This window comes from Sinohyriopsis cumingii, unplaced genomic scaffold, assembly GCF_028554795.1.
Source record: "Sinohyriopsis cumingii isolate HCF-2022 unplaced genomic scaffold, ASM2855479v2 utg001180l, whole genome shotgun sequence".
NCBI classification, from domain to species: Eukaryota; Metazoa; Mollusca; class Bivalvia; order Unionida; family Unionidae; genus Sinohyriopsis; species Sinohyriopsis cumingii.
This window is the reverse complement of record NW_028315969.1, coordinates 766,698-891,826: the sequence shown is the minus strand read 5'-3', so window position 1 is coordinate 891,826 and position 125,129 is coordinate 766,698. Positions and strand designations below refer to the sequence as shown.

The window sequence follows — 125,129 nt, the reverse complement described above, 5'->3', positions numbered from 1 at the left end:
AATGCACATTCACACTGTCTCGCTTAAGTAATCGTGCGATTTAAACGACTTTTCCAGTTTGTTTCATGAATATTGCATATTCGAGTTTTGAATAAGCGCTTTAGAGAGAACGCGAGTTTGTTCACATTATGGACTTGTTCCTATTGGCTTGCTACGCCAAATCATTAAAAATAGATGACAAAAAGTAACCGGCATTGAGTGTCTAAAATCAAGAACGAGGGAGAGATGTCGAGCTAGAGAGATCGAAGGGTAAACTGGAGAAATAGTAGGGCGAGTTGGAGAGATCGTAGGGCGAGTTGGATAGCTCTTTGGGTAAGTTGAGGGTATCATTGGACGAGCTGGAGAACGCGAGCTGGAGAGATCGGAGGATCAGCTTGAGTGAATGTTGGATGATGTGGAGAGGACGAGCTCGAGAGTGTTAGATGGAGAGAAAGAGCTGGAGAGAACGAGTCGGAATAATCGATAATTAGTTGTATAGGGTAATGAAATGATTGATAATTCTATTAGAAACCTGCAAATTAAAGTCTTCAAAAAATATCAGAAAATCGCCTTCGCTGAACCCGTGCGAAATTCACTTACTTTATCGTCTCAAATAAATGCATTCTGAAATCATATATGGGCGAGCTACACCGATACAACCAAGAAAATTAAACTATATAATCCCTGGCAACCATATTCGTTTTATATAGGTTTTGTCTACAAATAATTTGTTTGTATATTTAGTGTATACTGATCAATATAGACACAAAATCTGAAGAAAGTTACTGACGCGTGCAGGAGATGTAGAAAATATATGATTAACCTATGTCTCTACAGTTACATTCATCGATGGAAATGAAAGAACGTTACATAATATGTAATGTTGTTGACACAGATAAAATGTCACTGACGGTTTTTTGCTTACGTTGTTTATTTTTCCCCCACCAATAATATTTTTTAAACATTGCCATTACACTGGTAGAGTATCGCTTTATGTTTAATTATAGGGGGAAAATGTCCAATAATGATATATTATATATTCTTTTCGAAAATAAAGTAAAATTTAGCTACTCCGATCTGGTTATTGTAAATGCACACACGTTTCATGTAATGCATCTGTTTCCCTCTTGCTGTAGGAAAACGAAAGATATTAAACTGGGCGCTTTCGTTCTACATCTTACGATATATAGTGAAGCATCTTGAGAACACCGAGGATGTTCAGGATGTCAGGCTGTTTTATGGGTGACATTATGACATAGCGATCACTGAATGTCGCATGATTAAGTTCATCCTGGAAGATGGAAGTTCTAATTTTATTTATTTATTGTTTGTTTGTTTGTTTGCTTGTTTGTTTGTTTGGTTGTTTGTTTCTTTGTTTGTTGGTACATTGTGAAGGGGCAAATTTCTGGCAATCTATGAACACATTAGCTGAGACCAGAGAACAATTAATTAAATTTATGGGGACAGGCGCGTATCAAATCGCCATACTGTCATGATCGGTAATGTCTTTTCTAGGGAAGAATTTCATTCTTAATTAAGCATTCGTTTATTTAGCCCACAGAAGACTGGTGGAAACAAAAGCTAACTTCAATTCCTTAGTGTAAATGTCATGATTGAAAGATTTCAGAACTCTGTTACTCAAACTACAAGGTCAAGCTGACCCCAGTTTTTGACGCCTCTGGAAAAAGGCGGCAAATATATTTAATTCTGATTGGTTACGCTAAATAAGGGGGCGTGTTTCCCACAGTAAATTTCCTAGTTTTATTATCGCCACATCGAAAACTTTAATCAGTCTAAGCTTTTCTGCAAGAGAAAACAAGTGTAGAAGACCCCGAGAGTAATTTGGGAGAAATTCTCTCGTAAAACTGTTGTCGAGAAAAACCGACAAACAAATTTGGCGGTAGAAGCGAGGAACGCTGAAAGCTCAAAGGTATTTGTGACAATTCCATGTAATTTGTTGATACCATATATAATGCTTTGCTGAATTTATTTACTTATATTTGCATGAATCTATTTGCTACATTCGTATATCAATTTGCTTTATGAAGTTGAACTGTGTTGAGTTTATGCGTAGGAATTCGTACATTAATCTTTAGATAAGTTTGAATTGTTTGAATTTGTTGTCTTGTTTGCGTAATAATTAGGTTCTAAGAATTTCATGCATTACATTAATTAATATGAGTTACGAGAATCCGTGTGAATTCACCGAATTTAGAAGATTTCACGTATTATTCAGGTTGAGTGTGTATTTGCCGAATATGACGTAGTAACCATGTAATGCATTTCATTTATTCACTTGTGTAAATTGAGGCTGGCTCGGAACCGTTTTGCCTCGTGTGGTGATAATGCGTGGTGTTAATGCGTGATGAATTAGCCATTAAACTAACTAGGGTCATTATAGGACACTTCGAGCCGACTGATAGCTAGCCTTAGCATAAGTAGTATATGGGGCCACCCTAGCGACAATGGGAATTAGCATTACAAAACCCCTTGGGCCACTCTAGCGACAAGGGAAATTTAACATGGAGAAAAACCCTGGGTCACTCTAGCGAATTGAACATGGAAATTGAACATGGGAATATCACCTGGGGATCAGTGGGGATTAAACATTGGTAACGTCATAGGTTTATAGGGTCAAAACCTTTTATAGGGTGAAATGTATTTGTAGGGACAAAGGGTTGATAGGGACAAACATAGACATACATAAACAAACAAATACACATTGAAACACACAGAAAAGAGGACAGAAATATTCTAAAGAAAGACTCACAGATAGAATAGAGACTCGATAAAGAAAAGTCTGTTGTATGGGTTCAAAACATTTATTCAAGTACATATATACATGGGCTCTCTGGCCTGTGCTTTGGTCTAAGCACTATCCATTAAATACATAAACATTTGAACATAAAAGAAACATATTTACGAGTTGTTTAGTTATTGACTCTAGTAAACTAATGTTTAAAATTAACGTTCACTCCTTTCTAAAATCACTTCATATGCAACGAATTTACATTAAATGTTCGTTTATAAGAAAAAGTCAAAACAAAACAAGTAACAAACAATCAAATAAGAGAAAGTTCGTGTTTGTCTCTCTATCCGTTACACACGTTGTTTAATATCTGGTCAGCTACCACTTGTGTCCCAGCATAGATGTTTCCGATCTCGTATTCCCTGTCAGTCGTAAATCTGCTGTTACGTCCATCGTGCTAGGTACACTTATCGGTAAGCAGATCAAGAGCAGTGATCGTCTTCTTCCCATGGAGGTGCAACATATGCCATATGAATAGTCACTTTTCCATCGGTGATGTCAAATTTTTCTCTCACCGACCGCACGTCTTCAATAGCCCTCAAAAGTTTGGAAGAAGTTATTTCTGCAGGTGTGCTAAATTCGAGACATACAGGCGAGTTCAAACTGTCGTGATACATAGATAGGCTCAAACGACCTTCATCTTTGACTTGGCAATGACATTTGAATTCCTCTAACAGTGAGTCAAGTAGATCCATAATGAAACCTGATACTTCCTCGGCTGGAACGTCAGACGCGAAGTCTTTAAATTTCATCGTGTAGGTGTAAGTTGTCGTTCTAAATTTTCTCGAGGTCGCTGTCTGGGTCATTTGGATGCTAAAATACTCCTTTAGGTCTATTGAATCCTTTCCCTTCTTGAACGCACTTTGCTGTGACGGTATGGTGGTGAAAGAGGTCAATGATGTTTGTTCCTTCTCTTTTTTCTTCTGCGTAGAGTTATTCATCTTTCTCGTCGCTTGTCCTCGCAATGAAGTGTCGTTCTTGGAAGTCGTCCCTTTTTATACTGGGTGATACCGGCATGTCCATAAGGTAAAGTTTTGTGGTCTGGAAGTTTCACTGGTTGCACGTAGTTTGTCATGGCATTAGTACATAACAACTAAGATGTGGTATTGCATTGGTGATGTGATCGTGAGGCATAGAATCACACCCGAGTTTCTCGTTGAACTTGAGTCTTACGCTCTATACTTGCTGTTTGAAAGGATTCATTTTTGTCGATTGGTCTTGGTAGTGACAATGAACTATTGGTCTTGGACGTTGTCCCTTTTTATATGCTGACCAATATCGATGTGACCGTACGGCAACGTAAAGTGATTGGGAAGTCTCACTCGCTTCTGGTACACGATTTGATAGATTTTTTCCAGGGGTCGATTGACGATGTGGTGAGTGGGTAAACGTACAATCTTGTTCGGTTGGTGAGTGGTCACTTTAAAGTTTCCATCCTCTCCCGATTGCAAGGCTTCTTTCAATACCCCAAAGTTGACCACTCGACTGGTACGATAATTCAGAGTCAGTCCTTTCACTTTGCACTCCGTGTGCACTTCTCCTTGTTTGTCCCGGTATTGGTAGCCGTAATTTTTAGGACCTCCACTCGCGAAACTTAGAATCTTGTCGTCGGGATGTTCGTCTGTCCAGGCTCCTAAACGGTTTTCTTCGATGTTAGGGTGTTGCTGACCCGATCGATCGATGTAGATGCAACTGTCCGTGTCAAAGTACAGGACACGTTCCCCTAACAGTTCTAAAGCTTCGTACAATTTTAAGCGAGCATGAGCTGTCACGTAAGCCGCAATGATGACATTTCCAAAAGGGTCGTCTTGTACAAAGTCCAGATCTTCTTCGTAATTGACCAAGATCAAATTCTCTCGAACGACGTCCACGTGTTTCATGTATTTGGTTTTGTCGTGAATCATCTGGAAGTAGCGGGAAGGTTCTGTCAAATATTCCGTCTTGGGTAAACACGGTCGTTGTGCCATTTTACCCCACAAGCAATTTAACATCACTTTGGCAAACGATCGCCTGCCTTCGTTTTTCTCGATGTGGTCTAAAGAGATGCCTTCTTGTTCATAGTATTTCTCTTTGAATTGTATTTGGTCTTCGGGAGTGTGACACCAGGAAGGATAGCCGCTGGCTTCTTGTTTCAGTTTCAAAAAGGCATCCACGTAGTCAGCGAAAATGCCTTTCTGACTGGGGTCACCCTTGCGGTACTGTTGTGTCTTGGGAAAGTGGCAAATTTCGTACACTTCTAACAGTTGGTATCCCATGTCCAGAGCTTTGAACAATTCTACGCTGACCCAGGTTCCCGTCAAGGCCCGTTCTTCCTGGCTGTGCTGACAAGGTTGATCTTGGTTGCACGTTTCGGCACAAGTACGGCACAATGGAAACATCAGTTTGCCTTGACAATGGTGAGGTAAGACGGGATGGTATAGGTTCGTGGGAGGCAAAACTTTACACTTGATCAAGCCTTCGTATTGTCGAATGTTTTTCAGGTCGATGTGTTCCGTTAACAATTGCGGGTGCCCTACAGGAAAGCGACAATATTTGCACACGTAGGGATACAGCGAACACACGTCCAAGTATTTGATTTCTTCTCCTTTCTCTTCGTCGGCTTGGTACAGCAAACAGGTGGCATTGGTCCTTCCTCCATACAAACTATCCCTCGGGTTCAGCGGGTCCATAAACTGGTAACTTTCCACGAGGCGTTTAAACTCGGGATCGGTTTTCAAGCGGTGATCGTATTCGTGTTCCCACATTTCCACCACTTGGTATCCTTGCTGTTCTAACTTTAGGCGTCGCTGACAAGTGTCCTGGTACAAGTCTTCCATGGTTCGTTGCAAAAACTGATTTTTAGTGCCACGGTCAGGGTAACAGACGGGACATCCGTGAAATAAGCAACCGTTAAACTCGTACACGATCTTGGGGTTTTCTAAGTCCCAGCCATCTACCGAATATGTTCCGATGGTCTTTTCACCCCCTCCGTTGCGGGCATGCTGAATCCATTTGTTTTCCTTGTCGCACAAGTAATGTAACCAACGTAGGGCTTTGACCGAGTATTGACGTTTGACAAAGTTGGTCGTTTGAGGGCTGATGACAGCCACGGTGTTTTCAGGCATGAATCGTTGTCGATACACTAAGGAACACGCTTTGGCAATGGTGCAAGCTTCTTTCAAAGGATCGACCCCTCCGTGTTCCATGAACAGTTCTCGAAATTTTCCACAGCAACGCCGTAAAATGTCCACGTCGGAACGACAATACTTTAGCATTTCTTCCTGAAAGTCGAAAGGGTCCGAGGCGTGAGCCTGGTACCAAGCGTAGAAAGCTTCTCGTTGTTCGGTACGCATGTTGTCGGGGTCGTAATAGTGAGCCTCAGGTAAATGGGGTAGAACGGCGTGTTGATTGGCTTCCGTATTGAAAAAGTGTGGAAAGTACCCTTTAGCCATTTCTGTCATTCCAAACGTTTTAGGCATTCGACTCAAAGGCATGGCCAAATAGCTCATCGAATCTTTAAACTGTACTTGTCCCACTTGCATGAAAATGATTTTGGCTCCGTTCAAAGTCACTTTAGGACGTTCGGTGCCATGTTCCGTATAGTATCTGAGAAGAAACTGTCCATCGTATCCGGAGAAATTGTGAGCCATCACCGTGGCATGACGATGACAATCTCCGTAACGTTCGATGTCCTCTTGGCTCCACGTCTTGTCGATGGGGTCTAAGACCCATCGAGCGAAATCAGCTAGCGTGTTCGGTCCCCGAAAGATTTTTTCACGTCCTCCAGGAATCTTGCTGCAGTGAGGGCAATGACTGAAGATAGGTTCTTGAATGCACTTCTCGCACGCTCGATGAGCCACGCAGAAATTAGGAATGTGAATGCCAGTCTCTTGCATGCATTCGAAATCGAAAAAGATGAAATTGCTTTTCTTCTTGTGACCATCCTCTTTCTCTGGTTGGGGTTGGTATTTTTGCACGTAGCATTGGTGTTTCAAGTCCACGATGTGATGACAAATGTGACATTTCTTTTTTCCTGAACATACGTGTGCCTTGGTACTATTGGTACGTATGCCTTGTCCACACGTAGGGCACAATCTCAGGAGTTGACAAGCACATTTCTGCTGTGAACCTTGCGTCTTCAGATGTTGTTGGTAACAGGCAGGGCTGAAAAACGTGCGCAGACAAGCAGGACAATGCAATGGTTTTTGCCCTTCGCTCAGACAGGGTGGAGAGGCCAAACATCCTCGGCATTTCGATCCACAATGTTTGTGTTGCTCTCGATTATTATAACCACGGTCACATTTCTCACAGTAATATCTGTATCCCAGGAATCCGGGGATGGCGGTAATGGTATCGAAATGTTCATCGTGATAATAGACATGAATGTATTTTCCGTCCTTAAAGTCTTGGCCTCGAAACAACAGAGGTCCGCGCACTTCTTGAGGGTGCACTTTCAAGGTGTATCGTGGAGCTAGGGCATCTTGCAATTTTTGCATCTCAGGAATGCCACAGGGTGTGTCTTTGGACAGTCCGGCTTGTTGTAACAGGAGTTCTGCTTCATTTCGTTGTTTGGCTCGATCGGATCGTTGAATAGTTTTCCATGTTCTTTTCCATTCTACCGTGTCGTTCTTGTTGGCATAGGTTCGTCCCACCACGATGGCACGGGCTAAACACATCTGGTCTTGAGGGTTGTTAATTCGGACGAGACTTGTTTTGGTGTTGCGAAGGTCGTCCACCAATAAGACCTTTTTGCGTCCAGTCCCTTGAGGAGGAGAGACGTGGGCCATTTTCAGTGTGGCTTTACCATCGGTGATGTCAAACTGATCATTAGATTGTTGTACGTGTTGAATCTTGTCCATGACTTTGGAAGGGGTTAGTTCTGCGGGTCTGCTAAACTCGATCCAAACAGGGGATTTCAAGCTGTCGTGATCTATGGATAGTGTCAAGAAATCGTCTTCTTTGGGTTGACATTGTTGCTTTAGTGTGGTGAGCAAAGAATCCCACATCTCGGTGATAAACCCTTCTGCTTTCTCCAATGGTACGTCGGACTTGAAATCTTTAAACTTCACCGTGTAGGTGTAAGTCGTGGTTCTAAATTTTCTAGAGGGTCGCTTTTCCGTCTCTCGAATGTGATAGTACTTTTCAGGGTTAACTGGTGGACTTTGGTTTGGAGTGGGCTCTCTATGTCTGGTCGCAGACGTGGAAGGTGTTGGTTCAGGTTTGCTCATGTCTTCGTTTTGAGCGAACACTTCTTTTCGTGTGTGAGGCGATACGTTACTTCGCTGCCTCTTACGTTCTTCTTCTCTCTCAATGAAATCGTGCGATCGTTTCATCTCGATTGCTGATTCAGAAATGATTTAACCAAGTTCATTCTCTCCATATATACCCTCTCTACCTCTTGTTGTCACAATGACTTGATATATTTCACAAGGGCAAGTGAAAGCCAAGCATATAGGAGCCCAACGACAGCGGTGCGTCTTAAACACCTCATGCATCTTGATGACCCTTCGATTCAAACCCTACCACGAAAGAAAAAAGTTGCAAGAAAAAAACCCAGACAGTTGGTGTCTTCAAGAGAGCTAGAGACGCCGGCACTGTGTCGCTGGGACACGTACGTACTCCAGAAAACTACGCCACTCGACAACGTTGTCTCCTTCTCTCAGTCACTTCTACTTTGTCGCTGAATACATTCTACCAACCCTGTTTTAACACACGTTTCTTCATCTGATATTTTTAAAAAATATACTAAACGCATTTTTAAAAGAACTACCCTTTTTCGACAGCAGTGACGGCGTCTCCTGCTGCTGTTACCACTGTTGCTGCACAAAGATGATCTTTCCTTAAGATCAAAATATGAGACAGAGCAAGTAAGTTGTGAAGTTGAGCGGAGGTGTCTAAACAACAACTGTCAAGCCCCTATGTTCCATTTCTGTTTGTGATAATAACTTGTGATACTTCGCATTTTCTAAAGTGGAAATCTTTACAAACCGTACAAAAGTTATATGACTTTGGCTTCTGACAGTTGTACAGACTCTTCACTTTATAAGTGTCACGAGAAAATAGTGTATCCAAGTTTTACCATTTTCCAAAACACCCACACACTTGCAACGTGACCAGAATCTGTACTTCTTTATTTGTGGATATCCAACAGACCCGTCCCAGCATATATAGCTGGTTAAGAACTGTAGGAATATCACCTCATTTTTTTTCAGAAATATCAAAGCTTTTATGTGTATCTTCCCTGTTCCACCCTTTATTAGTGCTTAGGTATATTCCCTAAACAACACAAACAATTTGGAACAAAATTGAATTTTGAATTAAGGTTTCTCTCTGTTTATACATTTTTTTTTCAAGTTGTTGGTACATGGCATATGACATCCAAATAGTTTCTCAAACTGAGAGGCATTTCTACACATGTCATTGCCTTTGTTAAATTCGGTTTTGTTGGTTAGTCATCGTTAATCTTTAATTCTATTTTCATGATGTATTTCTTTTTTGCTAGAAGATTTAATTTATTTATGTTATTTAGTCTGCTGCTGCAAAAAAGAAAATGCATGTATCTATAGCAAAGTGTTTCAGTTTGTTCAGTTTTTTATTTCAAGCTCTACAAAAGGTACCAAGTTTGTCTTGCAAGGGGATTGAAACTTTAAGTTACGCGGACGTGAAGGAAAACATACCTTTGTTACTACAATTTGCTGTCTTTGTGTTCGTTCTAATCATGCTTGCCTTATATCTTTTTGTTTTAGGATCATATTTCTTCTGATGTAAATACATACATCAATGGATAGACAGCTTGGGTTATCATCCTTGAGGTTCACTGTACTTTTAGTTTCTTTACTTCATACAAACCCCAAAATCACTAGCTTGAAGGGAAAAAAATAACAAAAAACTGACACCTGGTACTGTAACACATCTGTCTCTGTTGATGTGAGTGTGCTTGACAAAATGTTTGAGTAAGATTAAAAATGTTTGTCAGTTTCAAAACTCGAACCAGTACTGTGGCCGTTTAATATTTTCATGTGGCAAGAAGAAATGGTACAATACGCAACAAAGGGATTGTACATTTACACTCCAATCTGTCTGCACTGCAATGGTAACAACGCTCTTGCGTTGACATTATTTTGCCACACTACCTAAGAAAAAACAATTCATCACTCATCATAAACGATTTCATTGGCTTATACATATTTTCTTACCGCTTTCGCTTCGAGTTGACTTCAGTACCTTTTCGCACAGTGACAAGATCGTACGTGTTTTTTGCTTTTTTTTTATTCTGCGGCTGGTCGCTACACTACTTGCTCTGAATTTACAACCAAACATTGTGTTACGCATTGTAAGTGACTTCATTGGGCCAACCGATATTTTACACTTCTGTCTCTATTCATATGAGTGTGCTTGTCAAAATGTTTGAGTAAGATTAAAAATGTTTGTCAGTTTCAAAACGCGAACCAGTACTGTGGCCGTTTAGTATTTGATCTGGCAAGAAGAAATGGTACAATACGCAACAAAGGGTTTGTACGTTTACACTCTCCAATCTGTCTGCACTGCAGTGGTAACAACGCTCTTGCGTTGGCATTATTTTGCCACACTACCTAAGAAAAAAAACAATGCATCACTCATCATAAACGATTTCATTGGCTATACTTATTTTCTTACCGCTTTCGCTTCGAACTAACTTCAGTACCGTTTCGCACAGTGACAAGATCGGACGTGTTTTTTTTATTTTTTTATTCTGCGGCTGGTCGCTACTCTACTTGCCCTGAATTTACAACCAAACAATGTATTGCACATTGTAAGTGACTTCATTGGTCAGTCGATATTTTCCACCGCCTTAGCTTCAAATTGGTTTCACTTGTTATTCGCACCGCGAGATAATCAGACGCGTTTTTCTGTACCTGACCATTAGTCACTTCACAAACAATAAAACTAACACACAAATGATCACGCCATGGGCGACTCATGGAAATTATGTTAGTCATGTTACGAAATATATCACGACTTGTTTGGATGTACTTTTCTGTGGTCACTCTTTAATCACATGCGTCTTCAGTTCACTCTTGTCATGTTTTTTAAAGGGTGTATTTTTTCTATGGATGTGATTGTTATGTTCTATATGTTCTTTTATGTTTTCAGTGATTTTACTTTATATCTGTATTTTAATTTAGATGTATAGACTATGTAGTCTGAAATAAAGAATTCTTATCTTATCTTATGTAAGTGGAATGAGTGTTTCTTTGAAACTTTCATAGGGTAAATATACCGTAAAAAAACAAACGTACGTGTCGTGATATTTTTAAAGTAGGAATACATGCTTTTTCTCTCTCTCTCTCTCTGTGGTTTTGATTTATACCCTAATGAAATATGTTCCCGTTTGAAGATACCTCTCCAAAATTGTGATCAGTGGTCACCATAATTACGCAAACTGTTCCGTTTGTCATCTTATTTTTTTCAAAAGTTTACACTCTAAAAAATTGTAGAACGATTTTTTTTTCTTCCATCAGTAAATCCTTTGGATAAAATAAAAGCTTGAGTTTGCACAATTCTGGTATCTTAACTTTATCCTATTTTGGAACTGAAACATGTCACGGAATTTTTTTTCTTCTAACATTAGATTTACAGTTTTTCAGAAAAAAAGACAATCACACGGCTTTTTCAAGAATGAAGCAAGCGACATTGCACTGTATAACCCTGCCTATGGTTAACTCTGAATTCTTAAGTCAAAACATGGGTTCAGGAAAAAATGTAACAATGTTCGTCCTATCCTCCTAAGACGAACATTGTTACATTTTCTCCTGAACCCATGTTTTGACTTTAGAATTCAGAGTTAACCATAGGCAGGGTTATACAGTGCAATGTCGCTTGCTTCATTCTTGAAAAAGCCGTGTGATTGTCTTTTTTTCTGAAAAACTGTAAATCTAATGTTAGAAGAAAAAAAATTCCGTGACATGTTTCAGTTCCAAAATAGGATAAAGTTAAGATACCAGAATTGTGCAAACTCAAGCTTTTATTTTATCCAAAGGATTTACTGATGGAAGAAAAAAAAATCGTTCTACAATTTTTTAGAGTGTAAACTTTTGAAAAAAATAAGATGACAAACGGAACAGTTTGCGTAATTATGGTGACCACTGATCACAATTTTGGAGAGGTATCTTCAAACGGGAACATATTTCATTAGGGTATAAATCAAAACCACAGAGAGAGAGAGAGAAAAAGCATGTATTCCTACTTTAAAAATATCACGACACGTACGTTTGTTTTTTTACGGTATATTTACCCTATGAAAGTTTCAAAGAAACACTCATTCCACTTACATAAGATAAGATAAGAATTCTTTATTTCAGACTACATAGTCTATACATCTAAATTAAAATACAGATATAAAGTAAAATCACTGAAAACATAAAAGAACATATAGAACATAACAATCACATCCATAGAAAAAATACACCCTTTAAAAAACATGACAAGAGTGAACTGAAGACGCATGTGATTAAAGAGTGACCACAGAAAAGTACATCCAAACAAGTCGTGATATATTTCGTAACATGACTAACATAATTTCCATGAGTCGCCCATGGCGTGATCATTTGTGTGTTAGTTTTATTGTTTGTGAAGTGACTAATGGTCAGGTACAGAAAAACGCGTCTGATTATCTCGCGGTGCGAATAACAAGTGAAACCAATTTGAAGCTAAGGCGGTGGAAAATATCGACTGACCAATGAAGTCACTTACAATGTGCAATACATTGTTTGGTTGTAAATTCAGGGCAAGTAGAGTAGCGACCAGCCGCAGAATAAAAAAATAAAAAAAACACGTCCGATCTTGTCACTGTGCGAAACGGTACTGAAGTTAGTTCGAAGCGAAAGCGGTAAGAAAATAAGTATAGCCAATGAAATCGTTTATGATGAGTGATGCATTGTTTTTTTTCTTAGGTAGTGTGGCAAAATAATGCCAACGCAAGAGCGTTGTTACCACTGCAGTGCAGACAGATTGGAGAGTGTAAACGTACAAACCCTTTGTTGCGTATTGTACCATTTCTTCTTGCCAGATCAAATACTAAACGGCCACAGTACTGGTTCGCGTTTTGAAACTGACAAACATTTTTAATCTTACTCAAACATTTTGACAAGCACACTCATATGAATAGAGACAGAAGTGTAAAATATCGGTTGGCCCAATGAAGTCACTTACAATGCGTAACACAATGTTTGGTTGTAAATTCAGAGCAAGTAGTGTAGCGACCAGCCGCAGAATAAAAAAAAAGCAAAAAACACGTCCGATCTTGTCACTGTGCGAAAAGGTACTGAAGTCAACTCGAAGCGAAAGCGGTAAGAAAATATGTATAAGCCAATGAAATCGTTTATGATGAGTGATGAATTGTTTTTTCTTAGGTAGTGTGGCAAAATAATGTCAACGCAAGAGCGTTGTTACCATTGCAGAGCAGACAGATTGGAGTGTAAATGTACAATCCCTTTGTTGCGTATTGTACCATTTCTTCTTGCCACATGAAAATATTAAACGGCCACAGTACTGGTCCGAGTTTTGAAACTGACAAACATTTTTAGTCTTACTCAAACATTTTGTCAAGCACACTCACATCAACAGAGACAGATGTGTTACAGTACCAGGTGTCAGTTTTTTGTTATTTTTTTCCCTTCAAGCTAGTGATTTTGGGGTTTGTATGAAGTAAAGAAACTAAAAGTACAGTGAACCTCAAGGATGATAACCCAAGCTGTCTATCCATTGATGTATGTATTTACATCAGAAGAAATATGATCCTAAAACAAAAAGATATAAGGCAAGCATGATTAGAACGAACACAAAGACAGCAAATTGTAGTAACAAAGGTATGTTTTCCTTCACGTCCGCGTAACTTAAAGTTTCAATCCCCTTGCAAGACAAACTTGGTACCTTTTGTAGAGCTTGAAATAAAAAACTGAACAAACTGAAACACTTTGCTATAGATACATGCATTTTCTTTTTTGCAGCAGCAGACTAAATAACATAAATAAATTAAATCTTCTAGCAAAAAAGAAATACATCATGAAAATAGAATTAAAGATTAACGATGACTAACCAACAAAACCGAATTTAACAAAGGCAATGACATGTGTAGAAATGCCTCTCAGTTTGAGAAACTATTTGGATGTCATATGCCATGTACCAACAACTTGAAAAAAAAATGTATAAACAGAGAGAAACCTTAATTCAAAATTCAATTTTGTTCCAAATTGTTTGTGTTGTTTAGGGAATATACCTAAGCACTAATAAAGGGTGGAACAGGGAAGATACACATAAAAGCTTTGATATTTCTGAAAAAAAATGAGGTGATATTCCTACAGTTCTTAACCAGCTATATATGCTGGGACGGGTCTGTTGGATATCCACAAATAAAGAAGTACAGATTCTGGTCACGTTGCAAGTGTGTGGGTGTTTTGGAAAATGGTAAAACTTGGATACACTATTTTCTCGTGACACTTATAAAGTGAAGAGTCTGTACAACTGTCAGAAGCCAAAGTCATATAACTTTTGTACGGTTTGTAAAGATTTCCACTTTAGAAAATGCGAAGTATCACAAGTTATTATCACAAACAGAAATGGAACATAGGGGCTTGACAGTTGTTGTTTAGACACCTCCGCTCAACTTCACAACTTACTTGCTCTGTCTCATATTTTGATCTTAAGGAAAGATCATCTTTGTGCAGCAACAGTGGTAACAGCAGCAGGAGACGCCGTCACTGCTGTCGAAAAAGGGTAGTTCTTTTAAAAATGCGTTTAGTATATTTTTTAAAAATATCAGATGAAGAAACGTGTGTTAAAACAGGGTTGGTAGAATGTATTCAGCGACAAAGTAGAAGTGACTGAGAGAAGGAGACAACGTTGTCGAGTGGCGTAGTTTTCTGGAGTACGTACGTGTCCCAGCGACACAGTGCCGGCGTCTCTAGCTCTCTTGAAGACACCAACTGTCTGGGTTTTTTTCTTGCAACTTTTTTCTTTCGTGGTAGGGTTTGAATCGAAGGGTCATCAAGATGCATGAGGTGTTTAAGACGCACCGCTGTCGTTGGGCTCCTATATGCTTGGCTTTCACTTGCCCTTGTGAAATATATCAAGTCATTGTGACAACAAGAGGTAGAGAGGGTATATATGGAGAGAATGAACTTGGTTAAATCATTTCTGAATCAGCAATCGAGATGAAACGATCGCACGATTTCATTGAGAGAGAAGAAGAACGTAAGAGGCAGCGAAGTGACGTATCGCCTCACACACGAAAAGAAGTGTTCGCTCAAAACGAAGACATGAGCAAACCTGAACCAACACCTTCCACGTCTGCGACCAGACATAGAGAGCCCACTCCAAACCAAAGTCCACCAGTTAACCCTGAAAAGTACTATCACATTCGAGAGACGGAAAAGCGACCCTCTAGAAAATTTAGAACCACGACTTACACCTACACGGTGAAGTTTAAAGATTTCAAGTCCGACGTACCATTGGAGAAAGCAGAAGGGTTTATCACCGAGATGTGGGATTCTTTGCTCACCACACTAAAGCAACAATGTCAACCCAAAGAAGACGATTTCTTGACACTATCCATAGATCACGACAGCTTGAAATCCCCTGTTTGGATCGAGTTTAGCAGACCCGCAGAACTAACCCCTTCCAAAGTCATGGACAAGATTCAACACGTACAACAATCTAATGATCAGTTTGACATCACCGATGGTAAAGCCACACTGAAAATGGCCCACGTCTCTCCTCCTCAAGGGACTGGACGCAAAAAGGTCTTATTGGTGGACGACCTTCGCAACACCAAAACAAGTCTCGTCCGAATTAACAACCCTCAAGACCAGATGTGTTTAGCCCGTGCCATCGTGGTGGGACGAACCTATGCCAACAAGAACGACACGGTAGAATGGAAAAGAACATGGAAAACTATTCAACGATCCGATCGAGCCAAACAACGAAATGAAGCAGAACTCCTGTTACAACAAGCCGGACTGTCCAAAGACACACCCTGTGGCATTCCTGAGATGCAAAAATTGCAAGATGCCCTAGCTCCACGATACACCTTGAAAGTGCACCCTCAAGAAGTGCGCGGACCTCTGTTGTTTCGAGGCCAAGACTTTAAGGACGGAAAATACATTCATGTCTATTATCACGATGAACATTTCGATACCATTACCGCCATCCCCGGATTCCTGGGATACAGATATTACTGTGAGAAATGTGACCGTGGTTATAATAATCGAGAGCAACACAAACATTGTGGATCGAAATGCCGAGGATGTTTGGCCTCTCCACCCTGTCTGAGCGAAGGGCAAAAACCATTGCATTGTCCTGCTTGTCTGCGCACGTTTTTCAGCCCTGCCTGTTACCAACAACATCTGAAGACGCAAGGTTCACAGCAGAAATGTGCTTGTCAACTCCTGAGATTGTGCCCTACGTGTGGACAAGGCATACGTACCAATAGTACCAAGGCACACGTATGTTCAGGAAAAAAGAAATGTCACATTTGTCATCACATCGTGGACTTGAAACACCAATGCTACGTGCAAAAATACCAACCCCAACCAGAGAAAGAGGATGGTCACAAGAAGAAAAGCAATTTCATCTTTTTCGATTTCGAATGCATGCAAGAGACTGGCATTCACATTCCTAATTTCTGCGTGGCTCATCGAGCGTGCGAGAAGTGCATTCAAGAACCTATCTTCAGTCATTGCCCTCACTGCAGCAAGATTCCTGGAGGACGTGAAAAAATCTTTCGGGGACCGAACACGCTAGCTGATTTCGCTCGATGGGTCTTAGACCCCATCGACAAGACGTGGAGCCAAGAGGACATCGAACGTTACGGAGATTGTCATCGTCATGCCACGGTGATGGCTCACAATTTCTCCGGATACGATGGACAGTTTCTTCTCAGATACTATACGGAACATGGCACCGAACGTCCTAAAGTGACTTTGAACGGAGCCAAAATCATTTTCATGCAAGTGGGACAAGTACAGTTTAAAGATTCGATGAGCTATTTGGCCATGCCTTTGAGTCGAATGCCTAAAACGTTTGGAATGACAGAAATGGCTAAAGGGTACTTTCCACACTTTTTCAATACGGAAGCCAATCAACACGCCGTTCTACCCCATTTACCTGAGGCTCACTATTACGACCCCGACAACATGCGTACCGAACAACGAGAAGCTTTCTACGCTTGGTACCAGGCTCACGCCTCGGACCCTTTCGACTTTCAGGAAGAAATGCTAAAGTATTGTCGTTCCGACGTGGACATTTTACGGCGTTGCTGTGGAAAATTTCGAGAACTGTTCATGGAACACGGAGGGGTCGATCCTTTGAAAGAAGCTTGCACCATTGCCAAAGCGTGTTCCTTAGTGTATCGACAACGATTCATGCCTGAAAACACCGTGGCTGTCATCAGCCCTCAAACGACCAACTTTGTCAAACGTCAATACTCGGTCAAAGCCCTACGTTGGTTACATTACTTGTGCGACAAGGAAAACAAATGGATTCAGCATGCCCGCAACGGAGGGGGTGAAAAGACCATCGGAACATATTCGGTAGATGGCTGGGACTTAGAAAACCCCAAGATCGTGTACGAGTTTAACGGTTGCTTATTTCACGGATGTCCCGTCTGTTACCCTGACCGTGGCACTAAAAATCAGTTTTTGCAACGAACCATGGAAGACTTGTACCAGGACACTTGTCAGCGACGCCTAAAGTTAGAACAGCAAGGATACCAAGTGGTGGAAATGTGGGAACACGAATACGATCACCGCTTGAAAACCGATCCCGAGTTTAAACGCCTCGTGGAAAGTTACCAGTTTATGGACCCGCTGAACCCGAGGGATAGTTTGTATGGAGGAAGGACCAATGCCACCTGTTTGCTGTACCAAGCCGACGAAGAGAAAGGAGAAGAAATCAAATACTTGGACGTGTGTTCGCTGTATCCCTACGTGTGCAAATATTGTCGCTTTCCTGTAGGGCACCCGCAATTGTTAACGGAACACATCGACCTGAAAAACATTCGACAATACGAAGGCTTGATCAAGTGTAAAGTTTTGCCTCCCACGAACCTATACCATCCCGTCTTACCTCACCATTGTCAAGGCAAACTGATGTTTCCATTGTGCCGTACTTGTGCCGAAACGTGCAACCAAGATCAACCTTGTCAGCACAGCCAGGAAGAACGGGCCTTGACGGGAACCTGGGTCAGCGTAGAATTGTTCAAAGCTCTGGACATGGGATACCAACTGTTAGAAGTGTACGAAATTTGCCACTTTCCCAAGACACAACAGTACCGCAAGGGTGACCCCAGTCAGAAAGGCATTTTCGCTGACTACGTGGATGCCTTTTTGAAACTGAAACAAGAAGCCAGCGGCTATCCTTCCTGGTGTCACACTCCCGAAGACCAAATACAATTCAAAGAGAAATACTATGAACAAGAAGGCATCTCTTTAGACCACATCGAGAAAAACGAAGGCAGGCGATCGTTTGCCAAAGTGATGTTAAATTGCTTGTGGGGTAAAATGGCACAACGACCGTGTTTACCCAAGACGGAATATTTGACAGAACCTTCCCGCTACTTCCAGATGATTCACGACAAAACCAAATACATGAAACACGTGGACGTCGTTCGAGAGAATTTGATCTTGGTCAATTACGAAGAAGATCTGGACTTTGTACAAGACGACCCTTTTGGAAATGTCATCATTGCGGCTTACGTGACAGCTCATGCTCGCTTAAAATTGTACGAAGCTTTAGAACTGTTAGGGGAACGCGTCCTGTACTTTGACACGGACAGTTGCATCTACATTGATCGATCGGGTCAGCAACACCCTAACATCGAAGAAAACCGTTTAGGAGCCTGGACAGACGAACATCCCGACGACAAGATTCTAAGTTTCGCGAGTGGAGGTCCTAAAAATTACGGCTACCAATACCGGGACAAACAAGGAGAAGTGCACACGGAGTGCAAAGTGAAAGGACTGACTCTGAATTATCGTACCAGTCGAGTGGTCAACTTTGGGGTATTGAAAGAAGCCTTGCAATCGGGAGAGGATGGAAACTTTAAAGTGACCACTCACCAACCGAACAAGATTGTACGTTTACCCACTCACCACATCGTCAATCGACCCCTGGAAAAAATCTATCAAATCGTGTACCAGAAGCGAGTGAGACTTCCCAATCACTTTACGTTGCCGTACGGTCACATCGATATTGGTCAGCATATAAAAAGGGACAACGTCCAAGACCAATAGTTCATTGTCACTACCAAGACCAATCGACAAAAATGAATCCTTTCAAACAGCAAGTATAGAGCGTAAGACTCAAGTTCAACGAGAAACTCGGGTGTGATTCTATGCCTCACGATCACATCACCAATGCAATACCACATCTTAGTTGTTATGTACTAATGCCATGACAAACTACGTGCAACCAGTGAAACTTCCAGACCACAAAACTTTACCTTATGGACATGCCGGTATCACCCAGTATAAAAAGGGACGACTTCCAAGAACGACACTTCATTGCGAGGACAAGCGACGAGAAAGATGAATAACTCTACGCAGAAGAAAAAAGAGAAGGAACAAACATCATTGACCTCTTTCACCACCATACCGTCACAGCAAAGTGCGTTCAAGAAGGGAAAGGATTCAATAGACCTAAAGGAGTATTTTAGCATCCAAATGACCCAGACAGCGACCTCGAGAAAATTTAGAACGACAACTTACACCTACACGATGAAATTTAAAGACTTCGCGTCTGACGTTCCAGCCGAGGAAGTATCAGGTTTCATTACGGATCTACTTGACTCACTGTTAGAGGAATTCAAATGTCATTGCCAAGTCAAAGATGAAGGTCGTTTGAGCCTATCTATGTATCACGACAGTTTGAACTCGCCTGTATGTCTCGAATTTAGCACACCTGCAGAAATAACTTCTTCCAAACTTTTGAGGGCTATTGAAGACGTGCGGTCGGTGAGAGAAAAATTTGACACCACCGATGGAAAAGTGACTATTCATATGGCATATGTTGCACCTCCATGGGAAGAAGACGATCACTGCTCTTGATCTGCTTACCGATAAGTGTACCTAGCACGATGGACGTAACAGCAGATTTACGACTGACAGGGAATACGAGATCGGAAACATCTATGCTGGGACACAAGTGGTAGCTGACCAGATATTAAACAACGTGTGTAACGGATAGAGAGACAAACACGAACTTTCTCTTATTTGATTGTTTGTTACTTGTTTTGTTTTGACTTTTTCTTATAAACGAACATTTAATGTAAATTCGTTGCATATGAAGTGATTTTAGAAAGGAGTGAACGTTAATTTTAAACATTAGTTTACTAGAGTCAATAACTAAACAACTCGTAAATATGTTTCTTTTATGTTCAAATGTTTATGTATTTAATGGATAGTGCTTAGACCAAAGCACAGGCCAGAGAGCCCATGTATATATGTACTTGAATAAATGTTTTGAACCCATACAACAGACTTTTCTTTATCGAGTCTCTATTCTATCTGTGAGTCTTTCTTTAGAATATTTCTGTCCTCTTTTCTGTGTGTTTCAATGTGTATTTGTTTGTTTCTGTATGTCTATGTTTGTCCCTATCAACCCTTTGTCCCTACAAATACATTTCACCCTATAAAAGGTTTTGACCCTATAAACCTATGACGTTACCAATGTTTAATCCCCACTGATCCCCAGGTGATATTCCCATGTTCAATTTCCATGTTCAATTCGCTAGAGTGACCCAGGGTTTTTCTCCATGTTAAATTTCCCTTGTCGCTAGAGTGGCCCAAGGGGTTTTGTAATGCTAATTCCCATTGTCGCTAGGGTGGCCCCATATACTACTAGCATAGTACCGATAGTAAGATCTAATAACGAGAGGGGATAGGCAAGCCCTTGTATCATAAACAACAGAAAATTTAGGTTATCTCTATATTTTTTTAAAAGGGAGAAAATAGTTCCTGCGACGTATTATCTCGGAGACGTATCCTGCGACGTATTATCTCTGAAACGTATTCGGAGACGTATCCTGCGACGTATTAATTCTGAGACGTATCCTGTGACGTATCTGTGAATCTACGTGCTACGCATAGAGTTGAGGACCTAAAGAGGCAAAAGAGAGGGAGGTCGAAGGAACAGCTACAATGGATGTGGAATGAACGGAGAAGCAGGTTATGCAATTGTACAAGGCATTGACTTCGATGAGTAAACAGATCGGCTACCTTATTTAACTATATTTGTGGGTTGTTTTTTTGTTGTTGTTGTTGTTGTAATTCGGTGAATATTTTATTTCTAGAAGCAGAGTATATTCCTGATGTAATGAATTCTCACGGTTGTTTTATGTAATTGTTTAAATCGTTGTTTACATGTACGGGGACTCGTGTTGGTCTATTCTATATCTCGGCTCAGATCTCTATCTATTCCACCTATAAGTTCATCACTTATATTTGTATTTACTCGAACCGGGCAATAACATCGAGGGTGTTCAACCTCATGATAACGAGAACCAAATTAAGCGGACACTTGAAAGAAGGTACAGTCCGCCAACCCACATACCTCTTGCAAGAAGAGTAGACTTTGTGTAAGGGTTCTACAAAGCTTTTGAATGTATTATTATCCCTCTTGTGATTACGATTGTTTGTCCTGCCACAATTTTGGAGAGGACTCGATAATGCCATTATCAGTTTGATGTTCCGATCCGGGTATTAAAACTGGTGTACACATTCGAGATTGAGGGGGTACTGTGATTGTCTCCTTCACTACAACACGGCACACCATGTTGGCTTCTCCCCCTGTGTAACATTGAATATCACCGTAATCTGTGCAGAGGAGTAAACGTTTATAATCAATTTTGCTGACATGCTGCATCAGGAAGTCTTGCCCTAAAATGGCATAGGGGTCTATGTCACAAACTAAGACAGTCGTTTTATAAACTGAGGAACCAAGTGTTAGTGGCATGTTGAAACATCCGTGTACTCTTAATTCATTGCCGTTTACGTCGAGTAACTTTAAGTGGGTTTGCTCTAGTGGACGTTTCGTATCATCATCCATCATCAAGTATTGATCATATGGAAGTACTGTAGAGGTAGAACTGCTGTCTATTAGGAAATGTATTGGTAATCCATAGAGGTCACCTTTCACAAAAAGACCATTGTCCCATTTCCCTGTTGTTTTCCCAATATGCCCTAAACGTATACAGGTTTCATATATGTCAGTCCCATTCTTTTCTTCGGAAGGCCGTTCCTTATCCATCAACTCCCGGCCTACAGAGGTGACGGCTTCAAGTTTTCCTGTCCCCTTGCATTTTCTGTTCTTTGCTTACTTCCGTAACTTTGACTGGTAATACTGGTCTGAGCTTGACATTTCTTATAAAAGGGACAATTCCTGAAAAAGTGGTCTGGTGCACTGCATATAAAACAGGTCTTTTTTCCGGTATTCCTACTCGAAGATTGATTTTGGCCCTGTCTGGAAAATCTGGTGTTCTCCAGTCGCTCAAGTCGTTCAGTACGCAATCTAATAGACTTCTCAAGTGTCCTATCGATTTCTGTCTGTATATTATTTACATTCCTTCCTGGATCACTATGACTGAACACGCCTCTGACGGTTGATTTTCTTCCCTGATCACCCATAATCGCCTCGTATTCGTATTATTTCGACTGCTTGTGCAACGGTCTGACAGTCTGTGTCTATGCAACTGCATTTCATTTCCTGCGAAATACATTTGTAAAGCTGGTTAAGAGCGAATGCTTCCTGAGCTCTTGAATCAAGGTTGACATATGCCCTCTGTGACATCTGTCTAAAATCATCTGGCAATGCTGCGATCAGCTCCCCAGTCAAGCGCTTACGGGATTCCAGTCGTGACAACCATCTGCTCTGTTGTCTTGTACTGCCAAATCTTTGTCCCAATTGTCGGACTAATGCTTTGTAAGATCTCTTTTCTTCTGTAGATAAACTAATGTAAAACGTTCTGGCTGGTTCTCTCAAGCTTGCGACCAAAGCTAGAACTTTTTCCGATTCTTTCCAATGCCCAAGTTCTGCGCAGATTTCAAAATGGGAAATATATTCTTCCCAATCTTCAGTTCCACTAAATGGTTCTGGCTTAATACTAAAAACACTACTTGTTCTGCTATTTCTAGGTCCCCTTGCGGTTTGCCTTGCTTCGTACTCCATTACATCGCCACCATCTTCGTTATTACAGATTTCATCAGAGCTTTCGTGGAAAACTTCATTTTCTTCCACATTTATGTCTAATTGGACAATTTCTATCTGATCTTCGTCCTCCTGTCTAAATTCATTTTCTGGGTCGGGACTTTGTGCCATTCTCAAAACAATGAACACTAGGGTATCTACTGGTGTTTTGCTCTCCTTTGGAACCTCAAGTAATTATGGGTTTATGTTTAGCGCCACCACACTTCGAAAATGTACTTAGGTTCGATCCTGGATGTCACATAGAACTATGACACTCCACTTCTTGACACCATTTGTAACAGATTGGGGGGGGGGGTATGGGCTAACTTGTGTAAACGTAATAATAAATTTCAAGAATGCTCAAAGTCAGGACCTTTTTATTTTTGACTATGAAATTGTGATAAGATGCTTAATACAAGAAATATGACTAAAACATGAATGTATGTGTTTGATTACGTGTAACGTATGCAATACACAAATGCTATGATATGCTGGCCTTCATAACTTTAACATAATCATTCAGCGAGAAATGGACGACCCACGGAGTAAGTATTTTGAAAGTTAACCCTAAATTTTTAGTGTGGCGGGAGAGAGCTGCTTATTTATGTGGCACAATATTACTTTTATATCAAGCTTGAATCGATAACAGTGAATTGAATTTGTTTGAATTGAATTGATTCCTATTGTTGTACAATATATAATTCCAGTCTATTTTTGAGAATAAAGAAATTAAAATTTGTAGACTTGCCTTATTTTTATAAGTATCTATGAGCTTTTTAATGCCATCCAATAAAGTTGTAATTATAACTGCCTCAATGCAGTTCTCTTTTATATGGTGGAGAGATGTTGATAGAGGCGCTAATGTTGACAGCTATCTGCCGAATTTCGAATTTCACTCCTATTAATACTCTTCGGAAAGTAGTCATGTGATGTAAACATAACCAATCATTGCTTGTCCGGGACGCCGAACAGGTCTGATGGTGCCGAACAGATACTCTACAACCAGCGACACAAAGTGAGGGTTAATATACAATTTAACTATCATCACTTGTCCGTTCGCACTCTGTCATTAGCAAATATATAAACATTACATATTTTGTCGTGTCCGTCAAACGTCAACGTACTTGAAATCGTAACCAAGACAGTTAAGTTTGCGTGAAGAGTACACAACTACCGATGAACGCTGATAACATTGAAAATATATTGACCAGCATAAAAACGAAGAATACACCATTAAATATTCAAAACATAATTATTCTAGTATAAAAGAAGGCCAGCATTTACAATCAACAAGTGAAATTTAATTTTAAAAAATGTGAACTTGACAAATTTACTGTGTGGAACCGGTCATGTGATCTAGTGTCGGCCCTCTTGCCTGCAGACGTATTTTCGTGAGGTCAGCTGTTGGAGTTATCGAGCTTAGTGCTATTCAAATGATGAGTTGACATGGGAATTTAAAGGTGATAACATATTTCTTGGTGTGACAAATTCATATGAAATAAGATTCCAGAAGATTTTGTGAGTATTTAACGATGTGCGAGGTTGAATTTGATGACGCATGTTACCACATGACCGGCAATCACACTTGACATAAACATGAACGGTTTAGTACAGATATCAAAGTAAGTCGCGATCTATACATTTCTGATACATTACAGTGTTTAAATTCATTCTTTCAGCAGTTTATATATTCATTGACATGATCAACATGTTAAATTTATGACATAGTAAAAACAACCTTCCCATCCATCCTATTACCGCTTTAGAGCCCCAGGTCTATTACCCCCCCCCCCCACTTAAATAAAATTGATTCTTTTGAATCAAAAGGAGAACCACAATTTTAGTTAGACTATCAGTTTTAATAGACAATACAGTTTAACTAATACGCAGGGGAACTGTTTTTATCTCCCTCAGGACGTCATCAGTGGATTTGTCTCTTTTGAACATTGACCCCTCAACCATCGTTGCAAATTCTTCATCCGCCGTTGATCTGCAACTATGTATGGCCAATTGTCGCAGCCATTCATAGTTATAATATCTGGCTTTTCGTGAGACCATCTCACCCCCATATGTTGGTTCATTTATTCCTGGAAGGGCCAGCATGTTGTATTTGTCTAGGAAGTAATTCCTCTCCAAGGCTGGATTCATCCTTGATCCCGCCCCTGTCTCTAATGTCATGGCTGCATATTCCCATGTCAACAGCTTCTGGTCAGGCGTCATTTTGGTCCATCCCTCCGGTGGCCAGTGAATCACATTAGACCCCTCCGTAAATGTGAACTGCAGCTCTTTCTTCCAGACCCGGCGAGCAGGGGCCAAAAGAGGCATGCATCCCATTTTCAAGAACATCAAAATTCTTTCCCTGATGGTCGAGCACTTCTTTGGTGTATCACTAGCTGCGCCATGAATCGGGGATGAAGAAGAGTTCTTCATACAAAAGTCTAGGGCCTCAGGAGCTTCTTTCGCTATACTGGGCGTTTTCATCATTGTAGATCTTGTCGCTGGTGGATTTAGATTCACTTCTTTTAGCGTGGTTGGTAAACTGACGGAAGGTTCCTCAGCTGCATGTGGTGGGGTGAATGTGGCTGAAGCTTGGCTGATATGTATGATGTCATCTTTATTAATTCCTATTATTTTGGCCAACTTGAGTTTTAATTCTCTTTCAGGGTTTTCTACATTTGTCATCACGGGAGGAGGGATCATTGAGGTGTGCGTTCTAGCATTCGCTCTCCGGAGGAGAGTATCCAACAACCTTGCACTGGTTTCCTCTCTTTTTATGTCACACCTGTACCACAACGTACCATTCGTGGATACGACGTATATTGTAACTCCATCTCCCGTCATGTGGAAGGACTGTACTTCCAGTTCCTCCTGGATTTCCGGTCGGGTGGGCGAGTATGACTCACATCGGGGTCTCTTCAACTGCGGCTCCTCGATCTCTTCATCATAGTCAGGAAAAAACCTGGATTCTGACATTGGCATATCGTGTCTTTTGGTCGTACTTGAGTGCTGGTCTGATTTTGACGTTTGTCCCATCATGGCGTCCCAACCAGACTCCCACTCCTTATGTCCCTTCGTTGGCTTCTTAATACTTTCCAGCCAGCCCAACACTGCTGCTCTTGTACGAATTGCCATAGTCGACTCCCATGCGTTGGGACTCACGATTCTTTTATAATTTTCTGGCTGTAGGGACAGCCAGAACACATTGCTCTCGCTAAAACAATTCAGGCTGTAGTGTCTTCAGAATGGAAGCCTGTCGTCTTTCAATGTGGTACTTCAGTTCTGTCATTCTCCTATACCTCGACTCTTCACGGGTACATCAACTGCAAATGACTGTCATGCAGCTGTGAGGACTGGCCATTAGATGGTTCTTCAAGTACCGGTTGTTACTAAATGTTTCTGGACAGATCCAGCACATTAGTCTTGATGTGGAGGCAGACATTCTGTAACAAAAGATCGAATATTTAATAGAAAAAAAGGTTTCATTAACATCAGCCATTTATAATCATCACCTGTGCCACATCAGTAAGTTAACAAATTAATCGTTATCTCCCGTGCAAGTTGGTGGGGTCTTTCTTTATCCTTTACTAATTTATGGTTCGAAGGCCCTGGATAATTTGGAAGCTTGAAAATTATTCCCATCTTTGGATACTACTCTATTACCGTGAGCACTCTTCACAACACTTCACCCGACAAAACGTAATAGAAAAACAACTTCAAATTCATACAGTTGTTTCATCGCAAATGGAAGACATCATGTCTATCATGGACGCGCCACCTCCATCATCACGTCTGATAATGGAACCATCTTACTTATTCTGTCCGTCCGACAGGAATAAGTATACCATCTTTTGGAGAGGCAACTGGGTGATCACCCCAGTCCCAACCCGTATATAAACCTCACGGTAGAGCGTTCCACCTTCCAGCTGAAATGATGTACTAGCGTTCACCACTCAAATAAAAATAAAAATCGGTGCCCGTCCTGAACAGATTTTTCCAGACCATTTTTGATGTTCTGCATCGCTGCAACCATCAGAAATAAAACAGAACTACATTACATTATGCATGTACATCTAACGGTAAAGAGAGTGATGTAATATCCTCATGGTCGACCAGGTTCTAACGTCTGGTACTGCCTTGCCCACAGTAGGGTGTTCCTTCCATGATAGGGTGCCAAACGATCAATGTGGTATACCTTGGACGGCTGTTTTATCGACTTCTTCACGCGATAAGCCACATCATCAGTTTTCCTCACAACAACAAAGGGGCCCTTCCAAGGCGAGGTAAGTTTCTTACAAATTCCAACATTCCTGACTGGCTCATGTACCCACACATCTTGTCCTAATTGTACAAATCTTCTTCAGGCTAATAGATCATAGTATTTCTTCTGATGTACTGTCCTTTGTTTCAGACATTTCATGGCTATTTCATGAACCCGTTCAAACTTCTTCCCTAGGTTAGATACATACTCTCCGCATTCTATAGGCGTATCAATGCTGTTTGGCTGTCCAGATACTGCTTATAGTGGCATGACAACTTCTCGTCCCAAAGTCATCATATTTGGTGTCTGCAAAGTGCTTGAGTGCACAGAAGAGCGGTATGCAAGCATAACTTGTGGCAGTATTTCGTCCCAACAGTTCTGTTTTGATTCACAATACATGGTCAACATCACTTCAAGCGTGCGATTAAATCTCTCTACATTTCCATTCGACTTGGGCCTCATGCTTGTAGTTCTCGTTCTGTCAATACGCAGATATCGGCACATATCTTGAAAGACTTGAGACTCGAAATTCTTCCCCTGATCCGAGTGTAACTGCAGTGGTGTTCTAAATGGACAGATGAAGTTGTTAACAAATGCTTCCGCAACGGTTGCTGCCTCTTGATTTGGTATAGCAATGGCCTCTGTCCATTTAGTAAAACAATCACAGATGACAAGTATGTACTTGTTTCCAAGTCTTGTCTTTGGGAGTGGCCCAAAAATATCATTTGCTACTCTTTCAAAGGGTTCTCCAACAACATATTGTCCTAACGGGGCACTATTATGGTTTCCTGAAGGTTTACGGGAGGAACATTTGTCACATTTTCGACAATATTCTTGAACATATACTTTCATACATGGCCAGTAGAATCCAGTCTTCAGTCTCTCGAGAGTTTTCTCAGCTCCAAGGTGGGCTTCTGTTTGTGTCATGAAATTACTTCAAAAGCTCTTGTTTCTTGGTTTCGGGGACGATGAACTGAAATTTCGTGTCCACGTCATCGTGTTCCCATTTGCGATACGGCATGCCTCCTTGTAAGCATAGACGGTCCCACTGGCTCCAGAGCGTTTTCAATGATGCTGCACTGCTGGAGATATCCTCCCATTTCACCCTATCTTTTCCTTCTTCTAGAGCAGTCATTATCAATCCGATATTGGGGTCCTTCTGTTGCAGACTCCTAATTTCATCTGGTTCCCATCCAGCAAGCCATGCGTCATTGTTATTTAACTGCTCCATTTTATCCTTCTGCTGACTTCTGGTAACAGCTCTGAGGGCTTCAACTCTTAGATTGTCTCCGACACCTGTAACTACCTTCTGTTCTATTTGACTAGCAGCGTTTTGACAAAAAGTCTCATCGACATACGTTTTATTCCCTTCTTGCTGTCTGTTACAGGCCATACATGGGTTTCTCGATAAAGCATCGGCATTTCTGTGTTTGTGCCCAGCCCTATGAGTAACCTCCATATCGTATGTATCCAGCTCCTGCAACCGTCTTGCAACTTGTCCAGCTGGATTTTTTAAGTTCCGCATCCAGCTCATTGCTGCGTTGTCTGTGCGAAGGAGGACCTTTTGACCATACAAGTAGGAGTGGAAACTCCTAGTGGCTAGCACAACTGCTAATAACTCCTTCCGAGTGACACAGTATGAAACTTCGTGCTTGTTGAGGGACTTGCTCATGTAGGCGATAAGTCTTTCGAGACCATCTTGCTCTTGCGACAGAACTGCCCCCACCGACAAGTCACTGGCATCCATGTCTAGTATAAATTGTAGTCCAGGCTTTGGGTATGCCAAGATTGGAGGCGACATCAAAGCTTGTTTTAATCGGTTGAAGGATTTTTCACATTCTTCGGACCAATTGAACTTCTTGCCCTTTTCGCCTATCTTATGCAACGGTTTTGCAATTTGGGCAAATCCCTTGACAAATCTTCTGAATAGAAAACTAGTCCAAGAAAGATCCTAATTTCCTTGGCATTCTGTGGAACTGGCCAATCCCTAATTGCAGCGATCTTGCTTTGGTCTGTGTGAACTCCATTCTGAGAAACGACATGTCCCAGGAAGTTTACACTTTTCTGAAAGAAAAAAAATGCATTTTGATGGTTTCAGCTTCAGGTTTGCTTCTCGCAGACAGATAAACACATGTTCCATCCTTATAAGACTTTCTTCAAAAGTCGACCCTGGGACCATAATATCATCCATGTATAGCAAACATTCTTCCCATTGCAAACCTCTCAGGACAGTCTCCAAAAGACGCTCAAACGTGGATGGAATGTTTGCTAACCCAAATGGCATTACTGTGAATTGATACAAACCTTGACTAGTAGAGAAGGCAGTCTTCTCACTATCATCAGAGGCCATGTCAACTTTCCAAAATCCAGAATTGAGGTCCAAGCAACTGAACCACTTTGAACCTGAAAAGACATCAAGACACTCATCAACCCTGGGTAAGGGATATGCATCCTTCACCGTTACATCATTGAGTCTCCTGTAGTCTACACAAAATCGGGTAGGAATTATCCTTCTTGGTGACCAACACTATGTTGGAACTCCATGCACTGTTTGAGGGCTCAGTGACTCCTTGATCAAGCATTTTCTTGATTTCTGTCTTCTCTATTTCTCTTTTTCCAATAGGCAATCGACGTGGATGCTGCCTTATAGGAGTTGCATTTGCTGTATTGATACGATGTTTTACGAGATCAGTCCTTCCAAGGTCATCAGATGACTTCGAGAAGATATGCTGGTACTTTATCAGTAAAGATGCCAACCTTCTCCTTTCTTCGTTTTTAAGGTGGACAGAGCTCCTTTCCCATAAATATTGTAGATGTTCTGGCAGTTTATCAGTTGTTGATTGAGATTCCACAGAAGATACTGCATTGCACTGAGTTAACTCTGGAACTGGAGTATGGTAACAGGACTCGCATGTTCCAAGTTTCGTATTTGGATATAAGGCAACTGGTTTTGAGCCAAAGTTTAATATCTGTATCGCTTGATTCTCAGCTTTTGAATGTATTATTATCCCTCTTGTGATTACGATTGTTTGTCCTGCCACAATTTTGGAGAGGACTCGATAATGCCATTATCAGTTAGATGTTCCGATCCGGGTATTAAAACTGGTGTACACATTCGAGATTGAGGGGGTATTGTGATTGTCTCCTTCACTACAACACGGCACACCATGTTGGCTTCTCCCCCTGTGTAACATTGAATATCACCGTAATCTGTGCAGAGGAGTAAATGTTTATAATCAATTTTGCTGACATGCTGCATCAGAAGTCTTGCCCTAAAATGGCATAGGGGTCTATGTCACAAACTAAGACAGTCGTTCTATAAACTGAGGAACCAAGTGCTAGTGGCATGTTGAAACATCCGTGTACTCTTAATTCATTGCCGTTTACGTCGAGTAACTTTAAGTGGGTTTGCTCTAGTGGACGTTTCGTATCATCATCCATCATCAAGTATTGATCATATGGAAGTACTGTAGAGGTAGAACTGCTGTCTATTAGGAAATGTATTGGTAATCCATAGAGGTCACCTTTCACAAAAAGACCATTGTCCCATTTCCCTGTTGTTTTCCCAATATGCCCTAAACGTATACAGGTTTCATATATGTCAGTCCCATTCTTTTCTTCGGAAGGCCGTTCCTTATCCATCAACTCCCGGCCTACAGAGGTGACGGCTTCAAGTTTTCCTGTCCCCTTGCATTTTCTGTTCTTTGCTTACTTCCGTAACTTTGACTGGTAATACTGGTCTGAGCTTGACATTTCTTATAAAAGGGACAATTCCTGAAAAAGTGGTCTGGTGCACTGCATATAAAACAGGTCTTTTTTCCGGTATTCCTACTCGAAGATTGATTTTGGCCCTGTCTGGAAAATCTGGTGTTCTCCAGTCGCTCAAGTCGTTCAGTACGCAATCTAATAGACTTCTCAAGTGTCCTATCGATTTCTGTCTGTATATTATTTACATTCTTTCCTGGATCACTATGACTGAACACGCCTCTGACGGTTGATTTTCTTCCCTGATCACCCATAATCGCCTCGTATTCGTATTATTTCGACTGCTTGTGCAACGGTCTGACAGTCTGTGTCTATGCAACTGCATTTCATTTCCAGCGAAATACATTTGTAAAGCTGGTTAAGAGCGAATGCTTCCTGAGCTCTTGAATCAAGGTTGACATATGCCCTCTGTGACATCTGTCTAAAATCATCTGGCAATGCTGCGATCAGCTCCCCAGTCAAGCGCTTACGGGATTCCAGTCGTGACAACCATCTGCTCTGTTGTCTTGTACTGCCAAATCTTTGTCCCAATTGTCGGACTAATGCTTTGTAAGATCTCTTTTCTTCTGTAGATAAACTAATGTAAAACGTTCTGGCTGGTTCTCTCAAGCTTGCGACCAAAGCTAGAACTTTTTCCGATTCTTTCCAATGCCCAAGTTCTGCGCAGATTTCAAAATGGGAAATATATTCTTCCCAATCTTCAGTTCCACTAAATGGTTCTGGCTTAATACTAAAAACACTACTTGTTCTGCTATTTCTAGGTCCCCTTGCGGTTTGCCTTGCTTCGTACTCCATTACATCGCCACCATCTTCGTTATTACAGATTTCATCAGAGCTTTCGTGGAAAACTTCATTTTCTTCCACATTTATGTCTAATTGGACAATTTCTATCTGATCTTCGTCCTCCTGTCTAAATTCATTTTCTGGGTCGGGACTTTGTGCCATTCTCAAAACAATGAACACTAGGGTATCTACTGGTGTTTTGCTCTCCTTTGGAACCTCAAGTAATTATGGGTTTATGTTTAGCGCCACCACACTTCGAAAATGTACTTAGGTTCGATCCTGGATGTCACATAGAACTATGACACTCCACTTCTTGACACCATTTGTAACAGATTGGGGGGGGGGGGGTATGGGCTAACTTGTGTAAACGTAATAATAAATTTCAAGAATGCTCAAAGTCAGGACCTTTTTATTTTTGGCTATGAAATTGTGATAAGATGCTTAATACAAGAAATATGACTAAAACATGAATGTATGTGTTTGATTACGTGTAACGTATGCAATACACAAATGCTATGATATGCTGGCCTTCATAACTTTAACATAATCATTCAGCGAGAAATGGACGACCCACGGAGTAAGTATTTTGAAAGTTAACCCTAAATTCTTAGTGTGGCGGGAGAGAGCTGCTTATTTATGTGGCACAATATTACTTTTATATCAAGCTTGAATCGATAACAGTGAATTGAATTTGTTTGAATTGAATTGATTCCTATTGTTGTACAATATATAATTCCAGTCTATTTTTGAGAATAAAGAAATTAAAATTTGTAGACTTGCCTTATTTTTATAAGTATCTATGAGCTTTTTAATGCCATCCAATAAAGTTGTAATTATAACTGCCTCAATGCAGTTCTCTTTTATATGGTGGAGAGATGTTGATAGAGGCGCTAATGTTGACAGCTATCTGCCGAATTTCGAATTTCACTCCTATTAATACTCTTCGGAAAGTAGTCATGTGATGTAAACATAACCAATCATTGCTTGTCCGGGACGCCGAACAGGTCTGATGGTGCCGAACAGATACTCTACAACCAGCGACACAAAGTGAGGGTTAATATACAATTTAACTATCATCACTTGTCCGTTCGCACTCTGTCATTAGCAAATATATAAACATTACATATTTTGTCGTGTCCGTCAAACGTCAACGTACTTGAAATCGTAACCAAGACAGTTAAGTTTGCGTGAAGAGTACACAACTACCGATGAACGCTGATAACATTGAAAATATATTGACCAGCATAAAAACGAAGAATACACCATTAAATATTCAAAACATAATTATTCTAGTATAAAAGAAGGCCAGCATTTACAATCAACAAGTGAAATTTAATTTTAAAAAATGTGAACTTGACAAATTTACTGTGTGGAACCGGTCATGTGATCTAGTGTCGGTCATCTTGCCTGCAGACGTATTTTCGTGAGGTCAGCTGTTGGAGTCATCGAGCTTAGTGCTATTCAAATGATGAGTTGACATGGGAATTTAAAGGTGATAACATATTTCTTGGTGTGACAAATTCATATGAAATAAGATTCCAGAAGATTTTGTGAGTATTTAACGATGTGCGAGGTTGAATTTGATGACGCATGTTACCACATGACCGGCAATCACACTTGACATAAACATGAACGGTTTAGTACAGATATCAAGGTAAGTCGCGATCTATATACTTCTGATACATTACAATGTTTAAATTCATTCTTTGAGCAGTTTATATTTTCATTGACATGATCAACATGTTAAATTCATGACATAGTAAAACCACCCTTGCCATCCATCCTATTACCGCTTTAGAGCCCCAGGTCTATTACAATATATATATATATATATATAGGTTTAACAAATTGTCATATTGATATGCGTTATTTATATTTATATCGTGTGTTTAATTTTTGTCCATGATTTTAGATTGTACTTTGGGTTAATGCTCATATTTGGATAACATGTTTACCTTTTGTCCACCATTGTAAGTTGTAAAAAAGATATTAGGCTAACTGTACCTGTTAAATTTCCTGAGGTAACCAAGGACTATCTAATTGGTTCAGGATTGTTGCCGGAAAAGATTTTACCATAGTTATTCTCGTTGCATCTTCGCTGCAAGAGTAATTGCGATGGAACATTCTAGTTGTAGATGTGTTATGCAAATTTGTAATGTTCATGAATCTTATGGGAGTACTTGCATACATGTCTAATCCATACCTTGTATTTCAAATGCGAACGTCTCGCGTAGGTGTACAATAAAATGTATAGGCAACACATATGGCATTTGGAATGTTAATGTCTACATTACGACATGACAGGTTACAAGTTATCCTCCTATCTTGATTAAATATTCGTTTAAAATCGTATTTTATCAGCTTAATTGATGTTTGCGCTGGAGCGAAGACGCTTCATCATTGTTTTTTTTAATGCACTCTTTGTTTTTAATAGGCCATATTTGAAACTTTAATAAATTAATCAAGACCCAAGAAGTAGCTTAAAATCTTCTAGGTCTCTACTACCACAGTCTATAGTGACCCAAACGCAATCCAGTATTTCCACAGACACATGTGATAACGTCCGTAATGTTAAATTCACATAATCCCTAAAGGATATGATGCACCCAACCCCCGAAAAAAAAACACGCTTGTAGTTGTAGTATACGTCCGACGCGCTTTCCTGCACGTCGTAAGAAGCGACTAATATAGGCAGGACCCGCGGTGATCAGTGATCAGTGTGCCTCGCATAGTGTGCTGCTTTAAATCCTACAATCAAATCGTCCCATGTGGTATAACGGTTCCAATTGTACCAGCCCAGGTGGGCGGAGCTTACGGTGTAGGAACATTGTATTCAGAAATAAGGAACAACACTAGCTGTGATTGGTGCGTTATGTAAGAGTTGTACTTCCTGTTAGGCTTAAAAAAGTTAAGCCTCATGGCAACATGTGAGATTATGTTAATTCATATCTAGATGATATTTTGGATTTTTTATGATTTTTTTGGGGTATAAATATGGTACACATGGCTGAAAATATGTATGTTGTGACTATATAACTCTTACCCTTATCTAGTTCCAGCAGAGTTATCTCTCTTAAATGCAATGGAGTACCTGGATTTGTCCTTGTCAAATTGACAATCTAACAATGTTCTCTATGACAGTGTGTGACATGCATGCTGAGGTAGGATAGAAAGTAGATTTATTTCACAAAACATTAGCACTGAGGTCTATGGAAAAACTATTTGTACCGTGATATCATATCGGCTAGCGTGGTGTTTCCTTGAGAAGGGCACTTTACTCCAAATGTGTCGGTGCTAAATATCCTGCTTCTGTTACTGTGCCGTAAAAATGAAAATAAATAAATGTCCTTCTAGTGACCCAATTCAAGTGCCAATTAAACGTCGACCCCCTCCCCCATCCCACGTAAATCTGAACATGTATCAACCAGACTGAAATCGTGCGAATTTTGAGGCACTTACATAGAAAAAATTACCCAGAACGACGGCCAGATATCCTGAACGTGCGCATTGATGGCCTCATAGTTCCAACCCCCACCTCCCAAGCACCACTCACAGAGAACCGGGGAAAACGATAGGACGCAGAACGAAATACTCATTCAGTACCTTCCTTTAGATCTTAAAATTGGGAAACAAAAGAGATATTATGAAAAGCACGTGCATTTGCGAAAACGAGCCATCGAAGTAGCTTTACGTTATTTTATTTTGAAGAAAAACATACGAAAAATAGACAATGAAAAAAAGAATATATTTTTACATATGCTAGAGCAGCGGGTGGGGGTGGGGGTGGTGAACAGACCTTTTGCTGGAGCGTCATTTTTTGAAAAATAAAGTTTCCTACGAAAATGAAAATATAAGGTCAGTAACGTCCAACCTAAACTTCTAATTAACCGAGAGTTTCTCTAACTGGGTTAGTTCATTTTGTTGCTTTATTGTTGTCGTTAGTGTTTTTATAAAAGTACGCGCGCGTGTTTACCCACCGTGATGTTTCATTGAGGTCGTACCCCCCTCTACTGCTGGAATTAAATCAGTCTCTCATCCAAAGATTTTATCAAGGCCTATAAGATATCGTGATCGAGGATCATGTAAATTTATTGTTATAAATTCGTGTGCGGTTGACTTTGCTCGCTTAAAGAATTTTTTTAATTTAATTATGTCCATGTCGCTGCTACACCAAGTTTCGTGAATATTTCTTAGCGTATGTTTATCAACTCCATTAAATACAACTAAAATATTACAGTTATCTCTAATCACTTTATGCATTTGTGTATATCGTGGAGCAACATAAATCACGTCCGTGTTTTTGTGTCTGCCTCGAGAAAATATTCTAGCTGGAATTGATTGTTTATCCAGCATTATGTCGTCGCATACTACTAAATTGTAAATAAATCCATCGACGTCATCTACAGATGGGACTTCATGAATATCAGACATAAATTCAATAATATCATTGCCGTCCTCGTCGAACAGTTTTGCATTTTCATTAAAATTTTTAAGCACTTCGTAGCATCGCTGATCAACTGACGGAGCTACTAAATACAACTTACACCATTTGATCCATCTAATTATCAAATTAAGTAGCAATTGTGTTTTACCAGACCCACATGGACCTGTGATAATTGCTCTGATAGAATTTGGTAGAGCTGGATGATGTTTGACTGGTTCTTGCGCTCGTGTCGCTGAGAAATCAATTACGTTCATATAATTATAATATGGATCTATATTGTGTAAAATGCAAAGCATTTACGTCCACAAGTGGACTAACAACAATAATCACAACAACAAAAAACTGCGTTTACAGGTAAATGTATGAAATGTGGCACTTGCAAGTGCAAATATATTTCTAACAATCAGACAGGTGGTGATATCGCTGCTTCGCTAGGAAGATTACCAGGAGCTCCATGTGCTAAATACCCAGGAAAAAAACATCTTCCAGGAAATAAATACTTCGGTACCGGAACACGACTTGATATTCGACTTGATAAACAAGATCAACCAAAACCTGGTGAATATCCAATAAAAGCTATTGATAAAGCATGTCATATTCATGATGTAGCTTATAAAAGTAACGATCTGCAACAATGATATCTTGCGGATGTGAAGTTAGTTCATGCATTAAATTCTATAAAAAAATAAATCTTTTCGAGAACCATTAGCTAACATTTTAATAAAATCTGCGATGAAAGGTAAATTATTATTTGGAACCGGTAATTAATCAACCGATTGTTGAAATAATAGAATCGATTTATTATAGCCCAAAGGGATATTGGAAATGTAGAGCAGCTATTAGTAAACTCGCTGATGCAGCAATTGTTGCACGTTCTGTTGCAAATGTTGAACGATTTAATTGAACACTTGCTGAGCGGTTATTTGGATATAAATATGCGAAGGAAATAATTCAGAAAGATATGAGATCTCGCGAATGGGTTGCAAGATTACCAAGTGTGTTAAATGCGTTAAATAATGAAATTACTCGAACAACTGCCATGAAACCCGTTAATGCGATTACAAAAAAAAACCCCACACATAACAATACAACGATATGACTTTTCAAAACAACCAGTATCAGGTAATGGTACTGTCAGGTATTTATATGAACCCGGTGAACTTGAAGGCGGTAAAAACAATCAAGTGCTCTATGATCATCAGTTATTTGTTCATGATAATCTAAAAAATTATTTAACCATTCGTGTGGAGACAATCCAACAAAGGGTGGGGGTTGACCATGATCGCCACACATTATTACACATTATTACAGCAGTATTTTTTTTTTATCAATAACCAAACAATAAATATTGTTAACGTTTCTAATGAAACGGTGCATATTTCATCCCAAACAATAATCCTTGGAATATTTTTCTCTCCCATTCGTTCAGGAGTCTATTTATATACCTTTCATCGAAAGAATTTATGATAAGTGCACAATTTAATATTTCTTTCTTTGTTTTCTCTTTCGAGTCTGTGTGTAGGTGTTAATACAACTATTTCTGAACAAGTGTTCAAGAATAATTCGAGCACACGAGTTGTTTTACCAGAACCACCAGGCCCATTGAGATAAACTGTTTTACGTCTAGCTACAGGATCAAATACAGATGGTGCAGATGATAATTTTGATATTTGACTTTTTTGGTAATAAATATCTTTAATCGAAACATCATTGGATTCAGAATAATCAACTATTTCTTCTCGCTTTATTGTCCTTTCACCCCATGATGCATAAGTGCCGATATGTAGTTGTTCTAGCAATTATGTATTTTTTATTGATATAAAATGAATCCATAGCGACTCAGAGCAAACTCAGAAACTCTATTTATCATCGATAATAGATTTATCGAAACGTACGCAAGAATTGAAGATCTTAAATGAGTAAACTTCAATGACTCGCCATCAATATAACTCACACTTATACCTAATTTAGTTCCATTTTGCAAGAAAACTATTTCTCGACTTATAAAGGCATTTCTATTCGTTGTATCAGCAATTATAAAATCTAACTCAGCATCATCAATAATTAATCTTGTACAATGTCGTTTATGATCATATGATCATATGATCCTCCTTGGGTGAATTTACCGATTGTTTTTCTACCAAGATCTTTTGCTATTTTATTCTCAAAATCAGTTATATCAGGATTTTCATCCTCAGAATATTTCTTTTGTGGCGGTAACCCAACTTCTTTCTGAGAGCAATATGATATAATTGCTTCACTTGCAATTAACATATCAATATTTTTAAATTGAGCATATATCGTAATAAAACTATTGGTACCCAACTTTTTTCTGAAAATTGTTTACAGAAAGACATAACAAATCGGAACAAGACCTTTAGCAAACTCGAATGACTCGATACAGGCGAATCCATTCAAGTCTAGATCCAAAGTTCCATTTATCGATACTCTAGTCATTTCGTTTGTTTGATGTCCAAATCTCTTAAAATAATCAGAACATTCTCCCATACCAAGAAAACGTCCCGGATAACATGCAACCATATCAGCCGAGATAGCATTTTTATGATCGTATTTACTATTCCATAATCCACCTTGTCCATATGCTATACAACTACGTTGTATTTCTTCAAGAAAATGAGCCGCGACTGAAGGAACGGTAAAACAATTAATCAGTAATTGTTCAGTATCATCATGAGGTATATTCAGCGATAAATATCGCCGCGCAATATTTTTTGTGGAGAGATTCTTTACGATATATTTCACCATTAGGTCTTACAAAATGATCAAACTTACTTTTTCCTTTGATACAGATACTTCCATCTGGTCTAATAAATTCATCGGCGTTTTCAGAACTCTGAAATAACCATACTGATGCAGGATCTTTCTTACTCGTTTCGTTAATAAAAATCGAACATATCTCGCAGGTAAAATATAACAGTTCGATTTGGTGGAAATGTTGTTACTGGATTAGTCCACGCATGCGCATTATGATAAATAATTTCAATCGAAGCTCCTTTTGCGCATTTTGATCAATAATTTCACTCGAAACTCCTTTCATTTTCCACATAGATTCGTATAAAATCTCTCCGGTTATTGTTCTTAATGTTATTGTGAATTTTAATTTCTTTCCTAATTCAGCGACGTCTTTGGCAGATGCTCCGGTATCATTAACTATTTCTCCCAACTCGTTTATTATTTTACGTCTTGTGTCCGTTAAACCGTTTCCACGTATCGCGTTTGTGAAAGGTTCCGTTACTCGTTCGGCTACACAATTTATTTTTGAAAATTTCATCGGTGCAAGATCATCAACGCTGGGTTTATCATTCAGCGGACAAATGGCATAAATAACCGCGGTCACAGGATACGCTTGTTCATAATACGGTTTGTCAATACCAGTCAACATTCCTGGTCTGGAATTTTTACTTAATACGGCGATTTTATTTTTTATTATGAAGTACAGGTCACGTTTGCCACGGATAATCCTAGTGTCATTGTCTGTTTCTGCTAATACAATAAACTTTACTCTGAAAAAATATATTTGACCGTCGAGATAGTTAAAAATCGTTGCCGGTCGATCATAGTTCATTGTAGCATCGATAACACATTCGATGTCGCGCATGATTTTAAATGTTAACCACACGTGAGTTGCATCATCGTTGCGAAATTCTTTTTGAGTATTTCGAATACGATTAATCAGAGTTTATATACGAATGTTTCCGAGGGGTAATCGATTTGTCTTACTTGCGAGCAATCACACAAAGCGAGAATTGTAAATTTGACGGTACTGGAAAATATAAAATATGTAATAGGGTCGTTAAATTCGTAAATACAGAGACTGATGAAAAAATAATTTTCAATCAATGAATGCATCTGGCAAATATTTTGATAATTACATACCTTCAGTACTATCAGTCGCGAATAAAATATACAAATCAGCGTATTGAAAAAGTATAAACAAAATATTTCAATATCTCCCATTGTGTTAGAAACAGCTGAAAAGAGATAACTCTGTCAAGGAAAAGTAGAGCGGTTAACGAGTTATCTCGCCTGCATTTTATAATAGTAAACGCTTATAAATAATTGTTTGTGGTTAATTTTCTATCCTTCGGTACAATAAGCAAATCGGTGTTACAAATAATATAAAATAATCGGTATTTTCAAGGCAATACAAACAAAGGTATCTTCAGAACAATTTAATGTTTTATGACAATGTCGATGAAAATGTCCCCTAATTATTCCTCTTGATGAATGGTGTTTTTGGTTGTTTTTTAAGAAACAATATCATTATTTTTCTGAATCTGTCAGGTTTCTTGTTTCATCTAGATTTTGTCAGCCATTATAAGTAAGAAATCAAACAGCGGATAAGCCACACCCATTGCGTGAACTACTTTTAGATCTATTTGCTATGCAGAAAATAAATATCTTTCAACCCTGACTTTGTCAGGGCAGAAAAACGCATACCGCGGTCTGGAGCCCTGCCCCCATGTCTCCATCTCCATCACAGCCTGTGATCACAACCATGTTAGATATATCACCACCACAATTAATTATCAACCAACTACGAACTTAAGTAACTCAGAAGCAGTAAACAGAAGAGGCGGTGGCCAAAACCCTATCAAGGAGTTTCCCCACTGGACCCCAACCCCCGTCTGTGACTGTACTAATTTGAGCAGATCCAATCCCTCCACCTATACATATACGATAAACTTGGCCATACTACATAAAAACACAACTATTTCATCCCTACAAGCGAATATAGCTATAGGAACATAACCAAAACAGATGTGCGGGCTAGAGAATTAGGAGTTTATCCCAAGGGAATCTCAATCAACGCTTCTGTAACTGATACACACACACACACACACACACACAGACAGAGAACACAAAATAAAAAACGACCCGTCAGAATATGCCAGTCAACTGAACAGATATGGCCCGCTGGATAAAGTCGAGGGAAGGGACTGTCTTACTAGAGTTCATGCAGGCCCTGTCTGTACATAAAGACCACCGAAAACAACAAAACAATAACCTAACCCACCCCCAACACACACACACCATTTCTATCTATAGGAACCAAACAAAAAGCAGATAAGTATGCACAACAACAAATAAACTGGACACACACAAAACCCCAGAAATTACAACCGAATATGAATAACACCCTAAACGACATTTTATATGACGCACCTATATCCAAACTATCCCATTGCAATCTCAGTACTAGCATATAATGCCAGGAAACCTTAGGAACACTAACTAACAATGATTAATTACACCCGAGCCTGAAAAGCCACCACACAACTATCCAATTACAGACAGTACTACTCCCCAGGGAGGGGCCCCGAATGGCCAAGTGGTCTAAAGCGCTCTGCGTTACGGATCACTGCCATCTCACCTCTGTTTGCGTGGGTTCGAGTCTAGGATTCGGCCAGTGTGGGTATGTGAGAAAGTTTGCCAGTAGCTTCTCGTGGGTCGGTGGTTCTTCCCGGGGTTTTCCTGGGTTATTCCTCCACCATTAATACTGACCGCCAAGTATAGCCTATTGTGTGCTGAAAAATGGCGTTAAACCCTACAACAACAACAACAATTCCCCAGGGAGTATTTACCAAATCTACCGTGCCACTACTGAAAATTAGATAGTTAACCCAAAACTTTAAGATATGATCTTGATAGTACCAGTCTATATAGAACACATGCAGTTACAAAACAACACACACAAACAGCTCCACGCCGGATTCTAATGACTATGGCAAATCACTTCAAAATAATAACGATAACGAATTGGGAGCGGAAACTTTCACCCTGACCTTTTGCAAAGGGAAAACGAGTATCATCCTAAGTTTCATGCATGTCGGGTTCAAGGCAAGAAAACAATCACAAGCACTAGTGTTTGCAAGTATTGACTTGAGAATGAAAACCGATATAGGTACCGAGTGGGAACGGAGTACAACTCAGAACCCGAGTGCAAGGACAACTCAAAAAATATGGCGAAAAGAAACAAAGAACAACCCTGACGGAAAAGAAAATAGCTATTTTTTTAAGTTATAAAACAAATTTTAAAACAAATCATACATGAAATCCACAATTGGGAGGACGGGGGATAGATAAATCACAAACCATGACCTTTAGAAACTAAAAACAACAGAGTGACACTTCCAACTCTTTACCAGCATCTGCTGGAACGGAGTCATGGGGTGCCAACATAACTATCCATCTCATGGAACTACAGACCAAACATTTTTTGAAAGTAAATCCTCCGATGCCTCTAAATAAGAAATCAAATTAGTTTGAGCAAGTTTCAAAATCATTAACATAATATGGAGCTTCGAATCACACAAAATGACAGGGACCTAAGCATGGGGGAAGTACGAGGTGTTGACGTCATAGGGCTATGTCACATGGCGCCACGTGAAGCTGACAGGCATATGAAACAGTCTTGAAAAAACCAATGCGCAGGATATGAACAAGCATAACACCAAAATATGGGGATACTAAATGTAGGTCTTCCGTTTCTATTAATCTCGTTTCTCTTTTTTTATATTTTTCATATAAAAATTTTGGCAAATAAATGGGGATAGTTTTGTGCCCTGTTTAGAAGAAACATGATGAAATAAAGAAAATGTGGATCCTAATACATGGCATGACTGTTCACCTAAGAAAAAAAGGGAAATGAATCACTATGACCACACGCTTAAAACAATAGACTATATTTTATAAAAGTAGACCACATCGTTTCCCTTTTATTCAAAATTCCATTTAAATTAACCTTATTATAAAATTATAAAGGAATATCACCAAGATATAGCAATCTCGAGAGGAAATTTGACATATATAGACGTCCTATCACATAAATCTATAACATACAACACTATAGCATAGATATATAGCACACTCAGGACATAGGAGACCTCTGAATAGGAATAAAACCTAGATCGAAAGACCCACCCTTTTGACACTATGGGGGAAAAAAACATCAAAAATTATTTATATAAACATTTTGAGCGAAAGTCTTTTATAAAATACAAACATACACACCTTTGGGGTATATAAACGCACATAAAACACTTTTATTTTTTTTCTGGAAAAAGGGGGTGATCTGTCTGGTGTCACCTCCCCCACCCCCCACCCCCAACATTTTTAATACGATGTGTTCTGGAAAATCAAAATAAATCAACGCCGTGGTTATTATAATGATCACGTGTAGAAATCCAGTATAGGTAACTTCATAATAAACGTCTACCTGTAAGACCGGAACATAGCACATTGCTAGCGCGGCTGATTCTCATACTTGTGGGTCGGCGTTCGAAATCCAGTGACTGACAAATTGTTGACGTTGGCGGTATTTCGCGACTTTTCATTAAAGGGTGGAGGTCCAACCCCAAGCTCGAACTGCAACAGACGAGCACACCTCCCCACTATGTCACCACGTGGTGGGTGCTCTTTTGCACTCTCTCGGGGTTGATTGGGTGTGTGTGTGCAGAAATGTTGAACGTAGAAGGCTCCCCGTATATGTACTGTACCGTCCATAGAATTAAGATTGCATATACTATAAATATACTACTGTGCCGTCCTTAAAATTAAGTTAGTGTTGTATCGTCCTTAGAATTAAGATAGTATATACTGTAAATAAGCTACTATATGTACTGTGTCTTCCTTATAATTAAGATTGTAAATACTGTAAATATACTACAATATGTACAGAACAATACTGTACTATAAAGTGCCGTCCTTAGAAATCAGATTTACTGTAAATAGTTCGTGCCTCTGAACCTGCTAGAATATCGTTTGGCAATCTAGTGGTGTTGTGTAAATATTTTTTGTTTTAAATATATATTTATTAATGAACAATGAAAATATTAATGCTATTGTTTCTGCAATTACAAAATTAAACCATGACGTTATAAAAAGATCTAAATCCTGAACAAATTATTTGTGAGTTTGAATCATTAAAAGAACCTAAATTCGAAGATATATGTATACACTACCAGCGGAGTAGAAATTCATCAAGCTCATTCTACAAGCTATGTTTCAATCTTTGACTGCAGTCAAGGAAACATAATTTGATAAATTCGTCTCGCTTTCAAGCGCGATCAAGAAACTTAGATCAGAATTGTCTCACGAATACGAAACAACAAAAAATTATGAACACACGTGTGAGACAATTAAGAAAGATTGTCTGATCGTAAAAACGAAAGCGCTGTTACTGTTGAAAATGAAAATTAATATTTATTCTCTATTCAGATTTAAATTTATTATTATGTAATTTTTTTATTTTGAGATTTTCATTATTTACCCCATCTAATTAACGAAAAATCAGTATAAAAGGTATGTTATAATATACTTATTTCATTTGACTTTGTCAAGGATTATTATGATGAGAGTTTTATTCAGAATTGTACAATATTTTTTAAGATGATCAAATTCAATACAAGAATGTGCATAATTCTGAATCTGATCTCTATCACACGTAATCATATTAATATGTTCTCGCTGCAGTTCATTTAACTGTTCCTGCATCAACAATTTTTTTTTATTGCCGTATTTATCAATAGTTATAGTAACACTAACTTGTTTTGCCCTGACGTGGGACGGTGTCATTATTGTTCTGATGGCATTTTCAAGTACCTCTTTGTCATGTATAAAAACCCTCACATGGTTGTACATTATATAATACCTCTTGATCAAATAATTAATTTGTAAAACACTACACGATTAAAAATAGTTATGATCTTACATATAAATTTTTGCTCAGAATTTTATTTCTTAAATCAAGCAATTGTCCGGTCTGGTGAGTTTGTTGGAAATGTATCTTTGATAATAGCGGATTATGACATCGTAGATAAACCGGAATGATCGGTTCTTGCACGATCAAATATCCGGGAGGGACTTGAGGTTTAAATATTTACAAATAATATCCTTGCTGAGCTTGATTTGATTTTTCAAGATCTATTTGATAACTACCAAAGACTGCATCACATACAAGATTACTTCTATCGTTGAAGTTATGTTTACAGTTCCCGGTGAAATATGACGACCTTCGCTGTATCGATTATTGTTATATCTGAGAATATTTTCCGGTTGTGGTATTTTTCTCCACTCCTCAAGTATTTTAGGAAAATATTTATCAATGATATCATTGACTGAATTCTTTAGTTCGGAGGCGTTAAATCCAGGAAAATTAAATGCTTCTAGATCTGCTTCTGCTATCGAGTATTTCTTAAAAATATTCTTGTTTCGACCAGCTCGTGGACTTGATTACCGTTTGCATAATGCTTTGATAAACAAATTCAATGTCAAATACAACCTGGTTTAGAAGTTCTATTTGTTTAATGATTTCATCTTTTGTAGACGTCACGTCAAAAAGATACTCGGTGAATTGTTGTTGTTGTTGTTGAGTTTAATTATAGTGGCGTGCGCACAATTGTGCATGTGCAACTTTTTTCTGACTGCACCGCAGCCTGCTAGTTGTACATGGGGAAAGGAATGGTGCCACCTCCCCCAGGCTTGTATGGGTTCAAGGAATCCTGATAGTTTGGCCTCAATATGTGGGTCCATAAAGGTCCCTTATAGTTGAATGGTTGTCTGTCATTAGTGGGAAGGAGAGCTCGGGAACGGTCCTGGTTGTTTCACATCGCTGGTATCGTGTTGCATTTGCCTGGTGTTTCTTGTTTATATATATATATATATATATATATATATATATATATATATATATATATATATATATATATATATATATATATATATATATATTATTTATTTATCAGTTTTTTCTTTTCTTCAAATGTTCTAAAAAGGGGGTGTTCTATGCTGTTTATAGAGGTTGTTAGTAGAAATCATGTATGAAGAGAGATTTTCAAGGGTATTATGGTATTACTAGTCGAGGTGTTTAGGGTGTGCTTCCTACGTTATGTTATTTATAAGTTTTTAGATATTGCCTCTTTAAGTTATTTATTTATTAATGTTTTAGAGATTGAATGTTATTTATACTTTATTTAGCAACAGACCGGAGTCCTATCTGATTACTTGGTTCGTTAAGGACATCTAGGACATCCGATTTTCCGGTTTCCTTAGTTTTTGATAGGTGCTTCGTAAGTGAATTATTTATTAATATTTTTATAAAATTGAATGATATGTTATGAGTTTTTATGTGGTGGCTTCTAAATTTATTTAGCTAGTTACTGGGTCTTTTGGTTTTGTGTGGATAGTAATTATATTTTGTTCCTAAGTCCTGCCGAGTCTATGAATTTATTTATATTTTTATATGCTGATTGTTTATTTTTATAAGAGTCCATAAGTAACTCTGGGTATGTGTGTGGTGATCCAATCTCTTTTTGGTTTTTGATAAATATTTTCCGAGCGGGTTGATATTTTGGGCATATATTGAATACGTGGTGGAGATCTTCGGTGGTGTGGCAGTTAACGCAGTTAATGGTTGCTGGTTTGGGTCCTATAAACCTTCCAAAACTGCTTGCTAGTTTAGTTTTTCCAGTTATTATCCTGTTTACGGTTTTCTGTTCTAAATAGGTACCCTTAGGTAGCTGCATGTTCCTATCTACGTTTTTTTTTTTTTTGGTTTCATGGTGCTTTTTACCTTTTGTGGAGGAGTTCCAAGCGAGATTTTTGGTCTATATATGTTTGTGCCAAGCTTAGTGCTTCTGTAGAGCTATAGTTAAGCTTGATAGAGTTTTGATCTCCTAGTTTGGTTTGTGCAACTTTGTCTGCTGTTTCGTTGCCAGAGATTCCAATGTGCGACGGTATCCACATGAGCTCGACTAATTGATGTGCTGTGGTGATATCGTCGATTAATTGGCATGCTCTGTCGAGGAATTGTTCCCTAGAGTGTGTATTGCGATTTTGGATCGATTTGATAACGCTTAGGGAATCGCTTATAATGACTGCTTTATGTATTTGGTTGTCTTTGATCTTTGTAGTGATTCAAGTATAGCGCGGAATTCAGTAGTGTAAATGGAGCAATGGTCAGGTAATCTGGATCCCGTTTGTATATTGAATTCAGGGATGACTATTGCTGCTGCTGTTCTTGGTGGGTTGTTTGTTTTTGATCCATCGGTACATATTTTAACATAGTCCGGGTATTTTTGGTTGATTTCGTTTATCAGTACAGGTTTTAGTAAGTTTTCTTGTCCTTCTTTATTGCCTAATTTGGTAGCTTCAGTGTTAATCCTTGGTGGTTTTTGTAACCACGGTGATTTGTTCTGGTCTGTATTGTTTGTTACCTGTTTTTTTTAGTAGAGGTATCTTTTCTCTTAGTTCAAGGATTACTTTGCCACTTGGTGTCGTGGGTATGATTTTGGGTTTGAAAACAACTTTACACTTGTTTATAGCTATTTTGGTGGGATGGTTGTCTGGGTGGGTATCTAATCGAATGGAGTATCGGAGAAGCAGTTCTTGCCTACGTAATTTTAAGGGTAGTTCTCCTGTTAGTGTTTGGAGTTCTTCTAATGATGTTGAGGGGAGTGTTCCTGTGCATAATATTAAGGCTTTTTCTCTGGATAGTGTCAAGTTTTTGTAGTACAGGTTGCTTAGCCGAGTTATATGCTTGGCAACCGTAATCCAGTTTTGATCTAATTAGGGTTTTATGTATCGTGTGGAGGGTTTCCTGTGAGGTCGTTGTCAAAGAACATTCCTAGGAATTTTACTACTGTTACGTATTTGATTAATTGATTTTGTATATAGAAGTTTGGATAGACTAGGCTGTTATTTCGTTTGGGGATGAATATGATTGCCACAGTTTTTCACGAGATATTTTGAAACCCCATTTGTCCGCCCATCTCCCTATGTTGTCTAGGCTCTGCTGGATTTCTATAACTACTGTTTTATTGGCAGGATTTCCATTCCTCCATATGCCACTATCATCTGAAAATTGTGACAAGTTCATTTTTTTTGTGGAGGCTGCATTGATGTCAAGGTCGTTTACCATTAGGTTAAATAGCAGGGGACTTATTACACTGCCTTGCGGTATTCCATTTTCAAATGAAAATTCTTCCGAATGGGTGTTGCCTATTATTGTGGTAATTTTCCGGCCTGTGAGGAAATCGCCAATCCATTTGAACAAGCGTCCAGTTATTCCAAATTGGTTTAATTTGGCCATTAGTCCATTGGTCCATACTAGGTCGAACGCTTTTTCTAGGTCTAGAAAAACCGCTATGAGGTTGCGATCGGTTTTCCTATGTGCGTTAAAAACGAGTTTGATGTATGTTTCCAATCTGAGAAGTTGGTCAGTGGTGGACCGTTTGTTCCGAAAGCCACATTGATTTATGGAGAGTAGGTTATTGGTTTCTAGGTGGTGTTTTAACCTATTTGCGAGTATTGTCTCCATTATTTTGCAAATATTGTTCGTAAGGGAGATGGGTCGGTACGAATTTATGTTGTTGGGATCTTTACCTAGCTTGGGGATTGGTGTTACTATGGCCTGTTTCCATCTGGTGGGTAGTTGGCCTTTATCCCATATCCTAATCAAGAGTTTGATGATGGCTATTGTTATATTGACAAGTAGGATATTTTATATAGATAATGTAACCTAACTGACCCTTGCCAGGGTATATTTCGTTTTTGGATCGTAGGGCTATCCCCCATTGATGTACTGTGATGTCGCTATTTAGGTGAGATTCTTTTGTTCCTTGGTCTTGAAACATTTGAGGTTGGGTTTCCTCCATTAGTATTTTGTGTTCTTGAAAGTTTCTGGTGTGGTTATTGTCGCTACTCATGTTCGAAAAATGCTTCGCTAGGAGGTCTGCCTTATCTTTATTTGTTATGGCATTTTTAATTTTTGGGGCTGAGGTAGTTGCTTTCCCTTTTATGGCTTTTATCTTCTCCCATATTTGTTTTGAGTTTGATTTTAGACTCAGTTTAAAGCAAAAGGTTTGCCATAGATTAATTTTAGCAGTTTTTATAGTTTGTTTTAGTGCTTTTTCTTTATATTTATATTGCTGGAAGTAGAAGTTTTGGTGCCTTTATATTTATTTAAGGCCCTTTTTGTATTTATGTGCTATAGTTCACTGTTTAGTCCACCATGGTACAGGTTTTTTTTTTGTTGTTGATATTAGTTGTCTTTCGGATGCATCGCTTAACTGCCTCGATAATTGTGTCTGTTATGTTACCATAATACATGTCAATATTTAGGCTTTCTATGTTATATGGATTTACTGTAGCTAGTAATAATTGGAATTGGTCCCAGTCTGCCTGTTGGTACCTCCATTTAGGTGGGGTTTCGTTTGGAATGTGTTGAGGTTTTGTTTGAATATTGATTGTGATGGGGAAATGGTCACTTCCTAACGTATCTTCTTGATCCACCCACCAATTTGTGATTTGAGCCAATTTTGGGGTAGTGGTGGTTAGGTCTATGGCGGAGAGAGTGCCATCCTCAGGGTTTAATCTAATGTTCGACCCGTCATTTAAGATGACCAGATTGTTCTCAGTTATCCATTTTTCAACCATTTTCCCTCTTTGATCTTTCTTTTTACCTCCCCATAATTCACTGTGTGCGTTGAAGTCGCCACAGATAATTAGATTGTTGTTGTTGTTATTAATGATTGCCCTTCGTGAGATTAGGTTGGTATGGCAGAAGGTACCGCCTGGGTCGTATGCATTTATTATTTGAATGTTTGTGGTTCCTATATTTATCATTACTCACATTATTTCGATGCTATTATTGATGTTTAGTTTAGGGGGTACTTCTATTATTTCATAGTAGATTAGTCTATCTATCAACAACAAAAAAATCGCTAGTCCACCCCCTTTCTGACCCTTGGGTCTGTTTTTAAAGATTCCTTGAGTATAGCCTTGTAGTTTGGGCAGGCGCTTGTGTTCTTGTGTTATGAGGGTGTCCTGTAGGCAGATTACGTCTGGTTTTACTGCCGTATTATTCAGTTTGTTCTGCAGTTTTTAAAGATTCCTCTGTAGTTCCATTGCCAGATGGTGATTTTATTATTTTTTGTACTATCCATTTTTGACGTTGTCTTTATCTATTCTTCTTGTGTTCCAATCAGCTAGTATGGTGAAAATCGTTTTGAGGGCTCTCGTTATGCTATTGAGATCTTGTATTAGGGTTCCTGTTGTTAGGTTCATTACTTCCTGTGTTAATTATGTGTTGGGGTGTGTGTTAGGTTTGGGTATGTTTGGGGTGACAGTTTTGTTTGTATCTGGAGTGTTATCAGGGTGGTCTTGGTGTGTTACAATGTGGGTTGTAGTTTTTGGTTCTTTTGTTTCCTGATTCGAGGGTATGTTTTGTGGTTCAATGTTTTCCCTTCTGATCATGTACAGAGTTTTGGTGCTCATTGATTGTTTCAGAGGTAGATTTTGGTGTGTTGGGGTTGTTTTTACAGATAATGTTTTTGGCAGAATGGTAGGTGAGGTGTTTTTCGTTCATTAAGTCCATTATTTGTTTCTCTTTTATTGCAAATCTGCATTCTGCCGATCTAGGATAATGGTTTTCTTTACAGTTAGCACATTTTTGTTTAGTTGTGTCGCATTCTCCTTTGTGTGGACCTCCGCAGTACTTACATCTTGGTTTGAATCTACATCTGAGGGCATAGTGTCCCCAGTGCAGGCATTTGTTGCAAAATCTTGGCCTATTTATGTAGTTTTCCAGCTTATGGTACACTCCTGACTGTCCTAGTTTTATTATTGAGGGTATTGGCTCGGTAGCCTCTATAACTGCTTTGTTTGTTTCTTGTCCCTTGTGATTTTTAAGACGATAGACTTTGGTGGTCTGTGTTCCATTTGCTGTGAGTTTATAAAGTAGGAGTTCATTGCTTACGTCCTTGTTGTATCCGTTTAGTGCTATTACCTTTTTAAAGATAGTGGTTTTAGTGGGTTCAGCCAGATTAATTGTAGTTTCACTGTGTTTGGAGTTCGAAGTTCCTTTGAGTGCTATGGTGTCTCTCTACTTTAATCTTTATTGGGCCTATAGTTTCAATTTGGATGAATTTTCCACCTGTTGAATTGCGCTGCATTGGATAATCAGGTAGTTTCGCCTTGGTCTTATCAGTCTGAATTGTCCAGTGTGAATCTTGGCCAGTGCTGTCATAATACTATTGTTACTTAGACTAATAATTCTGTTGCACCTGCTGCTTATGTATATGGTGTGTTCGATGGAATGATAATTGTGAATTTTGTTTTGGGGGTTCTGTTGTTGTTTTATTTCCTGCTTTAAGTTAACCTTACTAGGGGGTTGGGGGTTGGTTGTTTTAGGGTTTTAGCGGGCCCTTGCCTTTACCTAGGTATGTGTTCTGGGGTTTTTGGGTTGTTTGGAGTCTTTGGGTTGCCTTATTAGTGGTGCTGCTGGGTAGTTTGGTAGTGTCTAATTCATTGGATTTGTTCCCATAGGTTGGTGGTTCCCTTGGTGTTATTATCCCAGATGGTCCAGGAGTTTGGCTTGAGTGTATAGTTTCTTTCCTAATGTTTTGATTTATTATTTTTTGCTTGATTTCCTGTTGTTGGCTTGTTTACATGTTTCTAGGGTTGGTTATTTCATTTTTGATGAATTTTTGGGGTACAGGTTTCGGTTATGTGGTCTAATTGTTGGGAGTTTAAGGTAAGTAGGTTACTGTGAAATTCATTTGTTAGGTTTGGAATAGTGGTGTATATATCTTCATTTGTGTGTGGTATTTCCGCTTCCTTGAAGAGGATTGGCGATAGCATTGGCATTGCATTTATATTGTTCCCTGTAGTGTAGTTTTGTATTTCTAGTAGTTTCTGTTGGTGGGGTGGGGAGTGGTAGTTATGTCTGCTGGTATGTGGTTTGTTTGGTCTGTGTTTGTGACCAGAATTTGGGATCCCATTGTGATGTTGGTTGAATTGGAGTTTGCTGTGGTTGGTACGACTTGCGTTAATCTTGCTTGTTTTACATGCTTTATTGGTGCTGTTTGGAGTTGTAATACAGCCATTATTTTTACTGATTTGTTGATAGGTTTGTTTGGTGGCTTGTGTGTTTGCCGGTAATCCACTAAATGATTTTGATCTAATATTGTGCAAGACTATTTCTTTTACTGGAATTGCAGTTGGAAAGTTGACGCTAAATTCAGGGTTGGTTGAGCTTACTGATATAATCGTGGTTTTCAACGGTGCTGTATTAATGGCGATTTGTTGAAGTAACTCGGTCATTATTATTTAAATCCCGATTATCTAAATCAAGCAGTCATTGCTTCTTTGTAGATTTTAATCATCTCCGTGAACTCAGAATCTGATATTTTTCCTTCGTTAAGGCTTGTTGATAATAACGAGGATAATTAAGAGTATGCATGCGTAGCTGTATGTAATTTTACTATATGATCACGTAATTTCTTATTCATGCACGTAGATATTTTTTTCGCGATGATATTTAAAAGACCAGCAATTGTTGCAACTGGAACACAAATTGTTACTACTGCTAGCGATGGTATTATTGTTGATAATGATACGCCGGTTCCAGCAATAACAGCAGACGCTGAATACACAATTACGTCAACGAAAACTACAAGTCTACGATATTTTTTTACTTTTACTGTATACTCGTCAACGATATTTTTTAGTTTTGTTTGCCATTCACGTGCTTGAGTGTACCTAAAATTCTAAACATTCATTGGAAGGCTCATTATATTTTATTTAGTAATCAATTGAGGTGTTTCAGCGACAAATTCCAGATACCACCAGCAAGACGCAGCGGTTATTTTTTTTTAAATTATTATTTAACACAACAGACACAGTTCCAGAAACATTATCGGTTGAATGACGCCAGGGATGCGTGGTAAATATACTAAATTTTGCACCGCTGTACACGGACAGCCTGTATACACCAGTGACTACTGCAGTATGTTTGATAGTGGTATTTTGCTGTGACCATGTTGAGAATCCTGATGACACTGTGTATACTCTGTTGGTAATCTGCTTGTGGGGAATTTTAACCAAATTAATTGTTTTCAAGGTATCAGGAATTCCACTTATAACATCTTCTAGGTTTTTTTCTAATCGTTTCAATGTATGATATATCTGTTTTAATATCGCCGAGTTTTGTGTTAATTTCAGATAATTTTACGTCAACAGTCAACGGACTTCCAAAGAAATCATCCACGATTTTATTAAGTTTTCAAAAGTTTCTACGGAGATTTGAAAACATATTTATGTGAACATCATATTCAGCTCGCAGCGTGGTTAATTTAGTATTTACTGTATTATAGTTATTGTCTACATATGTGTTTGCTGCGGCATCTTCATCAGATGTTGGATCTCTTAAAACAACTATTTTATTTCCGTTCATGCTGAGTTCACCTGTCATTGTATCACCGGTAGGTCATAAACGATTAGCAAGACTTTTAGCAATTTCATTTCTAATAGTTTCGTTTGATATATTTTAGTCTGTGATTCAACCGCCGTCAGTAAATACTAGAATATGATTGGCTCAAAAGGTTATACTTTAATGTACACTGTCATTGATTTAAAACATTCAAATGATTCCTAACATGATGCGATCATGTTATTACCTATTTTTGCCGGGATACAATAGTCTTTATCGTGAAACGGTTCTCTGATCCATGGATATTATTTAAGTATAACCTTTCGAGCAAATCATATTTCGGCGTTGATGTGTGTGCTGCATAGTTTACCTATTTTAAAAATAGAGTCGCATGTATACAATGTATGTGCAGTGAAGAAGACAATGTCTAATTCTTGCATGGAACAGGATTCCTAAAGTTGAATCGAGTTAATGGTAAGTAAAAACTTACTTTTGCATCTACCACTGTTCTGTAATTCAACAAGGGATGCACCACAGAGTTGAAAAGATGGTACATGTGCCTCTTTTCACCGGTTTTCACAATTGCACAAACTTGTCCATAAGCAAAAAATTCGCCAAAATCGCACGTTTCGGAGCCCCTAACTTCAGTTTGGTACAACGCAGAAAAGTCAATGTGGCTTGATGGATAGAAAAATATCTCAGGAGTAAAACAAGCCATATAGTATGGTAGTGTTCCTTTAAAGACGGAAATAGCACAAGGAAATCGAGGGTCATGGGTGGAACGACGTATTTAGAATTCCGTACCTTCTCTCTTATATATTATGATAGAGAGGGTCCTAATTCAGAACGGGTCATAGGGGTAATCTACGGTATTTTTTGTCACTCTGTATGATTGTTTTCCTTCACATTATTGTTTTTTTCTTCTCAACATCAAGCTCGCGTCAAGCACCTGTGGTGTGATTCACACCCGGCACTCTATTAGCCTAATATCAACAATTTTGAACATATTCCTTGCATATAATGCAATAAATTGAGTAGTCCTCTTATTTAATACCAGAAGGATCACAAATCATTGTAGAAATAGTTGTAAAATCTCGTTTACCTTTTTAATCCGATATCTTCGTTGGATCGTCTGCCATATTGGTTCAAATAATGATTACTTCCGTTCTCAGCCTCGTGTGTTTCTGTGTGCCATATAAGGACATTGAGGCCTTATTTGGAAACGTAAACAAATCGTAGTAAAAATATGACGCGGTTTGAGTCAGAAATTATGCGCACTAAAAGTAATTACGGTTTATCGGCAACCTTGAAATTCCAACAAGAAGCCATTAATCGCCACTTGATTGATAATAACATAGCGTAGAATATCCAAATATTGTCTGGCAAGCCTTACATAGAAAAGGGGTCACGGCGAGAGTCTCGCGTTATCTGTCATGGCGGACACGGTGAGGTTAGTGTAACCATGCCAATTTATTTTATTGTGTAAGGGCTTAATAAAATCAAAATAAGCCAAACTTTTTTCACAACATGATTATACTTATGTAGTAGATTTCTACACTATTTGTTTTTCTGACTTTAGTGATGATTTTTTGTTGTTGCTCCATTACATGGGATTAGTTCGTAGCCTCAGCCACGACAAATCAAGTTGAGGCTAGTAGCTATGTACGGGCTGACGTTTTCGGGAGTGCACGACATCCATGGCTGGCTTACCGAGTTGCTTGCCCTTTTGCTTATCTCGGACATCATATAACGGCGGAGATGTGGAACAATTTCCACCCGCCTAAAGCTAGGTGTCCCGATGTGACGTCATCGTTGCGACCAATTGCAACGGGCGTTACATACTGCTTGGGTCGACACATAGTACAGTAAATAACGGACTGAAATCAACCCTTTTGTTAATACGAGTGTGTGTTGGGCCCATTCCCACTCATGAAAGCCCTTCATTCAGGTCGTTAGGAACATATAGTCTACGATCTGACGGCTAAATTAGCAGTGCACCTTGAGCACATATGGGTCGTCCATTACCATTAATTATGTCAACAAAATGGGAGGGGGAGGGTGTTTGAAGAAGTTTGACAATTGTTGACATGGGGGAAGGGGGAGTTCCAGATAAATTGACGTCAACAATGTTATTTTTTTACAATAAATTTAATAAATAAAAAAATAGGAAATTAGTCGGTGCGTTGGTATGGCACACGCTCGCCCGTCAACAGCCCACCAGTTTAATCCTAAACCGGTTGAGCTCTTGCCAAGATAATCATAGTCTTGCATCATCATATTTTGTTTTTATTCAATGTAGATTGTAGACTGTAGACAGATTTTTAAGGGAAGCTGTTACTAAATTCAAAGACTGCACTGAGCCATAGACAACTAAATAGTATAGCTATCCATGGACTTCTATTAAATAGCATCTATGTTATATGTATAGATGCTATATATATTGAAGTCCATGAGCTATCCCTCCAAGGATGGATAACTGAGCCTAGGAAACTTGAGAGCTTGACTATTATACAGTCATCTTTAACATAATACATAAAATAAATTATGTAGCCTACACAAGCATACAACTTCTTCAACCAGATGCGGTAACCTTAATGCCTTACAAATATTGTACACTTTGATAACATGCCCCCCCCCCCATTTGCATGTGCTGTAAAATTGCTGTAGCCTATATGCGATAGCTAGAATATAAACTCTCGATTTTTTCATGAATTCAAAGTGTTTTAGTCAATTTGAAATCTGTTAAACAAGTAAAAAAAATGTATTAAAATTTATTTGTAGACCTTTTAATTTCCATAATTCTATTTTTAGCATAAAAGCCAGCCGTATAAAATATTGTTAGTTTGTGTGTGTGGGGTGGGTAAAATTTTATTAGGGGGGTCACTGAAAGTTTGACAGTTGTTGACAAGGGGGGGGGGGGTAAAAAGTGCCTAAAAATTGTTGACATAATTAATGGACGTCCCCATAAACGCCTGGGTGATGTGGCACTAATTCCTTCCCCCAGGAACATTTAGCATCCTGCTGTACGTGAATAAACTCGTCGCACATGCCCTTTTGGACGCACGCGACGTAAATCCAAGTAATCAATTAATAAAAAAGAAACAGATGACGTCTTTAAATTTTAAAATAACAATTACGTCATTACGTAACGTCATAAATGATATGCAACGTCCTAAAAATTTTAGATATATGACAGGATCGAAAAGATATACGAGTCTCTAATGAAACCTGAATTAGTTTCATCAATGGGAAACACGAACCGTTTAGTTCCATTTGTGTTTACGTGGTACTAAAGTACTGTACTTACTTCGTTTGTTCTTCAAGTATGTATATATAGCATGTTGTTTTAAGAAACTATACAAAACCAGTCTACGTGTTCCAAGGTGTATACGTCACTTCCGTGTTCACTGCTGATGACATGATTGTGTAAAGTGTAATTTTACTTTGCCCTAAAGCAGCATTGTAGTGCATTAAAGATCAGGGTTTCACTGTATTGCATCAGGGTATGTCAGTAACTTATGCCAAGTATATAAACTTGTTCAACTTAAATTTTCACTTGATTGTGATAAAACCGTCGTCATATGTTCACTGAAAGTCAGTTTTATGCAGTCGGAAATGATCGACTTGACAAGATCGTAGTAAAACTTATGTAAAGATCTGTAAGCTCCATTTGTGGTGAAATAGAGTGCAGTATATAAGAAAATAGTAATGTACTTAAAAAAAAACTGAATATACGGTTACATCTGGAAAGGATAAAATACTGAAAAAGAATTAGAAAATTGTTTGCCTAGAGCTGACAAGAAATGCATTTTTTGTGCAGCACATAACGGTTATATAGCGCAGAGGCAGTTGGAGTAAAGTACTTTGCCTAAGGACAGACCACAGCAGCCAGTGTGACTGATCCCATGGTATGATTAAAACCTGCATCAGTTCAGTTGCAAATCACCTTGCTGTCCACTGAGCCACGATGACTCTGAAATGTGATGAACTTAACAAAGTATTGTTAAAATATTCACCAACATGGAAAGTATCATCATTTTTCATGTTCTGGGATGCTGTTTGGCTGTACAAGAAAAAATGTTCAGACTGGTTGTTAAACAGGACATGATTTTCAACATGCCACTATGCCATGATTGAAGGAAAAATATTCACTGATATGTATGTATGTATGTATGTATATATATATATATATATATATATATATATATATATATATATATATATATATATATATATTGCACTTTAAGAATATTTATTGCTGAAGTGTAAGATTATACTAAATTCCTGCTCTGACACATCTTGTGAAATACATTTTCTTTCTAGATTAATTTCATACTTTGGCCAATGAAAAGGCATTGTAGCAGTTGTCTTGCCCCATAGGTATTAGCAGTCATTAAAATCATGCTTTACATGTACAAAACAGTCATCTGTATAGAAATTTGCAAATAATTTTTTTTTTCAGAATGACCTGAATAAAGTAAGAATAGCTATTTGTCTAAAAATCAAATCATATTGCTTTAAAATAATTACTACATTGAATAGTTGCTGAAAGTCAAAAGAGAAATCAGAACATACACCATCTTGCTGAACACAGCAAAATACTTGTAGCAACCTGGTAATTGTATTGACATTCATGGTCCCTTTGCTTTTGATGATAAACTGATTTCATTATGTTTCTGTAGACCAAGGAAAGGATAGTTTACAGTTACAAAAACACAAATGACATTAATTTTTTGCAGTTTTTTAGTACTGATTCAGTAATGCATTATGTAAATTTTAATTTATTGTGCACAATTTTTGTGCGTTTTTGCAAAATATTACATTTTCATTGATCCAGAAATTATAGATTGGGGATCAGAGTTCTATGGAAACTATTGGACCATAGATAGATAGATCATTATTCATTTGATCTGTAAATTAATGGCTTGTAGGAAATCCATGTAAATTGGTACACATGAAAAATATTGAATTTACAGTATTGAGATGCTGGTTTTGAGGTGTTATTTGAAACTGACTATAAGAATGAAAAGCAAGTTGTCATCCTGATCATTACATAACTATATATGAATTTTGCCTTTTCACACGCTAATCCAGGAATATTTGCTTTGTTTCTCTTTTAGTCATTGTGTTGGAATGATAAGTAATTTTCATTTGGCCATTTTCTGTTGAAGAAAATGAAGAAAGCTAATAATATTAATTGCTAGGAATGATATAGTGCAGTAATTTTGTTATTGATTTTTATCATGCTGCAGTTTATGTGGAGGGGTGTTTTGTTTTATATTTTATCTCATTTCTTGCAACAAAATTTGATGGGTTGCATGAAAGACAGTTTAATTAGCATTCAACTGAGTTTAGTTTGAGAATTGTAAACTTTAATGGATTGCTTTATATTTATCTCTGGTAACACAAGGCTGATTTGCAGAAATGTATTGTTAGGGCTCAAATTGTCACCCTTACAACCAGAACTTTGGAATTGGCAAGCAAAACTTGTTCACTTTTCAGTTGTGAGACTGCCAGTGCCAATTAAATGACTCCTGTTGATGAGTGAATAATCTCATCTTATTATATCAACTTGCTAATTTGGAGGAAAGTAAGTTTTACCTTGGGATGTCCATTAGCAGAATCCATTGATGGGGCTTTAGCTTACTTAATATAAACTGGAAGAAAATTAATGTTAAGGACCTCTGTGAATTTAAGGCTTCACAGTACATAGAGAGATGGTTTAGAGAACTATCACATTGAAGCACATTATGACTGTTGTCAGACAAATCTGGGTATACTAAAAGCCTATTAAAAATAACTAGGCATTTTGATAATTACTCTTTAATTTGCTTTAACTAAATTAGTACCTGTTTTTCATCTTTTACAGTTAATTCCTTACTCAGTTGATTTCTGCTGTCCGTGTTAAATGTAACCAAATTATTAGCGCTTGGCAACCTATAATTTGAAATGGCCACACATATTTTTATTTAGGTTGCCCTCAGGCTACTAAAATTGTATTGATAGAGTCCTTATCGACAAGATAAATTCATATCAAAATAGAAAAGAGATATTTGAATTAGGGAGGTACATTTTTAACAAAGTTATTTTACCCCCATTCATATATTGCATTGTTCAAAAAAGATTTATCTTTTTTTTCAGGGAAGGATTAGGTCCAGAGACCTGGGTACTGGGGCAGTGATGTTCTGAAGAGAACTTAGGAAATAATCCTTTTTAAGGAAACTGTATATTGTTTATGGTTTTCAAAATTGATTTAATCAGTTGATTGCAATATTTTGGCTGAAACCTTTTATATTGAACTTGGTTAAAAAAATTTGCAAGCTTGTTGTTCTTAGTCAACATTATCATATGTCTGAAATTTCAGTTTTGTAATTTACCATCTTTCATTGTAATTACTTGTGTCAAATTTGTGGATGTAAGAGTTAAAATAAAACAGCAACAAAAACCATGGCTGCAGCTCTAGAATTCAGCAGACCAGGGGAAATGGACACTTCCATTCCATTTGAAGATCTGGAGAATGGGCTTGAAGAGGGAAATCTTTATGCTCCAGAAAGTGAAGATATTGAGATGGGGATGTCTGTTAACTCGAAGGTAAATCCATTTTTTCTGAGTTGCTGGCTATTATTTGATTCTTATTGCTAGATTTTTTTTAATGATTGCGTACTCATAAAATTGGGTTTATTGTGGAAAATGCAAGTTGGGATTTAAATTTCAGATAATAAATTTTTTTGTGCAAGTACAACATTTTCCAAGGATGCATAGCAGATCATTAAATCATTAGTAAAACTCCTTAAAGTATTTAAATTCTTAATGCAGAAATACAGATGCATAATTCCAAAGTGTAAAATGAAGATTGGTTTGGCAATGATTTCTTTACCATGAGACAAGCTATTTAAAAGTGTATAGTATGATGCTGTTGTGGTATATATGCATACTGATAATGCATGTACCTACTGGTGATACACTTAGTCAATATATGTACCTACTGGCAATACACTTAGTCAATACATCATTACATGTACCTATTGATAATACACTTAGTCAATACATGTACCTATTGATAATACACTTAGTCAATACATGTACCTACTGGCAATACACTTAGTCAATACATGTACCTACTGGTGATACACTTAGTCAATACATGTACCTACTGGTGATACACTTAGTCAATATATGTACCTACTGGCAATACACTTAGTCAATACATCATTACATGTACCTATTGATAATACACTTAGTCAATACATGTACCTATTGATAATACACTTAGTCAATACATGTACCTACTGGCAATACACTTATTACATGTACCTACTGATATACACTTAGTACATTAAACCTACTGATAGTACACTGTAACAGTACATGTGCCAAGTGATAATGAACTGTAGAAATAATTGTACCTACTGATTTATACACTGTGGCCATACATGTATCTACTGATAATAAACTGGCAATACATGTACATACTGATAATAAACTGTGACAATACATGTACCTACTGATAATAACCTGTGGCAATACATGTACCTATTGATAATAAACTCTGACAATACATGTACCTACTGATAATAGACTGGCAATACTTGTACCTACTGGTAATAAACTGTGCTAATACATGTACCTACTGATAATAAACTGTGTCAATACTTGTAGCTACTGATATTGAACTGTGACAATACATATACCAACTGATAATAAACTGGCAATACATGTACCTACTGTTAATACACTGTGACAATACGTGTACCTACTGATAATAAACTGGCCATGCATGTACCTACTGATAATACAAAGGCAATACATGTACCACTGATACTACACTGTGGGCATACATGTACCTACTGATAATAAACTGGCAATACATGTACCTACTGATTATACACTGGCAATACAAGCATCTACTGATAATACACTGTGGAAGGACATGTACCTACTGATAATAAACTCTGACCATACATGTACCTACTGATAATACACTGTGGCAATACATATACCTACTGATAATACACTGGAAATACATGTTCCTACTGATAATAAACTGGCAACACATATACCTACTGATAATACAAAGACAATACATGTACCTACTGATACTACACTGTGATCATACATGAACCTACTGATAATAAACTGATCATACATGTACCTACTGATAATACACTGGCAATACATGTACCTACTGATAATACACTGGCAGTACATGTACCTACTGATAATACACTGGCAATACATGTACCAACTGATAATACACTGGCAATACATGTACCAACTGATAATAAACTGTGACAGGACATGTATCTGCTGATAATAAACTGTGGCAATACATGTACCTTCTCAGTACTCAAAGAAATCTTTTTATTGACATTGTCTCGTGACTTTAAAAAAAGCAAACAAGCCCTGACTGAAATTCCACAAGTCCATATTTCCATATGCCCAAAAAAATTTCCCTTTTTTATTTTTTTGTCACACATTTGCATGTACAAGCAGTCATCTGCATATTTTATGCTGGCGTGCTTCACAAAGTAAAACTCTCTCAACCACGTTCTGAAATTTATTTTTGTTGGGCTTTGCTAATACTAATCATAGCTAATTGCTTCCTAAATCAGCTTACAAAATTAATTACACTTGAACACTATCCTGACAATTGAAATGATCATGTTTTGCGTTTTTTATAGGGAGTGACAGGGATGGTCTTGGCTTTTAAAAAGTTGTTGCCAAAAAAATCGCTAACCTCAATATTTTGTCGCCAATTTTTAAAAAAGTGTCGCCAGAGCAAGTAGTGAATATTTTTCCAAGTCTACTAATGTAATAGGCAATGAAAATTGAAAAAGATGGGATAGTTATTACTTTATTGACGACAAGCAATACAGCCATAATATTGCAAAATAAATCATTACATGACTGTTTTGCAATACTTCCATGGACTTTGCATCCCACATCACCGTTAGTGCATAGGTAACACTGTTGTCACCTGAAATAAATGCATTATCAAATGTAAAATATCTACTGTCCTGACATCTACAAGTCTCTCTCTCTCTCTCTTTTGCTCTATCTCTCAGTCTTTTAAATAGAAACATCAGGAATTAAGTAAGCAAATCTATATTATGTAAATTATTTTCCAAATAATAGTTTTGTAAGGAACTTTAATTAATGACATTTTTATACTAAAACCCTATGGTTGTACTTTGCTAATGTAAGATAACTGATGTATAATGCAACCGTCGATTTCATGGCATTCAGGAATTAAATGCTCTCCCCTCTTATTGATAGCTTCACAAAGTACATTGCTGTCAACCAGGAGTTCAGAAACTTATTTTTGCCGTACTTTACACACTTATAATGAATTGCCTCCTAAATCCCAAGAATGATCACTGAAAGCGGTAGATTTTTTTCTCGACTAGGAAATCCATTCCCATGAATTAACTACACGAGTCAAATCCTGGCATTAGTGTACTGTATATATAAGCGTTAATTACCATCATTAAATTAAAAGAAGGAATGAAGAAACATACAGAGCATATCTAACAAAAAAAAACTGATTCGGAATAAATATGTTATTTCGTAATCAGTGTTATATGCATATATGAGTTAACAATAAGGAAATAAGGTGGGATATAAAATGTGGGAAATATTTATTGCATGTATGGTAGCTTGAGACATAATTCGAACGTTTACCATAAATTTACACCCATTTTAGGCATTGGTAGTTATAACAAAGAAGGGCATTGTTTATTTGTCAATCAGATGCTAGTGCTTTCACTCACTGTAGAACAGGCAGTTTCTTTGAAGTATGTCGAAGAGGCTTGAGTAAAATCTTTAGCTATTGTGCAGTTTGGGCACAGCTGACCATAATGTGAAATGGGGGCATGGGGGGGGGGGAAATAATGCACTCCACAGGGAGAAATGGCATGTCCTTTGAGAATTTCACTTGTATTGGACCAAAAGAATCGGTGACTATGTAGTAAAAATGATGCTTAAATATGCCGCAAAAAACTTCCCGATGGTAGGTCCTAATCTGCGTGTATTCGGATTCAATCACCTAACTTGGTTTTTGAAAAGATTTATTTTTTGCATGACATGCCATAATAAATGTACGGTGTTAACTTACTTTATTCAAGGACTATTTGAATTCTTTGGAAATCTTTCTGTACATTTGAAACTTCAACAGAGAAGGGGCATTTTGAGTTGGAACGTATTTAGATTTCTTACTATTGGAGTTGAAAGGACTTTTAGGAAATAGGAATTCATTCACCATGCTGTAAATTAATTTAATTCTTTCACTCCTGTATTTTAAGAAATTATTTTCAATTATGCAAAACTTGTTTGTTTTGTTATTTCTTGTTGTGTAGTCGTAGTTTAAGTCCCTGGAGTCGTCACACGGGATTGATGGCAAAAGTATAAGATCAATGAGCAAAGTTAACATATTGCTTACCCCGTCTGGATTCATGTTTGTTGACATACTCCTTCAAAATATCACAACCAGTTGTAAATGAATTGATGACTTGTGCCTTGATACATATATCACAGAACATCTGCTTAAACTTTGTATCATATCTCAGCCATGGACGCCCAAGTTGAAATTTTCGGGCAGTTTTGACCCATTCATCGTGATGTGCTATTGCACTTAAAGCATGACTACCATCACTACATGTTGGACTGTCAGGTATAACATCAGCTTCAGTGACTGTCTTGTCCAATGAATTTTCACTAAATCCAAATGCTGTTAATTTTGTTAACTTACTCTTAGGTTGGGACGATGAACATGCAATGGTAAACTTTCGTTTACCCATGATAAAGTTGCACTGTTGACAGTATATAATTATGATTGAGATTTTTTCCATTTGTTTTGTATTTAGACACAGCAATCCGTACTTCAAAAATAATAGTTTTCTCTGAAGTTTCTGCAAAACTTTTTTATTGGTACATTTATAAAAACAACAGAAGGATTAGCCGCCATTCTATTAATTTTAGCTGTTTCTGTTCGTGTCTTCAGAGGTCGGTCGATTTTAGGTATAGTCCACTAGCATGACTGAGTGTATCACAGCATACAGTACTCAGGCCAGATGTCAACATAAGCGAATTATGATGTAACAATGCACTGTAAAGATGGGTTTGTCAATACGAACAAAGGATTTGTTTATGTAACAGATTCCAGTGCATTGTGCATCCAGGTTTGTGGCTTCCTTTCGTGGTCCCTTTGAATGCCTTCACTCCAAATCCATGATTGTATTGCACAAATTAAACAGCCAAAAAGGTTGTCGCCAAAAAAAATCGCCAGATGGTATATTTTGTCGCCAATAAGGGAAAAACGTCGCAATTTGCGACATTGGCGAAGCCCAGGATGATAGCTGGAGTAACATCAGACTTTAGAGAAATGTTGCAGCTGTTCACAAACTTGTCAAAAACCTATAATACATATGGCTTAAACATTTTCATTCAGAGCAATGATGCATAATAACTTAGTGTCTCTTTGATATAGCTATATTAGGTTGTTCCATGTCCTGAGCATACCTATGCAAATTAGCATATTGGGCTCACCCACTAAGTCTTCAAATATATCTCTCTCAAACTATTGTCCACCAGTTAAGTAATAACTAAAATGGTGGTTTATACCTGACCTCTTTGCCTTTCAATTACCAGTTTAAACTGCCCAGAAGATAGTTGTACATCATCTGCAATCATGACTGTTTACTGTTGATATATGCTACATTTAATGAGTGTATACTGCGAGTGGTGTTTTTTTTTATTTTCAAAGATTGATGCAAATTGTGTTTTCTCGGACCATGACCATGTCAGGGAGTTTTGGAGTAGAAAATCATGTTTTTAGCATGACATGCCATGTTACAATTTGATTTAAATCTGATCTCTACTTCACATAGGACAGCAGCGATCTGATTTTTATCAGACTGCTGTGTTATGGCAGATATGTCAACATCTTCAAAATACATTTCCATATTTCGTCAGTGTGGTCAAAGTTATCTCAGACAAATTTAATTTTTTGTTTTAACAAGCCTGATGGGTACCTCTTATAGAACACAGGACAGGCCTGATCTGAAATTAGCTACACCCTGTGTGTCCGGCTATCAGATTTTTTTAGCACTGCTACTGATAATACACTGTGGCAATATATGTATCTACTGATAATACAGTGTGGCAGTACCTACTAATAATAAACTAGCAATACTAAAACCTATTGAGAACTCTGTGGCAATACATGTACTTATACTACACTAGCAGTACTGTACATGTGCTTACTGATACTAAACTGACATTACATGTACCTGCTGATAAACCTACTGATAATACATTGTGGCAATATATGTACCTACTAGTGAGTCCAACAAGTGAAGAGCATTTATGAGACTAAAAGAGTCAAGTGATTATTTACATTAAAAAATTACCAGGAAGTATTAGATTCTTTTGACAAGTGCTAGATATCCATAGAATTCTTTACATTTTCAAGCTGTTTGATGTGTATGAATACAGTATTTGGTTCGTTGTTACAGACTGCACTTGTGAGTCCAACAAATGAAGAGTATTTACGAGACTAAAAAAATTCAAGTGATTGTTTACATTACAAAATTACCAGGAAGTATTACATTCTTTTAACATTCTTTTGACAAGTGCTAGATATCCATAGAATTCTTTACATTTTCAAGCTGTTTGATGTGTATGAAGCACAATATTTGGTTTCTTGTTACAGACTGCACTTGTGAGTCCAACAAGTGAAGAGTATGAAATGTTACTGGATACTATAAAAGACTGGGTGGAAGAGGGACAAGGGGAGACAATCTATGAAATTGGAACAGGGGGTGAGTTACTGCAGCCACAACATAAAATTACATTCATTCATTATTAGCCACATTCCCTTTTCTTTGAAGTAATTTATATTTCACTTCCACGCAAAGAATATATTTATTTAGTATTGAAAAAAAACAATTTCACAGATTCTTCATATATGGTGATAAATCTGATTTTTATGTAGAATTATGAGTGTAGTAACCCAGGGCCAGAGTTCATCAAAATTTAGAAGTCTAATATTTGAATTTTTTTTGATAGTCTTTGTCTTGAGAATGGATGTCATGAAAGAAGGTACAAAAAAAAATCAAAGACTTGAAGAGCTCCGTTGAATGCATCATTACTCTTCGGATCTTGGTATTACATTAAATCTGTCTTGAAAGACTGCTCATTATGCAAAAAAGTATGGTCTTGAAAGACAGGCCACAGCACTCAGCAAATCTGAGATTTGAGAACCTGGTCACTAAAGACAGTTGGTCTCTCATAGCTTAAGGGTTTGTAAGATCTGGACTGTAAACCTTATCCTTTGCCACATAAATCAGTTTCTGCCATGATAAATATTTTACTGGTGATTTAAATAATGAAAGTCACTCCAGCTTTGGAAATTTTACTCAGAATTGACTTGTGTCAAATTTTGATTGGTCAGTATAGTTTCAAGTAAGATTTAGAGTTGATTAAAGTTTTACATTGAGGGGTCGGCTTTTAACCAAGGGATTTGACTAAGGCTGTAACATTTAAAAAAATTCTAAATGTGTGCATAAATGCATATATGATAACTAAAACATACTGTTGAATTGAACCTATTAAAAATTCAAACTTTTCCCCAATGTTTAAATTAGATTTACAGCTGACAGCTTTCTATATTTAACCGGTTGACAATGTGCAGGGTTCTCAATAGAGATTAAAACTGAAGAGTCCTTTGACCCTTGACACCAAAATCTCAAGAGTCAAAATGAAAATCTCAAAGAGTCATTTGGTTTTCTTTTAGTCATGGGCTCATAACTTTAGTTTATACTTATTCATGGAGCAAACTGATGCTAAAGATTTCTTTCAAGTTTAGTAGATTTATTCTCCTCAGAGTTGTTACTAACTTTCTGTTTGAGTCTGAGAGTTGGAATGATTATTACAAGCAGGTCTGTTCTGAGCCTGATACAGGAAAGACTGTGAGCCATTGTGATTCTTTAATATGAGCCAGTGTATGACAAGTTCACTGATAAAGGAAGATGTGTATATCTCTTAGTTCACAGCGAATAATTTTTTAAAATAAAAGCCACAAGCATTTTTAGTTTCCTAGACAAGATCACTAACTGGTGACTACTGATGACATTAATTGTGATTAATAAGTTTCACACTTAACAGGCCTTTAAAAGTTTTCTGTCCAGATTTACCCTTTAATCAGATTTGTTTGTTTTCCCCTTGAATGACTTTATTTTGCAAAAACTGGAGAATGCTTTTTCTGTATGATTAGAATGTGGCATTGCCAAAATGATAAAACAACCCTACTCAGCCTGCAAGAAAGTTAAAATTTCAGTAGTTAGGTTAGGTTGCTGACTGCTGTCCATTACTCCTCAAATCTAAGTTCATCTTGAACAGAAAGTTTCTGAGTTAGACATGAGATGCAACCATGAATTTCATATTTATTAGGTTGTGGTATTGTTGTTTTTTTTTTGTTGTTGATGCTGCTTGGGGTTAACACCATTTTTCAGCACATGATGTCTATTCATGGTGGCTAGTATAGCTAGTAGAGAAAGAACTTGTGGAAAACTGCAGCAAGAACTGCTGACTATAATGGCAAGCTTTCTCACATATCTACATTGGCCAAGCCCAAGACTCGAACCCATGCGGACAGAGGTGAGTTGGCAGTGTTCGCTAAAGGCAAGCATTCTAGACCATTTTTTACCCCAGTTGTTTTAGCATCAGGTAAGAGTTTATGTTTTGGCATATCAGCTGCACTTAAATATTCCTCTGAAAACATCTTCAACAATGGAATTACAAAACACCAACTCAAGTGCTTCTGTGGAATCATTTTTGGTCAATCTTTCCTTTTTATCTTGCCTCTGCCAAAGGTCAACTGATATTTATTAAAAGACCTGAAAGTCATTACCACCTTTGATTCCATTATTGCTTATAATACCCTCTTAGATGTAAACTCTACAGATTACAACAGTAAGGTAACCAATTAGCAGCTTGTTTTGTATGCATGTTAGCCTTCTTAATTTGCTTACTCTGCCAGACATAATTGCACCAGCGCAATATTTCTGTTCCTCATTAAAATGATTCCCACTGGTTTCTGTAATGTGGTGATATAATATATAAATATACCAATTTTTTCTTCTTTTTATAATAATAATGATGATAATTATAGTAATAATTCAATTTTTAAAAGTGTTAGAGTAGATTTAAACTATAAATGGTATGTGTGGTAGACAGTTTGAAAATGGTATTATTATCCTACCATGGGTAAAATCACATGTATGTTCTTGGACAACCAAACAAATGCAGATACTGAATCGAAAATTAATCCAATCAAGTCATAATTGAGTCTCTCTCCGTCTGTCATAAATGTCAAAGATAATCTCAAAACAATTTAAACTTGATTAAGTTATGCTGACCTAAGTGTGATGTCAATGATCTGCTAGCTTTCCCAGTTAATATTTATTTTGCATAGATGCAATATTATTGTTTGATAAGGCGTAAACAGTAGTCTGTAGCAAATAGTGGTTTGTTATCAACAGCACACACACAGTAGGAGTGTGTGTGTGTGATTAGGATTTTTAATGTCGCATTAACAATTTTTCAGTCATTTCGCTATGATATCTGCAGTGTGGCAGTTTATAGTGATGATAGCACTGGGACATCATGCCGCAGAAGTGTAGCATGATGTCCTACCCAGTCACATTATCCTGACACCAGGCCGACCAGTCCTAACATGAACCTTTTAATGCTGAGCGCCTAATGAGGCAGCTGTTAGTACCATTTTTGTAAGTCTTTGGTATGACTTGGCTGGGGTTTGAACCCACAACCTTCCGCTTCCGAGGCAGATGCTCCTGTATGTGCGTTACATACTTCACTAAGTTTGTAATTGTTTCATTGGTTGGCTTCTTTTACTTCTATTATGACAGGATTCGGTCTCTGAGACATTTCTTTCTATGAATGTATTCCACGACACATTAGGTACAGCACCCATGGGATTGTTATGATATTGTTTTGTACTTCTACATGACTGTACAGCCGGACACACTGTCTTGGCATGCATGTTGGATACTTTTTATAGGAATTACAATGACTAAGAAATTTTGCTGTGTCTTGCAAATTTGAAAAGCTTTTTATTAAAATGTTACTCATGAAAGGTTCTGCTAACAAATATGTTTTCCAAATGTAAATAATGTAGTTTAAAGAAATTTCTGTGATCAATATTAGTAAATCAACCAGATGTACTACCAATGCTCATTAACTCTATTTCCTAACAGTGTCCTATTTGATATCAAAATCATTCAGGCTTTAAGAAAACAATTTAACAAAATTTCCTACTAAACAGTCCTCAGGAGCATAGATGTGAAAATATTGGAGCTGGTTGTTCTGCAGTACTGATAACCATGTGCATGTTTGTTTACATGGTTAACAACATTTACAGTGGGTTAACCAAACTATGACATTTACACATGTAAACAATTGCAGCCTTCAGTGAAGTTACTCTTTGTCAGAATCCAGGCACAGCTAATATCCTAATAAATTCTGAATGATCTGTGAGCATGTGGAGACAAGTGTAACAAATATGAATTTGTGTTGGTCTTGCTTCCATCTCACAGAACCATATTACTTGGAAACTTAAGCGTCATTAGTGTAATTTCTTTATTTGTATGGTCAGGATACATACTATATATACTTGCTTATTAGACAAGTCCAACTGCAGACTTCACAGATCCAGATATGCCATTGCATAATGTGCCAGCAGATCTGGGTCTGTGCTGTTTGTTGCAGTCAGTAGAACAAATAACATAGACCCTGATCTACAGGCACATTATGCTATGGAAAATCAGGCTCTATATTGTTTGCAGTTGGACTGGACTTGTAAGCGAATATACATGGTAGGTCCAGTATCAGTCCCTGAATCCATTCTTGCTATTGATCTAGGGATCTAGGGATAAACCCATGTATGATAGAGATCCTATCAAGTGGCAATATGCACACTTATGTGGTCAGCTGTACTTTTTTTCCGCAAATAATTTTTTTGTTGATAGTTTCAAGTAGTAATATTGGAACTGTTCTTTGCTCATTAGTAATGAAAATGTGGTGATATTAATGTTATCCATGTCATTGTTGTTATTGATATTATGATTGATATTGAAAATATTATTATTATTATTACAATTTTAGATGGTGGTCCCCCAGGGCTTAAGGAGGAAGATATGCAGGCCTCTATTGCTACACTTAAAAGTATTGCAGAGACATTGAACTATGAGATGGTCCAGTTACGAGAGAGACAAGCAAAGGAGGGGTTGGTGATAGAATATCTGCTTCGAAAAAAATTGAAGCTGGAAGATTTCATGGAAGTCAGGTAGATATATGTCATTGTTGCCTCGTAGATAACAAATATTGCCACATTAGAACACATTTTGTTTATCAATTCATATTTATAAAGTTCAGATATACAAACATGATTTTTCTCCATTTTAAAGCGGAATTCCACTTTTCTCCTGACTTGAATCCGATTTTTCTTGATATAGCATGTTTTTTTTTTAATCATCTCCAATCCAGTTTTTTAAAAACGGTCTGTTCAGTCCCATTCTGCAATGACCCTTGTAACGTATTCGTTCCGTATATTAGTTAGCCCATGACTCTCCTAAAGAGTATTCTGATTGGTCAAAAGTTTAAATTCATCCAATGAATCTTCATGAAATGGAAACTGATGGCTATGGAAAGAAGAAGCGTGCTTGCAGCAGATAAAATTGGCGTCCCGAGTTGTTGAGAGAAACCATGACACGAGAAGTTTAGATAAAGGTTTTTAAAAAAACACGTTTGGAAATGGGAATGGCTGGAGCGAAAAGTCAACGGAAATAGAGTTGTTCAGTTTATAAGAAAACTGAACGCTAGAGGACTGTCATTTTGTGACCTCTGCTCTATGTCAATCATGGTTGGAAGATTTTGGAACAGCACTTACAAAAGAAGCTGCGTATGGAAAAATTAGAAGGCATCTGGAAAAGGTGCAATTAATTACTATAAGAAGAAAGATTTCTTGCACGAGAGAACAGATGTAGCTCTCTGTCAGAATACGTGCACTGCATGTCGCCAATACAAGCACCAGCTTGAAAGGAAAAAAGTCTCTCATTGAGAAGGAAAAGAAACGATAGCACATTGAGCCCAAAAAGTCATTCAAAGAGGAAGGCTAAACAAATCTTTGCCAAAGCGGCAAAAAGAGCTAGACTAGAATATCAACAGGTTGTGTCCATTGGAGAAAAAGACAAGTGAATGTATGGGATTATTTATATATAGCTGATATACTTGGGTGTTTATTTTACAGATTTGTTATGAAAAGAGAGAAGTATAATATATTTGCTTTAAAAATTGAGAAATTATTTTGACTTAATTACGATGTGAACACTGACATGCACATGAAATAACTTAAGCACCAATAGTATTGGAGAACAAATTCATGTGACAATAAATATTGTGAAATTATTCAAGTCAAGTTGAAAATTTTCGGTAAGTTTGTTAGTTTTTCAGATGATTATTTTATCATATATTATGATCATAAGTTGCACCAGGAGCAGTTTTTTATGATTGTAAAATGCATTTTTGGTCGGGGATCTTCGGCCTCCTGGACCCACGGATCGGGAGGACCCACTTTTCAGATTTTCAGCTTTTTGGGGGAATATCAAAATCATGTCTGGATATAACAAAGTTCATGTTTAGGTTAGATTTATATAATAATTTGCTGTTGACCAGTCATAGTGGTCACTTGGCCTCAACAACTTTTACTATTTCCTCCGAGTGGCCGAGTGGTCTAAAGCGCTCTCCATTACGGATCATTGCCATCTCACCTCTGTCTGCGTGGGTTCTAGTCTCGGATTCGGTCAATGTGGGTATGTAAGAAAGCTTGCCAGTAGCTTCTCGTGGGTCGATGGTTCTTTCCGGGGTTTTCCCTGGTACTTCTCCACCATTAATACTGTTCGCCATGTATAGCCTATCGTGTGCTGAAAAATGGTATTAAACCACACAACACCAATACACTATTTCCTCCCAGGAAATTTCTTTATAAAAGCAGTGTAGCAGGAAGATCTGTAAACTTTAAATTTTAAGACTGATTTGCTGCCAGAACAGATCTTGGTATCACTGATAAAGTAAGAGAGTATGATGGAGGTTGCTATATTGAGAGTCTGATGAAAGTACACACGTTGTCATGGTGCATCACCAAATACATCTTGATCTTGTTATTCTGTTTTATATTTTTGATATAGTTATCATATTTAAAATGGAAATAAAAATGGTGCTATTGTATATTTTCTTTGAAATTTTGTGAGAAAAGAAATTCCTTGAGCAAATATTGAGTCAAAGTGTTGAGGACAGAAATCATCATTTGGGGGTAAAATCACCGTTGTCTCACTTTTGTGCATTTCTTCATCTTCTGTTAACTCATGTTGTATTTAGTATCATTTAGAAGTCTACTTGCTATCCGATTAAACAATTCTCGTATTTTGTCACATATAACGTAACTTGCCAGTTCACATAATAGTCTTGTGACATCCTTACAGACATCCTTAGCAAGCATCCTGATCAACTGTAAACAACCTCTGATTGGTTAGATGATGGTTTTTGACAACAGGATAACAAGTGTGCCATGTACAAACTGAATGTCATGTGCAACTGCTTTTGTTTTCAGTAAAAATTAGAGACTGAAATTTTACTGACATAACAGTGAAAGGGAATAACACAGATGGTTTGTCTATAAATTCATCAATTTGTCAAATGTTGATTATAAAAAAGTATTTAAATTTTATTATTCAAACACAATATAAAATAACTCCATAATGCACATCTTACTCTTTAGTTTACTGAAAGTATTGTGACAGGGCAAGTCGTTGATCATCACATTACCTGTTGGACAGATGCATCACAAGTAACAGTGGGATGATAAAAATTAATTTTTTTAATATTTTTCCAGCAAGCTAAATCACTTTTACAGGTCAGAAATAAATATTCACAAGTTTGTACCAAACATTCATAGTTTTATGTACTTGAAATGATAAAACAAGCTATTTTAATTATTTTTATGTAGATGAGTGATGTCCCATTTTGATCTGTCTGGAATGTAATGTTTTCAAAAATGTAAGAGGAAATTAATAATTAACAACACAAACTTTTTGTCAAAACTGCCTTTATTATTACAGGAGCATGTGAGCATCATATATACCATTATGCTTTTGGCGTAATCATTACACTTTTTTTTCATTAAATTATGCCTTACACATAAATGTATTCGGATTATGCGTTTTCAGTATATCCCCCTCCAAAAATAATTAATAATTTGTTTTCTCATTTTTATTAACATACCATTAATCCCACAGTCCATATTCTAGAAAAGTCTGCTTCTGTGTAACTACGACATAAGAGTACACTTGTCCGTTGACTTGCATGCACTTTCCTAACAGTATTATGTTCTATTTTTAGCAGCTGCCCTATTTCCAAGAAACGTGCTGGTTTCTAATTACAAACTTTTGACCTTGGATTCTATTTATAGCAGCTGTATGGCTTAGTTAGGAGAAAAATCTTTGTTCGCAGATTCTGTAGGTATATGGCGCTAAATGTCCAGTCAGATTTATTCTAGTCGATGCATGTGTTAGAGCAGAAATGTTTTTCAGATAATTTCACAGATGGCTAAGGAAAAGACAAAAACCTGTTCAGAGATGAGCACATGAATTACACAATACAGCGTTCCATTCTAGGGCAGCTTCATGCCCTTTGCAGGCTGTGTGGAAAGGATTTTAATATTGGTCATGGTGGTAAAACAAAGAAACCTTGAATTAGCTCGTTTTACTAACTTCAGTACTAAGGTGACTTCTTTTTTTACATCAGAACTAAATTGTGGACACGAATTTTGTAACTGCAGAGGCATTATTTATCAAGTTCTTAATAGAACACTGACTACCCCTAGCAGTAGAAGACTACATTGGTCCTTTGTTCAAACGAATGTTTCCTGATTCCAAAATTGCAGAAAATATGCATGTGCAAGAACAAAATCATCTAATATTGTTAGGTGTTTAACAGAAAATACTTCACTTAAATTTGCAGAAGCCATGAAAATTGGGCCTTTTAGTATTGCAACAGACAGGAGTAGTGATTATGATGACAAAAGGTTGTACCCAGTTTGTGTAAGAGACTTTGAAAAGGGCAGAGTCTGAGTGCTCTTCTTTCATTACCAGAATTAACAGCTGATTCCACTGGAGAAAACGTTTATTTATTTGCTTGATAATGCTTTGAAAAAATATAAGTTGGCAGAACTGTCTGGGGGTTTTCAGCTGATACTGCATCAGTGATGACTGGAATTCATAAAGGAATTGCATTCTCTATTTTGAAAAATGTCTTCATCATTGTACATATCAAGTTGTCTCTGTCATATGATGCACCTTGCTGCAGGAAAAGCTGATGATAAATTAGAACTCCTAAAGAATCAAGTTGGCACTCTACCTAACAATGTACTTCATGCAGACAGAGTTTAATTTTTTTCAACTTATTTCCCAGCTAAAAGACCCAATAACTGGAAGATATAAATTTCCTCTTCTATGTCAGGTTATGAAAGGAATATTGGTTCTTTACCATTCTAATGCAGACTGTGAGAAATTGTTCAGTATTGTTAACAAAAATAAAACTGAATTCAGATCCAGGCTTTGTAACGCAGCACTTAGTGCTCTGCTGGTGTGCAAAACATTCATGGTCTCAGCTGGTACAAGGTGTTTTGAAATGCAGTATGAGAGTCTGTTGCTTTTTAAAACTCAAAGTGTTATATACGAAAACTTGAAGTAATAAATGATGTTAAGAGTCCAAAGGGATAAATACATCATTTTGTATGTATGCTTTTTGAATTTTTATCATGTTATATGTGGATTACTCTTTTTCTGCTCGAATTACTCTTTTTGTCCACTTGGATTACACTTTTTCCTTACCAGGGGTTGGCAGGTATGGAGCATATATAATAAGTAATATTTTTGAGCAGTTAAAGTCTGAAATGCTTTTCACAGCCTCTTTTCAACAAACACTAGCATCTGACAATAGACTGTACAGATAACCACAGATTCAAAACATTTTTGTTTTATCCCAGTTTTATTTCTTTTCAAAGTCAGGTATGCTTCTTGATTACTTTTCAAAATTATAGTTATAATTATTCTTTGTTGAGCCAGTCTGGTGGCTTAAGTGGTCCAAATGTCAGCCTCAGATGATGGAGGTTGTGAGTTCGAACCACTGAGTGATACAAAAGAACTTATAAAAATGGTACTAGCAGCTGCCTTGCTTGGTGCTCAGCATTAAGAGATAAATGTTATGATAATGTGATTGGGTGGGACATAATGCTGTATGTCAGTGGCATGCTACCCCCAGTCCTTGACATCGCTATAAACTGCCATACTGCAGACATAGCATTGTGACTGAAAAATTGTTAAAGCTACATTAAAAATCCAATTCAAACATCCACACACTTTTTGATAAAGCAATATTTTATTGTAATCCTTTTTTTACCTTTTAAAACAGGAGCACTTTATTATAACACCACCACCTCTCAGTCTCAGTTTGTCTGTTTCTCCCTCTCATTACTTGATTGCTTTTCTCAGTTTGTCAGGTTATTGGTTTTCATCAATTATCAACAGTATCCAGCTCCTCCAAATTTCATTTATTTTTGTACCTAAGAAAGTGTTGATGTCTCAGTTGTCAGCCATGTTGACTGCCAAATTAATTTTAATGGGCTGGAAATCATATGGCTTTTTAGCGATAACTGCGTCACAAATTGGGGTTGGTGGGTTTTATTTAGATGACTTTGCTTAATTGTCTTCGTAGTTTTAGTGAAAACTTCAAACAAAATCCTTTAATAAAGAATGAATAATATATTAACAGATATAAAATAAAATAGTTTGGTTATTTGCAACTAAAGTTGCTGTGGAAAATATAATTCTTCATCAGGATGTCCATTAACAAGCTTCAAGAGTAAATACTGGACGAATGTATTAATTTCCTTCTGGTCAGCGCTGAACTAAGGGAAAAGTTTATTGTTCAAATGTGTGATGTGAGATTTATGAAACATTACTTCTCTCACTGATGATAATGGAATATTTAATGCAGATGTTGGAACACTTCCTCAGTGTATCTTCCAAACCTTTATAAACAGACATGACATTGTTGTCAAAACCCCGTCATCACATATTTGAGACTTGCTCAAACTCGTGAGTAAAAATTATCACTGTTTAGTAGCTCATGTGCCATTGCTAGTTTCTTACTATTCATTGTCCCCAGATGTTAACATCACCAATTCGGCCACTACTATGTAGTTAGCACTAATTGCTAATTGGAAAAAGTTTTTGCTGAAGAATATCCAACATGGTTTTAACATTCTGCAAGGAAGAAGTGGTCTTGAATTCCTGGAGATTCTTTTAGGTCAGCAGAGCATCAGTCCCTTCACAGGACTCTTGTTTTAGACCATGTATCCTTCAAAGAATAATCTTAAAATATCTTGTTCAGTTTCTTTATTTGCTACAGGATGTTACATCATTTTGTTTTTGAAAGAAAAATAACGAATGAAAAAAGAGTCATCAGTGCAGGGAAAAATTCAGGAAGTTTCAAAATCATTCTCTTTGTTTATGTACAACTTAAAATATTGAATGTTATCTTTGTTCCCTTTCAGAGTAGCAGTTGTAGGGAATGTAGATGCTGGAAAAAGCACAATGTTAGGAGTTTTAACACATGGAGAACTGGATAATGGAAGAGGAATGGCCAGACAAAAGCTATTTCGACACAAGCATGAAATGGAATCTGGGAGAACAAGCAGTGTTGGAAATGATATCCTTGGTTTTGATGCTTTGGGGAATGTTGTTAACAAGTCTGATCATGGCCATTTAGACTGGATTAAGATTTGTGAACAGTCTGCAAAAGTGAGTTTATCTCTTTTAATTTATGCAGATTTACTTAATTATTCACAGAAGAGAATGAGAATAGATTAAACAATTTTTGTGGAAGAAAAAATGTTCCAATAGATCTTATGGATTTTGGTAAGGGAAACAGTTGAAATTTAAATTTATTTGAGATCACCAAAAATTAATTTTATTGTCATTGATGTAAATAGCTAGACATCGAACAGTAATTGATTTTCTCTTTGTCCAGATACTAGATATACTCTCTTATAAGTCAAGTCAAATTGCAAATAACATAGACCCAAATCTGCTGGTGCATAATGCACTAGCAGATTGGGTTCTTTGTTGTTTGTTCTACTGATTATTCCTAGCAAACTGCACAATAGATGTGTCATTGTATTTTTTGATGGTAGATCTTGGTATGTGCAGTTGGACCTGACTTATAAGCAAGTATATACAGTAATTATGTCATTTTCCCCATGGGTTGCTGAGCATTTCAGATGTTTTTATTGAAGCCCATTGCTAACACTCATTTTATCCATATGGTGATTGGGGTACAGTAGTCCCCCTCTTGAAGGGCCCCCCTGACCAGCGGCCACCCGATCCTTGCGGCCAGAATCCGTTGGCACTGACGAGTTTGTGTTCAAAAGTACCCCTCGCAAAAGGCCACCTGGCTAACGCGACCAGCGGCCAGCATATTAGTGCAATAATATAAAATTTACCCCTCACAAGCGGCCGCATTTTATTTTAATATGTATCCAGAACCAGTATTTTATTCATAAAGTGTGTTAAGTAATCCGATTTTTGTTTCCCGATGTCAGGTTTTCGTTACTGAAAGAAGTGTTGACTAAAGTACATGTACCACTATGGTTAATATTATATCATTTATGCCTCACAAGAAGCCACATTTATTCCATAAAGCCGAGAAAGACTCAAATTTTAATCCATACAAAAGGGCAAGTACATGCAATCCAATTAGCCTTACTGCTGTGTTATCATAAGATGTCCGGTTTAGTCATTGATAATTGTTAAGATAACAATTATTGAACAGTAGTAACTGCTGAGAAGTGGCAGTATTGATGTACAGTACACAAGTCAGCAGGAAAATGGTTTGATACCCTTTATGGCTTCATTTAGTAAGATGTTGAGCTTGTTGACTTTGATAATTAGTGGCTATTACTGCTGACAATAATTGTCAAAATTACAAATCCTAACGGCCACGAGGTCAAATCTGCGTGATGTTAATGGTACATATCGAAGCCGTTTTGGCTCTCTCACTTAATGTAACAAAAATGTATAAAAACAATAGGGTACCAGACTGCGACTAACGAATCACGTGACAAGATCACTTCCTTTATAAACACACAGCAATTTGTTTAGATGCATAAAAAATTGTTTTATCAGTATTGTAGTTGGCAACATGAATAACTTACTGCAAAAAAATCAACATGTCATCGAGGAAAAGAAAAATTCTTAGTTTAGAAGAGAAAGTGGAATTAATTCAACTGACCGAGAAGTGGCAGGGGTGGTGGTCGAGGATCCTTGCAGAAAACTAATGTCGGAAAGACTCAGATAACACTATCGTGAAAGATAAGGAAACAATTCTGCAGAAGTGGGAAGGTGAAATGAGCGGAGAAAGGAAGATTGTTTGAGCCAGGAGATGTTTGTATCCTGATTTGAATGACAAGAAAAAGCAACAATTTTGTTAGTTGAATTGGGATATGATGACTTTACCGCAAGTAATGGATGGTTGTATAGATTGCAAGTGCAACACAATATTAAGTGTTCTGTCCTTAGTGGAGAATCAGCTGAAGTTAATAATGAAGATTGGAACAAAAGACTAAATGATGTATGCATGGGATATGACAGCAAGGATATTTTTAATTGTGATGGGACTGGTTTGGTTTTTAGACTGTTAGTGTTACCAACAAAGTGACAGATGATTTGATTTGTAACATAATTATAAAGACAGTTTTAAAACTATATCAATGGTTATTCATAACATTTTTTTGGACATGATGAAACAGTTTGTTTTACATTTATTTCACAACATGCATGTAATTTTTTAGTGAAAATATTAAATGTTTTAGAATTAAATGTACTTGTGACTTTCTTCATATGTATTTTTCTATTCGCATTTGTCATCCCCCTCTAGAAAGGTCACCCTCAATATAAGGCCACTTCCCTGCTGTACTCAAATTATAGTTAGGGTAATCAAAGTTAGTTCATTGTTTAGTGGTTGTCTGTTCAATCTCCAGTTTACAAGGGCCAGTAAAACTTGAGTTTATTTATGTGCCAACATAAATTTGGTTAATTTTTTGTTGGCTCTAAAAAATCTACTTAATGTATAGAAATCATATGTACAGTAAAGTGCATCAAAATTATAATGCACTTAAAAGTGTTGTGTTTGGAAAAATTAAGGGTCTGAATGGATATTTTCATTAATGATAATTTCGCTTTTGTCTGAAGGGGGACCCCGAGTGGTCTAAAGCGCTCTCCGTTACGGATCACTGCCATCTCACCACTGTCTGCGTGGGTTCGAGTCTCGGATTCGGCCAATGTGGGTATGTGAGAAAGCTTGCCAGTAGCTTCTCATTGGTCGGTGGTTCTTTCCGGGGCTTTCCCGGGTTCTTCCTCCACCATTAATACTGGCCACCATATATAGCCTATCGTGTGCTGAAAAATGGCATTAAACCCTACAACAACAACAACGACAACAACCTTTTGTCTGATCTTTAGAACTTAAATTGTTTGGAATTATAGTGTACATTTTAGGTCAATATCCATTAAATATTGATTGAGCTTGATGCCAGTTTTATAGTGGGTGAACATTAGAGTCTCGAGACTCAACTGAACCCGAAGTTCCGTCCCCCAAAAAGTTTCCTGTGAAAATACAAGAATGGTACAATATTTCCTTTGCCCTCTCATCTCACACTACACCCAGCCTATCATCAGATAATGGTTATTAAGTTTCTTTGGTCACACATTCATTCACATTGAAATGTACATTCTTCAGACCTGCCAACTCTTACGATTTTGCCATGTCTTACGAAAATTACCCTTAAAATACGAACTTATGGCATATTGGCAAAAACTACAGGAAATGATCATTGCCAAAAACTCCGGATAATTGGTCCATCTGTGTTTTATTTGGATCTGGGTTTCATCTTAAAATTAGCAAAATTAGTCAGTGAACCAGAATAAAAAAGAGTTCAGATTCTTGTGAATAAAAGCTGGAAAGGAGACAGTTACGTTTTTTGGATGTCACGTGCCAATTTTAGTATGTCTCGTGGCAGGAGATATGATTGCCATCGTCATGTGAAATGGAAAAGAATTTCCAAGAATTATGTCAAGTTGAGATATAACAACAAGCCATTGGGCTGCGTATGGTTTGGAACTAGAGTTTGTGCAACTGTACTAGTGGTAAATAAAGTCTGCATGTACTTTACAAACTTTTCAGTTGAACATAAAGTTTATCATTGAAGTGTCGAACTTTTAATTACATTTTCCAGCTTTACATTAGCAGTTATTTATATTTTCTTACACCTTACTGAAAACTTGTCAATCTTAAGGGAAAAAATCAACTGCCTTACTAAGATGGACTTGTCAGGGTTGGCAGGTCTGCATTCTTGTATGGTAAGACAATGTAATTAAAGCGCAGTATCAATTATTTCTCATACATACATCAATAAATTGCATCATATCAGTACATATTCCTAATCCCATTATACTAAACAATATCACAGCAATCAAACACATTTGTTTACATTACAACTCATACAAAGTACACAAATATTCAAATATCCATGCATCCATATTAAATAATCTTACACACTTCAACCATTTTCCAAATTCATAGTTCAGGCATGTGTAAATTCTAACATGTCACATGAATAAGTGCACTAGTTTACTACGAAGTAACCAATTAGCGAATGACAAATTAACTCTGACAACAAGCTAATAATCTACCTAATTCTCTACATAATACTCAAATACACCTGTAAATGAACACTACAAGTTATTTCTACTTACTAAATGATCATATAAATTAAGTATACATACTACACATAATTACAATGCTGTAATATTCTGCAAAAATCGAGCAGATTACTTACTGACCTTTACAAAGCTTTGTCTTTCCTTAGAATCTCCTTTCAAAGTCTTACCACCAAATTACAAGTGGCTTCCTCAGGGTAACCCTATATTGCTCAGCAATATTCCTAGGCAAGACTAAGTTTTTGCTTGCTAGTTAGAAGTTATATTTCGGATCAAAATTGTTACCAAACCCTCTATCTCATTTCTGATTGGATTTCACTTTGATTTGATCAATCAAACTTGGTGGACAATGTCCTTGCTGTCTGTCCACTTGGAGATGGATTTAAAACACGCCCCATTTTCCACTCGTGGTTCCTCTTATCTTAGGACAAAGCTGTAACACATAGGTGGGAAGTCACTTGATCTAAAGCCTGTGCCAATCCAAGATGCCAGATCTTCTCCCTGGACACGGTCACCTTGTATAATAAATTAGCTATAGCCTGTGGTGATGTTCAGACATCAAACCATGGCTTGTAATAATACCTTAGTTTATATACAACTTATGAACACGGGCTGAGCAAACGTGACACTGTCTTTGAAAAATGAATTGGTGGTCTGAGCTCTTCAGGTTAGTACCCGAAAAAAACAGGATAAATCTATGATCAGGCCAGTCAAAACTTAATATGGACTTCACTTCTTAGAGGTACTTCAAGGGGCCATTTGTGTTTTAGAGCTGTTACATAAAAACACATCAGGACAAATAGACTATGACAAGGGACAATTTAGTCTTCAAAACAGCTTGTCTTCTGCCTGTTCATAAACAAAATTCCAGATGCATTGGCAATATGATTTGACTTGGAGATAATTTGTTAGTTAGACTTTGGTCTCAGTTTCATTTTGAATTGATGTTAAGAATGATTACTTGTGAAATGTTGAATTATTTTTTATTTTACTTACTGTATATGCTGTCTTATAAGTTGAGTACAACTGCAACTGCAAGTCTGTACAGTTGTATGGGTTTTCTGAAACAGAAAATCTATGATGACAGTTACAGTAGGTCATAAATTGTTTAAGATTTCAAAATATCTCATTACTTTTTGTTGACATTATCATTTTCTTTTACAAGACTTTATTTGTAATTATTTAAAATTGTATAAGAATTTTCTCTTTCATTATTTAATAAGATACAGTTTCAGCAACAAATTATGTGATGGCAGATCAGGGTCTACACAGTTTACAGTTGATCTCAACTTATAAGTGAGTTTAGACAGCAGGTGGTTCAATGCCTGACATTGTAAATATTGAACATTTAAAGCAGAATCTATTTGTTAGTCATTCATTGAACTAAACTGAATGATTATCATGGAAAGTAGTGCAAACAAATAATGTCGATAAAGATAGATATAATCCTGTATAACATTTTATTGGAAATACATTTTTAAGTTTAATATTACATGCCATGAATGACTTAATGTAATATTCTAACAAGTGTCATACAGTGAATGTGTATGATTCTACCTATCACAGAACTATAAAACAGTTGTATTTTTCAATAGTGTTACTATATGATGTTGCCGAGTTTTTACTTCTCACTGTAACATCTCTTTTTCATAACAAATGTATGACATGTGATAAAATTCTTCAACTTATGTTGTAGTGGGATATATAATTACATGATGACCTTACTTTTGTTTACTAACAGGTTTCCTAAGATTTTGTTTCAAATTGCATTGGATTTTTTATCATTGTATTTTTTGTTTCTTCAGGTTATAACCTTCATAGATCTGGCCGGACATGAGAAATACCTAAAGACTACAGTGTTTGGAATGACAGGACATGTACCAGATTTTGCTATGCTTATGGTAGGAATAAAGGAATTGAATGAATTGATTTATCAACATGGGCTAGAGCTGCAACAGTTATTAAAAAGGAATAAAAATTAAACCACATTTTTGTTCACATTCATCCTTTTGACCTCTTACCAAGCACATACTTTTCTCAAGTAGAATTGGTTTGGTTTGGTGTTTACTGCATAGCAAAACAAGGTGGTTATTTAGTGCAGAGACAATTAGAGTAAAGTACCTTGCTCACAAACTTGCCAAGGTAGATAACTCAAGCTGAACTGATAGTAGGACTTGAACCTGCAACCATTCAGAATGAGTTCAGCACAGTAACCACTGAGATACTGCAGCTCCTTAGGTGGCGCTCACCAGATAATATGTACTTTTGAGAGAGTGACGTATGTAAGGTGAAGTAGTTCGCATTTAAAACATGCACAGTGGAGAGAATGTTTGCATACCTCTATGCTACATTAATGTAATGTGGATGATATTTCATTTGGATATTGTACTTTTGGAAATTTTACATGATTTAAGCACACTGCTAACTAAAATGACTGCTCCCTTGTGTTAAAAAATCAGTCTGAATTAGTCTAAAGTACACTATACATAGCAGCTATTAAAATATGAAAAATAAATTTTGCCAGACTAGACAATACCAGCTTCTGAAAGTGCAATGAATGAATTACCAAATATATAAAATGTAAAAAAAGTTATCGGCTCTTTTTTATACAATTTACCTATGAAGTTCAGGAAGTGAAAATGACCAAGTAGAGTTAGCACTTTTTTGAAAGGTGCACATTTGAAGTAAGGCCAAGCTGTATACTCTATAACCCATAGTACACCCATCAATCATACACCAAAATAAAGGGAATTAAAGGTTCTTTGCATTATACCTAAGATATACAAGGTCTTTTTTAAATAGCCAGTATAACCAGTGAGGAAAGCCAGGGACATTCTTTTTCTTTAAAATCCTAACCCTATGCAAAATGCGAAACTGTATAGCGCCACCTTACACAGAAGTTTATTTTATCTCTTTCATTCATCCATGTTTTTGAAATACTTTATGGAGATCTTTTGAATGATGTCAGCTTTTAAAGAATGAAAGAAAACGTACAGGTCATTGTACTTTAAAAAAATGTAGAAAAACTTTTTTTAATGCAAAACATGAAGACAAGTATACTGAAAAAATATACTGGTTATAATTAGGGCATAACCGATTAGCATTTTTCTACTGATTTCCGATTCCGGATTTTGGGCATGAAATTTTTCCGATTCCGGATACGATTCAATTAATCGGAAATGCTAAATTAAAAGGTTTTTCAAATTAACTTTTTAAACCGTGTTACACATGTTTTGCATATCACACCGATGTCACAAGGGGAAGGATATGGCAGGACTATAGCAAAATGCAACGAAGTTCAAAGCCACAAAGAATCCATGAAATTTTTTATTTTTGTAAAATGCACTGAAACCAGCTGCCAGTTCCGACCCATTCTTTGTTCAACAATTAGTTGATCTTGCCGCCATGCTTTAATGTCGCGGTCAAATAAAAATAAAACAGGCTTTTGTTTGGTCCTATGAAGTTGGCCTCTTGCGGCGACTTAAATAAAAGCAATGAACTCTGATCGATTCTTGCATTTTCCAAAGTGATCGGTGATTGAAACAAGTTTATTGCGCTGTGAAAGTTTCCTTATTAACTTTATTTATACTTACGATTGTAAGAATCATTTTCTTTTAATACCTCATTAGCATGTGTCAATGTATTCAATATTATGCCTTCATTATTGAGGATGTTGACATAAACGGGTAGGACTGTATTATATATTTTAATAAATTTAAATCTTTCGGTCTAACTCAAGTATTATCGTTTCACCCCGTTGTGTTGACCATATTGGACTTTTCTGACTTCTTATTTAACTTTATTAACGCACTATCGAATGACACGCAGTGTTAGACACGGTGCTATAGAAATTCAACTTTATTATTTTTATTATCCGAATCGGTCGTTCCTGCCTTGTCCGACTCCGATTAATCAGAAGTTCATACTATCCGGTGGAATCCGATTTCCGGATCAAAAGTCGGTTATGCCCTAGTTATAATATTTTAAACATTGCCATATGCATATGGCATTTTGAATGGTTTTGATTTGAAATGAACTAGCTTACTAAATAAATTTACAAAATTGATTCAATTTGAATCCATATCAGTATAATTTTTTATCAGCAGTATCTTACTCTGAAATTCAAAATCAAATTGACCATTTTTAGTTGTGTTGTGAAATGACTTGCCCAATTAATGTCATGTTTCATGGACTTAAATATTCAGTCCATTTGTTTATGTATGTAATTAATTTCTTTCAGCAACTTAAAGGTTAGTAAATAATTTTGTCTACCATATTGTTTTTCAATCTGCAACAGAATGGTTGTCTTTCAGTCTGCAACAGAATGGTTGTCTTTCAATCTGCAACAGAATGGTTGTCTTTCAGTCTGCAACAGAATGGTTGTCTTTCAATCTGCAACAGAATGGTTGTCTTTCAGTCTGCAACAGAATGGTTGTCTTTCAATCTGCAACAGAATGGTTGTCTATTCATGATTATACTTTTACCTTAAACAGGTTTACCCAGTTCATTAAATTTTTAACACACATTCCATTGATTGTCATGGGCTGGTAGCATGGCTGGTATAGCTTTTTAGAAGCAATTGGATGAGTACATTGAAAAATCTACTTGTCTTTTGAAAAATCAGCATGTTTCTTAAAGAAGTGTGGTATCTTGAATGGTAGAGCATTGTAGGGTTAATACCTGCCATGGCCAGCTTGGTTCAACTGCCTCAAGTTGTACCTGGAAAAGGTACTTCATTCACACTTTCTTGGCATGATATAATTAGTGATGTGTTAAAACAAAACAAACAAAAATAGTGTTTCTTAACAAACCTACTTGAAGTTGTCAAGTGAACAAGCCTAAAACTCAATCCCTAATGTTATGAGATCTGAAATATTACACCTTTTCATTTTACAGGTTGGTGCTAATGCTGGAGTCATAGGGATGACAAAGGAGCACTTAGGTTTGTCCCTGGCCCTGAATGTCCCAGTATTTGTGGTAGTAACAAAAATTGACATGTGTCCTCCAAATGTCTTAGCTGACACTCTGAAGCTGCTCCAGAGGATACTCAAGTCTCCAGGCTGTAGAAAAATTCCAGTCCTTGTCCAGAATAAAGATGATGTTGTGGTCACGGCAACAAATTTCTCCTCAGAACGGTAGGGCATGAATTCTGTTATCACAAATGTAGATATGGTTAATTTGGGTCTGGAGTAAGCAAACTTTTAAATAATTTATGTTTCTCCAATAACACTTGCCTGATTACAATAATGTTAGGGATTTGAGCCTGCTACCTCCCGAATCCAGTCTACTAAGAGGATGAACGTTTGTCTTTTCTGTCTAGCTCATATATATATATATATATATATATATATATATATATATATATATATATATATATATATATATATATATATATGTGTGTGTGTGTGTGTGTGTGTGTGGTTGTAGGGTTTAACACCATTTTTCAGCACACAGTAGGCTATACATGGTGGCCAGTATTAATGGTGGAGGAAGAACCCGGGAAAGAACCACCGACCCATGAGAACCTACTGGCAAGCTTTATCACATACCCACATTGGCTGAATCCAAGACTTGATATATAAATCAAAGTCAAAATGGTATTAAATTGAACTATCCATAAAGGATTTGGAATTAATATTTTTTCTGGAACTTATGGTAAATATTATTTTTTGTGAAATCTTTCCATTTTCTCACACTTCTCAATTTTTACACTACATGGTACAGCATGCTTTTGTTGATACATGTTGCTCACACTGCCTATTGTCACTCCTTAAGTTTTATTGACCTAGTTTAATTACTTATTCTCTCCAAACACATTTTCACATCTTTGAACTTTATATAATGCTAAAATATGGACATATTAAAGGGGCAGCCAGCTGGTTGAATGAATGGACGGATAGAAAATATGTTCTGTCAGTAATTAGTAATTGTAATTAGTAACAGAATTGCATGCTCTGACTACACTGGAGATGTCACTGTTATCATGTGTGAATACATGAAGCACACATGAAGATGCTGTAACATTTTATCAGAAGAGTGCAGGTGGTGGTTTATCTGATCAAAACACAGTAAACAGACAGCAGTGATGATTTAACCAAACAGGATGCCAAAAACAGACTGAGAGTGGTGATTTAACCGATCAGGACGCCAAAAACAGACAGCAGTGATGATTTAACCAATCAGGATGACAAAAACAGACTGTGAGTGGTGATTTAACCGATCAGGATGCCAAAAACAGACAGCAGTGATGATTTAACTGATCAGGATGCCAAAAACAGACTGTGAGTGGTGATTTAACCGATCAGGACGCCAAAAACAGACAGCAGTGATGATTTAACCAATCAGGATGCCAAAAACGAGACTGTGAGTGGTGATTTAACTGATCAGGACGCCAAAAACAGACAGCAGTGATGATTTAACCAATCAGGATGCCAAAAACAGACTGTGAGTGGTGATCTAACTGATCAGGACGCCAAAAACAGACAGCAGTGATGATTTAACTGATCAGGATGCCAAAAACAGACTGTGAGTGGTGATTTAACCGATCAGGATGCCAAATACAGACTGTGAGTGGTGATTTAACCGATCACGATGCCAAAAACAGACTGTGAGTGGTGATTTAACTGATCAGGACGCCAAAAACAGACAGCAGTGATGATTTAACCAATCAGGATGCCAAAATCAAACAGCAGTGATGATTTAACCGATCAGGATGCCAAAAACAGACTGTGAGTGGTGATTTAACCGATCAGGACGCCAAAAACAGACAGCAGTGATGATTTAACCAATCAGGATGACAAAAACAGACTGTGAATGGTGATTTAACCGATCAGGACGCCAAAAACAGACAGCAGTGATGATTTAACCAATCAGGATGCCAAAAACAGACTGTGAGTGGTGATCTAACTGATCAGGACGCCAAAAACAGACAGCAGTGATGATTTAACTGATCAGGATGCCAAAAACAGACTGTGAGTGGTGATTTAACCGATCAGGATGCCAAATACAGACTGTGAGTGGTGATTTAACCGATCAGGATGCCAAAAACAGACTGTGAGTGGTGATTTAACCGATCAGGATGCCAAAAACAGACAGCAGTGATGATTTAACCAATCAGGATGACAAAAACAGACTGTGAATGGTGATTTAACCGATCAGGACGCCAAAAACAGACAGCAGTGATGATTTAACCAATCAGGATGCCAAAAACAGACTATGAGTGGTGATTTAACTGATCAGGACGCCAAAAACAGACAGCAGTGATGATTTAACTGATCAGGATGCCAAAAACAGACTGTGAGTGGTGATTTAACCGATCAGGATGCCAAATACAGACTGTGAGTGGTGATTTAACCAATCAGGATGCCAAAAACAGACTGTGAGTGGTGATTTAACTGATCAGGACGCCAAAAACAGACAGCAGTGATGATTTAACCAATCAGGATGACAAAAACAGACTGTGAGTGGTGATTTAACCGATCAGGATGCCAAAAACAGACAGCAGTGATGATTTAACTGATCAGGATGCCAAAAACAGACTGTGAGTGGTGATTTAACCGATCAGGACGCCAAAAACAGACAGCAGTGATGATTTAACCAATCAGGATGCCAAAAACGAGACTGTGAGTGGTGATTTAACTGATCAGGACGCCAAAAACAGACAGCAGTGATGATTTAACCAATCAGGATGCCAAAAACAGACTGTGAGTGGTGATCTAACTGATCAGGACGCCAAAAACAGACAGCAGTGATGATTTAACTGATCAGGATGACAAAAACAGACTGTGAGTGGTGATTTAACCGATCAGGATGCCAAATACAGACTGTGAGTGGTGATTTAACCGATCACGATGCCAAAAACAGACTGTGAGTGGTGATTTAACTGATCAGGACGCCAAAAACAGACAGCAGTGATGATTTAACCAATCAGGATGCCAAAATCAAACAGCAGTGATGATTTAACCGATCAGGATGCCAAAAACAGACTGTGAGTGGTGATTTAACCGATCAGGACGCCAAAAACAGACAGCAGTGATGATTTAACCAATCAGGATGACAAAAACAGACTGTGAATGGTGATTTAACCGATCAGGACGCCAAAAACAGACAGCAGTGATGATTTAACCAATCAGGATGCCAAAAACAGACTGTGAGTGGTGATCTAACTGATCAGGACGCCAAAAACAGACAGCAGTGATGATTTAACTGATCAGGATGCCAAAAACAGACTGTGAGTGGTGATTTAACCGATCAGGATGCCAAATACAGACTGTGAGTGGTGATTTAACCGATCAGGATGCCAAAAACAGACTGTGAGTGGTGATTTAACCGATCAGGATGCCAAAAACAGACAGCAGTGATGATTTAACCAATCAGGATGACAAAAACAGACTGTGAATGGTGATTTAACCGATCAGGACGCCAAAAACAGACAGCAGTGATGATTTAACCAATCAGGATGCCAAAAACAGACTATGAGTGGTGATTTAACTGATCAGGACGCCAAAAACAGACAGCAGTGATGATTTAACTGATCAGGATGCCAAAAACAGACTGTGAGTGGTGATTTAACCGATCAGGATGCCAAATACAGACTGTGAGTGGTGATTTAACCAATCAGGATGCCAAAAACAGACTGTGAGTGGTGATTTAACTGATCAGGACGACAAAAACAGACAGCAGTGATGATTTAACCAATCAGGATGCCAAAAACAGACTGTGAGTGGTGATTTAACTGATCAGGATGCCAAAAACAGACTGTGAGTGGTGATTTAACTGATCAGGACGCCAAAAACAGACAGCAGTGATGATTTAACTGATCAGGATGCCAAAAACAGACTGTGAGTGGTGATTTAACCGATCAGGACACCAAAAACAGACTGCAGTGGTGATTTAACCGATCAAGATACCAAAAACAGACTGTGAGTGATGATTTAGCCAAGTTGAACACAGCAGATAGACAACAGGTGGTGATTTAACAAATCAGAGCACATTAGACCTCAAACCATATAATAATTGCTATTTACAATTTGTCAGTTTCTGTAATTTTCTTGATTTTGTTTTTGTCCACTTTTTACCTCACATGGCTGTAAAACCAGATGAGCTTATGGTATATCCCTTTGTCTGTTGTACATCTGGGTGCATCAACAATTACTGTTGTCAGCTTCTACAAAGAAAAACAAAACATACCAATTTCAACCAAACTTGATATGCAGCATCCTGTCATAAAGATATTTCAGTTTTATATAAATTATGCCAAACCCAAAATCATATAATTAATTATTTTTTTTAATGACTTCATTCTTCAAAATGATTAAACTGATATTGATAAGATTTGATAAAATGCATTCTTTCATAAAGACCTTTGAAATCTTTTGATAAAAGTTGATCCACTATCAAGTATTGCTGCCATTACTAAGCATAAAATTATTTAACGATGACTTCTTCAAAACCATTCAGTACAGTTAAATTTGACAAACATGTGCACGGTAGCCTGTATATGGTGGAAAACCCCACAATAAGCTACTGGCAAGCTATCTCACATAACCACACTGGCCAGCATAAAATTCGAGGAATAGAAGTAAATTCATTTTTGTAAGTACATGTGACTAAGGTGGCTCTATACAGTTTCGCATTTTCCATAGGGTTAAGATTTTAAAGAAAAAGAATTTCCCCGGCTTTCCTCACTGGTTATACCGGCTATTTAAAAAAGACCTTGTATATCTTAGGTATAATTAAAAGAACCTTTAATTCCCTTTATTTTGATGTATGATTGATGGGTGTACTATGGGTTATAGAGTATACAGCTTGGCCTTACTTCAAATGTGAACCTTTCAAAAAAGTGCTAACTCTACTTGGTCATTTTCACTTCCTGAACTTCAGAGGTAAATTGTATAAAAAAGAGCTGATAACTTTTTTTACATTTTACAAAATTCATTTTCCCTATTTTAATAGCTGCTATGTATAGTGTACTTTAGACTAATTCAGGCTGATTTTTTAACACAAGGGAGCAGTCATTTTAGTTAACAGTGTGCTTAAATCATGTAAAATTTCCAAAAGTACAATATCCAAAGAAATATCATCCACATTACATTACTGTAGCATATAGGTATGCCAACATTCTCTCCATTGTGCATGTTTTAAATGCGAACTACTTCACCTTACATATGTCACTCTCTCTCTAAAGTACATATTAATTGGTGAGCACCCCCTAAACGTAGTTTGTCTTTAAACAATAGTGAATATGAACCTGCAATAAGCAGAGTATGAAATAATATAAACAAAGCTGCCAAAGCATGAGAACATTGTGGGGATACATGTATATTACAGAAAGGTCTACTGATACAACTATTGAGACGGAGTTTTTTAGTGTCATGGGAAAAATGATACACAAATTTTTTGTCCATTTTATGCAAAAGGAAGGTTGGAGAGATCATGTTCACTCATTACTGGAAAATCTGTTTGCACATCAGGACCACTGTCATATCTAATAACACATAACTTTTTGTTTCCTTGTTCCAGGATGTGTCCAATTTTTCAAGTATCCAATGTTACAGGAGAGAACATTGATCTGCTGAAGATGTTTCTCAATCTTCTTTCAACACGAGTGAAATGTAACCTCGACAAGCCGGCAGAGTTTCAAATTGATGATACATTTTCAGTCCCTGGAGTGGGGACTGTAGTGTCAGGGACCCTCCTCCAAGGGATAATCAGGCTGAATGATACCCTCTTATTAGGGCCCGACCCCTTGGGACAGTTCCATCCAATGGTAATCAAAAGTATACACAGGAAGAGAATGCCAGTGAAAGAAGTTAGAGGAGGCCAGACAGCATCATTCTCACTCAAGAAGGTAGTCATTAATCTAAGCCTATATCAGATATTTTATCTAGTGATACATTTTTATACCTTCTCGACAGAGCCACTGAATACATTTTTTTTGTAGCCATCATGTTTTTTTTGGTCTAGCAAAGAACTTCATTATTGGCAAATATATTTTTGAATATCCCTCATGTAAAGACATATGGTAGGCAATGTTTGAAACTTTGCTAAAAGTGCTTTGTACCACAAGGCAATAAAAAAGTGCAGGCCCTTCTTTTGAGCTGCAGAACCCACTATAAAAATGAGACAAAATACAGTAAAACCTGCCAGAATGGTCACCTTACATAGTGGTGACTTGGTGGCAACAAGCATTTCCATTTCCCCCTGTGAGGTTTCCTCAATAAAAGTCATGTATTATAGTCACCTGCTTTCTTCATTTGGCATTCCTAAACAGGCATTTTCTCCTTCGAATACGTTCCCCAATCACATTACTTTAGGAATATTAGCCTGCTACTATGCGAATCCAGCCCTAATAGATCACGAAAATCTTATTGTCTATTTTTTAACTCTTGCTCATTACCTTCCCTTGATACCACCTGGTGTCACGAGTTTTTAGCTTGGCCATGTCCTGAGATACAACCAGTGCAATAGACTCCAACAATCTAGCCTGGTTTTGAGTTCCTTTAGACCCATCCAACGTTGATTTTGCATTTATAAAGCAGATTTATTGCTCTACTACAGGTTGTATACTTTATTTTACAATTTCTGCCAATATTTTGAGAGATTTTCACTTGTTGGGACTTTGTCTTGTAGGACCACCATCCCAACATGCTATCGTTGACCTTACACAAGGTCATTACAGATTGACTTTATTCGCTTACTCTGTCTGCTTTGGAGCTCTTAATAGCGAATTCTGACATGCTGCTTAATAATTATGCTTAATTTATTTGTATTTCATTCTGTTTTGATAGAATTATTATTAACCAAGCATGCACCAAATGCACCAAAAGTTTTAAACTGGGTCATTGGTTTCTGATATGACACTTCATTGATCTGTTTTTAGTGTCCTGGTAATTTCACACATTACTACTTTCTACTTCAGTTTATGTGTCTTGTGTCGTTTTAGCATTTATCAATTTAACATTCTACAGGCCACTTCAGAGCATGGAAGTTTACCATGACTCCTGTTTTGTTTATGTTATGTATACATGGTTTCTGCTATGCAGCGTCTATAACATGTGGTTACAGAAGTGTTTTGTTTCAGCGACCTAGTAATTTCAGCATATTACTAGTTTCTACTTACTTTTAGGTGTGTTTCTTGTATTGGAGCATGGTAGCCAACTATGACTGGTTCGGTTTATAGTATGTACATATTGTAATTTCAACCCTTTTCTAGATTCAGCTTTAGTTTGTATCTTTTGTTCAGAATACTTATTTAATCAATATAAATGCAATTTCAAAGCATGGATGTCCATCCGCCATGAATCCTGTTTTGTTATGTTATGTATACATTATTTCTGATATACAATATCTATAATATGTAATATGGGCTGCCGAGTTAGATGATTTATGTTATTAGCTAGTAAGTCACATACTAGTTTGCTAATGTATGCTTTTTTCTCTCATCTGGTGTCAATTTAGAAGGAATGTTTACTTCATGCATGACATGCACTTGCACAAAGATCACCCTGTTCGGCGTTGAAGGGAAAGAGCTAAATATGCAGTGTTTGGTCGGAAAACACATGCACAGCTTTACTTCAGAAAGCGGCAGTGAGGAAAGAGAGACAGTCAAGGTCATGGCAGGATACCTCTGACATTCTTAGTCTCCACCCCAAATCAGCCTCAGTGGCAAGCCCACCTCCCCCCACTGGCTAAAGTTCATCACACGGAACCAACACATACCGTTATGTCAGGGGGCTGGATGGGATATAGGAGGGGACCATCCCTCTCTGGATAAGATGCATCAGTCGATACAGGAGTCGAAGCCGCACTCTCTTCAGTCTAAGCAAAACACAAGGGGGATATTCCCCATTTTTAGGCAATGCAGATGGAGTAAGCCTCCACATATGTCAGAGCATGGTCTTCAGGCCGGTAAGTTGGGGTGCATGGGATTTACGATTGATCAGGTGGACTCAAATAATAATAATAATACTGCCACACCGACACCAGTCAACAACACCGACAGTCACAATGACATTACCAGCAGTCCAGCCATCCCAGCATGAAGACCTCTTGGCCAGAATGGGCCAACTACAAAATGTTTATTGGGATCTTAGTGATAAATCCATCTGTCTAGCTTGACAGTCGGCAACATATCATTATTTCACCATTGATTTCGATGAGAGATCTGCCCATTCAGCCATGGCTTGAAAGGGGCTGGCACAGGTGCATGCCAGACCAACATATATGCAGCGACGATGCTGGAAAGGCTGGTAGTGCAGCAATGCTAACAGTGCTGGAAAGGCCAGCAGTGTGGCAATGCAGGCAGTACTGGAAAGCCTGGCAGTGCAGCAATGCCAGCAGCACTGTATTTACCGGCAATGTCGGATATTATAGTACTCATGGCTTGTACTCAAGGGAGAGCTCGTGTGTTGCAAAGATATGACAGGCGGAGTTGAGGCCACCCAGCATGACTTATGCTGAGCTTGAAGCCAAGCCAGATGAGAACCTGTCACACAGTAAGGGTGACAAGTCATTGATAGTCACATGCACCCACATCGACCCCTATCATAGTACAGTGGCTGTATGAAACCGATTTGAGCTCACTGGGCCACCAGGTAAGTCAGAGGGGTTTTGCGTTTCATTCATCAACAATCACCTCGCCCCTCCACATGATACATCATCACATCAGGAGATACAGTTGCTCATAAAAGGCGTGGGAGCTTATGCTAAGGACACATTCCCCAAAGAGTTACTCGAGACTTTCTTTTGGCATGCAAACAGCAGGTGGAAGCCCATCAACGACTAGAGTCTCCTCACCATATTCAAGATGGGGAAGACGACTTTATTCCGCCTCCCCATCAGATGGGACGAGTATGCCATTAATCTGGATCTGACAGATATATACTTCCACTTCCCTATGCACCCCATCTATTGCTAGTTTCCACGTTTACTACCACACAGTTATCAACTCACCATTCTTACCTTCAGCCTTCATCAACCCTTGGTTTTCACTCACACAAGGATCTCCGCCATCTCCATGTTCCAGGCATTGTCATCAGTATTGACAGCAGTGTACCTGGGCAGCATCTTAAAGAAATATAAGTTCTATCCTACTCTCAGGCAGAACAATCTCCCTTCTCTGCTAGATCATCCAGGCCTTTTTACAAACTGGGAAATTCAGACATCTGTACATCTCAGAATTTTGTCCATTTGGGAACAGACTTTTTAACCAACTGAAATCTGCCACATCCCCTTGTGTTTGCGCTCCCAGAATCATTGAATTCATTTCATCAGGAGAGTTCTCGAAACTCCTCAGCCATTATATGACAGTCAACTTGACCCTGCTCGGCTGTCTCATTATGCAGGTCTTGCCAGCATATTGGGGCCCCATTTTATGTTCTCCTAATCAAACAGTCATGATCACACCTGAAATTCAATCATTCCGGTCAGTGGGTCAATCCAGGCTGGCTGACCATTGCAATCCTGCTGAAGAACCCCAAGCGAAAATAACATAAAGTACTGCTGCCATTCTACATGGTGGGAGTACCCACCTGTTGCTAACCTTCACTACCGTTAGCGACACAGGGGGAATGGCCTTTACGCATCAATATCCTAGAAAGAAAGACTGTCATTGGTACCTTTCATTTCTGTATAGATCGATCCTAGGGGTGAAACGGACCTCTTCTGATCTGACAATACTGTGGTGGTGACCTATATCCTCAAACAGGGAGGTTCCAGTCCACTTTTCCGGTGTTCTGATCTGGCATTTTTCTATGTGGGTGCAACAGTTTCCATATCAACATACAATTCAGACATCTTCTGGCTGCATCAGTGGCTTTGATGAGAATCAATCCAGAAGGGGTCTTGTCCTTTGCACAGAATGTCCCCTTCATCAATTGGTCATCACTTGGATTCACACACTTCAAGGGCATCTGATAATTGGCTGCTTGGCAACAAGGTGGAATGAACAGTTACCCACCTATGTTCCCCCAGTTCCAGACACAGTGGCTTGGGCTGTGAGATGCACTGTCAGCCATCTGGGAGGGGTTGTGGGCCTGTGCAACTCCTTCTACGGTGCTACAATTACGGGGTCAGAATGGCAAGAAGACTCTGAGGGCACAAGCCCTGTATCACCGATATAATTTTCCCAATGATAATACACCCAGGAAGATTCCAGTCGACCAGAATTGACTGCCCTCTTCTGCATGGTCAGCTTTTACCAGTACAGCCTTGCGAGTCGGACAATTCAAACCTTAAGTTGTGGAGAGAATATTGAGAGTAACCATCTGTATTGCCCATCTGCGTGCCTCTATCCCTCAACTGGCTGACTTTCTCTGGCTCTGTTCTTGGAGAAGAAACAGTTGGACCCCAGTCATTACTAAAGGCTATCGTCCAATGATACTGGACAAATTCTGGCATCATGGCAGCATGTTTGTATGGGATATAGAGATTTTTGGGATCTATTAGACAATATTGGTCTCCTTGACCAAGATCCCTTATTTGTCTCCAAAGGGAACCAGTCAGGTTTTTTTAACATGGCTACATTCTAACCCCTTGAGACTTCTAGCTTACACATCGCTAAAGTCACTATTATACAGACCATGTTTACTGATAGCTTTAGCTTCAGCATGCAGGGTAAGAGGGCTGCATCCCTCTTTATGTTCACTTGAATTCTCTTCAGTTCGGATAGGAGGGTTCAGTGGTTCCGAAGATACTGTTGGCATTCATAGCCCAGAACAGAGTACCATCTGTTGGTAGTTAACTAGTGTTCCTGCTCGTTTACTTCCATAACCAGGTTGAGAACAGCAGCCATGCAAGATTCTGTTCGCACCCTCAGGGATCAATGATCTCAGACACATTCCAGCATCATGGCAGATGTGACATTGGGCATGATAAATATATCTCATATCTGTTTGACAATTTGATCTCCAGCAACCAAAATCCATAGCATTGTTTCCAAAATGGAATTTTTCTTGGGTTCTAATCTGGCTCAACTCAAGCAAGTTTGAACCTCTCGCTCATGCTTTGCTAAAGTTACTATCATACAAAACATGCTTCCGCTTTCACATGCAGGATCAGTGAGCTACATGCCCTTTCAGTCAACCTGAACTATCTTCTGTTCCTATCATTCAGTAGTCCTCCTTACACAACCAGGCCTAGTTGCCAAGAATCAGTTGCCATCGGTAGGTAACAAACGAGTTATCATTTGTCCTCTCTTTTCCACAGACAAGTCTAGAGAGGCAGCCATGCAAGATCCAGTCTGCACCCTCAAGCACTACTTGAGACACACAGAGACAAGTCATTGCATGAGCAACGCCTCTTCTCATGTGACTTACTGCTCTGAAGTTTCAAGCAATCTCTCTGAGACAGAACACAGGATATCATTCTTCATGCCCTTTACTCCTGGCTGAAGGGGGTCATATGCTTGGTGTACTCGGACATCTCACCAGATAAGAGTATCCTCATGCCTGTGCTGCACTCTCAAGCACTGCTTGAGACACACAGAGACAAGTCGTGACATGCAAATATCGCTTCCTTACAGTCAAGATCGGAAAACAGAGTCACCCTTCAAATCCTTGCTTCGTGGTTGAAGTGAGTTATGTGCTTAGCATATTCTGAGCTTCATGAGGATTACGAGATTAGAGCTGTTTCTGCAAGCCTTGCTTTTGAATGCATTGTTTTGATCAGAGACATTATAGAAGCTGTTGGCTTCCATGCAGAGTCATCCTTCTCAAGTGTTTACCTCAGATTTATCATCACAGAGGCAGACATTGGATCTAGTAGGGATGGTGGCAACCAGCACAGTCAGCAGACCCAACTAGACCAATCAAGACAGCCCATTAGCTTTGCTGGATTTGGTGGTGAAAATGTTGGTAGGTGAGAAGATCTCAACTTATCTTCTTAGTCATGTGTGTGTGTGTGTATATATATATATATATATATACACAAACACACACCACTCCCTCGATAACTCGCGAACCCGCTTATAACGCGGTGTCAGGCGTGGATCCCATTTTTTAAACCCGAAAATACCCCAAAAATTTATCCCTATTTGTTGAACTTGAAGAAAATCGCTATCAAAATTGGTAATGGAAAACAGTAGATAGGACCTGGAAATTTTAATCAACACGATGAAATATCAAATTTAAAAATAACTCATACAGTTTTTTACATTTTCTTTCCAAATGACGTTCCTAGTACACCGCAATTAATGATATGTAAGGAAATTTCAATCAGCAAAAATGTCACTTAGGCCAAGTGGAGGCAGTACTTTAATAAATAAATACAAATGAAATAATTTTTTTATCAACTGAAATTTGTGCTCTAAATCCATCTTTTAGTTCCTTTTAAGTGTAATCGTCATAAGTGCAATGTGTCCTCTTGTAATTAAATGTAAAATGCATCAATCTACCGTAACAGCTATGTCCGCGAGCATTTTTCTGAGAACCTAATTAAGTGCCAACCGTGTTTTGATAACTGACTTGTGGAAGTATTTGTTGAATTGTTGCACTGAATTAAAAAGCTGGCCTCCTTTATATTGTCTTTTGAATAAAAAAAGGAGGTGGAATAAAAGAAAAGTTAAAAGGCACAAAAATCTGACTAACTTAAAATCTAGCAGCCTAGGTCGTATACTGGGTGAACTCACTTCATTTGATCAATCGAACACTGTAATAAACAATATTGTGTATGTAACAGAAACTACCTTAAATTAACCGACTCTTTCATAAATGTGATCAAAGATAACAAGGCAGCAGAGCGAAATGAATACTTTGTAAAATAAAGAGCTTGATTTCACAGATACGAACCATTGTGGGCAAGCAAGTTTCAGAGAATTCTTGAACTGGCATTTAGAGATATCCTCAGGGATGATAAGAAGTTTCATTATTACTTCCAATGAAATCATGACATTAACAGTGTATTAATTGAACAATAAAAAATGGAGTTTCGACGTAGATGTGTCATGAAATAAATGACTCGTGTTTTTGAAGAGGAAAAAAGGTTACTTGTTTGGTGGTGTATCAACAGTTAGTCTAGTTCCCATATTGTGGACTCATGATTTGGCAAGATACCATTAAACACCACTATGGGAACCAGACTCGTCAAGAAAACAAAAAGCAGTGATGTAATACAGAGATTTTTCGCGTGCACTTGATGGTTGTTCAAACCAGTTGGAACAATCTTTCATATGTTGGATATTTTGAGTTGGATATTTTGAGGATTCAGTCATTAAACAGCCCAGTTCCCTAACGCCGCCCCCCCCCCCCCCCCCCACGGTTTTCTCAATGTCAAAGCGATTTTTTGTTCAATTTTTGGAGGTCCCTCGATAACTCACGCCTTGCTTATAGTGCGGTCTTTGTTTGTGGACCCCGTTGTGTGCGAGTTATCGAGGGAGAGGTGTATTTAGTGCTTAGATGTACCATATTTTCTGTTATATAACTGGCCAGTTTCTTTCATCTGTTGTATGTCATTTCCATCTTGTCAGTGTCAAGTTCAGTCATGCAGTGTCTTGTGTGATGATGCAAATATTTACTATTTATAGCAAGTTTTGACAAATAAGGAATAAATATTTATATTTTAATTTGTGAATTTCATTTTAACTGCAATATTTATATGTATCTGGGATTCACAGATATTCATGTTCTAATCTAGCCTAGGGCAGTTTGTGGGCTTGCCAACTCTTAACCATCGGCTTGTCAGCAGTTGTCTTGATGCATGTCATCAGTTTTAGGCGTGTAGGTGTTAATTGTTAGTAATATAACTTGTTAGATTTCTTTAACAGGTGTGTTTGGAAATGACTAACCACCAGGAGGATTGATTTGATGGTTTAAAAAAATAACCTATATGATGTTTTGTTTACTTGATAATTACAGGAGACAAATGCATACTTACTGCATGGCAAACAATTAAATGTACAAAAACAAATGTTTTTAATCTTAAAATTCAGCTTATTTTTTTGAAAAAATGGCACATGAGTTAGTCTAATTTATCACATTTCAGAAGTTGTGTACATAATTAGAAAGAGCATAAAAAATATAATTTCAGTGTGAGCATGCATTTGGCATAGATGGGATATATTTTGTCTAAACTATGTAAGGGTATATATCTCTACATATATCTGACATTTATAAAACATGATATCAGATTCATATTCTGAGATTACGAATGTCATATAGTAAATTTCAACCCAATATCTACTGTATATACTCGTGTATAAACCCATTAGCATATAATCTGACCCCCAAACTGAACAGGTATAAACACTAAAAAGTGTTTGACCAGCGTATAAGCCAATCCACAACTCCGAGACATCTCAAGATGCATGAGGTAAGTTCTAAATGCATTTATTTAGGCAAACTTGTATTTATAAAAGTTACATGTATACATATCTCGAGGTTGGCATGCATGATTATTAAAAAGAGATGGTATAAACTTGTTTGAAAATGAATTTATTTAATTTTCTGTTTTCTTATTGTTTGTGCCTAATTTAGATTTGTGTATAATTTCATCAAACGATGACAAGAATTTAGCAATCGTGAGTTGATGTAACACTACCTCTCCCTGTTGACTTGATTATTGTTTGTTTATACATTATTGCATTGGATATTTTATATCAGTGCACCAGTAATTATGTTTTTACTTTGCCTAGAAATTGTAAATCCTAACTCATTAAAATGAAATCCCAGTATGACAGCACAACGAACAACAATACAGTTCAATTCAACGCTCACAATTAGGCTACTGAACGTATTTACATAATGGCGACACCACATGTACATTGTAGGCTTGATTACGCACTGAATTGGAATCGAATCATGGGTATCATTGTGCTAAACGTTAATAATATCTCCAAAGTACAATAATGAAGTTTCAGAAATAATGCTTCGAAAATTATGCTAATACCGTAAAAGCTGAGTTGTAGTTTGCTTTGATATAAGTGACCTTACACCATGCTTTCACAATGGGAGGGAAAAAAATACTCCCAATTTTTTTTGGATCACTCCACTCCTACTTCCCGATTCAATAATCTCTTTTGATTTTTGCAGAGAACTCTTGATTATTATGTTACGTCTTTGATTCTCATTTCTTTTAAACAAGAAAAGTACTACATGTTCTGTTGTATCACTTGTGATATATTGTTATGATGAAATAATTACTTTACTTTAAAGAATTTGCTTCTTTACTAAATAAAATGTTAAGTTTATACATTGGCTTTTGAAAAGTTCATAGGTATGCCTTACACCCCGTTTTACAAAACTATGGTAATCATGCTAATATTATGGAATACAAGGCAATTACACATCAATATACTTTTATAGTTGCCAGTCGAAATTCCCTCTTAACACAAGCCAGTTTCAGGGTTTTAATGATTAGCTGGCCTGTACTGCTGTGCAAAACAAAAGACAAATTCGCTGACTATCAACATAGAAGATGCTGAAACATCAAGCTTTCTATTGTGTGGAAAGTTATGATGTGTGTTCAGCCAAAACACTTAACTAAAATTGATTGATGTTGATCTTAATTGATCTGTACGAGAATTTTAGCCTTTATTATTACCACTTTTCGTGAACATGTAAATTATGCTGGTTATGTGCCTTGTACAACTAAATGTGCATACCCTTTTAAAAATATTACCTCAATTTGAATGATCGCATATATCATTGAAATTGAGTTACTCGTGAGCGCATGATTCAATGTAAATGAAACAGCTATTAAGGACTTGTTGAAATGTTATCTGGAAGAATGCAATTTGGTCGAAACAATGAATAAAGCAAAATCTGCATCTAATATGTTTGGGAATAAGTAAGGATTGAAGTGACGCTATGCACACTTTGCACTGTGTAAGTACTGTACGTTGTAGTTCAGCCTGGTCTCCTGGGTAAACTCATCTGCCCTGCGAATTATGAAGTCTGTATTTACCTTTATTTAATTTGTGTTGGAGAAATCAGAAAATATTCACATGCAAAATAATAACAAAATCAATCATAGTACATTATAACATTAATAATTGTCGGGTCACTGAATTTTTTTATTTATTTTTTTACATGCCTATTTACAGCCATTACAGTGGTCAACAAAAAGACCTAAAAACTGTCAAGTTTAGACATTGGCCTGTGGATAGGCCGACCCACCCCCTTCTTCCAGGCCTTTATTTTTTCCTAAATTATTCAGTTTATACATGAGTGTATATGGTATATAATAAAAAAAAAGTTACAAGCATCTGAAAACTGTCCATTATAAGCCATGCATTTGCCTGTGAAAAACATGCAACTCCTCTCCACTTCAATTGGCCTAACTTCATAAGCAATTGAAATTTTGCATGCAGCTGTTGTTTACATGGAGAAAAAAAATATCATGGAAATAGGGTATAGTCACCCAGAGATCACTGGTTGATTTGGCATGGAATGACCCAAATGGGAAAATGGTGTTCCATGGAACAATTGTGAAATCATTCATTGGTCTTTAAAAGTTATTTGCATGTATCTCTTTATTTCAGATTAAAAGATCATCAATACGTAAAGGCATGGTGATGGTCGCACCAGCACTGAATCCAAAAGCATGCTGGGAGTTTGAGGGAGAAATCCTTGTACTCCATCATCCAACCACCATTAGTGTTAAATATCAAGCTATGAGTAAGTCTTCTTCCATTAAGTATAGGGGTTAATGCACAATTTGCAACTTCAAGACAGTTACTATAATACAAGGGAAAAATTCTAGCAATAGACAGATCCTCCAGATTAAGTTTTTTGTCTGTTTCTGCTGATATTTTAAATTTTGCAGACTTATTTATCATGCTTATTCAAACACAATAAATAACCTAAAACTTTTTCACATTGGACTTTCTATCTCACCAGGCTGATGGCCATAAGAGTTCTTCATCCATCAGCATTTGCTTTATTTAACTTATTTTCGAAAAGCACTCAATTTGTTGATTAGAGAGGAAGCATCTTTGCACAGGATTTTGGCCAGCTTCTACCAGGTGGGTAATCTCAGACCTACTTGAGTGTTTTGTCATCAAGACAAAGACTACAATTTAAAATGACAAATAATTATGAGATATTTGGATGGATATTCCCTGTCTGTATTCACTCTGCTCATAGAAAATCTTTAGTCATGTCAGGGTATAAATTTGATATATTTTTCTGCATTTTAACCAACCATGTTGGTAGTTTTATTATGCCTCTGCCATATCTATGTGTGTGTGGGGTCACGTAAGCATGTAAGTGTTATTCTGGTCTGTCCACCCCTTTTTATTATGTCATGTCCCATCTACTGTAAATTTAGTTTCTGCTCAGTAACTTTAGAAAGATTTAATAAATTGAAATCAGGTTGCAGCTTTCCATTAAGAAGACCTAGGTAATATTTAGTTTTCACCATTTTCCAACAAAATTATATGAAGATATGGTTGTCACAATCTTTGCATCATGAAACATCTTCATATTATAACTCAATCCAGTCAGCAGTTGCATACATTATTACAGTGATTGTCATGGTTGGCGATTTAAAGCTATGATTGAGATATGTTGTTCTTTGATTGGTTGTGTTAATACTTTATGTCTGTTCAAACAGATTATGCAACCTAACACACTGGAATCTGCCATGAAAGACCACTTTTCATGAGAGATCGAATTCTTAATACATAGCTGCCAACCCTCCAGGCTCACAATTAGTAAAAATAGGGATAAAAATGAGTGAATTTTGACATGAATTCATGAAGCGATCTTAGAGTCCGGGAATATTTGTTGGAACAAATGTTTAGAATGGTCTCCAGCTGATAAAGGTAGATTGTGTTCAACAAAAAAACTCACAAACAGTACTTCACTGTTGATAGCTTGCAGGTCTTCCGCCGATGTTCTTAAAATATTCCAGAGCTGAAATCTGCTGCGAGTTCTTAATTTGCCCAACCTCTTTGTGGTTTTTGCTACCAATGTGCTTCCTCACATTGTCTCTGCCACCATGCCCAATGCTAAAATTTGTGGCACACTACGTGCAAAAGGCATGATGTATATCAGTGTTTGATGGCTGAATGCATGACCAATTTTTGGCGTATTCCAAAGTAAACTTCTTTTTATGCAATACATATATTTTCCTTGTTGGTGGAGACATTTTCAAGATGCAATGCCGAATATAATTCAAATCAGTGTTTGTGGTGCATGCACGGAGCAAAATTCTGGTTAGGCCCCAGTTTCACCCGAAAGCTACTTTTATACATATAGATTAAAATACGCTAAAATTCTTGCTACTGGGCCAAGTGTACCAGTCAGCTATAGTTCCACTAATATTGCGACCAGCAGTACTGGACTGTTTCGGCAACTGCCGATATCACAACTAGCGCTTAACAGGAAATAAGTTATTTTATTAAGGATTTAAAATAATTGAGAATTGAGAATTGGGGAATTCATGATTTTTTTGCATGCGGTGTGAATCCATGAATCACTGAAAAAGTCGTGAAATTCAAGCCAAAATCATGAGGGTTGGCAGCTATGTTAATATACTGAATTAACAATTATGTATAATTCTGACTTGTAATGAGAGATGATCTATCATGAGAGAGCACTTTTTGTTGACAGAAGACAGATACTTCTGTATATGCCACAGTGCATCAGCTGGCCTGGACTTAAAATAAATTAAACCAATTATATCATGGGAAGTCAGTGGGGATATTGGCATTTATTGCCAATGACAGTACATGTACAAGAACAGACTGATAAGTTTTACAAACAAAAAGAGAAACAACTACAACCAGAAATCTTTATTTCAAAAAGATAAAATAGAAACATTATAATGTACATGTTCTTGATTGGCAAGCAAGATTATAAATGCATTTTATTTATCCAAGCCTACTTCCTACCAACATTGATAGAGATACTCCTTGGGCACGTGGTACACGCAAAATTTGTACGAATTCACCCACTTGGAAAGTGGTGATGCAGGAGAATTCTGCAAATTAATTTCAAGTCATGCATTTGAAAATGCACTCTGCACATTATGCAACTTTATTCAGCTGTTCAACAATAAAGTACTTGTAGAAATGGTAAAAATATTGAAGTGCTTGTCATGACATATTTTGTCGGAACTGTTGATATATCTGGTTCTTCAGCTTAGTATCAATGGTCTTTAATCTAAATTTGATTGGCACATTGGGCCCCATAACAAGCATTGTGTCGAAGCTTGAACTTGCATAAAGGAAGTTTTACAAATACATGTTTATAATACAGGCTATCGAGAAGACCCAGAATTGCAGAATCCCAGTGTTGTTTTAGTTTGATGATGATGATTTAGTTTGGCAAATGCTGACTGATCATAGAAATGAAGGCAGTTTATTTTTAAAGTCTGGAAGTATATCAGATTGTATGAGCTGGGAAAGTATTAAAGGAAGTGCCAGTGATATGATTTTGAACCAAAAAATGGCATTAAATTTGAATCTGATGTACATGCTGGATGGACAAAAACAGATGGCATTCCTGTCAACCCCTCATTTCAGCGGTATTTCAAGATTGAATGTAGAAAAGGCTGACAAACAAGCCAAATTAAAATACAAACAATTTAAAAGTAGAGTGCGCTTTTCATTTATTTTCTAGTCACAATTTAGCCTAGCGAGATCATGTGCTACAAAACTGTATAGCCCTAATATAAAGGTTATGATAAATCTAATAAATAAGAATCTAAAAATGAAATTGGGGCCCTGAGTGACTGAGTGGTCTAAAGCACTCTCCGTTACAGATCACTGCCATCTCACCTCTGTCTGCGTGGGTTCGAGTCTCTGATTCGGCCAATGTGAGTATGTGAGAAAGATTGCCATTAGCTTCTCGTGGGTCGGTGGTTCTTTCCAGGGTTTTCCCGGGTTCTTCCTCCACCATTAATACTGGCTGCCATGTATAGCCTATCGTGTGCTGAAAAATGGCGTTAAACCCTACAGCAACTAAAAATGAAATTAAAAAGTAAAGATATTTATTTGATTAAAATATCTTTTTGAACAGGTAGACTATGGCATTAATGGACTTAAAATCCTACTACAGCATTATGGAATAGTAAATCTGGCATTGTAGTGCTAATTCAAGAAAGTTAGACTTTGGCAGAGCTTATATTAGTGAAAAATACCTGTGAGCTGTGAAATTGCAATCTTAGTACAGAGCAATATTCATACACAGATATCAAACCAATTAAGTTGAAAAACGATGAACAGATTAATGCTCATACAGCTAGAAGCAACATCTTTTAAAGATTCCGGTTTTAATCAGAGTATTTCAGAGTTGATAAGGAAGAGAGATGGATATTGATGTGTTGTGTAAATAATGAAGTATGCCTGTTTCCTCCTCCCCCTCAATTTTGTTCTACTTCCCCCTTTTTTTTTTGGGACATGGTGGGGAATCCTAGGAGTCTATCTGCATTGAACTGCATTGAACTTACTGGCTCATTGATACACAGTCCTGACAGTTGATATTTTAATTTTCTTAACAAGATACTTAGGGTAGAATGTTAAGTTTCATTAGGACATAAATTATCCAGACAAAGAAAAGTAATTAGTTTTTAATTTCTGGACATTTACAATAATGATGATAAGTCAAGATTAATTTTCAGTTTTTCAGGTAAAATTGAATGGGAGTATATCTCCTGTGTGACTCAGAGCTTTGCAATACAGCTTCTACTCAGTAACTTGAGAATGAATTTAAGGATTGTAAACAGATTTGGTATGAGGCTTTACATCAAGAAAACCTGGGCAAGTTTAACTGTAACAATTTCCTGCAGATATTTACCAAATATGGGCCATGATGTCATAGAACTTTGTACTACAGATCTGCTCAGTAACCCTAGAAAAATTGTTTGGATTGAAACCAAGCTTAGCACCAGGCTTTCACCTTGGTCAAGTTTGATTTTCACTACCTTGTGATGTCACTTTATGGAGTTATGCTCCCCATTTTGACTTGAAACTGCGCCCTTCCATTTTCTTCTCATTAAATTTGAAGGACTTCATAGATTGCAATAAAATTTGGTGTGATGTTTTATATTAGAAGACTTAGGTCAAGTTATTTTTCATCATTTATCTGTAAAATTTAATAGACTTAATGGCCACTGTTATGCATACAATTCCGATATTCAGTTTCCATTCAGTAATTTTATTTAAGGACATTAGGGATTGAAACTAAATTCTCTTCAAGGTTATCAAGTGCATAATATTGGCAGAAGCCTCTATGGTGTATGGACACATTTAATTTTTAACAGTATCCACAATAATTGCATGTTTTTAACTTTTACATTCCTTTCAGTTCATGTTGGCAGTGTGAGGCAAACAGCTACCATTATTGCCATGAGCACTGAACACTTACGAACGGGAGACAAGGCCATCGTTAGATTCCGGTTTATCAAAAATCCTGAATATCTTAAGACAGGTATGAGGATGGTGTTTCGTGAGGGAAGGACAAAAGCTGTGGGCACGTTATCAAAGTTATTCCCACATGTAAGTGCAGTGGCAACTAATACGCGTCAACAAAGATCGGCAAAAAAGGTCACTGAAATTAACCATCAAATTCACACTGTGCACAATGAGCCACAAAAGCCAAGCAAGAAGGGTAGAAAGCCATTTCGACCCAAAAATTCAACAGAGCCTGAGCCCAGGGACAACACTGCGATGGAACTATTATCATGATATCAAGGCTGTGACCTTTGGTTGGAAAAGGTTGTCACCGATAGTGTGATAATGATTGGTGTGATTTGGTGTTGTAGAAGTTCCATATGTTGACATCCAGAGTATATGGTGAAACAACTAACAGTAAACATTTTTAGGCTTAAATCATACCCCAGGTGTTTTGAGCTTCAATTTCCAGATTTTTTTTCCGTCAGGTTTTTTTTATAGTGATCTGTTGAGTTCTTCTTGAGTGTTTTTTGATGTGTATTTGATTTCTTGTACACATTATTTAGTTTAAAAATGAGATTGCTGATTATCATATGAAGTAAAACAGATGTCTCAGTTTTGCACTGTACATTCTCGCTTATAAGAAAGTCAGACTGCAAACGGCACAAACCCAGGTCTTTCACATAATGTGCCAGCAGATCTAGGTCTGTGCAGTTTCTTAGGAATAGTCAGTTGAACAAACAACATAGATCTGATCTACAGGTGCATTATACAACAGAAGATCAGGATCTTTGTTGTTTGAAGTTTGACTGATTTATAATTGAGTATATATGGTACTTGTACCAGTAAATGTTGTAACAAGCATATGAGATTATTATGTCTTGTTCCAGTTTTGAATTCAGATAATCTTGAAGCAGCATCCATCAAGAATAATAATGCTAGGCAGATCAGGATTTATGTTCCACCGTTGGTCATTAAAGAATTAATTGTCAGTATCACAAATTTACTTGTCATTTGCATCTCTGATTCTTTTGAACAAAGTTTTAAATCATGATTAACAAAATCCAAAGAAGCTGCAGTGATACATTTGTAAACATGGTGTGTTTTGATTGTGTTTTAATAACATAGTATCCAGTTAATAGCAGGGATTTTTTTATAAGTTGCAGGGTATGTACTTTACATACTTTAAGATTTAGCTTTTGCTGATGGATTTTAAATTTCCAGTTTTTATCTAATTCTTATATCCGTTATCATCCTTATTTCTCATTATCAGTAACTTCTGCAAATAAGTTAAATGATTTTCACAGTTTCATTTTGTTTGAACAATAAACCTAACTTACATACAACTCAGGAAACTCTTATAAATTAATGGAATTATCTCTGGTTTATGCATATTAACATACTTTTTTCTGGGACAGTAATCTTCCTACGTAAAACTTAACATCCTTGAACTTTCATGGGAAAAAGAGTCAATAGCTTGGTGTAGACTCAAGTCTAGATGTAAGAGTTATAATTCTTGGGGATAATGTATTGAGTGTCAGAACTTTTGTGATTTGATCTTATTTCCATTTCTGTCAATCTAGGATCCTGTGTTATTCTGTACATTTTTAGTGCAATTTCCATTGTTGGTTTCTTTATATACATTTCGCAATCAAAAGACATTAGGAGTCACCCCTATGAAGCTAAAAGGACATCTCATGTATATTGCTTTGTTGCAGGATTAAAAGTTTTAAATTTCATATGCTTGCCAAGGTGTAAATCAGATGAGAGTGGTCACACCTCGGATGGAGGGATTGGTAACAAATATTTCAGTTCTCAGTTGCTACCTTGTTATATGCCTAATCGGCATGTTTTCCACTTGTGCCTCTTGATCGTTTTGAGCAATTCTTTGGAGTATCCTCACCTCAGGGAAGTATACTTCACCTATTTTAATGTTCAAATTGTGCACTATCCTCATTGTAGATGAGCATTTTGCACTTCATTTATCAAACTTCATTGTACTTTAAGCTAGTCAGCACCGTCTTTACTGCTATGTGGTGTATAGCTTTTTTCAGTCCTCAGTGATTAATGCAAGTTGTATCAAGCAAATGATTTGTTCCATTTAATACGATTATTTCTTGCATTGATCGTAATATATAAGGATCAACTTCACAGAAAACCCTGTGTGATGCCTAATTGATTTCACCTGTATCTGTTTACACCATTGTTTTTGCTCTCTCTAAATAGAGGTATCAACAAAATGAGTAGAATTAAACATGGGTTGAGCTGAGGATAATCACTTTTCCTGTATTAATTGTATGGAATGTAGTTTGAACTATAATTATGACTTTTTAATCCCTTTATATCAAGGGAAGATGGGCCATGCAGTTAACTCGTCTAAAAGAGAGGGCCAAGAAATGTACACATGCCACATGAGAGCATGGATACCAACAATATTGTTGCAATGCTACTTCATTGTTTTTTGATGTTCAGATCACTGGAGGCCAAAAGATCACCCATTCACATAAAGATCTGGCAATCTCTACCATGATGTTTTTGTCATACAATTATAGTCCTGCCATCATTGACAGGCCACAACCATAGCATACCATCATGACACAGTTATAACCCTGCCATCACTGACAGGCCACAACCATAGCATACCATCATGACACAGTTATAACCCTGCCATCATGGACAGGCCACAACCATAGCATACCATCATGACACAGTTATAACCCTGCCATCATTGACAGGCCACAACCATAGCATACCATCATGACACAGTTATAACCCTGCCATCACTGACAGGCCACAACCATAGCATACCATCATGACACAGTTATAACCCTGCCATCATTGACAGGCCACAACCATAGCATACCATCATGACACAGACTACTGGGTCAGTGTCAGCATGGTACAGCAGCCCATCTGTACCAGTCCATTCTTGGACATTATTTCAACACAGTGATCATTCTCAGGATTTGTACACTCCATTTCTGGCACAGCCTCAACCTACATCTACTAATTGGATGGTACAGTGATATATTTTCCCAGTGGATCCAATCCCATCCCCAAATCACATTTGTAACAGCCGAAGTTCTGTTACACATCCATAAGTATTATCCTGGGATTCAGTGAACCTATAGTAAGCACTGGACCATTGGAAGGATTATGGTCTGCCACCAGACAGGTTCATCACTGGTCTCGGCTCTGTCATGACCCAGTACCTGCTACTCCCCATTCCTGAACGCCGGTACCTGTCTCAGACCTTTGATGACACTCATAGTGAATGCATCGAATGTAGAAGTCTTCTGGCTTCTGCCACCAGAGTTCTGTCCTCTTCCTGCTCCATCAGTGACCAACCTCTTACAGAATTATGGCATATTTGGATCTCTCAACCAAGAAAGACCAGTATGGCAAGCCAAAGGGGCCTTAAAGTAGAAATAGCAATGTCACAGCTTGATTACATGAACTCAAGTGGGCCAATCCGAAGATACTTTTCCTCACAGGATTTCTATAATTTTCAAAATCAGGCTCTCCATTACAAGCAGTCCAATTCTCCATTTTGCTGAATCTAAATTTCTATTTCACATAATCAAACTACATGTACATGGAAAACCAACAGGAGCATAACATGACATTTCATGCTTATGAAGCTGAAATGCATGTAAAGTTCAGTCAGCCCAAAACATTTGCAGTTTAACCATGTTTGTTCATTATCTGTCATGATGGCCACAGATTTCATTTCCAAGAACTGGTTCCTGCCTGTGGAAAACCAGTCGTTTGTCTTAAAACTGCTAAACCCTTCATCCCAGGACATAGGTGTCATAACTGTTACCTAAGAGAACTGATCCAAGCAGATGAGGGAAATCTTGCTCACTCAAGAAAAGAAGGGGCAATGTTTCTAATCAGGCTCTGTCATAGTGGATCTGTTGGGTTTTTCACTCCAGAAAAACTAACTTGAGACCAGATGAATTTATTATGCATATTGCATCATGAGGATGGGTTTGTCACCACTAGCAAAGCATTCAAGCACATCTGGTCCTTAAGCGACACTTTCACTAACTTGGCATGGAGGTCAGATTCAGCATTCACCAACTTTAACCTCGGCAATCTTTCCATCCATAGCTCAGTTTGACTAGGTGCCACCTATATCAGCAGCATACCAGGGGTCTTTGTCAGGTCATTAAGCACATTTACAAAGATATGGCTTTCTTAACTGCATTTGCAGGGGCAAACATTTTTCTCTAAACCATGTGCATACTTTAGCCCATGTCATATGGAATTCATAGTTGATTTACATACAGTAGGAGACTTAAGACAGGGATAATTCGGGGTATGAAAATGTAATTCAGTCTTACCTATTCTTCTGATGTGTTATGATTGGGCCACATATTTCAAGAAAAAAACAATTTTTTGGAGTATAATATGTTTCTTTGATAATACCAGGTCATAATTGGAAACACCCTCACAAGCCTTCTGCAGTTTCATACTGGGTAGAACATGTGTATCAACTCCAGTAGCAACTGATGACTTGTGCACCAATCACGCTATCCATGGGGAGATCACTTCCATTTTAGCAATCAGAAGACATTTTAACTCTTAAGTTGCTAAAATGTTTATGCGGGCTTGACTTACAAGATAGTGAATCTACTCAAAACATTACAAGTAAGCATTATTGAAGAAACATTTCACTCCAAAAATTGGTTTCTTAAACAGGTAGTATAACATTCTGTTTATATTTCTATAAGCAAAATAAAAAGTTGCACAGAAGTCAATGGAAATAAAACTGCTAAAGTGCACAGGTTCCAATAAGATGCGTGAGGCATGAATGTAAAGATTGCAGCTGCAGCACCATGTAAATTTGAATTGTTAGAATGAATTTGATGTCTTACTTTGATTTTGCATATTAGTTAGAAATAGATATTACTTTCCACCACAAGCATTATCATCTACATAAATATTCCTTTTTGAATATTTTGAAGTTACAGAACTTATATATTTCTTGTTCCATTCAGTTGAAAATTTGTGTACAATTTTTAATAGTTTCGCTTGAAATATTTACCCTTGTGTGACATGTGTCATGTCTTTCCACACAAGAACATTAGAATTTGCTTATTTGTTAAGAATTAATTAAATGAGCTGTTTTTAACTGTTTTTCACATCAGTATATCCGATCATGTTGCACATACAGGTTGAAATCTTAAATAAAACTGATTCATGCCAACATAAGCATTCCAGGGTTTTACTTTAAACAGCACATGATGTAACTGCGCAGATATCAGTATTCATTTATTTTGACATTCACCCTCGTACAAAATACAAAAGTATGTGTTCTCCAAAATTTGGTACAGGTCTGGGATGTAGAAGTAATGTTATTGTGTGGAAACCAGTTCTCTTCTTTCAGTCACATTGACCTTGACATATGACCTTTAAAACCTAAGTGTAAGCTTACCTTAAGTGCAAGCTGTACATAAAAATAGGGTAAAGGTAGAAGGTATAAAACTAAAATTATTGTGGAAACTAAAATGGTAGAAAACAGATGGACAGATATATGTCATAATAGTATGCACTTTTCCTTTTGGTGGGCATAAAAAGACACAACATAATCATTGTTTTGTGAAAAGTAGTCACTGTGACCTACATATGCCCATGGTACCTGCCAGGATGACTATGCCTTTAGTCGCGTGGCTATACATAAAATAGTAACCATGAAACTGAGCTCTAATCCAGGAAGTAAATAATCACTGTGAAAAGCAGGTCACTGTTACCTTCTTTTGCCAGTAATGAATATACCCATCAAGAGTCTTTATTGTACATACAACATTGTTAAAAAACTTAATGCTGGTACCTATACCACCAACAACAATGATTACAACACCATTGGAAAAGTCTTGTCTTACTTTACAGGCAAGACAATAATATTTTTAAGATGGAAAGAGGATTATTGAAAGTTTATATAGTGAAAAAATAAAGTAACAGTGACCTACTTTCAGCATATTTGAAATAGTTCGGTATGTGGCAACAAACTATATACATCAGGCATATGACAAAAAAAGATATCATTAGCCAAAGCAAATGTGCCAGATGCTACAGCCAAACTCGAATCTAAAGGGTATGTAAGTGTTCATGTAGGCACATTTAATCAAATTGAACATTATTTTCATTGTTGTTCAAAAATTTAATACTAATATTGCTTCACTGAAGTATGTTCAGTTTTGATTGTTGAATGTTCGCATTAAATGTGTCAAAATATTTACAGATGTAATTATTGATCACTATGGACTTTCACAGCAGCGGCTGGGTTCTAAACTGGGTCAAGAAAAGAGGATGTCAGGTCTATCATAACAAATAAGAGGGTAGTACACATTTTTTTTAACATGCCCAGCCTTCTTTGTGACATCACCACATGTGACAGTCAGTGATGTTTTTATTGGATCGCACCTTTATGTATTTGTTAATTTAGACACTTACACATATTGCCAATGTTTTTTGCATGTGTGTATGTTTTGTCTGTCTGTGTGTGTGTGTGTGTGTGTGTGTGTTATACAGGTAAATACATATGTTTGTGTTAATTAAGACAATTACACATCTGGCTTTGTGTGTTTGTTTACATGCATGCATAATTACATATGTGTACATATATGTAAATTCAGACCTGCTTTTGAAAGTCACACAAATTTTGATGAGTTTTATTTGGCAATTCATGAATAAATGTTAAGTATTGTTTACTGGCCTTTACACACAGTTGGCAGCTATACCAGGTTAATCTCAATAGCTTGTTGGACATCATTCATGTCTCTAAAGTGTCTCGTGTCTCGTGCAAGCTGTATATTGTTGGGAAGAATGGCACTGTTTCCAATCCACAGTTTATTAAACAGTTCACAGTTGGCTTTTGCATAAATAAATGCAGCATTTTGTTATAATCGTAGAACTGGATGACATTTTTGAGATATGTTACTGTATATACACACTTATGAGCTGGGTCCAACTGCAAACTGTACAGATCCAGATCTGCTGTCACAAAAAGCACTGGAAGATCTGGACCTGTGCAGTTCAGAGCAATTAGAAGAACAAACAATGAAGACCATGATCTGCTGGTGCATTATGCAACTGCTGATCAGGATCTATGCTGTTTGCAGTTGGACTTAACTTTTTAGCAAGTATATGCAGTAAGTTAGCAGTTAGATGCATTGAATCAATCAAAAGGGTTCAGAGTGTTTTAAAGTACATTATATTGTGCCCATTTATGTAGCAATGCCTACTGCAGGGAGTGACTATTTCCCATTTTTGCCATGTCCTTTTTCTATACAGAACTTAAGCACGTTAAATGAAAGTAGCCCTATATCAAGTTTTAATTGTCTGGACTCTTGGAAACTAGGATTTATTGTCCCATGCAGTATATTTTAGGACTTGAGCTATTTTACATTAATGGCTAAGCTGAGTAATGAACTCATTATGAAATGTTTGACATAGACAATGGATATCAATGCTAGTATACTACAGTTTCAGCATTTTTGATTTTCCCCATGCTTTTGGTAAAAAAAAACAATAGTGATTTTGTTATCCCACCTATGCAAGCATACATGAGCAATGTGAAACTTCTCCTATGCTGTTTGTGATAGGGATTTTAGATTCCCATGCTACTTGAGATTGAAATTTGAAACTTTGAATGTTCTGCAGATGTACAAACCACTTTTGGATTTTGGATCAATTCCCAAGATGTGGAGCTGAGGTGGCATTAGTGGGAGATACTGAGGCATATATATGTAAGGAAGGAGGGGTAGTGATAATTGACAAAAACTAAGAGATGATGCTGCTTTTGCTGACGACTTCTAGTTTGTTGTCTTTTTTTCTCCTCTCAATTCAGTTAATTCTCATTCAGTTTTGAATGATCTTAACTTTAAGATGTTATCAGACCAAGTAGACAACAAATAACGATTCCTCATTCCATTTCCTTGCATTGTTCTTATGGAACAATAATGGTCCATGTAAGTTCAAACATCTCTCCATCACCCTTCTGTTCTTTTTTTCTTGGCTACGTAGGACATGACCTTGATGAACGTTTCTAGAGGGGATTTTCCTTATCACCTTGAAGACCTTTTTTCTAGGGATTATATCCGATCCCTCTGTCTGATTGGATAAAGACTTTCCATCTGATTATCGTCATTTGTATTAAAATGTAACTGATAATCCTAAGATAATGTCAGCTTGTAAGCAAAAGTAGTATCATTTAGTATGACTAGAGAATCTTTTGATTTTAAAAACAATTATTTTTCTAGTTTCATATGTTTAAATTTGAATTCTTTTGCACCTTTCCCAGATGTTGTGAACATTTTAATGGGGTTTTTGATAATGTAAAAGGTAACAGTATGTTTTAAAGATGCTACAAATATATTTCAAAATGTCCCACCAATTATTTTGTATCTGAAGAAGTCTTTCCAACCCTTTTTTTTTATTTCATTGCAATCAGGAATACTCATTACCCTCACTATTAATTATGACAATTACTTTTTGACCATCCTTAATATTTAATTCAGGAATACTCCATGAGATTAATTTGAAACATAATGATTTACCAAATTTTTAAATCCTTGACAGTTTGACTTGCATTAAACTTGGATAGTATAGATTTTATGCTAGTGTGAATTTTACAGTGGCATTTGTGTGGAACAGTAATGTTCAGAATCATGGTGTAATATTGACCTTGACATTGTTATTGTGTCCATCAAAGAACATCATATTGACCTTGACGTTGTTATGCCCATCAGAGTATGGGAATGTAATAAATATTTCCAGAAATTGTTGTCCAATGTCTTTGTATTGTAATTGAATAGAAATAAGTTTAAAAATAACAGACAAGAAGGTTCAGTTTCACCAGCATATGTCTTTATTTTGTATAGATTTGAGTCATTTGATTGGTGTATTTTAAGTTAGGTTAAAATTTTAGCCATTCAGATCACTGGATTCTAAACATGCTGTGAAATTCAGCCAACAAGGTGTAGCTTTAACGGTGATGTTCCGCTTACCAGAGTAAGCATCAGAAGTTGCCAATAAATACAAATCTGTGCATGGGCTATTCCAAATTGCCAATAAATACAAGTCTAAGCTTGGGCTATTTAAAATCAACCATGTTACATAAAATGAAGAAAAGATGGGTCTGTAAGATTCTTAAGAATAATTCCCAAGTTAGTTAATTTAACATGCCAAGTTAGAAAAATATGTTTATGTATAAATGTAATTATGGCTGAAAATGGTCAAAAAACAATATTGAATAAATTCTCAAAAGTGTATCAGAGATCCAAAATTTGTACTTAACACATATTTGTATCAAGATGCACCTTCACAGCAAGTTTGGTGGTAATAGGTGAAACAATATTGAAAATATATCCAGGATGACAATTTCAAACCCAGTAAAAATCGCAGGGATGTAGCTATTCAGAGCTACACAAGCTTACCTCAATATAGAATTACAGTACATGTATTGACTGACATTTTAAGGCTAGTGGCAGTAGATACAAATTTTTAAAATATTGCAGAATCATCATCAGTTAGCAAATCTGGAAAAGTAGGTAATGATGATCCAGTTTTAGTGTGGAACAAATTGACCCCAAGTTGCATTCACACTTTAATTTTGGTGGCCAAATTTGAAAATTGAGCTTTGAAACTACCAGTATTTCATAGCAATCTTGAGCAAATATTGATGAAAGACCATGAATTTAAATGTGGAGGAGTTGGTGAGAAGCTGCAGCATATGATAATGCCAGCACCTTTTAAGAATCATTGAAATTTTACTCTGGTGCAACAGAAGATGAAAGCACCATATGTTACTTACATGGATGTCTAAATGTTCCCTTGGAAGGCACAGTTCTATCAAATACGATGGAAATTGTTGAAAAAGTTCCTTGCGGGTTTTGCTACACTGTTGTCGGATGTGATGGAGCAACTAAGCTGCCAACATTATGCTGTAGCAAGGTCTCAGTTGAAGTGCTTTTTATTGAATGGTTCAAGGCTGAAGTGAAATGGATTGAACAAAAGCTCTCCTTGATGTAAATATGTTGATGACCAATGATGACATGTGCAAATTTCCTCTGGTGACTCATTTTTGGATCTTTGAAGGAGTTTTAGCTACATTAATGAAAAAATGCTTGATGACTTGCACATAAGAGCCACACACATCACATGCAATCTATAGCCGTGAATTTGCCCCAACAAAACAAGAATTATGGTTGTGCTTCATAACCAGCACAGGTATGATTTTCACTTCATAATGCAAGGAGTCTCAATAGCATCAAACGCAATAATACACATTATTCCCAACAACAAGGAAACATCATTATGGCTAGGCAAGCTGCAGTTTATTAACACACTGCAGTTCTCAGTTCCTGTCTGAACAAATATTAAGGCTAAAGGAGTCCTTTGTGGCAAATGGTAACAACTGCTTTATGATTACTTGTCTATCTGTTGATGCTTCTCATGATGATCTGAAACATTTTGCTTGCTTACATGCTAACGAAACTATCCATACAAATACATGAGCAAAAAGAAGTTTTCTGAAGCACAGTTACCTCTGATTGAGGCAGTTTATTTCATCATTGTCATGTGAAAGTAATTCTGCTGCTGAATACACACATGTGAACAAGATCTAGTCACATTTGGTTGTTGAAATTTTGTTGATTGCCATGACTTGTTTCAGTGCAGATGAGCTCGTGCTTGCAGGTATCTTTGAGACTTTTTGTGATACAGCCATCCACATGTACAAGCTCAGTTGTGAACATTACTTATCATTTCTTTGAATGGCTTGGGATGCATTGCTGTCAAAAACTGTGATGAAATTGAAACTGTTCACTGATATCAATCAATATTTGTTTACTGAACATAGTATTTACAGCGTGTTTCCATGGTGAATCACTGTTTTGCTCATGCAAGGAACCTGCTTATGCCCTCAACAGTTACATCATGCATCTTTACTTAAACAATATGTACATTTGTATGATGATGCAAGCAATACCTGTATGTGAATTTACTTGGGATGATCCTCAGATGTAGACATTTAAAAGCAAATACACAAGTATGACGGCAAAAGTAATTATGAATACTTCTTTGAACTTGATTTGGAATACCTGAACAACATTTACCACACCCACAATGATTTTACCCACTGGGCCCAGAAGCAGTTGGTTCTATATGACTGGTTGTTGCCATACCTGTGTGTGATCATGGAAGAGAAGCAAAGCTTCCACAGGGGTATGTTCGCTGAATCTGAATCAGAAGATTAACTACACTGTTCATGTACAAAACATGTTTGTATCTATGGTTGGGAATGCATGTACATAAAATCCACTGGGTGCTGCAATTTTGCCAACTTGCGTGGATGGCTCCTTACATTTAGATGAATACTAATCTGCAAATGGACTAGTTCAAGTTCATGAATAATACCATGTGCAGGAAAGCCATGGAAAATCTGCAGAAAAGAATAAACAAGAACTTTGTCCTGGACAGCAAACAACAAACCTTGACAGGTTGATTGCTGACTCAGTATTTGATTCATATAAGATATTTTATTGTGAATTTGTTGCCGTACACAGCATGAAATCCAAGTTCATGAAACCCATTTATGCTGACACATCCAGACACATTGATAGCTCAATTAGCTCAATAATTGTTGGCCAGGCTGAATCCAGGAAAACCCAATTACTGTTGATCATGCAATGGTTAAAGAGAGATCAGTTGTATGTAATTGTACCATTTGCAGATGTTATGATGTCCTCATGGATTTTGCAGAAGCACTTGCGTCATTGAAGACATTTTCATTGTCCACCATGGAGGTTTTTCCACAATTGATGAAGCCCCAGCCATTGATGACCCCTTGACCAGGAAGAGACCAATCTTGTTGTGTATGATGCTTGTCCATTAAGACAACCCCACAAGAATTATTTGTCAGGGCCAGTATAAAAACAGAGGTGATCTATGTGACACAATGATGAGCACAAATATGTGCCCAACATGATCCAGAATGACTGGAACATGTTGATATTTTGTGTAGTTGATGCACATGGCCTTGCAAACATTTATTGGACTTGGTGCCCCATCTACATTTCATGGGATGGGTTTTGGAATATATTTGCAGAGGTCACCTAGGACCCATATTGTTTCCTCAAGATTGACTTAATAATAAGTGGAAGACTTCAAAGTGGGCTTCAAACAAATGTTTGCACCACTGATTAAACCCACATGTAAAATCGTGGAACAAAAGAAAAAACTAGCAGAAACTACCACCAGTGCAGATGGAGAGATTCCAAGAAGATGTACATGAAACCTAGGATGATATGAAGGACATTGGTGAAAGTGTTGCTGCGATTGTAAAAGGCACTCAGATACTCAACGAAGATGTCAGAGAGACAGTTGAGAATATTCTACCACCACCACCACTCAAGTAAAGTCAAGGATTGATTCAAAACAGCAATTATTTACCAAATGGCATGTATGGAATGTTAACAAATCCACTGATGACCTTCATCAGTGGATTTGTTAACATTCCATACATGCCATTTATTTCAAAGCATGCAGCTGCGGAGAAATCATGGTAAAAATACCAGCAGACCCAAGTGATTATGAAATGAACAAAATATGGTACAATTGGATATTCAGGGAGATTACTGGAGGACCAAAAGCCACCCATCCCAAATGATTACCCTGTCAATGCATAAATGATGAATTTAACAACTGAGACATTGATCAAAACATAAAATCATATAAAAAAAATTGGTAAGAGCTGAGGAGGGGCAATGCACATAAAATGAGGAAATCATGTCAGTCATCTTTACAAACCTAAACCCACGGGTGAAAAACTTCACAATAATAATCCACCAATGGCAGATGATCTTGGTGGACCAGTTTCCTGCATGTGCAACCAGCTGTAGATAGTGAATACCTGGACAGGCATGGTGTCAATTCACATTGGTAACATACCAGAAGTCCCATGTATATGCTATGCATCAATCCTTTGACATGCCTTTGTTTCACTTTTGTGGAGGAAGACTGGGAGTGTTGGACCCTTCATGGGGAAACTCTAATAATAAAACTGCATTAGAGATTGACATGATATTTAATAAAATGGCAATCATACATGGATGTGTGAGACTCGTGCATGTGAACATGAGAAAACCCATGTATGTGACAAATTAGGGAAAATGGCCTTGGCGATGATACCCAAGGATTGTTCATGGGAGGCACAAAAGTTTGCTAAACAAGTTGCAATGCGAGTCATTGACGGCATAAAAAACACCGCAGTGGATAGGTTAACAAAAATCTGGAATCTCAGGTGTTTCTCCCAATTCAGAATCATCTACAATGATTAATGACTTGACAGTAAAAAGCATTATGCTTCCTTTAGCAGTAACAATGCCAGCTCCCATCAGTAAAATCATCAGTTAAGCTGCTCAGTGACATTTAGTCCAGTTAACACAAGCCAATACTGATTCAGTGATTGCAAAACAGGTGATGGAAGGTGGATTTGGAAATGGATTCAGAAAACAAAGCTTTCTGCAAAGATAAGACCAATAATGTATAAATAATGGTTCAATTAAAACATGCGTTTGACATGGACCGCTTGTGTTGCAAGATGAAAGCGTCCAAAATTTTTAGTAATATTCAGTCTAAGCTAGGTAGTGAATTGAATTACAAGTGCATAACACTTCTCTTTATTTTCTCCCGTGTGATGCCTTATTGGAAATCTCCCGTGTGATGCCTTATTGGAAATCTCCAGTGTGATGCCTTATTGGAAATCTCCTGTGTGATGGCTTATTGGAAATCTCCCGTGTGATGCCTTATTGGAAATCTTTGGAAAATTTACATAGGCTGATAATGTTGATTATGGTGACATTGAAAAGGTTGGGTTTGTCAACAATGGCATCATTGCATTCTTCAAAAGCATGCACTATCTCATTGATGGAAATCGAAGTATCTTTTGACCATTTCAACATTGCTGCAATTCTCAGACTTGCTAGATACAGTGATGATTACACAAGTCTGATGGCCTGTCAGTATGTTTACAAGGGATACATCAGACCATTCAGATTATATCCATTATACATACCATTGAAAAGATCAAAAATATGGCAGGAAATATTGAAATGCTTGCTGTGATTGTCATCAATCAAAATTTCAGTAGTGGATTTGTACATTGTCAAGGACGGTTTCACTGAGACTCATTGATGTTCACATGTACAATTCTTCTCAGTCACATAATGGGCTTTGCAGTGAGTTTCACAAGGCTATTTTTGGAGCTGAACAGTTTGTTTTAAACCATAAATGTCATCATATGGATATGATTTGGCATGATGCCAGTGCCACTGCTGAACAGATTCAGTTGTTAAAATAATACTGTGGATACCTGTGATAACCTCTTCAGTTAACGAAGAAGAGCATTTAATCTCATTTATTACCTTTAGAGGTATGTCAGTTTTATCTTTTCTTGTGGTCATCACACTGACTCATATGAAGTTTAGTAGTTAATATGGCAAATAACTTCCTAATAAGGTATTAGGTCTCCAAAACATGTTTGTGGCATTTCTGTTTATTGTTTGTATGAATGGCATGAATGAATTAATATCTATTCTGCAGTAAAATTTGCACATTATAATATATTATTGTATAAATTCTGGTATTCTGAACTTACCTTTCCATCAAGGGTGAAATCCATGAATATCCTAATGCTAAGAGCAATATCTGACTCCTAGTAGATTTTAGTTCTTTGAAATCGAGCAACAATTGTAAAATTTTCTCCAATAGGTCATGAACTGAAGGTCTGTTGTGATGTTTTGATAGTTGATCCATTCTTGATTGCAGTTGTCGTTTTACATTTGGAGACAGAAATAGAGGGGTGAGGAATCCAGTCTCCCCTTGTATTATTTTATTCTAGGTTTGGACCCCATAGCCCTCTATTGATTGATGGATAGAATTTAATTAATTTTATTCATTTGTAATGACATCCTGTGCCAAGTTCACAAACAAAATCCTTTGACACAACACAACCTTGTCCCACATGAAGGCATCTCACATGGGGGAAACCTCTATTGCATGGATCCTTACTGTCTGTGGGTGCTAGCACGAGACAGTGTTGCCATCCACATAAGGTTACAATGACAGGTGCAGATGTGTGCAAAACAATCCACAGTAAAAAAAGAATGGTCATGGTGAACTGCTGCAGTTCTTGCATTTACTTAACCATAGAGTGGCTTTAGACTTTGAAGTAGTCTTTCAGTGCAAAACTACCTAAATTCTAAGAGAGGAAAAGCACATAAACAGGTGAATATTAAACAATGCAAAAAGAATAATTATCTGAAAAACATGGGAATATGTATAACTATTTCAAAAAAGAACAGGAATTAACAAAAAGAAGAAACAAAGCCCAATTGTCAAGGATAAAGGAACTCTTAAGGGCCTCAAACATTTCAATTGTGCACAAATAAATAAAAAGTAAATGCCAAAATGTTAGCAATAGAACTGTTATTTAAAACTTTATGCATGAATTCATGTGTTTGTTTGTGTGTGTGTGTGATTTGAATTTTTAATGTAGCTTGAACAATTTTCCAGTCATATTACTATGATGTCTGCAGTGTGGCAGTTTATAGTGATGTCGAGGACTGAGGCATCTTGCCACATACATTTAGTATTATGTCCCACCTAGTCACATTATCATGACACCAGGCTGACCAGTCCAAACACTAACCTCTTAATGCTGAGCACCAAGTGAGGCAATACATGAATGCTAATGCTTGGTATAAACTGGTTTTGTTTAAGCATTCAATATGCACTATATGCTGCGGATATCTAGCTCAGTATGATTATTATATGGTCTAAATACAAACCTATGCACACAGTGAACGGCCACTTCAAAAAGCAAATATGTTTATCAAATGTTTGAAATTCAGATTGTTTAGAACCAGTTAGATCTTTAATTTGTTTTGAAAGTGTAGAGAAAGGCAAATTCAAGTACATAAATGTCCACATGAAATTGTAGTTCTAGGAAAATGAATTTGTTAGAACAAGGCATGGGCAAAATTACTGAATTTTAGCCACTGGGTATTTCAGAAACGTTGCTAGTTCACAAGCTGGTTTTAAATGGGTGTGGAATAATTCTGACTTCAACAGTCAATAAAACCATCAGCTAGAATGAATGACAAGAAAGGTCTTTAAACAGTCAACAAAATCTTATGCTTAGACTAAAAGACAAAAAAAGGTCTTTAAACAGTCAATAAAACCATAAACTAACCTGAAAGACAAAGAAGCTCCCAGCATTGGGCAGTCTTTACTGTAAAGATTGAATGTCATACAGATGACATACATGTGAGGAAGTTAAAATTTCTTGAAAATTACTATGTCTGACTAGAAAACATATTGTTAGCTTGTTTTTATGGGTTTAACACCATTTTTCTGCAGATTAGCAAACTTACAGATGATCTTGATGTATACTGAATCAGATGCTTTATTTGACAACAATTTTCTTTTCAAATGAGTGATAATGTTTAATTCTGATTATCAAGATATTTGTTTTTCAGCCAATTTTAAAACTTCTGATCATATTACCATATGTAAAGAATGACTATTGTTGTTACAAATATGCATGCCAAAAATATATAACAGTAAAACCAGTTTTGTGACATAACACTTTCTGCCAACAAGTGGTGTTTCAAGAAAAGATATTTCTTGGAAGTGGCCTGACAAGACAAGTGTGTGTGTGTGTGTGTGTGTGTGTGTGTATGTGTGTGTGTGTGTGTGCAGGGGCTTGTGTCGTTGCTTACAATTGACCTGTCATACATGTAGTATATAATAACTACAAGGAAGGACACTCGTCTCCCTGCTCGCATGACCTATCTAAGAATAAATGCTGATATGTTAAGCTACACTTTGCATAGCTTAATAGATTTTGTACTGATATTTAGCTCAGGCATTCGACTGTGTATTCCTATCAAATGTTTGACATAATATCATATTTAAGGAATGCCAAATCATTTTCCTATGCTACTGCTTGGCATGGTCATGATCGCTCCCACTTAATATGCAAGTGAGATCCCGCTGAATGAAATACTGTCATCTCATTAGTTAAAAGAAAATGACGTCTTGTGTATATATATATATATATATATATATATATATATATATATATATATATATATATATATATATATATATATATATATCTTATTTTCAGTTGGCCAATGAGAAGGTAGTATTCCATTCAGTTCTTGCATATTAAGCCAACACAATCAGGGCCATGTCGAGTGGTAGCATGGGAAAATGATTTCCTAAAGGTATGATATAAAGTCAAACTTTTGATAGGGATACACATTAAAATGCCTGAGTTAAATATTGGTACCAAATTTATTAAGCTACGTAAAGCGTAGCTTGAAATATCAGCTTTTATTCTTAA

At 37.3% G+C, this 125,129-nt stretch overlaps 1 protein-coding gene across 2 annotated transcripts; it reads left to right on the top strand.

The window, feature by feature from the left end:
• The first annotated feature begins 56,862 nt into the window (after positions 1–56,862).
• Positions 56,863–116,502, top strand: LOC149772745 (GTP-binding protein 1-like). Of its 2 annotated transcripts, none has more exons than XM_089947401.1 (10): positions 56,863–56,970; positions 59,609–60,058; positions 66,177–66,285; positions 70,649–70,829; positions 77,157–77,403; positions 83,184–83,279; positions 86,275–86,513; positions 91,900–92,227; positions 102,854–102,989; positions 107,625–116,502. In XM_089947401.1, the coding sequence occupies exons 2-10, from the start codon at positions 59,915–59,917 to the stop codon at positions 108,002–108,004; spliced, it is 1,860 nt and encodes a 619-aa protein (XP_089803527.1). In that variant the 5' UTR covers positions 56,863–56,970; positions 59,609–59,914; the 3' UTR covers positions 108,005–116,502. The 2 variants fall into 2 exon arrangements, with proteins under 2 accessions (XP_089803527.1, XP_089803528.1); XM_089947402.1 differs by lacking the exon at positions 56,863–56,970 and adding an exon at positions 57,046–57,625.
• Positions 116,503–125,129: the final 8,627 nt, after the last annotated feature.

Excerpts from the sequence above, each read along its gene's own strand:
- LOC149772745 (XM_089947401.1), top strand. The coding sequence starts at position 59,915 with ATGGCTGCAGCTCTAGAATTCAGCAGACCAGGGGAAATGGACACTTCC. Across the intron at positions 66,286-70,648 it reads CTATGAAATTGGAACAGGGG|ATGGTGGTCCCCCAGGGCTT; the intron begins GTGAGTTACTGC and ends TTACAATTTTAG. Across the intron at positions 83,280-86,274 it reads CAGATTTTGCTATGCTTATG|GTTGGTGCTAATGCTGGAGT; the intron begins GTAGGAATAAAG and ends TTCATTTTACAG.